Genomic DNA, 144,179 nt, shown 5'->3' on the forward strand with positions numbered 1-144,179 from the left:
CCTCGATTACTGTACTGGGGTGGGGGTGAAGGCACGGCCTTCTGATTTACACCCAAATGATAGTGTGTGAGGCAAGCTGATGCTTGAGATGTGTACACAGCCTTGCGACTTAGAGGTGACAGAACACAATAATGGGAACTAGATTCACTGAGTGATGCAGTAAGAGAAATAGGAACGCTGATTTAAGGGGGAAGTTGGTGCTCATCACATCTGATTTCTGGGTAAAGTAAGAATTGTGGGGACCAATTTCCGGGCACATTATCCCACACTGGATCCTTCTCGGAACTGTGGCCACATTGACAGCTAGCAATGTCCGAGGGCCCAGTGTACCCACCTAAAGCAGGCATTAGGCACCTGGCAGATGCTGGTCAAGGGCCCAACAGCTCGTTTAGGACCCCAATGCAAAATACAGCAAAAACGGGCAGAGAAGTTAGAGAGAGAAATTGGGGAATGATAGAGAGGCGATCAACAAAGGCTGTGGTTTACAATATGTGTCCATGTATTTTGCAACTTAAGTATTTTAAATTCTGATGCAATATCTGTTGAAAATTTATTCATTCTACAAAATGCACTAAACAGTGCAGAATTTCCCGGTGTACTTTTTAATTGTCTTGCTTGCACTTAAATTTGAACGTACTTAGAAAAAAATTCCAATTGTGGCAAAACGTGAATGAGAATCTCAGGTGGTCTTCTGCTTCCTCCCAGTTCACAAGCGATTGTTTCCCTCGGCTTCCCCAATTCATAAGGCACTCTTCCTCTCGGCCTTCACACACTCTCCCTCTCTGCCTTCACACTCTCCCTCTCTGCCTTCACACACTTTCCCTCTCTGCCTTCACACACTCTCCCTCTCTGCCTTCACACACTCTCCCTCTCTGCCTTCACACACTCTCCCTCTCTGCCTTCACACACTCTCCCTCTCTGCCTTCACACAGTCTTCTGCTTTCTGCTCCTCCTTCACCAATCTATGCTCCCTGGTTGTTGACCCCTCTGCTAAGGGAAATAGGTCCTTCCTAACCACTCTATCTAGGCCCCTCATCATTTTCTACACCTCAATCAGGTCTCCCCTCAGCCTCCTCTGTTCCAGAGAAAACCACCCCAGCCTATCCCATCTTTCCTCATAGCTAAAATTCTCCAGTCCAGGCAACATCCTCGTAAATCTCCTCTGTACCCTCTCTAGTGCAATCACATCTTTCCTGGAATGTGGTGAACAGAACTGCACACAGTACTCCAGCTGTGGCCTAACTAGTGTTTTATACAGTTCAAGCATAACCTCCATGCTCTTGTATTCCATGCCTCGGCTAATAAAGGCAAGTATTCCGTATGCCTTTTTAAGCACCTTTGCCCCACACTGCTGGCCCTAGCTCCAGATCCAACCTGAAATTTCATACCTTTCCTTTTCCCTTCACAGATGACAACTGGCCTGGTGCTCAGTCCAGCCTTTCCTGGCTTTCTCCCCTCCTTGACACTGTTGCTTCACGACAGCATTAGACTCGACCGCATGCTGCAGGCGGGAAATTCTAATCCGGCCAAAGCTAGCACACCATCAGGGATTTCTGTGCACTGCAAAGAGTTTGGTGCCAGAGCCACAGACCAGGAGGTAGAAGCTGGAGCCAGGCCCAGTAGAATCCCTCAGGGAGCAGAACATGGCGACCTGCCTCAATTGGTGCTCGCAGCCACTCGAGGGGCTGTGATCGTCCATGGAGAGCCGCTGATTCTAACAGCTGCACCTAATTACATCGACGTGTCTGTTCTCTGCTGCGACTTCACAGAAATAGTCACACCTTATCTTGGTGCTCTTCTATAAGTTGTCAAACTTCATCCGGTCCCACCTCCAGCTCCTCACAATGCCTGACCCAGAGTGCACCTCACCTGTAACGTGTTGCCAATCAACTTGCCTCCAATCAGGCTTGTCGGGTGCTCTCTCTGCCCAGAAAGGCCTGGGATTTATCCACACTGCTCCAGTCAGTGAAAATATCTTAAGAAATGTGCTGCTGGATCTAATGACCAGTTCAACAGCTGGATTCATGAAGGTGTCATTATGTACACTGATTAAATGGCTCACTGAATGCTTGAAAAATGTTAATCATTGTTGTAGGCGTGTCATTAATGACCAGCTTTTGTCTTTTCTACCAACCAAATCATATTGCAGGAAATTGCTGGAGTAAAATGTGCGCACCAGCCATTTTGATTGCAATCATTAAGATCTTATTAAAAGGAAAGTTAGAATCTGCATTTATATAGGAACCTTTCATGACCTCACATAATCTAGGCTGTGACTTCAGTGCAGTACTGAGGGAGTGGGAAAGGTGCCATCTTTCAGATGAGGTGATAAACCGAGGCCCTCTCAGGTCAATGTAAAAGATCCCATGGCACGATCAGAAGAAGAGTAGTGAGTTCTCGCAGTGTCCTGAACAATATTCATCCTTCAACCAACATCACTAAAACCAATTATCTAATGATAAACCCCAGTGCTGTTTGTGGGAAGTTACTGTGAGCAAATTGGCTGCGTTGTTCCACCACAAGTTTTTATTTCATTTGTTCCGGGATGTGAACCTCGCTGGCAAAGCCAGCATTTATTGCCCATCCTTAATTGCCCTTGGGAAGGTGGTGGTGAGCCATCTTCTTGAACTGCTGCAGTCTGTGTGGTGTTAGGGAGATCCAGGATTTTGACCCATACAAACATAGAAACATGGAAAATAGGTGCAGGAGTAGGCCATCCGGCCCTTCGAACCTGCACCACCATTCAATAAGAACATTCCTTCAGTACCCCTTTCCTGCTTTCTCTCCATACCCGTTGATGTCTTTAGCCACAAGGGCCATATCTAACTCCCTCTTGAATATATCCAATGAACTGGCATCAATAACTCTCTGCGGTAGGGAATTCCATAGGTTAACAACTCTCTGAGTGAAGAAGTTCCTCCTCATCTCAGTCCTAAATGGCTTACCCCTTATCCTACGACTATGTCCCCTGGTTCTGGACTTCCCCAACATCGGGAACATTCTTCCTGCATCCAACCTGTCCAGTCCCGTCAGAATTTTATATGTTTCTATGAGATCCCCTCTCATCCTTCTAAACTCCAGTGAATACAGGCCCAGTCGATCCAGTCTCTCCTCATATGTCAGTCCTGCCATCCCAGGAATCAGTCTGGTAAACCACCGCTGCACTCCCTCAATAGCAAGAACGTCCTTCCTCAGATTAGAGGACCAAAACTGAAAACAATATTCCAGGCAAGGCCTCACCAAGGCCCTGTGCAACTGCAGTGAGACCTCCCTGCCCCTATACTCAAATCCCCTTGCTATGAAGGCCAACATACCATTTGCCTTCTTCACTGCCTGCTGTACTTGCATGCCAACCTTCAGTGAGTGATGAATCATGACACCCAGGTCTCGTTGCACCTCCCCTTTTCCTAATCTTCCGCCATTCAGATAATATTCTGCTTTCGTGTTTTTGCCTCCAAAGTGGATAACCTCACATTTATCCACATTATACTACATCTGCCATGTATTTGCCCACTCGCCTAACCTGTCCAAAGCACCCTGCAGCCTCTTAGCATCCTCCTCACAGCTCACACCGCCACCCAGTTTAGTGTCATCGGCAAACTTGGAGATATTACACTCAATTCCATCATCCAGATCATTAATACATATTGTAAAGAGCTGGGGTCCCAGCACTGAGCCCTGCGGCACTCCAGTAGTCACCGCCTGCCATTCTTAAAGAACCCGTTAATCCCGACTCTCTGCTTCTTGTCTGCCAACCAGTTCTGTATCTACGTCAGTACATTACCCCCAATACTTTGATTTTGAACACCAATCTCTTGTGTGGGATCTTGTCAAAAGCCTTTTGAAAGTCCAAATACACCACATTCACTGGTTCTCCCTTGTCCACTCTACAAGTTACATCCTCACAAAATTGCAGAAGATTTGTCAAACATGATTTATCCTTCATAAATCCATGCTGACATGGACCAATCCTATCACTGCGTTCCAAATGTGCTGCTATTTCATCCTTAATGATTGATTCCAACATTTTCCCCACTACTGATGTCAGGCTAACTGATCTATAATTACCCATTTTCTCTCTCCCTCCTTTTTTAAAAAGTGATGTTACATTTGCAACCCTCCAGTCCATAGGAACTGATCCAGAGTCGATAGACTGTTTGAAAATGATCACCAATGCATCCACTATTTCAAGGGCCAGTTCCTTAATTACTCTGGGATGTAGACTAACAGGTCCTAGGGATTTATCGGCCTGCAATCCCGTCAATTTCCCTAACACAATTTCCCGCTTAATAAGGATATCCTTCAGTTCCTCCTTCTCACTCGACCTTCGGACCTCTAGTACATCGGGAAGGTTATTTGTGTCTTCCTTTGTGAAGACAGAACCAAAGTATTTGTTCAATTGGTCTGCCATTTCTTTGTTCCCCATTATAAATTCACCCGAATCTGACTGCAAGGGACCAACATTTGTCTTCACTAATCTTTTTCTCTTCACATATCTATAGAAGCTTTTGCAGCCGTTTTTTATGTTTCCGGCAAGCTTCCTCTCGTACTCTATTTCCCCCCTCTTAATTAAACCCTTTGTCCTTCTCTGCTGTATTCTAAATTTCTCCCAGTCCTCCAGCTTACAATTTTTTTGGCTAATTTGTATGCTTCTTCCTTGGATTTAACACTATCCTTAATTTCCCTTGTTAGCCACGGTTGAGCCACCTTCCCCGTTTTATTTTTACTCCAGACAGGGATGTATAATTGTTGAAGTTCGTCCATATGATCTTTAAAGGTTTGCCATTGCCGATCCACCGTCAACCCTTTAAGTATCACTTGCCAGTCTGATTTAGCCAATTCGCGCCTCATACCATCAAAGTTACCTTTCCTTAATTTCAGGACCCGAGTTTCTAAATTAACTCTGTCACTCTCCATCTTAATAAAGAATCCTACATATTATGATCACTCTTCCCCAAGGGGCCTCGCACAAGATTGCTAATTAGTCCCTTCTCATTACACATCACCCAATCTAGGATGGCCAGCTCTCTGGTTGGTTCCTCGACATATTGGTCTGGAAAACCATCCCTAATACACTCCAGGAAATCCTCCTCCATTGCATTGCTACCAGTTAGGTTAGCCCAATCAATATGTAGATTAAAGTCACCCATGATTACTGCTGTACCTTTACTGCACACATCCCTTATTTCTTGTTTGGTGCTGTCCCCTACCTCACTACTACTATTTGGTGGCCTGTACACAAAGCCAACTAACGTTTTCTGCCCTTTGGTATTCCGTTACTCCACCCATACTGATTCCACATCATCCAAGTGAATGTCCTTCCTTACAATTGCATTAATTTCCTCTTTAACCAGCAACGCCACCCCACCTCCTTTTCCTTTATGCCTATCCTTCCTAGATGCTGAGTACCCCTGGATGTTGAGTTCCCAGCCTTTGTCACCCTGGAGCCATGTCTCCGTGATGCCAATCACATCATACCCGTTAACTGCTTTCTGCGCAGTTAATTCGTTCACCTAATTCCGAATACTCCTCGCATTGAGGCATAGTGCCTTCAGGCTTGTCTTTTTAACACACTTTGACCCTTTAGAATTCTGCTGTAAAGTGGCCGTTTTTGTTTTTTACATTGGGTTTCTCTGTCCTCCATTTTTACTATTCTCCTTTCTATCTTTTGCTTCTGTCTCCATTTTATTCCCCTCCGTCTCCCTGCATAGGTTCCGATCCCCCTGCCATATGAGTTCAACTCCTCCCAAACAGCACTAACAAACACTCAGCGATGATGAAGGAACGGCGATATATTTCCAAGTCAGGGTGGTGTGTAACTTGGAGGGGAACTTACAGGTGATGCCCTTGTCTTTCTAGATGGTGGAGTTCGCTGATTTGGGAGGTGCTGCTGAAGAAGCCTTGGCGAGTTGCTGCAGTGCATCTTGTAGATGGTACACACTGCAGCCATGGTGCACCAGTGGTGGAGGGAGTGAATGTCTAAAGTGGTGGATGGTGTGCCAATCAAGCAGGCTGCTTTGTCCTGGATGATGTTGAGCTTCTTGAATGTTGTTGGAGCTGCACTCATCCAGGCAAATGGAGAGTATTCCATCACACTGCTGACTTGGGCCTTGTAGATGATGGAAAGAGTTATATATGAATGAAGAATCTGACTGGATACTGTGAGCTCAAAGTAAAGTGTGACCGTAGTCTTTTATTGCAGGTCTCCAGAGTGCCTCTCCAGCCTGTGAGGCCTCCTTAAGTACCTGTACTCCCAAGGGATTGTGGGATCTCTTGGGACTTGGGTGGCTGTACAAGGTATATATAAGTTTACATACATAACAACATTCCCCCCAAAATGTCAACAGTGTAACTATTTACAAGGTGAGTCGATCTGAGGCCTTTCTTTCCCTGGTTGGTCGTCTCAGTGCAAATGCTGGTTTTGGTGAATCGTTTGTTGGAGCCTTGTTGGGCTGCTATGCAGCTGGCCTTGCTGGGCTGCCTGGTGTGATGAGTTCTGCTGGGCTTCTGCGGTTGATGGGTTCTGCTTCGTGGCTAACCGCGGTGTCGGTTGCCACTGATGTGTATGTTGCGGGGTCAAAGAAGGTAGGGCCCAAAGTGGGTTGCTCAGGATAGTCCGTGAATCTGAGTTTGATTTGGTCCAAATGTTTCCAGTGATTGAGTCCATTTGAAAGTTGACCCGAAACACCATACTCCCCTCTTTGGCCATAATAGTGCCGGGAAGCCACTTGGGGCCTTGTCCATAATTCAATACAAATACAGGATCATTGATTTCAATTTCACGTGACACATTTGCGCTAACATGATATGTACTTTGTTGAAGCCGCCTGCTCTCTACCTGTTCATGTAGATCAGGGTAAACTAAGGAGAGCCTTGTCTTAATTGCCCTTTTCATGAGCAGGCGGGCTCCCTGTGAGCGAGTGGGTTATCAGGCGGTAGCTAAGCAGAACTCGGGATAGGCGAGTCTGCAGTGAGCCTTCAGTTATCCTCTTCAAGCTCTGCTTGATTGTTTGCACTGCTCTCTCTGCCTGACCATTGGATGCTGGTTTGAACGGGGCAGATGTAACATGTTTGATCCCATTACGGGTTATGAACTCTTTGAACTTGGCACTGGTAAAACATGGCCCGTTGTCGCTCACAAGGACATCAGGTAGTCCGTGCGTGGTAAACATGGCCCGCAGGCTTTCAGTGGTGGCAGCGGATGTGCTTGCCCACATTATCTCACATTCAATCCATTTGGAGTACGTATCTGCAACCACAAGGTACATTTTACCCCAAAACGGGCCTGCATAATCGACATGGACCCTAGACCATGGTTTGGAGGGCCAAGACCATAAACTTCGTGGCACCTCCCTGGGTGCATTGCTTAACTGCGAGCATCTGTTACATCTGTGCACGCAGGACTCTAAGTCCGCATCGATAACGGGCCACCACCTGGCTAGCGCTTTCATCATTATGATGCCTGAGTGGGTATTGTGGAGGTCACTGATGAAAGTATCTCTACCCTTCTTGGGGACCACTACCCGATTGTCCCACAGAAGGCAGTCTGCCTGTATAGACATTTCATCTTTGCTTCGTTTGTACGGCTTTATTTCTTCCTGCATTTCCACTGGGACACTGGACCAACTCCCATGAAGCACACAGTTTTTTTATGAGGAACGTTAAGGGCTCCTGGCTCATCCAGGTTCTAATCTGTCGGGCTGTGACGGGTGATTGCTCACTCTCGAATGCTTCCATAACCATGACTAAATCTGCGGGCTGCGCCATTTCCAATCCCGTGGTGGGCAATGGCAGCCTACTGAGAGCATCGTCACAGTTTTCTATGCCTGGCCTGTGGCGGATGGCATAGTTGTATGTGGACAACGTGAGCGCCCATCTCTGGATGCGGGCCGATGCATTCGTATTTAGCCCCTTACTCTCGGAAAACAGGGATATTAGTAGCTTATGGTCCATTTCCAATTCACATTTTAGCCCAAACAGATATTGATGCATATTCTTTACCCCATAGACACACACTAACGCTTCTTTTTCAACCATGCTGTCGGCTCTCTCAGCCTTAGACAGACTTCTGGATGCATAAGCAACCGGTTGCAATTTCCCAGATTGATTAGCTTGTTGCAATACATACTCGAAGCCATACGATGACGCATCACATGCTAGTACCAAACGCTGACATGGATCATACAACACACGCAATTTGTTTGAACATAACAATTTTCTCGCTTTTACAAAGGCATTTTCTTGGCTTTTGCCCCATACCCATTCGTCTCCTTTACGCAGTAAGGCATGCAGTGGTTCTAACAGTGTGCTGAGATCTGGTAAGAAGTTACCAAAGTAGTTCAGCAGTCCTAGAAACGACCGCAGCTCCGTCACGTTCTGTGGCCTCAGTGCGTTCTCGATTGCCTCCGTCTTCGAATCGGTGGGCCTGATGCTGCCTGCCGCGATTCTTCTCGCCAGGAACTCCACTTCAGGCGTCAGCAAAATGCATTTCGAGCATTTCAACCTGAGCCCCACATGACTAATTCGACTAAGAACCTCCTCCAGGTTCTGAAGATGCTTGACTCTGTCCCGACCTGTAACCAAGATTCGTCCTGGAAGACCACCGTGCACGGGACCGACTTCAGTAAGCTCTGGAATATCGCCGCGGCTGATTGAATTCCAAACGGCATCTGTTATAAATGAAGAGACCTTTGTGTGTGTTGATGCAGGTGAGGCCCTTCGATGATTCCTCCAGCTCCTGCGTTATGTAGGCTGAGGTCAAGTCCAGCTTCGTGAACGACTTTCCTCCTGCCAGTGTAGTAAAAGGTCGTCAGCCTTTGGTAGTGGGTATTGATCTTGCAGGGAGAAACAATTGATAGTTACGTTGTAATCACCACAGATTCTGACTGTGCCATCTCCCTTGAGGACTGGAACAAACGGACTGGCCCATTCGTTGAATTCGATCGGAGAAATGATGCCCTCTCATTGCAGCTGGTCCAGCTCGATCTCTACCCTTTCTCTCATCATGTACGGTTCTGCTCTCGCCTTGTGATGGATGGGTCGCGGCCCCGGAATTAGGAGGATCTATACTTTTGCTCCTTGGAATGTCCCGTTGACTGGTTCGAACAGCGAAGGGAACTTGGTTAAGACATTGTCACACGAAGTGTCGTCAGCGGGTCCCAGTTCCAGCGTATCTTTCCCAGCCAGTTCCTGCCATGCAACGTGGTACCATCGCCCAGTACTATCCAGAGTGGTAGCTTGTGCACCACTCCAGCGTAGGAGACCTTTACAGTTGCACTGCCGATTACGGGAATCAGTTCCTTTGTGTAAGTTCTCAATTTCATGCATTTGGAAGTCAAGACTGGCCTTGAGGCCATGTTGCTCCACCATTTTTTAAAAGTCTTTTTGCTCATAATGAACTGGCTCACGCCCGTGTCCAGCTCCATTGACACTGGGAGTCCATTTAATTCAACCTTCAGCATTATCGAGGGACACTTTGTGGTAAATGTGTGCAACTCATATACCTTTGCCTCCTCGGTCTGAGGCTCTGGTTCATCGTGATCCGCCATTGATCTGTCCTCCTCTGCAACATGGTGGTTTGCAGGGTTAACAGGGTTTGCAGCTCGCCTGCACATACGTTGGAGGTGTCCCATTGTTCCACAGCCCTTGCAACCATACCATTTGAAGCAGCATGAGTGATAAGGATGATCACCACCGCAGCGCCAACAAGCTTTTAATGGCCTTACATTTATCACCCTTGATGGTGGACTCTGAGACATCTGCAGACGTGCAGCTGCAGGCATGTGAGGCCTGCCCTGTACATTGCGATTTGAAAATAACATCACTTTGTTCACAGTACTTGCAGCAGCACTCATGTCCTGAGAGATTTGCTTTATATTGTCACTGGTGGCAGTAAATGCCTGGACTATCGCTATGGCCTTACTCAAACTTGGAGTCCCAACAGTCAGAAGTTTGCTAAGTATGGTTTCGTGGCCAATGCCAATTACGAAAAAGTCTCTGAGCATGTGCTCCAAATATCCTTCAAATTCGCACGGCGTCTTAGCTCGGCGACATAACTCGCCACTCCCTGGCCTTAAGTCATTTTGTAAGTGTAGAACCGGTACGTCACCATCAGAACGCTTTCCTTCAGGTTCAGATGCTCCCGGAGCAGTATGCACAAATCATTGTACAATTTCTCTGTGGATTTCGCTGGAGCAAACAGATTTTTCATGAGGCCATATGAGCCCTGCAGACAGTGAGGAGAATCACCCTTCATTTGGCAGCGTTCGCTTCTCCTTCCAGCTCGTTGGCCACAAAGTATTGGTCGAGTCGCTCCACGAAGGTTTCCCAATCATCTCCCTCCGAGAATTTCTCCAGGATGCCCACTGTTCTCTGCATCGTTTGGTTCGTCATCTGTATCTCGTCACCAGTTTTTATATATGAAAGACGAGTCTGATATTGTGAGCTCAAAGTTAAGTGTCACCTTAGTCTTTTATTGCAGGTCTGCAGAGTGCCTCTCCAGCCTTTGAGGTGTCCTTAAGTACCTGTGCTCCCAAGGGATTGTGGGATCCCTTGGGATCCAGGGGATAATCCCGCTGGTGGCTGTACAAGGTGTACACAAGTTTACATACATAACAGAAAGACTTTGGGGTGTCAGGAGGTGAGACACTCACCGCAGAATACCCAGCCTCTGACCTGCTCTTGTTGCCACATTATGGTTGGTCCAGTTAAGTTTCTGGTCAATGATGACCCCCAAGACATTGATGGTGGGGGATTCGGTGATGGTGATGCTGTTGAATATCATGGGGAGGTGGTTAGACTCTCGCTTGATGGAGGTGGTCATTACCTGGCACTTGTGTGATGCGAATGTTACTTGCCACTTATCAGCCCAAGCCTGAATGTCGTCCAGGTCTTGCTGCATGCTGGCATGGACTGCTTCATTATCTGAGGAGTTGTGAAAGTGACCACTCTTCAGAAGTACCTCATTGGCTGTGAAGCGTTTTGGGAGATCGTGAGGTTGTGAAATGCGCGATATAAATGCCAGTTCTTTTTCACAGGGGAATCAGGTTTAACAGCAGATTGGCAGACAGTGAGTCCATTACTGGGTTATTTGCTGCAACCTGCTCGTGTCCCTACAATGAATGACTGCACAAAGCTGCATCAATTCTATATTCAGTCTGAAACTGGCAGGGAGGTATGAGTGTCATTTCACCGTTGATGGGGTAGATATTGCAGTAAATGATGAATAGATCTTACCCCCTCTATTCCACATATTCCAAATGATGATTCATGGATTTATTGCTGATTCTGTGCCATTTGTCAGTTTCCAAGCCCTTTTGTTGTTTTTAATATAAACTCTCAATGTATTTTATTTTTGTTGATTTTCAGTAAGTATTGGTTCATCATTTATTTGTTGTTACTATAGTTTTCCTATCTGTTCGAGCTTATTGCAGGATTGTGGTATTCCATGCAGGTGAATCAATTATCTCTGCTCAACACAAAAAAGGAAATTGTATTTGTTGCATTTAAAAAATTGCCTTATGATCCAAAGCAGAAATGTTGGGGAGAATTTGCTCCTCAGGAACATTATGGAGTCCTGCCCAAGTAATGCTGTGAATTGGGAGTGTTCCCAGCATTCTCTGCTCTCAACAAAAGCAAAATACTGTAGCTGCTGGAAATCTGAAATAAAAACAGAGAAATACTCAGCGGGTCAGACAGCACCTGTGGGGAGAAAAACAGAGTTAATGTTTCCAGTCGATATCCCTTCATCAGAACTGGAAAAGGTTCGAGGGGCCGAAAATGCCCCTTCGGATAAGTGGCTGCCACGCGGCAGTGCAGACTTGCTGACGTTCGCGGCATTGCCCTCGTGGGTTTTTGCTGCAGTGTGAATATCTGCCCCTCCCCCCACTTCCGCCCCACTCCCTCGACTTCCGCCCAGCTTCCTCCCACTTCTGCCTCACTTCCACCCAGCTCCCCCCACTCCCGCCCCGCTCCCCCCACTCCCACCTCACTCCCCCCCTCACTCCCGCTCCCCCCACTTCCGCCTGGCTCCTCCCACTCCCACCCTGCTCCCCCCACTTCCGCCCAGCTTCCTCCACTTCCTCCAGCTCCCCCACTTCCTAAAGCGATCGCAAAGTCTCTGTTTAAAGAATGGACTCAGTCGAGATTATTTTGTTCACTTTATGGGTTTTTTTCTCTGAGGGTACTTTCCCTGTGATGGGGTCACCCCGGGCAAATACGTGAAAAGGTTGATTTGATAAAACTCCAGAGGCCACATGTCGGTTGCCTGTGACAAAGAACTGTCAGTCATCCAGAATGTACGGGTTCGCCCTCGCAAAAGGAAAGGGGCTCAGATATCTGAGGCATGTATAAACTATTAGAAAACCACTCTAATATGCAAAGGAACTTCTCAGCTCCATCTCAGAAGAAAAGCAGAACAATGGATCCACTAGCCTGGCCAGACCAAAAGGGGCCAGTTCTTCCCGACACACGTCGAGAGATGTCCCAGACCCAGGGTCATCAATCCAATACACATGGGTCTGATGGCCCAGCACCGGAGTACTTAGAAGCAAAAGGATTTCAAAGATTGGCGGGAGAGATAAGGGCAGTAGGACTCCTTTCAAGATAGACTCTTTTCCACCATTCTCTAGCGTTCTGGAACATTCTCCAGCGTTCGAGCGTTCCCCCCCGCCCCCCCACCTCTCGCTCACCTAAAACCGACGTGACAAGAAGAAGGACCAGCTGAGCGATCGAGACCAACTGGTGAGCATGGTCGCGAGTGTCCCAAGCCGGTAACCAGAGCTCCAGGCGAGCTGTGTGGGGTGTAAAGGGCTCAGAGTTTTCTTGGAAGTGAAGCTTTTTCGGGCTATTCCGGGGAGGGAGCTTCATGCGACTGGGTAATTTGCTGGTAGCGGGGAGTTAGACTCCACCATAGCAACAAGAAAATTACTGCATGTTACCAGTCCTCAGTGTTGTACTGTATGTTGTTTTAACTTGGATCTTATTCTCCACAGAGACAGTGATTTTGTTTAGTAGTGTATGTTAGACAAAATAAATAAGTGCGATTTATCACCAAAGCATTCCTGCCGGTGACTTATTCCATTTACACTCTGAATAATAATCCCCGGGTATAGAATTCTCATAAGGCGGGGCGATTCGCACCGTCCATCAACCATTGGGCGAGGATCAAAAACTGGTTACATTCTGCCCCGCTCCCCCCACTTCCACCCCGCTCCCCCCACTTCCACCCCGCTCCCCCCACTTCCACCCCGCTCCCCCCACTTCCACCCCGCTCCCCCCACTTCCACCCCACTCCCCCCACTTCTACCCCACTCCCCCCACTTCCACCCCGCTCCCCCCACTTCCACCCCACTCCCCCCACTTCCACCCCACTCCCCCCACTTCTACCCCGCTCCCCCCACTTCTACCCCACTCCCCCCACTTCTACCCCGCTCCCCCCACTTCCACCCCACTCCCCCCACTTCTACCCCACTCCCCCCACTTCCACCCCGCTCCCCCCACTTCCACCCCACTCCCCCCACTTCCACCCCGCTCCCCCCACTTCCACCCCGCTCCCCCCACTTCTACCCCGCTCCCCCCACTTCTACCCCACTCCCCCCACTTCTACCCCACTCCCCCCACTTCTACCCCGCTCCCCCCACTTCTACCCCACTCCCCCCACTTCCACCCCACTCCCCCCACTTCCACCCCACTCCCCCCACTTCCACCCCACTCCCCCCACTTCTGCCCCGCTCCCCCCACTTCTGCCCCGCTCCCCCCACTTCCACCCCACTCCCCCCACTTCCGCCCCGCTCCCCCCACTTCTACCCCACTCCCCCCACTTCTACCCCGCTCCCCCCACTTCCACCCCGCTCCCCCCACTTCCGCCCCACTCCCCCCACTTCTACCCCACACCCCCCACTTCCGCCCCACTCCCACCACTTCCACCCCGCTCCCCCCACTTCTACCCCACTCCCCCCACTTCCACCCCGCTCCCCCCACTTCTACCCCGCTCCCCCCACTTCCACCCCACTCCCCCCACTTCCACCCCACTCCCCCCACTTCTACCCCACTCCCCCCACTTCCGCCCCACTCCCCCGACTTCTGCCCCGCCCTGTTCCTGATGTCACCAGAGCGCGCACTTTAGCGGCTCCACCCCAGAAGGTAAATTCACCTCAAATAGTCTTCTGGCCGCCTGTCGGTGCCAGCGACAGGTTTTTGGGTCGGTACACACTGCTTGCTCAAGACCACCAGCGGCCTTTAAAGGCGTGTTGCGTGTAGCAGTATTCTTGTCACTGAGACCACAACCGCAAAACCATGGCAGTTGGTGCTCGGTATCCTGGCAGCAGCCACGATGCTTTCATCCTGCGCCAGACCGGTGTGCCCGGCGTGTTTGCTGGCCCAAACCAAGATTGTGGCTGGCTCCTTGGAGACAAGGGCTACCCACTGTGCACCTGGCTTCTGACTCCACTTCACACCCCCAGGACTGCTGCACAGCAAGCCTACAATGGCTCCCATTCAGCCACCAGGTACATCATTGAGCAGACCATCGAATCCTTAACCAGAGGTTCCGTTGCCTGGATCGCTCAGGAGGAGTGTTGCAGTATTCGCCTGAGTGGGTCTCCCTATTCATGGTCATCTGCTGCATGCCTCACAACGTGGCAATCATGAGGGCACAACCGGGGGGGAGTGGGGAGGGGAACCCTGCCAGGGAAGAGCAAAACCTTCTCATTGCTGCTTGTTTGCACTGAGTTCATGCGCACTCGACCCTTCATCTGTACATCTCCACGGGCAAACCAATGAGCCCTTTCACACAGCATTGCCCACAGTGAAATGAGAGACCTGCACAGATATTGAAACACAAAATAAAGATTTATTACACAAGAAATAATGGTGCAAAAATACATACACATGATCATTTATCCCCCTTGTGCATTTCCTTATAACCCCTCTTACACAAACCTATTCTCGAACTGCGCCGCAGTGTCTCCTCTGGGGCTGCCTCATGGGTCTGGGAAGGCAGCTGTGTTTGAGGTGTAGAAGCTACAGATGTCCTTCTAGGATGCCCCCGACCAGTTCTGGCCCTGGAAGGGCCGGCTGCAGACTGGGCCACACCCTCCTCGCTGTGTTCAGTCGGGATTGGCTGGGCGATTCCATGCCAGGTCTGGGCTCAGGACTGCTGTGATCCTGAGAGAACACATCAGGATCCTGGTCCGAGGAGCCTCGCCATGCCACCGGGGCAGCACCTCACCATCCCTACCAATCTGCTGGAGCACAGGTTGGTGGCGCGACACCGGAAGGTCCCCCGAGGACCATGGTGGACCCAGCCGTGATGGCAACAGTCAGCTCTCGCTTGGCATCCAGCTGAGACTGCATGAGAGCAGACACAGTCTCAATAACAGCAGTAAGACACTCTGTGGCCTGTTGTCCAGAGTGCAGGAGAGCATTCTGAGCTCCAAAGCAGCACTCAGACGTTCCTTCCCTTGCGCCTGTACTGCAGAGGCAGCTGCCACATCGCCCACGACACGCGACATCACAGCTGGATCCACACGGTCACTCGGATAGTCCGCCATTGTCTGCACACTGGTAATGCTGGGCTCCATGGTGTGCTCAGAGCTGTCAACAATGTGGGAGGCAGACTCCTCCATGCTCCTGACCACTTGCAACAGGCTCTCGGGTACCCTTGCCATTGTCCCCAATATCTGGGAATGCATGGCCTCCACCCTTGTTTCAAAAGCTTCCTTATCAAGGGGCTTGTCTGAGTCCTCTACAGCAGAACTCATGTGTGGTCTCGCCCCCCCGGAGAGATGGCACCTGAGGTTGCCTTTGTCCTTGACCATGCTGCAGCCCGCTGGGCCCCGGTGCATCACCCAGTGCAGACCCCTCCGTTAATTCTAATTGTCCCGACCGCATACTCCCAGTATCTCAGCTGGTGCGTGCGAGAGTAGGAAGCCGTGACATGGTGCTGCCAGCAGGGTCCCCCTCTTCCTCACCCTCAATCAGACATGCCAGCAATAGATGGAATGGGCGCAAGGGTGTCCTCCTGACTTTTGCTCCCAGTGGTCTCAAGGGTGACGTCCTGGCTTTGACTCACACTCGGAGTCTCTCCTGTAATCATAAATGGCACAAGGCATCCCGTGAGCTAGGCATTGCAACATTCAGCCAGCAACTTGCACACAATCATATCCTAGTAAACGATCTCCTAGTAAAAGATCCTCTCGGAATGCGTGATCACAGTATGGTTGAATTTGTAATACAGATTGAGGGTGAGGAAGTAGTGTCTCAAACGAGCATACTATGCTTAAACAAAGGGGACTACAGTGGGATATGGGCAGAGTTGGCTAAAGTAGACTGGAAACACAGACAAAATGGTGGCACAATTGAGGAACAGTGGAGGACTTTTAAGGAACTCTTTCATAGTGCTCAACAAAAATATATTCCAGTGAAAAAGAAGGGCAGTAAGAGAAGGGATAACCAGCTGTGGATAACCAAGGAAATAAAGGAGAGTATCAAATTAAAAACCAATGCGTATAAGGTGGCCAAGGTTAGTGGGAAACTAGAAGATTGGGAAAATTTTAAATGACAGCAAAAATGACTAAGAAACCAATAAAGAAAGGAAAGATAGATTACGAAAGTAAACGTGCGCAAAACATAAAAACAGATCGTAAAAGCTTTTACAGATATATAAAACGGAAAAGAGTGACTAAAGTAAATGTTGGTCCCTTAGAAGATGAGAAGGGGGATTTAATCATGGGAAATGTGGAAATGGCTGAGACCTTAAACAATTATTTTGCTTCGGTCTTCACAGTGGAAGACACAAAAATGATGCCAAAAATTGCAGGTCACGGGAATGTGGGAAGGGAGGACCTTGAGATAATCACTATCACTGGGGGGGTAGTGCTGGACAGGCTAATGGGACTCAATATAGACAAGTCCCCTGGTCCTGATAAAATGCATCCCAGGGTATTAAAAGAGATGGCGGAAGTTATAGCAGATGCATTCGTTATAATCTACCAAAATTCTCTGGACCCTGGGGAGATACCAGCGGTTTGGAAAGTAGCTAATATAACGCCTCTGTTTAAAAAAGGGGGCAGACAAAAGGCAGGTAACTATAGGCCAGTTAGTTTAACATCTGTAGTGGGGAAAATGCTTGAAGCAATCATTAAGGAAGAAATAGCGGGACATCTAGAGAGGAATAGTGCAATCAAGCAGACGCAACATGGATTCATGAAGGGGAAATCATGTTTAACTAATTTACTGGAATTCTTTGAGGATATCACGAGCATGGTGGATAGAGGTGTACCAATGGATGTGGTGTATTTAGATTTCGAAAAGGCATTCGATAAGGTGCCACACAAAAGTTATCTGCAGAATATCGAGGTACGCGGAGTCAGAGGAAATGTATTAGCATGGATAGAGAATTGGCTGGCTAACAGAAAGCAGAGAGTCGGGATAAATGGGTCCTTTTTGGGTTGGAAATTGGTGGTTAGTGGTATGCCACAGGGATCGGTGCTGGGACCACAACTGTTTACAATATACATCGATGACCTGGAAGAGGGGACAGAGTGCAGTGTAACAAAATTTGCAGATGACACAAAGATTAGTGGGAAAGCGGGTTGTGTAGAGGACACAGAGAGGCTGCAAAGAGATTTAGAGAGGTTAAGCGAATGGGCTAAGGTTTGGCAGATGGAATACAATGTTGGAAAATGTGAGGTCATCCACCTTGGGAAAAAAAACAGTAAAAGGGAATATTATTTGAATGGGGAGAAGTTACAACATGCTGCGGTGCAGAGGGACCTTGTGCATGAATCCCAAAAAGTTAGTTTGCAGGTGCAGCAGGTAATCAGGAAGGCGAATGGAGTGTTGGCCTTCATTGCGAGAGGGATGGAGTACAAAAGCAGAGAGGTCCTGCTGCAACTGTACAGGGTATTGGTGAGGCCGCACCTGGAGTACTACGTGCAGTTTTGGTCACCTTACTTCAGGAAGGATGTACTAGCTTTGGAGGGGGTACAGAGACGATTCACTAAGCTGATTCCGGAGATGAGGGGGTTACCTTATGATGATAGATTGAGTAGACTGGGTCTTTACTCGTTGGAGTTCAGAAGGATGAGGGGTGATCTTGTAGAAACATTTAAAATAATTAAAGGGATAGACAAGATAGAGGCAGAGTGGTTGTTTCCACTGGTCGGGGAGACTAAAACTACAGAGCACAGCCTCAAAATACGGGGGAGCCAATTTAAAACCGAGTTGAGAAGGAATTTCTTCTCCCAGAGGGTTGTGAATCTGTGGAATTCTCTGCCCAAGGAAGCAGTCGAGGCTAGCTCATTGAATGTATTCAAATCACAGATAGGTAGATTTTTAACCAATAAGGGGAGGTGCAAAGAGACTTGGGTGTCATGGTACATCAGTCATTGAAGGTTGGCATGCAGGTACAGCAGGCGGTTAAGAAAGCAAATGGCATGTTGGCCTTCATAGCGAGGGGATTTGAGTACAGGGGCAAGGAGGTGTTGCTACAGTTGTACAGGCCTTGGTGAGGCCACACCTGGAGTATTGTGTACAGTTTTGGTCTCCTAACCTGAGGAAGGACATTCTTGCTATTGAAGGAGTGCAGCGAAGGTTCACCAGACTGATTCCCGGGATGGCGGGACTGACCTATCAAGAAAGACTGGATCAACTGGGCTTGTATTCACTGGAGTTCAGAAGAATGAGAGGGGACCTCATAGAAACGTTTAAAATTCTGACGGGTTTAGACAGGTTTGATGCAGGAAGAATGTTCCCAATGTTGGGGAAGTCCAGAACCAGGGGACACAGTCTAAGGATAAGAGGTAAGCCATTTCGGACCGAGATGAGGAGGAATTTCTTCACCCAGAGAGTGGTGAACCTGTGGAATTCTCTACCACAGAAAGTTGTTGAGGCCAATTCACTAAATATATTCAAAAAGGAGTTCGATGAAGTCCTTACTACTCGGGAGATCAAGGGGTATGGTGAGAAAGCAGGAATGGGGTACTGAAGTTGCATGTTCAGCCATGAACTCATTGAATGGCGGTGCAGGCTAGAAGGGCCGAATGGCCTACTCCTGCACCTATTTTCTATGTTTCTATGTTTCTAAGGGAATTAAGGGTTACGGGAAGCGGGCGGGTAAGTGGAGCTGAGTCCACGGCCAGATCAGCCATGATCTTGTTAAATGGCGGATCAGGCTCGGGGGGCTAGATGGCCTCCTCCTGCTCCTAATTCTTATGTTCTTATGTTCTTATAAGCAAACACGTGGTAGGCACTGGCACTTTCAGGAAGAGATGGCATTAAAGGAAAGCTTTCACTTAGCGATGCTGCCCCCAGCAGGATCCACACGACCGGCGGCCACAGGGAAGGCAACATGTGGGCCCACTAGCCGCTGCAGCCTTTCTTCAAGATGACTGAGCTGCTGTATATCTGGCTTGCCCCCACCAGTCCTCTGTTGCTCCAAACGGTTGTGAGATACCTTCGTCTGGAAAGCAAAGAAGGGTTGCTGAGTGGCAGTGTCATGTGACCTCGGTAATTAGTGCGAGTGTGGGTCCATTACATGCAGGTGTGACTCTCACAGGAAAGGGAGCCTCCATTGCGAGAACGTACACATATGTATATATATATATATATATATATATACAGGCCTCACCAATCAAATGGTGCTTCAGTGACTATATAGTGAAGTTGGGAAATAAGAGAATGTAAAGGAGAGGCTCGCAGATGGACGGTGAGGAGTTGGAGGAACATGTGCTCACTTTCATCAGTCAAATGATATCATTCAGCCTTTTGAGACATTGGGTGGTGGTGTGGTCATGAATGGAGGTCCCCGAGACCTCCACAGTGATCTCGCTCCAGATATTCACAAACACAGCACGAGTCGGTCTGCCTGTGTCGGGGTACAGAAAGTGCATCAAGTTACACCATCAGAGAACTTCTTCATTTGTTGACTTGACAATGTGGCGGATGGTTCCAGGCCATCTCAGTTATGGAGTGCAGACTACAGGAACATTCTTTAAACATAACACACATTGAATCACAGTGTCCACTGGAAAATGTTCAGAAGTAATCAGCTGAGTTTGAGAAATGAGCAGGGAAATACGTAATGTTGGTGCTGCCTTTAAAGGAAGTGGATGGCATTCAGTTAATAGGACAGGAACAGAAATAAAATCGGTTTAAGGTTTGATTAAGATATTGTTTGATATTCACTGAGGTGAAGTATATTCTACTGATTGGTTACATTACTTTAAATTTTAAAAGAGTTATCTGTATATTTGACAAACCACTCCATTTATTTCCACTTTTAAAAAGTCCGGGATAAATTATAATGAAGCAAATGACACACACAAATGATGGCTTCTTCACCTCAGTGTATTCCTCAATAGAACACGTTCATGTAACAGTTTCTGTAATGACACAATTGTTCTTTGATGAAAAACATGTTCTTCATCCAATGCAGATAAATTCAATCTATCTTCTCGCTCGATTGCTTTATAATAGAAGTGATGTTTGTGGTTGACAACTTCCTATTGCAATGACTGGTCTGTAGCCTTGCAATAGTAATCCTGGCTGATACATCCCTCAGCAATATGTATTTCCCTTGTAAAGACTGGTTTCCTTTCGATTCAACCTAATCATTTGTCTTTATTTCCCGCAGGGCTTATGCTGAATTAACCATGATGTAAGACTTATCTGTGTGGGTAAGTGTTAAAAAACATGCGTTTTTCACTTCAGTAGTAATTAAATCAGTCAGTGGTTCCTGTTACAATCACTTTATTTGTTGATTCAGCATATAAAGCAATTTACAAGCAGAAGGTTATCAGTAGACAGAGCACAGTTGAACGTAGGCATGCATTCTTCCCATTGCACTTCCTGAAAGAAAGAAAATGTTTCTTCTTATACTCTGTTTTTCCTCAGCAGCGCTGGAACTTTCCCTCTCTCTCCTGTTTGGTCCTTTTGCTGCACATTGCCTGATATGATAATCTTCGGCCTAATTCTTAATATCTTGCCTATTCACCGTGCATCAGCATCCTTCAACCGTCACGTGATCACAGCTATGTTCGCAGTGTCCCCGTTGTAACAGTTACAGTCTGGAATATTCTACTGGCAGCACGTCAAGTTTCAGCCCCAAGGCCCTGCCTAATAAACTTAATAAATCTTGAACACACTAACTGTTCATAGACTGATCTATAACTCTCCACCCCCCACCCTCGCTCTCTCTCTCCCAATAACACACTTACTGTTAGTAGGCTGATCTATAACTCTCCACCCCCCACCCTCGCTCTCTCTCTCCCAATAACACACTAACTGTTCGTAGACTGATCTATAACTCTCCACCCCCCACCCTCGCTCTCTCTCTCCCAATAACACACTTACTGTTAGTAGGCTGATCTATAACTCTTCACCCCCCACCCTCGCTCTCTCTCTCCCAATAACACACTAACTGTTCGTAGACTGATCTATAACTCTCCACCCCCCACCCTCGCTCTCTCTCTCCCAATAACACACTTACTGTTAGTAGACTGATCTATAACTCTCCACCCTCCCACCCTCGCTCTCTCTCTCTCAATAACACACTTACTGTTTGTAGGCTGATCTATAACTCACCACCCCCCACCCTCGCTCTTTCTCTCAATAACACACTAACTGTTAGTAGACTGATCTATAACTCTCCCCCCCACACCCTCGCTCTCTCTCTCAATAACACACTTACTGTTGATACCTAATATTTATCCATATGGAGGAGAGAGAATGGGTCAATTCCTGCAATCATTGTTGTGTGGAATAGTGGAGAGGCAATATAAACTAAAGGGTACAATTCTAAAGTGGGTGCGTGATAAGAGAGACCAGGGGGCATACGTGCACAAATCATTGAAGGTGCTAGGGCAGGTTGATGAAGCATACAGGATCCTGGGCTTCATAAATAGAGGCATAGGGTACAAAAGTTACGATGAACATTTATAAAACACTGATTCGGCCTCAACTGGAGAATTGTGTCCAATTCTGAGCACCACACTTTGGGAAGGATGTGACGGCCTTGGAGAGGTGCAGAAAAGATTTACGAGATTGATTCCAGGGATGAGGGACTTCAATTACATGGATATACTGGAGAAGCTGTTCTCCTTGGAGCAGAGAAGGTTGAGGAGAGATTTGTTCAAAATCATTAGGGCTCTAGATAGAGTAGATAGAGAGAAACTGTTCCCATTGGCGGAAGGGTTAAGAACCAGAGGCCACAGATTGAAGCTGATTGGCAGAAGAACCAAAGGCAACGTGAGGAAAACATTTTTATGCAGCAAGTGGTTATGATCTGAAATGCACGGTCTGAAAGGGTGGTGGAGGCAGATTAAATCGTGGCTTTCAACAGGGAATTGGATAAGTACCTGAAGGAGAAACATTAGCGGGGAAAGGGAATGGGACTAGCTGAAGTATTCGTGCAGCGAGCCAGCACGGGTTCAGTGGGAAGAATGGCCTCTTTCTGTGCTGTAACCATTCTATAATTCTAGCTCATGATCCCTTTCAATAGCGCTGGTGTGGGGAAATCCGACATGCCGTTTAATGCTGTGTTCAGCTGTACGAGGTTAAGACGTGGTGCTGGCTGGAGGGTGCAGTTGTAAAATTGCTGGTGTCAAATTACAGTTGCACACTGAATTATGTCGTGACCTGCCTGCTCTGCCTGTTGCCGACAGTCGTTAGGTGCGCACAGGTAAACCCCTTTACCAAGATGGTGGTGTGTGCACACAAATCTCTTTACTAAGATGGTGGTGCGTGCACACAAACCCCATTACCAAGATGGTGGTGTGTGCATGCAAACCCCTTTTTCCAAGATGGCGTCCTGCACATTCCCCATTGGAAGTTTGTGCGCTCATCTTGGGCCCCATTTTTCAGTGTTAGGTGACCGTGTAGCGCCTAAAAACAGGTGCTACATGATCCAATTTAGCCCCCATGCCGCTGTACCCAAGAAGCCAATAGGATTTGGAAATCCTGCACAATATTCTCCCAATTTCCCTGTCTCAGTTACCTGTAATTTCTTTGCTTCTGTGCCTTTTGTAACAGGATTGAAAGCAATTAACAAAAATAAAGCGAAGAATAAGTTTAACAAGAAAACTGCTTATTCACTTTGCTTCCAATTTCCACCCTTCCCTCACCTTTACATGGTCCATTTCCCACTCTTCCCTTCCCTTCCTCAACTTCTCTGTCTATTTCTGGGGATAAACTATTGACAAACATTCACTATAAGCCCTCTGACTCTCACAGTACACGGACTACACTTCCTCCCACCTAGCTTCCTGTAAGGACTCTATTCCATTCTCCCAGTTTCTCTATCTCCATTGCATCTGTTCTGACGATGCCACCTTCCATACTAATGCTTCCGATATGTCTTCCTTTTTCCTCAACTGAGGATACCCCTCTACCGTGGTTAACATGCCCCTCAACCATGTCAGTTTTACTTGCCGCAATTCTGCTCTCACCCCTTCCCCTCCCTCTCAGAACCATGACAGGGTTCCCCTTGTCCTCACCTTTCACCCCACCAGCCTCCACATTCAGTGGATCATCCTCCGCTATTTCCGCCACCTCCGGCATGATCCAAAAACAACTTTCATTTACATAGCGCCTTTAACGTAGTAAAACATCCCAAGGCACCTCACAGCAGTGTTGTCAGACAAAACAAATAAATTTGACACTGAGTCACATAAAAAGCCACCACCAAAGACATCTTCCCCTCCCCTCCCCTTTCAGCATTGTGAAGGGACTGCTCCCTCTGCGACACCCTGGTCCCCTCCTCAATCACCCCCAGCAGCCCTACCCTTCCCACAGCACCTACCCGTACAAGTGCAGGACACGTAACACCTGCCTTATACATTTTATTGTTTTCATTGGCGGTGCAACCACTCGAGTGGGATGGGGTCCAGGCCGAAAAATCCTCGACCTGAATTTAGGTCGGGTCGGCCTGTTGACCCCAAAGTGGTGGCCATTCGATTTTTATCAATGGCCGCTGCAAACAGGCATTAACGGGTCTCTTTGAGACCCTGAATTTTGGCCCCAGATCTGTTCACAGTACTCAGAGTGTGGTCTAACCAAGGTCCTATACAAGTTTAACATAACTTTTTTGCTTTTTCAATTCTATCCCTCTCGAAATGAACCCTGCTGCTTTGTTTATTGAGTGGCTTTATTAACCTACATTGCTACTTTGTGATTTGTGTGTTTGAACCTCCAGAGGAACCTTTGTTCCTCCAACCCATTTGGACACATAGGCCGCGATTTCACTTACCGGGTTTGCAGTGAGGTCTCGGCCCGCTGCCGGTTCTATCCCGCTCTCTGCAATTGATTTTACCTTGATGGGGCTTGTTAAGCCCACCCAGTGAGGTTCCCAGCCAATTAAAAGGAAAGCGGGTCTGATGATGTCATTTACTGACACATCATCAGCCGGTTTCCTTAAAGGGACCATGTCCCCATTGATTTTGATAGTTGTGCTGTCACGTTGTACAGCATTGAGGTGCTGCAAACACTGACAACCACTGCACAGAGGGGCACGGCTGCACCCAGGCTCTCCCATCACTCCCAGTCACAGAACGCAGGGAGGTTCTCTTCCCTTCCAATGGGTGTAAGAGACCTCCCCAGGGGATCAACGCAGTCTTGTGGCACATTGCACAGGAATGGACAAGCAGGGATATTGTCAGGAGGACCTGGCTGCAGTGGCGCAAGTCTTTCAATGATCTCAGTAGATCACATAACATTACTGCAAAGCCACACTCAACCTCATCCTGTTGTGCCAATCATGACATCCCCATCACTCTGCCTTTCCCCAACCTACTCCTGCACATCCTTACTCACATCAACTTACCTTGCACCTCCACCCATCCCTCTCTCTACCTATATTATCACTTCCCCATCTCATTAGCCACCCCTCACACACACTCATCCTAGTCCAATCGTACCAAGTAACAACACACAAGGGTAGGCATTTGGGTGTTTTATCCAATGTTCAATTAAAGTTTCTGTTCATGTGCTGTCAAACATCAACATCTTTATTTTCAACACTTTGCGTTATTGGACAGAATTGTGTGCACCTCCATGAAGTGGTTTAATGAGTTGTAGTGAATGCTGAGACATAATAGTTCCCCCCACAATGCTGATGAGTGTAAAATGAATGGCTTGGGTATTGTTAGGATGCTTTAAGGTGTTGGTGTGGGGTGGTACAAATCTGACACATCATGTGGCAGCCAGGGTGTACAGTGTCAAGTGAAATAAAGCTGGCCATGGTGAGGCCATCCTGGTGTCCCGGGCAGCAATATGGTCAAGTGCTGATGTCCTGTGTCCTGTGCAGCATCAGGTGATTGTGGAGAAGGTTGGTGTTGCTGGTGATGCCGGTGTGCCTGGTGATGCCGGTGTGCCTGGTGATGCCGGTGTGCCTGGTGATGCCGATGTGCCTGGTGATGCCGGTGTTGGGGCTGATTTATGTTGGGATTCTGAAGGCTAAGGTGAGATTTTTTCAAGGGCACCGATACTGATGAAATAGTTAGCAACTGAAGTTGAGAAGATAGAAGCGATCTGTCAATGGTGAGAGAGATTGTTTCAAGGAGGTGAAAGTGGATGGAATGTTTACTCCAAACACTTCCAGTCTCCATAAAGCTCAAATGTATCTTCCAAATCCTGAAGGTTCCAGCTTCTAGGATTGGAAAGTGAACAGCTATGAAATGGTAGCTTTTATACCACATTTGCAGCTGTCAACTATTCAGAAGAATGGATACTGATGGAACACCCAACCCGCTTACGTGACATGATCCCCGAGCACCGTGATCCTCATGAAAAAGCTAGAAAAATGGTAAGTGCTGGGCAAAATGGTGTTTAATTGTCTTTTAACTAACTTTGAATGATCTAAGTTGCCTGTGCCGCCGCTTGGTGTCGGGTCTGTGAAACACTGACAGACCCGACACATGGGAGACTAGAAAGGAGGTGGGGTGACAGCGGGCTCCCCACCCACTGTCAATCATTTCTATTTTGACCCCTGACCCACTTCCGATCCCGCCCTCTCACCGTTGGTAAAATTCCAGCCTTATTTTCCAAGGAGTAGTGAGAGGTTAGTCATTATTCTTGAATTATATTCAGCTATGGATTTGGTGGTGAGGTGCTCGGCATCAGAATCCTGCTGGCGGTCCAGCAACTCTGGCCTTTAACCCCGACACAGACATGGATTAACGTACAGCTGATTTGACAGCTGCGGTTAACATGGGAGCATGGGCATACAAATATATTTTAAAACATATTTACCAATGAAGTCACTAAAATACTCAAGCACTTCCAGATTGTCTCGACCAGTAACTTTCAAACTTTTCTGTGTGTGGGTCCCTCCTGTGAATCCACACGTTCCTGGGGATCCCCTTCCTACTTTCAGCAAGACAGAGCTAACCACAGAAAGAAACTGCATTTTATAGCATCTTTCACAATCTCAGGACGTCCCAGAGGGCTGTACAGCCAACAACGTACTTTTGCAGTCACTGTGTAATGAAGGGAAATGCAGCAGCCAATTTTGGCACAGCAAGGTCCCACAAAATGCAATGAGTTAATAACCAGATCATCTTTTTGCGAGTGATGTAGGTTGAGGGCTAAGTATTGGCCAGGACATGAGGGAGAACTCCCTTATTCTTCTTAGAATATTGCCATCAGATCTTTTACATCCACCTGAGAGGACAGATGAGACTTTGGTTTAATAACTCATCCAAAAGGTGGCTCACCAGACAGTGTAGAGAAGTAGGGGAGTCCCATAGACTAGAGAAGCTGAGGTTGTTCTCCTTGGAGCAGAGAAGGTTGAGAGGAGATTTATGATGGGTCTAGACAGAGCAGATAGAGATAAACTTTTCCCATTGGCAGAAGGGTCAAGAACCAGAGGACACAGATTTAAGGTGATTGGCAAAAGAACCAAAGCTTTTTTATACATCAAGTGGTTAGGATCTGGAATGCACTGCCTGAACAGGTGGTGGAGGCAGACTCAATCGTGGCTTTCAAAAGGGAATTGGATAAGGACCTGAAGGAAAATAATTTGCAGGGCTATGGGGAAGGGTGGGGGAGTGGGACTAGCTAAAGTGGTCTTGCAGAGAGTCGGCACAGGCTCGATGGGTCGAATGGCCTCCTTCTGTGCTGTAACCATTTTATGATTCTATGTGTGGCACTCCTTCAGTACTGCACGGAAGTGTCAGCCGAGATTATGTGCTCAAGTTTCTGGACTGGGACCCGAAGCTCGCAGTCTCCGACTCAGAGATGCGAGTCCCACCAATGAGCCGAGGCTGACACCTAACGACCCAAAGGAAAACATTGTTGATGACCCTGAAAGTTTATGGGACTGCTCTTGCACAGTAAATGCTGAGAACTCTGCTTTGAACCCCGCCAAAGTATCTGTGGCCAGGGGGTATGTTCCCTCACCTGCTTGCGGAAGGCGGGGCCTCGGGAGGGGGAGGGGTAATATGGCATTGGGCAGCCCCGGGTTCTGGAGCTGGAGGCCCCGTTATTAGCAGATTATTTATGCGATCACATCTGCCTCTTAATGAGGGAACCAAAATAACAGGCTGCTTTCTACTGGTGTCCAGGCCCGAATCCCCAGCTGGGCCCCACATCTGACCTGCTGAGAGCCAGTGCACCTGCTGGTGCTTGGTGTTGTACCAGGCTGAGGATGAGAACATTTCTCGCCTGGGAGTTTGCTCTCCTTCAGCCCCACCTCTCTGATGTCACACACCATGTTGAGGAAGACGGAGGTCCCACTTCACATGTGGTTCAACAGAAACTGTGAGTGGAGGCCGGGACTTCATCTATCTGGCTCCTGGCCCAATGTCCACTGCAGATTCTGGCCCCGGGCCCAATGTCCACTGCAGATTCTGGCCCCGGGCCCAATGTCCACTGCAGATTCTGGCCCCGGGCCCAATGTCCACCACAGATTCTGGCCCCGGGCCCAAAGTCCACTGCAGATTCTGGCCCCGGGCCCAATGTCCACTGTAGATTCTGGCCCCGGGCCCAATGTCCACTGCAGATTCTGGCCCCGGGCCCAATGTCCACTGCAGATTCTGGCCCCGGGCCCAATGTCCACTACAGATTCTGGTCCCAGGCTCAATGTCCACTGCAGATTCTGGCCCCGGGCCCAATGTCCACTGCAGATTCTGGCCCTGGGCCCAATGTCCACTGCAGATTCTGGTCCCAGGCTCAATGTCCACTGCAGATTCTGGTCCCAGGCCCAATGTCCACTGTAGATTCTGGTCCCAGGCCCAATTTCCACTGCAGATTCTGGTCCCAGGCCCAATTTCCACTGCAGATTCTGGCCCCGGGCCCAATGTCCACTGCAGATTCTGGCCCCGGACCCAATGTCCACTGTAGATTCTGGTCCCAGGCCCAATTTCCACTGCAGATTCTGGTCCCAGGCCCAATGTCCACTGTAGATTCTTGCCCCGGGCCCAATGTCCACTGTAGGTTCTGTCCCGAGCCCAATGTCCACAGCAGATTCTGGCCCCGAGCCCAATGTCCACTGTAGATTCCAGCTCTGGGCCCAATGTCCACTGTAGATTCCAGCTCTGGGCCCAATGTCCACTGTAGATTTCAGCCACGACAGCCACAGATTTCTATGCCCAAGATTTTCATTTGAATTAAACAACAGAAGCAAAATGCTAAAAGTACAAAATGACTGAGCCACTGATTGATGACCATAAGCCCTGCGGTTCCCAGGCTGAAAGTGCCCGCGCTGCACTGACCTTAAAGTCAGACTCAAACTCCGCTTTACAGCAGATCCATTTCTTTAGTTATCTTTTTTTATTGTCCCACATTTACTGAGTGTTGGAAGAATTATGTTTGGCCAGATTGATTGGATAAATATTTGTTTCAGTCGGTCAGGTGCAAACCCTGAGTTGTTTGAATCTGTACAGTGACATCATCCTATTACTTTCAGTTCTATCAAATCATTTGTCTTTTTTGCAGAAAGATAACAATGATCGATCAGCCAACTCACAACAATTGGGACACATTTTTCTCTGATCTGTCAATGACTTTACACTTGCGGAGGCTGGAAGAGACCACAGAAACTGTGAGGCTTGAGGGGATGGTCAGATGTCTGTCACTGACCAGCTGTGACCTGCTGATAGTCAGAGAGACTAACTCGACAGTTCAACAACCAGATATACATTATATCTGGGTCAGGCTCTGTGGCAAGCATCAGGCATGGAATGAATTCTGTACATTGTTTTATGGGGTAGATGATTCAGGCAATTACTTTTATGTTTTTGTGCTGTCAAAAATGTTCTTCAGTGTAACATGCTAAACATTGTGCCAATGATGAAACAAATACCAGTATTATTAATAAATACAATTCCTTACCCACTTATCTCCAGACATATTGCCATACAATGTAACACGTGTTGCCTGTCTGATTTCACAGAGCAGCACTCAACACAACAATTCCCTCACGTCACAGCTTACTGGGACAACAAATTACATTTAACATTAAAAGTTAGCTTTTGTGTATTTAAAAATAGCCAATATTGTATATGGATATAATACTAGATAAAGTATTAGTGTGTAAGAGTGTGCAATGTGTATCAGTATGTGGGTAGCTAGCAAGTACTGGCCGAGTGCTGGTTATTAGAATGAGAACATTCATGCTCCGTCACAGAAACACACAACTAGCTCTGAATGCCGTCCATCTCCTATAATACTATAATGTTCTTATGTTGAGGACAAGAGTTCCCCATTGCACACTTGACTCATGGCTCCTCTCAAGAACCCACACTTAGTGACTGAGCAGTGCCACTCTCAGATCTAGAGCTTAACTACAGACCATTGGAGTCCTTAAGCAATGATCCCACTGTCTGGACAGTCTGGTGCTTCCTACAACACACACCATTAAACATGTCCCATATGGCAGCAGTTTGTATGTGCCGCATAGTGTTGCTTTGGAAAGGAGAAGAAGACAGGGAGCCTACACTGGATAATCTTCAGCCTGATGAGGGAGATGACACTGATGATATCGAGAATGGTCAGGAAGTAGGAGAGCCCCAAGAATTGTGAGCAGTTAGTGGTCTTTGGCGGCAGCTCACTGAAGAGAGCTTCAGCTGAACAATCCCTGCTCCCCTGCAGTAACATCTCTGCCAGTCCTTTAACCTCAAATCAACTTCATCCACTCAAAGACCAACATTGTTATTCATGTTCACTAATTATGCAGGATCTCCAGCTACTACAGGAGCTCTGTCTGCACACACAGATTTGAAAAGGATGATACTTGTCCTGGCTGTAATAATTGCTCACACTAAGTATGGCCCTGGTAAGAGAGCCTAGTGATGACCTTCAGTGCTCTCTCACTGACTCTCGTGCTCCCACAAGGTGCTCCTCCAATGGCTGCAGTACGGGAGGTGAAAGGACATTGTGGCTTAGTCAAGGGCTCCTGAGATGCTGATGGTCGGTGATTCCAGGAGCTCGGGGCCTGAACAGGCCCAGCTGCAGACTGCAAGAGTTTGCTTTGGGCCCAGCCAGCCTTCCAGCTACAGTGTGGGCACTGGGGGAGGGGCACACAAGACTCCACACATGCTCTCATTATCAGAGATAGCAACATGTTCTCTTCCCATTGCTGGACTGCCCCTGTTACTGGGCTGTGGCTGCAGGAGATCGGGGATCAACTGGTGCCCCGATTCATTCAGTCTCCCAGCCTGCCCAAATCAGGGGAGGTGATGGAGACCAGAGCTGGCATGGCCTCAGTGGGAGTATCCAAGAGACGGTATAAGTGGTGCCTGAGAGTCCTTCAGGGAAGGTCCAGTTTCAGTGTCTACTCAGATGACCACACACTCCATGGATGAGTGAAGAGTGTCAATACCATGTGCCAGGTTCCTAAATAAATTGGCAGTGGACTCCCCCACACACTCCGACATGCTGCAGAAGCTTTCTGGCAAGCAGTCCAATGCTTTCGGCAACCCTTGGGGCACAGAGAGTCGCCTTCTGTTATAGGCTGGGCCCCGAATTCTGCTCTAAGCCACTATCTAAAGCAGGCAGGACTCCAGTTACTGTGCTGGCACTCGGAAAGCCAAGAGCAAGGGATGGTAATATTCCAGAGGGCTTTCCACCTCAGTGGAGCTGATGTTACCTTGGAGGGGCGGTCGGTGCGGAGGAGGGGGAGCGAGGGGAGAGCAGGGTTTCCTGAACCTGCTGCAGGTTTTATTTGCCTGTTTCAAAATCCGGATTTTGCACACCATCTTGGTCCTTATTGCCGATTACCATAATCTGAACTTGGCAGGAGGGGCTAACAGGTTTCGCACTCAAGTACTGAATAGGCGCAATTTAAGTGGCTCCTGGCGCTCACTGCCACTGAAGGCGTGGAGTGCTGTGGCCGGCACACAGCGGCACATTGCAGGATGGTGCAGGGACTGAGCGCAATCACAAAATGAATTGTCACTAACCAGCACTGAAAAGTTCACAAATAAATTCTATTGAAAAGTGCACCGTTCATTTAAAATGTGATTGCACTTTAAATAATGGCGGCCCCGCCAGTTTTCCCAGCCTCCCAGCCTGAGAGCAGCCTTTCGGGAATGTGAGTAGCAATGGCAGGCAGCCCTTACATTTAACTGAGGCCCAAACATGAAATTGGATTGAGCCTCCCACCTCCGTCAGCGTCTCCCGACCACCCGATCTGCACTCCACACCAAAATAGTCCTTCCGAATAAGGCCATTCACTTTGTCTCTTTCTGTTCTCGCTTTAAGACACAGAGAGTGAAGGAGCCATTCTAGCACTGCTGCACAGTGCACACTGGGTGACTGGCCAGGAGACTTACCCACCCACGTCCCGCTCCCTTCGGGATAAACGGGTCCTTTTCAGAATGGCAGGCAGTGACTAGTGGAGTGCCGCAGGGCTCAGTGCTGGGACCTCAGCGCTTTACAATATACATTAACGATTTAGATGAAGGAATTGAGTGTAATATCTCCAAGTTTGCGGATGACACTAAACTAGGTGGCGGTGTGAGCTGTGAGGAGGATGCTAAGAGGCTGCAGGGTGACTGTAACAGGTTAGATGAGTGGGCAAATGCATGGCAGATGCAATATAATGTGGATAAATGTGAGGTTATCCATTTTGGGGGCAAAAATACGAGGGCAGAATATTATCTGGATGGCGGGAGATTAGGAAAAGGGGAGGTGCAACGAGACCTGCGAGTCATGGTTCATCAGTCACTGAAAGTGGGCATGCAGGTACAGCAGGCGGTGAAGAAGGCAAATGGTATGTTGGTCTTCATAGCTAGGGGATTTAAGTATAGGAGCAGGGAGGTCTCACTGCAGTTGTACAGGGCCTTAGTGAGGCCTCACCTGGAATATTGCGTTCAGTTTTGGTCTCCTAATCTGAGGAAGGACGTTCTTGCTATTGAGAGAGTGCAGCGAAGGTTCACTAGACTGATTCCAGGGATGGCTGGGCTGTCATATGAAGAGAGATTGGATCAACTGGGCCTTTATTCACTGGAGTTTAGAAGGATGAGAGGGGATCTCATAGAAACATATAAAATTCTGACGCGACTGGACAGGTTAGATGCGGGAAGGATGTTCCCGATGTTGGGGAAGTCCAGGACCAGGGGACATAGTCTTAGGATAAGGGGTAAGCCATTTAGGACTGAGATGAGGAGAAACTTCTTCACTCAGAGAGTTGTTAACCTATGGAATTCCCTGCCGCAGAGAGTTGTTGATGCCAATTCATTGGATACATTCAAGAGGGAGTTAGATTATGGCCCTTACGGCTAAGGGGATCAAGGGGTATGGAGAGAAAGCAGGAAAGGGGTACTGAGGGAATGATCAGCCATGATCATATTGAATGGCGGTGCAGGCTCGAAGGGCCGAATGGCCTACTCCTGCATCTATTTTCTATGTTTCTATGTTTCTATGTTTCCCGCAGTCTTCCATTTGAACCTGCTGATCCGAGCCGAGGGTAAGGACATCCGCTGGAAATGGTAAATGTGCAAATCGGGCTCCAATGATGTCCCTGGGGCACGACTGTTATTTTAACCAGTAGCCTGAGGGGGGAAGAGGTTGTAGCTTTCCCAGCACATCAACCTCGCGGGGAGAGGACTCAGGGCCACAAGAAGACAAAGGTTTCTGTAACTTATGTTTTACTTTCCTTGAGGGGTTAGGAAGAGTAGGAATGCTCCTTGGGCCACAAGGAAAGTTGAAGCCTCCCCTCCATCCCCCACAATCTCATTTTACCAGCGGATTCACAAAATGAATTGCCACGAACCAGCATTGAAAAGTTCACAAATAAATTCTACTGAAAAGTTCACAGTTCAATGACAAGGTGAGCCCCTAGCCCCTCCAATCCACTTCCCAACAACCTATCTGAGAATCTGGGATTATTCATTCAGTCCCCAGCAGCGACCTCCCACCAGCTGACATTCTGCCCCCAGCCGCCAGCCAGTTATCGCTCCCCACCACCTTCGGGCAGGCAACTGACCCAGGGTGTGCAGGTGAAGCCTGGGAGTTAACATCACCCGGGACACACTGCTAAGATCAGACAGTTTCACCACCAGCCTCAGCTCCCGCCCGCCCAGTGACTGCCCAGAATTAAAATAGGGGCTCTGGATATTGCACCGTTAGTGAAGCTGAGGCTAGAATCACTATTGGTGGGTTTTACACACTCCAGGTGAGGTGAACATACTGGCAGAGCTTCAGCCGCAGATCCAGACAGGTGAAGGGAGTGGACACGGAGTGGCAGTGACATTTAAAGGGATGATGCAAAGTCAAAGAGAATGTCACAAAAGAGGAACAAACATTCGGCCACACTAGTCTTAATCCATTAGCAATCTTTGCCAAGTATCGAGAGGCAGGGAACGATGAGGAGAAGCAACAAGGAAGGGAAATGATGGGGGGGATCAATCTGTTGGCATGATTTTACAGAGAGGTGAAAGAGCAGTCCAGCCTCCTACCTCTGGGTTGCTGGCTTTTAAACGAAAAATTGCGCGTGCTTAAAGGGGCCATACGACCCAAAATAAAACTCCAGGGAACATTGGTGATGGACCATACGAGAGACACCTGTCCCCACATTCTGGGCAGGCAAACATTTTACACATTACTGGGCTGTTGGTGTTGATATTCCACTCTTCATACACCCCGCTGAATTTGCTCATGAAACCTGGAGACACCCTTGTCTCCTCGGCTGGGCTGAGCCACTGGACACTTTTGTTAATCCCTTAATTGGGTATCGCCCCCTGCAGCTGCACTGGGCGAAGACAGCGATAGCTTCCGGGTCCGTGTACCGCTAGCGGGGCACAAGTTAAAGGGGAGGTGGCGGACGGCACAGTGAAATATTCTTCCATTCAGTTGCTGCTTTGGAGGTGGGGTCCATGCCGTGATCGGTCAGCCCGACACTCTGAGGGCCGATCTGTTGGGCAGCACCCCTTTCCCCGGTGGGCCAGGGAGAACCGTTTCTTTACTGCAGAGTTTGCAGCTTGAGCCCTTCCCTTTAATTTAGCGAAGAGCCCCTCCCACGTGGCAGCGCTGCATGGCCCAGTGCGTAACACTGCGCCCCGCTCCCGGAGCGTCTGCCCCACTACCGCCCCAGAGAGCGGGGCCCCGTGCCTGGTGCATGATGGCCCGCCTCGGACAAACGTTTCACTGCCCTATGTCTCACCTCCTTTGTATTGTAAAAATGATTGTATGACTTCTGATGTCAAATTGTTGGTGCATGGCAATTTGTTCAGATCATTGTAGAAAGCATTGAGAGACAGGAACCATGCTTTGTTGGTAAAGTAAAAGCCCACACGAAGGCAATAGACTCACACACAATCGGAATCTCCCAAGCTGACAAAGCAGCCAAAGAGCCTGCACACATTGGTGGTTCCTGGGGCCCATTTCCCTCTGAAGCCTCTGTTGGGGGCAGTAGGAATTAAAGGGGTAAATCAGATGATAGAGTATGTGAATGAGACCAACAATTTGTGACTAAAAACATTGGAAAATTTAAACAGCAGACTAAGCAGTGCTGGTGGTCACCATCGGGCACAGTCCCGGCATCAGCACCGGGATTCCAGCCTGAGGAATTTCGGGACCATTTTAGGCAACATTCAGCAGCACCGATTGGCAAAGTTTCATTTGTAGTTTACAACAACTTGCATTTTTATAACACCTTTAATGTAGTAAAACATCCCAAGGTGCTTCACAGCAGTGTTATAAAACAACATTTGACACCAAGCAACATACGAGAGGTAGAGAGACAGGAAGGATTAGGGAGGGAATTCCAGAGCTTACGGCCTCGGGAGCTGAAGGCACGGCCATCAATGATGGAGAGATTAAAATCGGGGATGCTCAGGAGGCCAGAATTAGAGGAGCGCAGATATCTCAGGGTGGGCGGGGAGGTTGTAGGGTTGGAGGACCTTATCGAGATAGGGAGCGGCGAGGCCATGGAGAACTTTGAAAACAAGGATGAGAATTTTTAAATTGAGATGTTGCTTAACCGGGAACCAATGTAGGTCAGCGAGCACAGGGGTGATGTGTGAATGGGACTTGGTGTGAGTTAGGACATGGGCATCTGAGTTTTGGATGACCTCAAGTTTACATCGGGTAGAATGTGGGAGGCCAGCCAAGAGTGCGTTGGAATAGTCAAGTCTAGAGATAACAAAGGCATCGATGAAGGTTTCATCAGCAGATGAGCAGGGGCAGGTGCGGAGACAGGCGATGTTACGGAGGTGGTAATAGGCAGTCTTAGTTATGGTATGGATATGTGGTCGGAAGCTCAATTCGGGGTCAAACAGGACACGAAGGTTGTGAACAGTCTGGTTCAATCTCAGACAGTTGTTAGAGAGAGACATGGATTCGGTGGTTAGGAAATGGAGTTTGTGGCAGGGACCGAAGACAATCGGTTCGGTCTTCCCAATATTTAGTACGAGAAAATTTCTTGTCATCCAGTACTGGATGTCAGAATAGAAGTCTATAGAAAGATGCAAGTTCATGGCTATGGCAGCAGGAAATTTGGAGGAAGTTTGTACCAGTGGGCTGGGGAAGGAAGGGAAGTGGCAGAGGCAGCTGATTGGATGGTCTCAATCTTAGAGACCAAGAAGGCCTTGAGATCCTTACACTTGTTGTCAGTGGTGAGGGTGAAGGAGACAGGGGAGAACAGTTTAAGAAGAGAGTTAGCAGTAGAGAATAGAAGCTGGGGTTTATCTTTGCATTCCAGAATGATTCTGGAATAGTGAGCAGTTTTGGCAGACAAGAGCGGGACCAAATATTGCTTATTGTGGTCCAGCCAGATTTGGCGGTGAATGGCTAAACCAGTTGTCCGCCATATCCGTTCAAGTCTTCATCTCTGGGACTTAAAGGAGTGAAGATGAGAGCCCAGGGGGAACGGCCAAGGTGAGAGAGAGTAATTGTGTTAGTAGTGAAGAAAGCAGCAAAGTGGTGATGAGGGTGGGGTTGAACACATCGGCAGCTGCAGAAATGTCGTGGTTCATGGAGGGCCACAGGCTGGACAGTTGGGATTTGTAAGTGCAGTTGTAAGTGAGGTTTTTCCAGGAGGGGAGTTGGAGGTGGAGCGGGTGAAGGGGTGTGTGGATGGAGAGTGATACGTGCTCAAGCTGGCCTTATCTGTGATTGTCATGATGTGAGTAGTGAAAGATCACCTATTTGAACCAAAGCTGAAAGGATGTTTTCCTACTGTGGACAAAGCCAGTCCAGTCCTTTACCTAATCCGGTGTATAGGTAAAGGTAAATAAATGGTACCAGATCAAACAGCTTAAGTCAGTCAGAAGTGAAACTGATAATTAACACATAATATGCTTGGTTTACAGAACTAAAACTGGAAATGGAGATTGGACGGTATCGAGCGCTCGGACTGATATCCAACCGGGGGGCGGGCCCACTGCCAACGACTCAAGCATGCAGCATCATGGTCAATGGAGAGGAGCCAACACACAGCTGTCACCATGGGGACTGTATATATTGGGGACAGTAAGCCTATGAACTGTGGGATGAATGAAACCACAGTAACAACTTCCCAGGTCTCTGCTGGAAGTGTACTATAGATCGCAAATAATCAGAAAGAGATAGAAGAGCAAATATGTAGGCAAACTTCTGAGAAGTGCAAAAACCAGAGCAATAATAGTAGCAGATTTCAACTACACCAATATTAAATGAGTAAGAATCAGTGTAAAACATATCGAGGGCACAGAATTCTTAACATGCATTCAGGAGAACATTTTTTAGCCAGTGCACAGCAAGCCCAACAAGGGAGGGGGGCAGTTCTGGACATAGTTTTAGGAAATGAAGCTGGGCAAGTGGAAGGGCAAGTGTGAGAGATTTCTGGTAGTAGTGATCATAATTCAGTTATGTTTAACATAGTTACGGAAAAGGATGAAGATAGACCAAGAGTAAAAGTTCTCAATAGGGGAAAGGTCAATTTTACTAAGCTGAGATGTGATTTAGCAAATCACTGGAAACAGCTACATGAAGGTAAATCAGTGTCAGAGCAGTGGGAGGCATTCAAGGAGGATTTAGTGAGGGTTCAGAAAAAGGGTGGGACTCCGAAATCTCGAGCCCCCTGGATGTCAAGAGGCATACAGGGTAGGATAATGCAAAAAAGGGAAGCTTATGTTGGATACCGAGAGCTAAATACTGCAGAAAGCCTGCAGGAGTATAGAAAGTGCAGGAGAGACATTAAAAAGGAAATTAGGAAAGCAAAGAGGGGGGCGTGAAAAAATATTGGCAAGTAAAATCAAGGAAATCCCTAAGATGTTTTATGAATACATAAAGAGTAAGAGGATAACTAAACAAAGAGTAGGGCCTATTAGTGACCAAAAAGGAAGCTTGTGTGTTGAGGCAGAAGACCTGGGTATGGTTCTTAATCAATACTTTGCATCTGTCTTCACCAAAGAGAGGGCCGATGCAGATATTGTCGTTAAGGAGGAGGAATGTGAAATAGTAAATGAAATAAACATAGTGAGAGAGATATTATTAAGGGATTTGGCATCTTTGAAAGTAGATAAATCACCAGGTCTGGATGAAATGTAGACCAGGCTGAGAAGCAAGGGAGGAAATAGTGACTCTGCCATCATATTTCAATCCTCTCTGGCTAGAGGTGTGGAGCTGGAGTACTGCTAATGTTATACTGTTTTTTTTAAATGGGAGAAAGGGATAGATCGAGTAATTACAGGCTAATCAGCCTAACCTCGATGGTGGGCAAATTGTTGGAAAAAGTCCTGAGGTACAGTGTTAATGGTCATTTAGAAAGGCAAAGATTAATCAAGGACAGTCAGCATGGATTTGTTCATGGAAGGTCGTGTCCGAGTAACTTGATAGAATTTTTCAGGACGTAACAAGGAATGTTGATGATGGTAGCACGTTTCATGAAGTCTACATGGATTTTAGCAAGGCTTTTGACAAGGTCCCACATAGCAGACTGGTTAGAAGACTAAAAGCCCATGGAATCCAAGGGAATGTGGCAATTTGGATCCAAAATTGTCTCTGAGGCAGGAAGCAAAGGGTAATGGTCAAGGGATGTGTTTGTGACTGGAAGGCTGTTCCAGTGGGATTCCACAGGGCACAGTAGTAGGTCCTTTGATTGTTGTGGTATACATCAATGATTTCGACAAACATGTTGGGGGCATGATAAAGAGGTTTCTAGATGATACAAAAATTGGCCATGTGGTTGATAATGAGGAAGAATGCTGTAGACTGCAGGATGATATCAATGGACTGGTCAGGTGGGCAGAAAAGTGGCAAATAGAATTGAATCCAGAGAAGTGTGAGATAATGCATTTGGGGAGGGTTAACAGGCAAGGGAATACACAATAAATAGTAGGACACTGAGAAGTGCAGAGGAACAAAGGGACCTTGGACAGCAGGTCCACAGGTCCCTAAAGGAAACAGGGCAGGGAGATAAGGTGGTTAGAAAGGCATATGGGATTACAGGGTATGGTGGCATAGTAGTTATGTTACTGGACTCGTAATCCCGAGGTCTGGAGTCACAACTTCAAATCGACTACGGCAGCTGGGGAATTTAAATTCAGTGAATTTAGTAAATAATTCTGGAATAAAAAGCGAGTATCAATAATGGTTACCACATAACTATTGGATTGTAATAAAAACCCATCTGGTTTACGAATGCACCTCAGGGAAGGAAATCTGCCATCCTTACTTGGTCTGGTCTGTACATGATTCCAGACCCACAAGGTGGTTGACTCTTAACTGCTCTCTCAAATGGCCTAGCAAGCCGGTTGTACCAAACCGCTGCATCAGTGGTTCAAGAATATGGCTTACTGCACCTTCTCAAAGGCAATTGGGAATGGGCAATAAATGCTGGCCTTGCCAGCGATGTCCACATGCCAGAAATTAATTTTTAAAACTTTCCTTTATTAGTCGAGGAATAGAATATAAAAGCAGGGTGGTGATGCTTGAATTGTATAAAACACTAGTTAGGCCACAGCTATAGTGCTGTGTACAGTTCTGGTCACCACACTACAGGAAAGATGTGATTGCACTAGAGAGGGTACAGGAGATATACGAGGATGTTGCCAGAACTGGAGAATTTTAGCGATGAAGAAAGATTGGATAGGCTGGGATTGTTTTCTTTGGAACATAGGATGCAGAGGGGAGACTTAATCGAGGTCTATAAAATTATGAGGGGCCGAGATAGAGTGGATTCGTATCTATTTCCCTTAGCAAAGAAGTCAATAACCAGGGGGCTTAGATTTAAAGTAAGTGGTCGTAGGTTTCGAGGGAATTTGAGGAGAACTGTTTTCACCCAGAGGGTGGAGGTCTAGAACTAACTGCCTGAGGGGATGGTAGAGGCAGAAACACTCACCATATTTTAAAAGTTCTTGGATATGCACTTGAAGTGCCGTAACCTACAGGGCTACAGACCAAGAGCTGGAAAGTGGGATTATGCTCGATAGCTCTTTTTCAGCCGAATGGGTGAATAGTCTTCTCCTGTGCCATAAATGTCACTGATTCTATGGGACTAGGGTTATATTTCCTTGAGTATAGAAGATTAATGGGTGATCTGTGCAACGTGGATTTGTAGCCAAAAGGGGAAGCAATTATGGATAGAGAGGATGGACTATCTACGGGGGAAGACAGATACATCTGCCAAAAGCTGTTGGTTAGGAGCAGAGTCAAGGATTTGACCAGTACATTCATAGAATCATAGAAAGGTTACAGCACAGAAGAAAGCCATTCAGCCCGTCGAGCCCGTGCTGGCTCTCTGTGTTTGGTGCTCAGAGCTGGATTTTAGCTTAGGCTCATGTATCCAGGGCTCGGTTGTCTTCCAGGACTGGGCTGTGCAAGGAGCAAACTCAAATTCTGCACATCCACCTCTGAATGGAATATGATGTGTAAATACAGCAGTAGATTACAATTTCCTGCTTCCCCTCCTTCAACACCTCCTAATGGGAGCCCGACCACAATAAACAAATGAGAATGAATGCAATGCAATGGGAGCTGATGCTGGAGGTCCTGCCCGGTCACACGTCCAGCATTGAATCCATCCGCTGGGAACTCCATGAGTCATAACAGGATTGTTATTTATTTCCTTATAAATGAGATAAAATGAAGAATAAACATATTTACAACAAGAAACTCACAGCACAATCTGAAACAGGTGGAGAAGGATCGGTGAGTCTGTCGAGTTGGGTTGGATTGTCCACGCTGTATCCTTAAACAGCAGAGTTTCTGAATCCATGTCCTCCTCTGGGCCGGCTCCTGTGGAATTTGACAAAGGACGACTCTTAAGAAGACCGCATCCCCTCGGAGACGAGGCCCCATCTATAGGAAGGAACTGCAGCACATTATATATGAGTTGATCCTGCTGGGGAAATCTTTGATGAGTTGTCAGGAAAGTACTTTAAAAAATTCCTCATACTTCAGGCTGCCTTCCCGCGAATGCTCCGGGATTATTGCACAAACCCTCTGTGAGCCGATATATGGGGCGATCGAGCACAATGTTAAAAGACAGGCCCTTTGTACCTCCTCACTCTTTTCATTCAGGTGTAGCAACAAACTGACCAGGTTCAGGTGGATCTGTTCCATAAAGGAAGCCCTTGAATGTCCGTGTCCACATTTGGCCAAAGTGCCAAACACGGTAAATGCGGCAGCACGAACCTGAGTGGATTTGAACTCAAAGAAAGATCGAATTCCTTTTGTTAGTTCAATATAAATGGGTCTGATAGCATTGACACTAAGCTGGTCCAAGATCTTTGAGAGAGTTGATGTCACTTCAGTCATGAATTCCTCTTCATGGTAATCCTTGCCCTGCAGTATGTTACTCATTGCAGCCAACAGGTCTGAAGCGTGTCTCTCCATCAGTCCAGATACTCCAATTGGAATATTCCCCAGCCCCCTAATACAGAGCAACCTGACAGCCAGAGTCGAATCCAGTAGACCCATGAGCAAGCTATCCACCAGGGTGTTAGTGAGTAACATGTGGGAGATGGACGTACATTTTAAAAGTTCAGCAAAGAAGGCAGCCACAGTGGCTTTCTGGCCCACCTGTGTAGTTGACAGGACAGGTGCTAGATCCACCACAATCCCAACCAGCTGGTGCTCATTGAACAAGCTCATCGCTCTAGCGAGCAGAGCAATCCCATTGTGGTGGGTGTGTGGGTCCAACATTAAATCCCAGCCTCCCTTCTCCTGGACAAAATCTACCACCACTTCATTGTGCACTCGATTCAGCACGGCCCTGAGAGTCTCTACTGAGAACAGGCAAAGCTCTCGGCTTCTGCACACTGCTGTTGTTGATGGGTTTTCTGACTGCTCCAATTCGCAGCAAGGAATAAAGTCAGAAGGCACATTCACTTAGATGGAGGAACCGAGATGTGTTAACAGAGCAGTGAATAAGTCAGAATACAAGGTGTTTACAGCCTCTGCAGACTCCGGCTCTGAGATCATCTCGTACACAGCGCAAGTAACAGCCAGAGGATCAAGGCTCTCGGTTTCTGTCACTGAATGGCTTCTTTCACTAAATGCCACCGATCTGTTCGGGTATTGCATCAGTTGTTTCAATGAAGTGTCAGCCAATTGGGTCTTCTTTGCTACTGACCTCCAGATGGCGCTGGTGCACTCGCCCACAGGGAACCTGAGGAGACAACGCACAACGGCTGGCAGGTGCTGGGAAGTGAGCAGAGTGAAGGTTTGTAGAACTGTCAATGTCACTTCCTGCTGTGTGATTGCTGCCATTTGAAGGTGCAGTGCCTCGAGGATCTCTGAGAGTTGATCCTCCAGCTCAGGGCCACGTCGCTTTATCACAGCTTTCAGTGTAACAGCAGCTGCATTGGAACAGCTGGTTTGGTGGTCAACCAGCCCTTTGAAGAGCATAAAGAGCAGGTTGGCCAGCTGGTCCCGGGGCAAGTGCTGGGAAATGAGTTGTGCGAGCTCGGAGCATCCTTTAAAGAGGACTGTGGTGTCAGTGCTCGCCAATTGTTGGTCAATTCTTCTCAGAATCCCTTCCTGCTCATATTGCTCATCTGGATTCACACCTTCAGAACACGCCTGGATCTTTAGTAGGATGTACAAACAGTCCATGGCCCTCTGCCGTATGGTAAGCAACGGGTCAACACATCGTGGCAGCAGCTGACCAACTACAGCCCCCAAGTCAATCGGTGCCATTATATTTTCAGCATCAAGCTCCTGCCAGTAGAATGTCAGCAGCTTCGAGGTCATGTCTACTGCTCGCTCTCTTTCATATTCCCGCGGTGATATTATCCATGTCTCCACATATTTGTATATGGTCTGGAGACCCTCAGGGGACAGGTTCTGAAGCAAAAGTTGTTTCAGGAGACAGTAGAGAGCGGCCACACTATCAGTGTAAAGATCTCTTCCTCCTGGGTTAAGAGCTGTCCCGTCCTGGTCCTGGTTGGGGTCCACAAAAACTAAACTGAAAATACTCCTCAAACAGCTTTTAATTAACTGGCATTGATCAGCTTCATTTAGCCGTGGGTTCAGTTGGACAAGGTGCAGGCAGGCATTCATTGCCAACGGCCGAATAGGAGTCTGCAGCAGCTCTGTTGGCTCAGCCTCGATAAGTTGTTGCATGTATTTCAGTAGCTCACTTTTCCTGCTGAAACTCGAGGGGAATGTCCGACTACTGCACTGCACTGCTCTGGCTATCAGGGTCACGCTCTTTATAAGGCTCAAGGTCAGAGTCAAATCCTGGGATTCTTCCTTTAACCTCTGTCCAAGCTGGTTGAGTTGCTCATTTAAAAGTGACAGAATGTGGTTCTCTGTTCGTGATAATAAAAGGTCCAGTGGAGCTTTGATTGCCAGATACCCAGAGCAAAGGACCAGTGTGCTCTTAGCATTGTCCACCTCAAGATCAGACTGATCCTTATCAACATGGAGGGAACTTCTGGACTTCTTCAGGAGGTTTAAGTTACAATCCATGAGGCTGCTGAAGGTGGCTTCAAAGTTGGTGATAGAGCAGAAACCAATTCCAACAGCCACACCCTCTCTCTCAACGGCCTCCCTGTGCTGAGCACTCTGCAGCATTTGTCCAATCTGCCTCTTTATATCTGTGCTACCTGAGTGATGTAGCACCATCCCAAGGCATTTGTAAAGAAACCCCTTCTGTTGTGGATAACTGTGGGAGATTGAGATCTGTTGGGTTATTACATCAATCAACTGGCATGTCCACTGCTCGTCATGAATTGTTTCCAGAGTTTTGGACAACAGCGGGATGAGTCTCTCCTCCCATTCTTGCTGGGGCAGGGGTTTCTCTGAAGTCTCCACCAAGTTATTAACGAACAATGGAATTTCCTCCTCCCACCTCTGCACTATTGCTTCATGAATATTCAGGCTCATGGCCTGTAGCAGCCTCAGTGCAGCAGCACCCCGGCCTTCTCCCTCACAGGGACAACCCGCTATAACCAGAAGCTGGGTCAGCAGTGCCTGAGGATTGGGGAAATTTGTATGTTGTTTATAAATGAGGAAATACTTCTCATCTCCGGCTTGCAGCTTCTTCTTCGCAAGTTGTGTTAAACACGGAGAGACCATTGTTAGTCCTTTGGTGTATTGAGCCAAGGTAATGTGCAGTAGGAATGGCCAGAGTACATCCTCCATACTCTCCAGAACTGTCAGAGTTAACATCATCACTTCACATATTCGACTCAAGTCTCCATGGGTAACCTGATCTTCATCAATATCCAATGGGATTTGGTTACATGAGTCGGTGCAGAGAACATATTGTTTCATGACAAACTCCACCATTATTCGTCCTCCTTCTAGATCTAGGTAACCTTCGAGGGCCATGGCACCAATTGTCTCCACAATCAGCTTCTTGACATTGTTGTTGTTGTCTAGAAGCACCAGTTTCAGCTCAGCCACAATTTTGACCTTCCTCCTTTCCAGCTGTGAAGGGACAGCCCTGATAAGTTGCTTGAGGACACTTAGTGCTCCCAGTCTAGTTTGTGGATTCTTGGTTTCCAACTGGCGGAGAGGAATTCGATGATTGAGTCGGCATGATCTTGGGCCAGAACAGTGTAGCAGCCAAGGATCTGATTGTGATTCTCAGCAGCAAGCCGGTTATCACAATCCACTGGAACACAAAACTGTTTGTGCAAGTTGTTAAGCAAATCCTCTATCTGTGTTCGCAGACTTTTACTTCGCATATTGACGGCAGTAGCTACAATCTGACACAGACTACGGCTGATAACAAGTTGTTCGGACTGAAATTTATAGAGAAGCAGGATTCCAGGAATAATCTCGGCAGTTCTATCTCTAGGCTGTCTTTGGGCATCAAGGTGGTACAGTAACCCAGAGCTTCCACTATTATGATGTTTAATGGTGACTCCGTCTTCTCAAGCCACTTATTGAAAAGCAAATCATAGGCAATGTCCATCTCATTGGCAAAGGATTCTTTAGTCACTGTTGTCTGTGGCCACTTCTCTATATCATCCATGTAGAGTAGAATGTTCTTGCTGAAAGCACTCAGTGCTGCGGCAAACACTGATTTATGGTAGTCGAATGTGACATCCATCAGCACTGGCATCATAACCTCTCGGATGGGCTTGATTAAAGGTACCATCCCATGGACATGGGCTGATGTCAGCCTTATCAATGTTTTGATCATATAAACATGGGATGGATACCCTTTCTTCATATCTTCCAAGGTAACCGCCAGCACTTCTTGTGTAAATCCTAAGCCAATGGCAACCAGGAGGTTACATGCAGCTTCCTGGCTCTGCTGGTCTGCCTCGATCAACGTGGTCGCTCTGAGGTAAGCCATAACGATGAGAGAGTCAGCCACATGGTGTTGAATGAAGCTGAGATTGTCTTGGACGATCATCACCATGGTGTTCAGAATGATTGTGCTCTCTTCATCCCGGAGCCAGACACGGTCCCAGAGGTAGTGACGGCAAGTGAGGAGGACATATTCTGGCCAATGATGTCCCAGTCTATATATAGTCTGGAATATTCCTCGTCGAATGTTGTTATCATTATCGACCAGTCTCTTTAACAGAGCCATCAAGAAAGTGCCAATTCTTCCAGTTGGTTGCTGTGACATTTTCGGGGTCTCGGTTGGTTTCTCTGCAATTTATAATATCACTATAGCAGGGGTATAAGGACAGAAGTAAATTCCATTTGATGCATTGACTTTAGCTCTATCCCAGCTATCCCAGCCTCGCAACCAACTGTATGGTGAACTCCTCCATTAATTGAATTCATCCCCTCAGCTGGTGCATTATTCCAAATATTGATCATCCTTTGAGTTAGAAATGCATTTTTCATTCATTTTAATTACATCTCTATTTCTCCACTTGGCACGAAAGGATGTAGTGTAATATTTTGGGTTCACTTTTTCTGTGCCAATGATTGGCTTTCTTTACTATCAATGTTTTGCATCGATTACAAAGTGGAGGAGTCTGGTGTGAGGCAGACGTGTGCGAGACCCAAGATTTCTTTCTGTGTAGTGGTGGACCTCTCCTGAGATGACATGTTGGGTAAGGTGGTGGATGGTGGAGGTGGATTGCTGTGATTGAAGGTGTATGTAGTGCAGCAAGTAGTTTGTGAATGAAGTGAGAGATTGAATTTGAGGGTGTGTGAGAGTGGAGATGGTGAGTGATGGGGAATGTGCTGTGTCTGAGAGTACGGGAGTGGTGTGTGAGAGTGGAGATGGTGAGTGATGGGGAATGTGGTGTGTCTGAGAGTACGGGAGTGGTGTGTGAGAGTGGAGATGGTGAGTGCTGGGGAATGTGCTGTGTCTGAGAGTACGGGAGTGGTGTGTGAGAGTGGAGATGGTGAGTGATAGGGAATATGCTGTGTCTGAGAGTACAGGAGTGGTGTGTGAGAGTGGAGATGGTGAGTGATGGGGAATGTGCTGTGTCTGAGAGTACAGGAGTGGTGTGTGAGAGTGGAGATGGTGAGTGCTGGGGAATGTGGTGTATCTGGGAGTACGGGAGTGGTGTGTGATTGCTGATTCTCCAATATGAGTGGTATCCGTGCCCAGCCCATCAACTGTTCTGATGCCCCATTGGTGTATCAGGGGAAATTGAGAGAAGGTTGCCTGGTCTGTCACCTACAGCCAATATGGTGGACGGCGCGGATCCTGTCGGAATTGTGCGCCTGCTTCCTGCCCGATATTTTTGGGACCGTGGAGGCCATGTAGCACCTCGAAAATGTGGGCCACACGTCCCAACTTCAAGGCCAAAGTCATCCAGAATAAAGAGTTAGAAACTTTGATATCCTGGATCCCAGTGAGATCCTGAACTCGGAAACCCATCCACTGTGCTCCAGTATCCCCCTTTCTCCTGAAATCAGACAGCCTGCTAGCCAGGGCCTTCTCCCACTGCTCCCAACCCTGGGAGTCTTCAGATTCTGCAGACCCTCCGCAATGCTTTTAGACCCTCCCCATTGCATTTAGACACTCGCTAATGACTTCAAACCCAACCGGTGTCTCCACACCATCCCTAGACCCTCCCCAGTCCCTCCAGACTCTCCCAGTCCCTTCAGACCCTCCCCAGTCCCTCTAGACTCTCCTCGGTCCCTCCAGTGTCATGTGTCCAGAATCACTCTCTGTGTCACTCTCACACTTCACTCACTCGAATATCATATTCACAAAATATAAACAAATCACAATTCAAGTGCTTCATAGCTTACCAATCAGAATAACAATAATCAATTCTACACAGAAACAAATCAGCTACTCCCAGGTAAACTTCACAATTTATAACAGAACAAATATGTAAAAACATTAAAAATCTGCAATTATTTTCCAATTTTCTCAGAAATGTTCTGCCATGAAGCCTATGTTTTGCCATGAGCCTGGGGCTTGAGTTTTGCTCTGAGGCCACTGTCAGCACTCCTGTGTGACAGGTTTCTAGCCGTCTGGTGCAATGCCACAGATATCCTGCCAAATCCTGCAGAGGACTTTACCAGAATGGTAGCAGGGATAAAAGACTTCAGTTACGTGGAGAGATGAGAGAAACTGGGATTGTTCTCCTTGGAGAAGGTTAAGAGGAGATCTAACAGAGATGTTTTCACAGTAAATAAGGAGGAGCTGTATCCAGTGGCTAAAGGTCGCTAACCAGAGGACACAGAGTTAAGTGATTGTCAAAAGAACCAGAGGCGACATGCGGAAACGTTTTTTACGCAGCGAGTTGTGATCTGGAATGCACGGCCTGAAAGGGTGGTGGAAGCAGATTCAATAAGAAATTTCAAGAGGAAATTGGATAAAGACTTGAAGGGGAAATTTTGCAGGGCTATGTGGAAAGAGCAGGGGAATGGGATTCATTGGATAGGTCTTTCAAAGACCCAGCTCAGGCAGAATGGGCCAAATGCTCTCCTTCTGTGTTGTGTGATTCTATGGTTCTATGAGTTGTTAAACCAACCCGGCCATCCTCAGTGCTTGTACACCCTTACTTCAAGTGTTTCCAGACCTCCCCACCCGTGTTAGGGCTCCCTGCCCCGTTGCTCACCCATCCCTCGCGCTTGCCAGCTTGCTCGCCTGCCTGTGCAGGGTTCCTTTCTGCCCTACCTACTCGCCCACCCATTGACCTACAGAGACTGATGGTCAGCGGGGAATGAGGTTACTGGAGAGCGGGGAATGGGTTGTGCTGTGTGGGTAAGGGGTTGTGATGGAGAGTGGGGAATGGGTTGTGCTGTGTGGGTAAGGGGTTGTGATGGAGAGCGGGGAATGGGTTGTGCTGTGTGGGTAAGGGGTTGTGATGGAGAGTGGAGAATGGGTTGTGCTGTGTGGGTAAGGGGTCATGTTGGAGAGTGGGGAATGGGTTGTGCTGTGTGAGTAAGGGGTCGTGTTGGAGAGTGGAGAATGGGTTGTGCTGTGTGGGTAAGGGGTTGTGATGGAGAGTGGAGAATGGGTTGTGCTGTGTGGGTAAGGGGTCATGTTGGAGAGTGGAGAATGGGTTGTGCTGTGTGGGTAAGGGGTCGTGTTGGAGAGTGGGGAATGGGTTGTGCTGTGTGGGTAAGGGGTTCTGTTTGTGAGTGGATGGTGAAAACCTGATGAAGGCTTGTGGGATGAGCTTTGAGTAACAAAGAGAGAGACTGAGGGCAGATACAAAGAAGAGACAGGCGAGGGAAAAGGACGTATGGCAGGAAATTGAAACGAAACTCATCGCATGCCAAATCCCGTCGGACTGGCCATCGCCCGATTCCAATTTGCCTCGTGCCCTCCACTACCACATGACATGCAGAATGGAAAAATTACCCTCAATGTTTCATGCAGGAAATTTAGGCAGTGGCATCTTTAGGACCGTGCAATTGGATAGGGCTCTGAGCCAATCACGGACCTCGGGTGGATCAAGGAACAGCACAGCTCTGAAATGGCTGATCCTGATCAGTTAGTCAACTATTTTTAAATGATGTGTTAGGACGGGGCTCAGGAACAGGCATAGGCCATTCAGCCCATTGAGCCTGTTCCACCATTCTGCACCCCCTCCATCTCTCCATCTGGATCACGATCCCGCTCTCATTCCACCCCCTATCCCCACTGTGGTCTCCGTGCTCTACCTCGCCGATTTCCTGAACTTCTCTTCCCTCCGAGTTCCCGACCTCCTTCCCCCTCCCAATTCTCTCCACCCCTCTAATTCCTACACTTTCTCCCCTCTCCGATCCCCACTCTCTCTCCCTCTCCGATTCCCACACTCTCCTCCTTCCAATTCCTTCTCTCTCTCCCCCATCAGATTCTCACTCTCTCTTACCTGTCTGATCCACATTCTCTCTCCCTCCAATTCCCAATCTCTCTCTCCCCTCCGGTTCCCTCTCTCTCTCCCCCTCCGATTCCTTCCCTCTGTCCCCACTACGATTCCCACACTCTCTCCTGCCCCTCACCCGATTTCTGCTCTCTCTCCTCTACAATTCCCTCTCTCTCTCCCTCCAATCTCCTCTCTCTTTCCCCTCCTCCCACTCCCTCCTCTTTCTCCCTCCAATTTCCTCTCTCCCCTCATCTCACTCCTCCCTCTCTCTCTCTCCCTCCAATCTCCTCTCCCTCCCCTCCTCTCTCTCCCCTCCTCCCACTCCCTTTCTCCCTCCATTTTCCTCACTCCCCCCTCTCTCTCCCACACCGCCTCTCTCCCTCCAATCTCCTCTCTCTCCGCTCCTCTCACCACCCCCTCTCTCTCACCCACCCCCTCCTCCCACTCCCTTTGTCCCTCAAATTTCCTCACTCCCCCTTTCTTTCACCCCCCTCCAATCTTCTCTCTTTCCCCTCCTCTAACCCGCCTCTGTCTCAGACCCCGCTCCTCCCTCCAATCTCCTCTCTCTCCGCTCCTCTCACCACCCCCTCTCTCTCACCCACCCCATCCTCCCACTCCCTTTGTCCCTCAAATTTCCTCACTCCCCCTTTCTCTTTCACCACCCTCCAATCTTCTCTCTTTTCCCTCTCTCTCACCCCCCCTCCTCCCTCCAATCTCCTCTCTCTTCCCTCCTCTCACTCCTCCGCCCCCTCCCCACCCCCTCTGATTCCCTCTCTCACTCACCTTTCGATCCTTTCTCTCCCCCCCTCGACCATCAATGGATCGACTGACCTACACCTTATGGATCTGAGGAAAGCATGGCCCAGGGTGCATGCTGCAACTGTTGGGTGCTGTACATGTGTGGCTTCGGTAAGCAGCACGAAGGGAACTCGCTGCTCATGTGCGGCTCCGGGAAACCGCGCACATGTGCAGAGCCGCAAGGATGTTCGTGCAGCCTAGTACAGTGTTGTTTTATTTGCTGTGACTATTCCTGTTCAATCGGAAGGGAAATCTCACTGTTAAACCATTTTAATTCTCAACGAAAGATTCCTTCTTTCGTTTACTCACAGTCTGAAGTCACTCTTTGTCTCCTCGATGACTTTTGCCTGATATTTTGAAGAATTATCTCTTCCTTAGAATTTGATTAATTTAACAACTGAATTCTGTAAACAAACAATTTTTGATCACAGCAGATTCGGACCAATTTACAAACTGAACTCTGGAAACCAATGGTTTTGAGCTCCACAGTTCCTGATCTGATTAGAAACTGAGTTGCGTGAACCAACGATTTTGATCTACACAGATTCTGAAGACTTTGGTAAGATTTAAACAAACTTGCCCCTTACTTGGCAAGACCTTTTCAGCATCTGCACTTCAGCTACTGGTGAAACCCACTTCCCTCTGTGTTGCCATGGTTGTCACTGTGATGTCATGTGACATAACCTCCTGAGTAACAATGTGGGGGGTGATGCAGACCCTGGGTTGAGTGCCCATATAAGGACTGCAAGCTGTTTGAGGCTAGCTGGGGTTAAGCACAGACCTGAGATACATTGCGGGTAATTTTACTCGAAGTCGTCCATTGGGAATCCTGTGCCAGATCCAGTCGGACTGTCAATCTCCCAGTTGCAATTTGCCTCATGCCCTCCACTGCCGCTGGCCATCCCAAAAGTGAAATGTACCCTCAATGTTTAAAGCATGTAATTTAGGCAGTGGCATCTTTAGGACTAGACAATTGGGGCCTGCCGATGCAGAGTTGCTTTCTGCCCCACCTGTTCGCCCACCCATCGACCCGCAGAAGCTGTGCACTCACCAAGCCCACTTGTCTCTCCACACACACTGCCTCCCACCCTCCGTACATGGCCGACCCCAGAGCTTTGTCCCACTGTGTTGTGTGCGGGCTCACCAGGGCCTGGTGTCTCTCAAAATCGATCCGCCGCACCTCTCATAAATGCTCTTTGGTTCCTGGTTTTTGATCCAATTTCTTCTTTTGTTCTGCCTTCTAGCCTGAATTCCAATGGATACTCCTCTAATTAGGGCTCATTTTATATGAACCTTCCATTATGAAGGGATGGAGGGACTGAGGGTAGTGTCACCAAGTTTGCTGATCATACAAAGATGGGTGGGAAAGCAAGGAGACTAAAAATCTTCAAAGGGATAGAGACAGGCTAAGTGAGTGGGCAAAAATTTGGCAGATGGAGTAAAATGTGGTAAAGTGTGAGGTTATCCACTTTGGCAGAAAAAATGAAAAAGCAAATTATTATTTCAGTGGAGAGAAATTATAAAATGCTGCAGTACAGAGGAACCTGGGGGTTCCTTGTGCATGAAACACAAAAAGTTAGTATGCAGGTACAGCAAGTAATCAGGAAGGCAAATGGAATGTTGGCCTTTATTGCAAAGGGAATGGAGTATAAAAGTAAGGAAGTCCTGCTACAACTGTACAGGGTATTGGTGAGGCCACACCCAGAGTACTACGTACAGCTTTGGTATCCTCATTTAAGGAGGGATATGCTTGTATTGGAGGCAGTTCAGAGAAGTTTCACTAGGTTGATTCATGAGATGAAGGGGTTGACTTCTGAGGAAAAGTTGAATTGGTTGGGCCTATACACATTGAAGTTTAGATGCATTTGATGTGATCGTATTGAAACACATAAGATATTGAGGGGGCTTGACAAGGTAGATGCAGCGAGGATGTTTCCCCTCATAGGGGAATCGAGAACAAGGGGACATAGTTTCAGAATAAAGCATCGCCCATTTAAAACTGAAATGAGGAGGAATTTCTTCTCTCAGAGGATTGTAAATCTGTAGAATTCTCTGCCTCAGAGAGCTGCGGAGGCTAGATCATTGAATATAGTTAAGGTGGAGATAGACAGAGTTTTGAGTGATAAGGGAGTGAAGATTATGAGGAGCGGGCAGAGAAGTGGAACTGAGCCCAAGATCAGATCAGCCATGATCTTATTGAATGGCAGAGCAGATTTGAGGGTCCAAATGGCCTACTCCTGCTCCTATTTCTTTTGTTCTTATTACTCTACCTGCTGCTCTGTTCCTTTCAACAATGTCTTAGAGATGCCTTCTGACACATGGAGATTAAGGGGCTGATTCTCCCCAGCTGCTAATGATGGAAGTAAGAGGGGAGATGATGAACACTGGCCAAAGACCCATTTAAATCACTCCAGGATTACTTGGGCCTTCCCCAAAGGAGTGGATCTGCGCCTGGACCATCGCCTGCTAGCGTTCCCATGGAAACGAGCTAGTAGGAAGGCATTGCTGGCTCTACAGTCCCATTTCCCTGCCCTTGTCTTATTTGTTATGACGATTCCTGTTCAATCGGAAGGGAAATTTCACTGTTAAACCATTTTAATTCGCAACTAAAGATTCCTTCTTTTATTTACTTACCGTCTGAAGTCACTCTTTGTCTCCTTGATGACTTTTGTCTGATATTTTGAAGAATTATCCCTTCCTTGGAATTTGATTAATTTAACAACTTATTTCTATAAACAAATGATTTTGATCATCACAGATTGGACCTATTTACAAACTGAACTCTGGAATCCAATGGTTTTGAGCTCCATGGTTCCTGATGTGATTAAAAACTGAGTTGCATGAACAAACGATTTTGATCGACACAGATTTTGAAGATTTTGGTAAGGTTTAAACAAACTTGCCCCTTACTTGTCGAGCGCCTTTCAGCATCTGCACTTCAGCTACTGGTGAAACCCACTTCAATCTGTGTTGCCATGGTTTTCACTGTGATGTCATGTGACATAACCTCCCGAGTAACAATGTGGAGGTGATGCAGGGCCGAGGTTGAGTGCCCATATAAGGACTGCAAGTTTTTGAGGCTGGCTGGGGGCTGGGGTTAAGCACAGAACTGAGATACATTGGGGGCAGCTTTACTCTAAGCCGTCCATCGGGAAACTGCTGGGGTAACACTGGTTTAGCGCCCTGCCCATTCTCACTCTCCATTAAAGTCATCATGTGGAACATAAACACCGGCATAGAAATGATGGGCTGAATGGCGTGTTTCTATGCTGTAAATTCTATGTAATTCTATGTAAATGTTGATTAATTTCCCCATATCCTGGCCTCTAGAGTGGCCCACTTTGTGAAACTGATGAAATGGATGAGGGAATGGTGAGATGTTAGCGCAAAGCTGGTTAAAGAGGCATTAAGCTGATTGCACACAGTGAGCATGGTCAGCTCATTTCAATCATTACCATCACATCCTGACATCATTTTGGGTTTACGACAGCAGCTGGTAAAATGTGGAATGCGAGAAAGTTGGCTGCAGCTCAAATTTAAAGCGATGCACCTCCTTAATGGCAGCTGATTTCATTTGGGAACGGGGAAATTTCAACCTCATCCGCCTGGCAGGAAACTGGTGTGTTAGGATTTACCATCAGAGGCTGTGCCGGTAAATTGGGAAGGGTTTTGTGTTGAGTGGGGAAGGGGTTATGTTGAGTGGGGAAGGGGTTGTGTTGAGTGGGGAAGTGGCTGTGTTGAGTGGGGAAGGGGTTGTGTTGAGTGGGAAGGGGTTGTGTTGAGTAGGGAAGGGTTGTGTTGAGTGGGGATATGGCTGTGTTGAGTGGGGAAATGGATGTGTTGAGTGGGGAAGGGGCTGTGTTGAGTAGGGAAGGGGTTGTGTTGAGTGGGGAAGTGGCTGTGTTGAGTGGGGAAGGGGTTGTGTTGAGTGGAGAAGGGATTGTGTTGAGTGGGGAAGGGGTTGTGTTGAGTGGAGAAGGGATTGTGTTGAGTGGGGAAGGGGTTGTGTTGAGTGGGGAAGGGGCTGTGTTGAGTGGGGAAGGGGTTGTGTTGAGTGGGGAAGGGGTTGTGGTGGTGTGTGGATGGTGAAAACATGATGAAGTGTTGAACAGGCTCAGAAGGAGGTTGTGTACCGCGGTGGGGTCTGCAGCATTTGATGAGAGGGGAGCACGGACAAGGCTAGTGGGATAAGCTTAGAATAAAGAAGGGAAAGACATAGAATAGAATGATGAGGGAAAAGGTAGTATGTCAAGAAATTGAAGTGAAACTCACCCTGTGCCAGATCCTATCTCCCTGGCCATCCCCCTGTTCCGGTTTGCCTCGTATCCCCCACTGCCGCTGGCCATCTAGAACGGAAAATTTACCCTCCAGGTTTAGTGCAGGAAATTTAGGCTCGGCAGCTTCAGGACCATGCGATTGGATGGGGCTCCGAGCCAATCACAGACCCCGAGTGGATCCAGAAATAGCACAGCTATGAAATGGCTGACCCTGATCATTAGTCAACTATTTTTACAATACGTACTGGGCCAGTCAGCCCCTTGAGCCTGTTTCACCATTCAATTCGATCATGGCTGATCTGTTTCTCAACTCAATCAACACCCTTGGTTCTGTAATCCGAGTTAACTTCGCCCAACGAAAATTTATCTGTTACTGTTTTCAAATTTTCATCTTGCCCCCAGCCTCAACACCTTTCTGGTGAGAAAGTTACAGATTCCCGCTAACGGTTGTGTGCAGAAGTGCTCCTTACCCCATTGCTTCACCCATCCCAAGTGATTCCAGCTTGCCTGCCTGGCTGTGCAGGGTTGGTTTCTGCCCCACCGGCTCACCAGTCTTTCCCAAATTTGAGCCCCTGGCACCTCTCATAAATGCTCTTTGGTTCCGAGTTTTTAATCCAAAACCGTCCCTCATTCCACCTTCTAGTCTGAATTCCAACAGCTATTCCTTTAATTAGGGCTCATTTTATATAATCTTTTATTACTCTACCCGCTGCCCTGTGCACCTCCTCTCTGGTTTCTTTCAACAATGTCTTATACATGCCTTCTGACACTTGGATATTCAGGATCTGATTCTCCCAGGCTGCTAATGATAGGAAGGAAGAGGGGAGACTCTCGGCAAACACTGGACCAAAGACCCATTTACATCACTCCAGGATTACCTGGGCCTTCCCCAAGGGGATGGACCTGTGCCTGGAGCTCAGACTGCAAGTGTTCCCATGGAAACAAGGCAGCACAGAGGCATTCCTGGCTTTGTACAATTACAAAAGGATTTCATTAAGATAGCCTAGAGAACCAGGCCTAGGAATTGGATAAAGCCCGAAAATGGGCACGGGCAGCGCGATGTGCTCTCGCCCGGTCAAAGTGCTGCAGGCGGTACCCAGAATTCATTGTCTGTCATTGTGATGATTGCAGCGCTGATCCCAGCACTAAACATGTTTCTGATTGGCTTAGCGCTGAACAGGGGGCCAATATTGGGTGCAGTCTATTGGTCGATAATATTTGGCCGAGGCGCTCTGCACGACTTAAAGGGGAGTGCATTGTTGCAGAAGCACCTCATGGTCAGTGGTTAGTTGCGAATAAGGCTCTTGGCATCCATGAGCTTATCGTGGATGATTGCATCGACACATGGCCATGATGGAAACTTGGCTGAGGGATGATGACACCATACCCTTAACTGATGCCTCCCCACCTGGCTATATCTTCCACCACTTGCCCTGCTCAGACCTCCGTGGTGGCAGTGTGGTTCTCATCACCAAATCGTACATTGATCTGTCCCCTACTCCTCCAGCACTTTTTCCTCCTTTGAGCATCTCATCTTATTCCACCCCTCTCAACTCTCATTTAAAATTCGCAATACCGTCCATGCAAGTACCATAAAAATGTTATTGCTGAGATATCTTCACATTTCCTCCCTCAGTCTCTGCACCTAGTCACTTCTCATCCTCAGTGATTTCAACCTCTATCTCAATTCATCTTGCCCTCTCTCCTCTGAGTTCACTAGCCTCCTATCCTCAAAGTCTCTCTCTACATGTAAATGCCTCAACCAATAATTATGGCCACCCCCTTGTCCTTGCCATCTCTTGTGGCCTCGTTACTCCATCGTGTCAATCACAGTTAAGGCCCTCTCTGACTACTTCTTCGTATGTCGCTCTCCACCCACATCGCCCTTCCCCACCCAACCCTACTTCCTTCTGTATCCACCCCTGGAAAAAACTCTCTCCCAACTCTCTTGCAACTGCACTCCTGGGGGTTTAGATCCTTTACTTACTGTGGGGCAGCAGGCCTTCCATGCAGAATGCCAGAAGGATGTGGGAGGAGATAGGATGCAATGAGTGTTATCCTGAGGACCTGGATCCAGTGCCTCAAGTAGTTTAATGAACTCACACGAGTGGTGAAGGTGAGTGAATGCACCATTAGCCTCACACACTGTTCAACACACTACACCCCCATCACTCACCGACCAACAATCTCTCGCAATCACCACTCATACCTCACAATCAGAGTTTCACCTCACCCTCACACACTTACCACTGTTGCAAGACCAACACCCACATCTCACACACACTGCCAGCTATTCACCATGGCAGGCAAACACATTGCACCACACTCACTGATAGATTTCCCTTTCTCTTGCAGGTAAAGGTGGCTGGTAACCACCAGGAGCAGCAGCAGACGGCAGAGGGGAAGCTCGACTGCAGAATCTCACAGAGCTGGAGGAAGCAGTGCTGGAGATAATTGGAGGCCGTCACTGAGTCTGAGGCGAGCGGTGAAGTTGAAAGCATTGCTGATGATGACGTTACACTCAAACCTAATCCTTCTTCTCCCATTCCACTTCCCCCTCATCCCTTCTCAGTTACAGGCTGATATCTTGCATTTCCCCCTCCCCTCACCACAACCTGACCCATGTGCCTTTCTCCATTCAGATACCCAAGAACTGTCAGAGGCCAGCCTGTCCCCGAAGTTGTAGAGGAGAGTGACGGAGAAGAAGTGGCACTGTCACTCGATCTGACACTTCCAGGCACTAACTCAGAAAATGGCATTGTGCGTACTTTCGAGGGTAGTATAGAGGCGGGATGTGCATGTGGTGAGTCACCAGGCACAAGTGGGCTCCAGCCAGGCTGGGGGAAAGTGTAGCTCGGGTGCCTGATCCCCGGAGGGCCAACTCACACCTGGGTTCTGCTGCACAGGACTCAGATGATGACCTCGATGGGGCAACCTTCAGAAGAAGGGTGATGGGCATGTACACAGAAATTCTTGGTGCAATGGCAAGCCCGCCAGAGAGCCTCTTCTCAGTGTGAAGGAACATGAAGGAGTCCGGCTCCAACACGACATGGGCCTTTGCATGGAGCTTGAAGCCCATGATTTCCAGGATAGAGATGAGGGGCGTCGCCATTAGGACATTTGTGGACCAACCGTGATGCTGGGTGTGATGGGCGATGTTTCAGCTCCCATTAGAGCACAAGTGGAACTGGGAACTGACCCAACGTCTCAGTGCTGCAGTGCAAGCTCAGACTTCTCTCATGCAGGCTCAGCTTGTTGCCACACAAGCTCAGATTGATGCCATCATGGTTGCGTTGACGAGGGGGGAAAGGGGTTTTCAAGGTCTACAGCAGTCCAGCAATCTGTGCCCCATCAGATGACTAGGAATGCTGAGGCACTGCCCGGGGGAGTGGTATTAGCTCCGTGGAACCATACCCTGCTGCCCTCTCTCAGGATGGCAGCATTCAGGATGTGGGGGTCGCTGGTAAGGTCACCATTTATTGCCCATCTCTACTTGCATTTGACAAGGTGATGGTGAGCCACCTTCTTGAAGTGCTGCAGTCCGTGTGGTGATAATTCTTTGTAGCAGTTTGCTACAACTCAGAGGGCAGTTACGAGACAACCACATTGCTGTGGGTCTGGAGTCACATATCGGCCAGACCAGGTAAGGACAGCAGATTTCCTTGCCTAAAGGACGTTAGTGAAACAAATGTTTTTTTGCAGCAATCCAGTAATTTCATTGTCACCATTACTGATACTAGCTTTTTATTGCAGATTTATTTAATTCCAACTCTCACTCCTGCCACTCCGCCAGGGCCCTTGCTGCTGCCTCTCAGCCAGCCAGCCCAGACGACTGATGCCCATGCTGAGGTGGTCTAGTCTACAGCTGCACCTTCCAGGCCCAGAGCTGATCGAGGTCGACCTGCAAGGCCATCTGCACTCTCCCCCTGGGTAAGTCAGCAGCCTTTCAACAGCCATGCTGCAGCCACTGGGGCAGCACTGTGTGGGAGCCCTCGAGGAGCAAAGGAGCATGAAAGACGGAGACAAAGGGAATGCACAAGGATGATTATATTAGAACATAAGAAATATGAGCAGGAGTAGGTCATACAGCCCTCGAGCCTGCTCTGCCATTTAATACGATCATGGCTGATCCGATCATGGACTCAGTTCCACTTCCCTGCCTGCTCCCCATAACTTCTTGATCCCTTATCGGTTAAGAAGCTGCCTATCTCTGTCTTAAATTTATTCAATGTCCCAGCTTCCACAGCTCTCTGAGGCAGCGAATTCCACATATTTACAAATCTCTGAGAGAAGAAATTCCTCCTCATCTCAGTTTTAAATGGGCGGCCTCTTATTCTAAGATTATGCCTCCTAGTTCCAGTCTCCCCTATCAGTGGAAACATCCTCTCTGCATCCACCTTGTCAAGGCCCCTCATAATCTTATACGTTTCCATAAGATCACCTCTCATTCTTCTAAATTCTAATGAGTAGCGGCCCAACCTCCTCAACCTTTCCTCATAAATCCAACCCCCTCCTCTCCAGAATCAACCTAGTGACCCTTCTCTGAACTGCCTCCAAAGCAAGTATATCATTTCGTAAATATGGAAACCAAAACTACATGCAGTATTCCAGGTGTGGCCTCACCAATACCCTGTATAACTGTAGCACAACTTCCCTGCTTTTATATTCCATCCACTTTGCAGTAAAGGCCAAGATTCCATTGGCCTTCCTGATCATTTGCTGTATCTGCATATTAACCTTTTGTGTTTCTTCCACAAGAACCACCAGGTCCCACTGTACTGCAGCACTTTGCAATTTTTCTCCATTTAAATAATAACTTGCTCTTTTATTTATTCTGCCAAAGTGCATGACCTCACACTTTCCAACATTATATTCCATCTGCCAAATTTTGCCCACTCAATTAGCCAGTCTATGTCCTTTTACAGAATTTTTGTGTCCTCACACATTGCTTTTCCTCCCATCTTTGTATCGTCAGCAAACTTGGCTACGTTACACTCGGTCCCTTCTTCCAAGTCGTTAATATCGATTGTAGATAGTTGGGGTCCCAGCACGAATCACTGCAGCACCCCATTAGTTACTGATTGCCAACCCGAGAATGAACCATTTATCCCAACTCTCTGTTTTCTGTTGTTTAGCCAATCCTCTATCCATGCTAATATATTACCCCCAACCCTGTGAACTTTTATCTTGTGCAGTCAGCTTTTATGTGACACTTTGTCAAATGCCTTCTGGAAGTCCAAATATACCACATCCACTGGTTCCCCTTTATCCACCTCTTCATGACATCCTCAAAGAGTTCCAGCAAATTTGTCAAACATGACTTCCCCTTCATAAATCCATGCTGACTCTGCCTGACTGAATTATGCTTTTCCAAATGTCCTGCTACTGCTTCTTTAATAATTGACTTCCACATTTTCCCAACCACAGATGTTAGGCTAACTGGTCTAGTTTCCTGCTATTTGTCTGCCTCCTTTTTTATATAGGGACGTTTCATTTGCAGTTATCCAATCTGCTGGGTCCTCCCCAGAATCGAGGGAATTTTGGTAAATTACACCAATGCATCCACTATCCCTGCCACTATTTGACGTTGTTCTGTAGTTTGGTGTTGATTAATTTATAAATAATGTTTGGTATGTTTGTTTTGTGGTGGCTCTCATTTCAGCTTTGTGCCCAGGAGGTTACTGTGATGTGCCATGACAGAGGGACGGTTAGGTGGGGAAGTGGTGAGCAATGGGGATAGAAAATAGGAGCAGTAGTAGGCCATTCGGCCCTTCGAGTCTGCACTGCCATTCAATATGATTATGACTGATCCTCTATCTCAACACCATATTCCCGCTTTATCCCCATACCCCTTGATGCCTTTTGTTTCTCGAAATCTATATATCTCCCTCTTAAATATATTCAGTGAATCTGCTTCCACAGCCTTCGTATTAAAGAATTCCACAGGTTCACCACCCTCTGAGTGAAAACATTTGTCCTCATCTCGGTCTTAAATTTCCCACCCCGTATCCTGAGACTGTGACACCTTGTTCTAGACTTCCCAGCCAGGAGAAACATTCTCCCTGCATCCGGTCTATCTAACCCAGTCAGAATTTTATACGTTTCAATGAGATCCCCTCTCATTCTTCTAAACTCTAGTGAATACAGGCCTAGTTGACCCAATCTCTCCTCATTCGACAGTCCTGCCATCCCAGGAGTCAGTCTGCTGAACCTTCACTGCACTCCCTCTATGGCACAAATATCCTTTCTTAGGTAAGGAGACCAAAACTGCACACAATACTCCAGGTGCAGCCTCACCAAGACCCTTTATAACTGTAGTAAGACATCCTTGCTCCTATACTCAAATCCTCTTGCAATTAAGGCAACAGACCATTTGCCTTCCTAACTGCTTGCTGCACCTGCATGTTTGCTTTCAATGACTGGTGTACAAGGACACCCAGGTCCCTCTGTACATTGACACTTCCCAAGTCAGCACCATTTAAATAATACATTGTCCTTATGTTTTTCCTAGCAAAGTGGATAACTTCACATTTATCCACGTTATACTGCATCTGCTGTGTGTTTGTCCACTCACTCAACCTATCTAAATTGCCTTGCAATGTCTTTGCATTCTCCTCACAACTCACAATCCCACCTAGTTTTGTGTCGTCAGTAAACTTGGAAATATTCCCTCATCCAAATCATTTATATGAGCACTAATCCCCGTGGTACCCCACTAGTCACTACCCACCATCCCGAAAAAGACCCGTTTATTCCTACTCTCCGTTTCCTGTCGGTTAATCAATTTTCAATCCATGCCAATACATTACCCCCAATCCCATGTGCTTTAATTTTGCACACAAACCTCTTATTTGGGACTTTATCAAAGGCCTTCTGAAAATCCAAATACACTACATCCACTGGTTCTCCCGTATCTATTCTATCAGTTACATCCTCAAAAAACTCCAGTAGGTTTGTCAAACATGATTTTCCATTCATAAATCCATGTTGACTTTGTTTAATCCCATTGATATTATCTAAGTGTGCCGTTATCACATCCTTTATAATAGACTCCAGCATTTTCTCTACTACTGATGTTCGGCTAACCAGTCTGTAGTTTCCCATTTTCTCTCTCCCTCCTTTTTTAAATAGTGGGGTTACATTTGCCACCCTCCAATCTGCAGGAACTGTTCCATAATCTATCGAATTTTGGAAGATGACAACCAACTTATCTACTATTTCCATGGCTACATCTTTTAGTACTCTGGGATACAGATCATCAGGCCCTGGGGATTTAGCGGCCTTCAGTCCCATTAGTTTCTCCAACACTATTTTCTTACTAATTATCATTTCCTTTATTCCTCTTGCTCACTAGACTCGGTTCCCTAGCATTTCTGGGACGTTACTTGTGTACTCTTCCGTGAAGACAGAACCAAAGTAGTTATTTAATTGTTCTGCCATTACCTTGTTCCCCATTACAAATTCCTCCATTTATATCTGTAAAGGACCGACATTTGTCTTCACTAATCATTTTCTTTTTACATACTTGTAGAAACTTTTGTTGTCGGTTTTTATGTTCCTTGCAAGTTTACTCGCATACTCTATTTTCCACTCTTAACCAATCTCTTGGTCATTTTTTGCTGAATTCTAAACTGCTCCCAGTCCTCAGGCTTTCTACTTTTTCTGGCAACTTTGTAGAACTCCTCTTTGGATCTAATACTATCTTTAATTTCTTTTGTTAGCCATGGTTGGGCCACTTTTTCTTTTGTGTTTTTATGTCAGAATGTGATGTATAACTGTTGCAATTCATGCATTCGTTCCTTAAATGTTAGCTATTGCCTATCCACCGTCATGCCTTTTAATGAATCCTCCCAATCTATCATAGCCAATTCATTCCTCATACCTTCATAATTTCCTTTGTTTCGATTTAGGGTCCTAGTTTCGGATTGGACTACTTCACTTACTATCTTAATAAAGAATTCAATCATGTTATGGTTGCTCTTCCCGAAAGGACCCCGCACAACACGACTGTTAATTTATCCTTTTTCATTAAACAATCCCCAATCTGTTCCCGAGTAGGCTCCTCAACATACTGGTCTAAAAAACCATCTTTTACACATTCCAGGAATTCATCTTCCACAGTATTATTACTAATTTGGTTTGACCAGTCTATATGTAGATTAAAGTCACCTACGATTATTATAGTACCCTTGCGACATGCATCTCTAATTTCCTGTTTGATGCCATCCCCAACACTACCACTACTGTTTGGAGGCCTATAGACAACTCCCACCAATGTTTTCTGCCCCTTGGTGCTCCTTAGCTCCACCCAGACTGATTCTACATCTTGATTTTCTGAGCCAATATCCTTTCTCACTATTGCTCTGATTTCATCCTTTATTAACAACGCCACACCACCCCCTCTTCCTTTTTGCCAGTCCTTCCTAAATATCGAATATCCTTGGATATTCAGTTCCCAACCCTGGTCACCCTGCAACTATAACTGTCTCCATAATTGCAACTATATCATATCCGTTTACATCTATTTGCGCTGTTAATTCATCGACCTTATTACAGATGCTTCGTGCATTCAGATACAATACTTTTAAATTTGTCTTTTTAACATTAGACATCTTAACATTATTTTGCACTGTAGCCCTATTTGTCTTATTGCTATTTTTTCGAACCTGGATCCTATTTGTTCGTGCATTCTTTTGTTTGTATGCTCTGTCCCTTCCTGACATAATCTGGTTATCCTTACCACAATCACTTTCCTGCATTGCTTCCTTTTCTTTTCTCTTTAGCATTCTAGATTGCTCTCTACTGCGAAGGTCCTCTCCCCCCCGCCTCCCCCCCACCCTTACAGTCCTTACAGATTACAGGAAGTCAGTATTTACAGCTGTTGTGTTTTACACGTGCATTTATACAGAATGTTTAAAAAGGTTCATCAAAGGGTTCGGTTTCCTGGGCCTTACACTGGGTATGTTATAAAGTGATTTCTTTTGAAAGTACTGATTTTCAAAAGTGAGGTATTCAAGCCCTAAATAATAAATGAAAACCAGCAACAATCACCTCCCCCGTCATCATCCCTTTCCACTAAACAATCCATCAACCCCTCATCCATCTATTGCACATCTACTGTGTGGGTCCCCTATTATAATGACATTCAGCATGAAACAAGTGAAAGGTTGAGTTGAAACGCAGGAACCAATAATGGGCAAGACATGGAAGTGGTGCAAATCAACTAATTTTAAGTGGCGTTACAAAAAAGGAAACTTAACAGCATAACATTTTGTCAAATCCCCCCTGTGCATACCCTTGGTGAATTCCAATTTCTTCAATTCCTACCACTGCCTTTTAAAAAATGTATTCATGGGATGTGGGCATCGCTGGCAAGGCCAGCATTTATTGCCCATCCCTGATTGATTCTGCGGAGAGCATCCCATGTGGCTTTAGCAGAGGTAGAGGCAGGCTGTTCAGATCCCTGCCCTGATTGCTGAGATGCTTTTGGCTTATGCCCACTGGTTTGTGGAGCCTCTGAGGGCCCCGCCAAAGACTGCTCCACCTGCACCTGTACAGGGGCAGACTCTGCCACTGGGAGAGAAGGCAGTATGTCAGGTACTGGCTGAGGGACATCAACAGCTGAGTAGTGGGTGGGCTTTGAGTTAGAATTTCCACTTCCATCTCCCATTTCACCATCATCGCTCTCCTGGGCCAGCGACATGTCATTCCTACCACTCTGCTGCAGACCAGATTGGTGATGATCAGTGATGCATTGCAAGGCCCTGGATAAGGCAACTGTCATCCTGTTTAAGGCAGCAGACAAGTTGACAACATAAATCTACATGGCTCTAGTCATGGCCTGCATGGACTCATTTGAGAGCCATGCATGAAGCTCCATGGAGATGGCCTCTCTCTTCATGGGAATGTAAGCTGTGAGGAGAACACAAAGGACTGGATTTTCGGTTGTCTATATCCTCAGTTAGTGGCCAGAGGGGGCGTTAATGCGAGCGTTCGAGTTTAGCGACTGGGTGTGTAACTTTTAGCGCCCCGACAGAAAGTTCATGAGAGTTTTATCGGGGTGCAAACCGCTAGCGCCTGGCTGCTGATGATTACTCCGATCATAATGTATTCCTAGTGCAACGCGCACACTTACGCCTCAGTTGGTAAATTCGGTGCCTGCGTCTCATTGAGTGCCCACCAATAACAACGCCTGGAGAAACAGCCGGTGCAGGCTTGCAGAGTCGTTAACTGGTGGTTACTTAAAGGGATGAGGAAGTGCTTCCCTCGGAGGTCACAGTCAGTGCAACGTTTACACACAGCACGGTGGGTGAGCTTCCGAGTCTGCACCGGCTGACAGATATAATAGTTCAGCTTGAGAAGAATTTGTTTCTAAAACTTTAATGGGGGCATTACTAGTTCGCCAGTGTCACATTCTACATGCTCTAGCAAGGCGTCGGAAGAGAGAAGGACTGTTGACCATGTCAGTGGCTGAAGGAGGAGAGCCCCTAGACATCAGGGCAGGAGGCCTTACCCGCTATGGCTTTACCGGCAGCAACGGTCATACCTGTCAAAGCTTATGAGACGTGAATAATTATTAACAACCTGACTGAAGAAACCTCGCGCGGTGGGCATTCCACACAACAGGCAGTTTGGAATTCAAACAGGAAGAGGCATTAAACAGGAAGAGGCTCATTGAAGGACATTCGAGTTGGCTAATCAGCGAAAGGGTCACGTTATCTCTGGCCAAACACAGCTGGACACCCAGCTATCATGCACACCCAGTTTTTTGTGAACTATAAAAAACGAAGACAAAGGAAATCACTCTCTTGAGCATGGAAAAGGACACCAAGAGGGAGGTGCTGGAAGATGGCCGGTCGAACATATGGAAGGTATATTCAGTTGGATTGATCACCCACAGTATTATACGTGAGCCAGGTGGAGCATAGTTATTGCTGAGGAAGATTGTGCATAACCAGTTAACTTAGGGACATACACATGGCGAAGTTTAAATTTGTTTATAATTTTATGTAATTAATTAAATTGAGGCATTGATATTGTGAAGGAGAAGTTCTAAGTCTAAATGAAGTCTATTGTATTGGAAAATCTCAGTGTTCTTATTGTTTGATGTTTGAAACCTGCAGGGAAAAATCCTACACCTGGACCTGTCCGAGGAGCAGGGTGTCAGAAGGCTGCACTTCCGAAAGGAGGTTGTTAGCATCTCCTGCAGGCAGACCTGCAGCCTCACATCGGCACCAGGACTGCGCTGCCCAACACAGTGAAGGTCACGGTAGCACTTACCTTCTATGCTTCCAGCTCCTTCCAGGAGCGTCTCACAATTCGCAGCACATTGCTGCATCCACAACGTCACACAGGCTCTCTACATCCGTTGAATGGACTTCATTACCTACCCGATGACCATGGAGAAACAGCATGAGCACGCATGAGGGTTTGCCAGGTTAGCGGGCTTCCGTAGGGTGCAAGGAGCAATTGACTGCATGCACGTGGCCTTGCGAGCACCATTCCTGAATACAGATGTATTCAGAGTGACGGTCAAAGTAATACTTATTTAACAAACAGCTGTAACATCCTCAAAAAAAAACACGCTCTCAATTAATATAAAATGGTGCACCCGGCCCTTCAAATTATACACGTGATGAACAAAATTGACACCTTTGTGCACATGGGCCTCATGGGGACACCTTTCATCAGTGGATTTTGGTTTGCATTTCCCACCACTCTGTCTCACCCCCTCCCTCACCTACTGCTCCTCCTCAATGGGTCCTCAGTGCCTGCAGCAAGGGTTCTTGAGGCCTGCTGTATGTCTGAGGAACACAGGACAGATGGCCTGGGAGGGCGCCCTCGATCAGCTGTGGGCATGGAAGGCCCGACTGCTGACTGCACCACCTCAGGATGAACAGCCTCAGTGGGATGGGTTGGGTGCAGGCCGTGTCAGGTGCAAAGGCGGACTGGCAGTGGTGGGAGCCGGAATGCTGTCATTGTGAGGAAGGACAGCACCTTCCATTTCCTGTGCAACACTGCCACTCCTCCGGGGCAGTGCCAGAACATCAGGAGCAATATGTGATCCCACAGATTGCTGAGCTGCTGCGGCACCGTCTGTTCCCCATCCGACTGTGGAGAAGACCGAGAGGACAGCGGCAGACATTGCTTGTATGGCAGCACTGTGAGACTGAAGGAACACAGGGACTGAAACGATGCAGTCTGTGCTTCAACTGCTGCAGTCTGAGATTGCAAGCCAGCAACCAGTGTCTGCAGAACATCACAAAGACCTTGCATGGCTTCGGCCTGTGATGTCATGGCTGCTCGCATGTCAACCATGGCAGGCGCTATCACCTCTGGGACCCCAGTGTCGCTCGTTGAGGCCGTTTCCTGGTTTAGGCGGGCAATGATGGTCTCAGTGGATTGCTGAGTGACAGGGGCCATGCTAGAGGCAGCCATCGCCACACTCACAGCAAGTGCATCCACACTCTGTGGCACACTCCCCAAGGCACCCATAATCTCACGGTGTACCTGCGATGACTCCCTGGATGGAGCCTCCAAATCCCAGATCCTCTTCTGCCTGACAGTGAGCAGGACTCCTGGGCCGACTTACCCTCTGGAGAGCCGGCCCCGAGCTTCCCCTCGTGCTGCGCATTGCTGCAGGCCACTGGGTCCAGGAGCGTCAGCATCCGTAAAGCCCCGAAGTTGGGGTTGTCCTCCACCGAGCTGGTGTCCCCACTCGTGGGCACTGGGGTCGGGTCCTGGTCGGTCGCCATAGACGTCTCAACATCCTCCTCATCCTCCCCCTCGTGTGAGGACACAGGCTGACGGGAGGCTGTGGCTCCTTTGGTTCATTGTCTGTAAGCACAAAGCAACACAAGTGTGGGGAGCAGTTGGGGAGGGGGCAGGTAGGCAAGAAAGAGGGGGCATTGTTATTTTGGAGATAAATGTTTAAGGTGTGTGGGATCAAGGGTCAGGGCTGTCACAGAAAACGGACATCTCATTGACAAACCGTCAGTGTCCTGTGAGGGCTCGGCCTGTCCGGCTGCTTCTGATGGGCTCTTGAGGGTCGACATTTGCTCCTCGATGGCGGTGAGGTCCTGGAGGTCTGGTTCCCCTCCTTCCGTCTGCTCCTGCTCTCGCCTGTTGTGGGCGAGCTTGGCCTGCATTGAGCAAAACAAGATGTTGTCTGTGGGTCTATACCGACTGGTATGCAACATCTGTCTGTCGTAAGTGATTCGCTACTGATGTCACAAGGTATGAATGTCTGCATCTCAGCCTGCATGGCAGCTCACAGTGGATGTGTAAAAGGTGGGGTCTAGGCATAAGGAGCTATGAGTAAGTATGAGGCTAAAGGCCTGTGATCGCATATGGAGAGTTAAAAGGTGTTGTTAGTGTCCTCAGGCTGAGTCGGGAGCTAAAAGGTGAGAGACGCTTGGATGGGCGGGGCATGAATGGGGAGGCAATACTGAGCTTTGATAGGTGTTTACAGCAACGAGGAGCATTACCTGGCACACATAAAGAAGGTGTGGGCAATGTGAAGCAGTGAGGTTCACATGAAGGCATTACAAGGATAATGAAATGGGTACTTACCCTGACGACCCTTGTAAGGTCATTGAATTTATTGTGACATTGAGTTGTGGTCCTCAGCACTTTGTCGTGGGAAGAATCGTGCCGTGCGACCTCCCTCCACAGCCTCCTAAACACTCTGGGGGTGGCCTTCATCCCCCTCCAGGCAGCAGGGCATTTTGGCGCCGTTCCATGGCCTCCAGCAACACTTCAAGGGCCACGGCCCAGAAATGGTGCGCTTGTTGTCTGCCTGCCTGCGCATCCATCCTCCCGCTCTCGGGTAAGTGATTTGCCATACCTTTAAGAGTTGGCTTTTCCCGGGATTTGATTCGGAGATCCGCGCATGCGCAATGGGTCTGCAAAATGTACCGACCAAACTTTCGTTATCGCGGGCCCCGCCCCAGCTCTGGTGTACAATGGCTGATTTAGTGCCTCCGTCAGCTCTTCAACCGATTCTGAAGAATTTCTGGTCGGGAGGCGCAAACTTTTTCAAGGCACTAAAAGTACCGCTCCGCCTGGATTAATGCCGCAACAGAGGCACGGCCGAATTTCTCCCCCAAAGGGTCTGCAAAGGGAGAGAGATAGACTAAGTAAGTGGGCAGTAACATGGCCGATGGAGTATAATGTGGGGAAATGTGAGGTTATTCACTTTGATAGGAAGAATAGAAAAACAGAATATCTTTAAAATGGTGCGAAACTTTGAAATGTTGGTGTCCATGGCGATTTGGATATTCTCGTGCACGAAACACAGAAAGCTAGCGTGCAGGTAGAGCAAGAAATAAGGAAAGCAAATGGTATGTTGGCCTTTATTGCAAGGGGGTTGGAGTATAAGAGTGGGGATGTCTTGCTACAATTGTACAGGGCCTTGGTGAGACCACACCTGGAGTACTGTGCACAGTTTTGGTCACCTTATCAAAGGAAGGATATAATTGCCTTGGAGGCAATGCAACAAAGGTTCACTAGATTGATTCCTGGGATGAGAGGGATGTCTTACCATGAGAGATTGTGTACAATAGGCCGATACTCTCTGGAGTTTAGAAGAATGAGAGGTGATCTCATTGAAGCATACAAGGTTCTGAAGGGGATTACAGGGTAGGTGCTGAGAGGTTGTTTCTCCTGAATGGAGTGCCTAGAATTAGGGGGCATAGTCTCAGGATAAGGGGTAGATCATTTAAGATCAAGATGAGAGGAATTTCTTCACTCAGAGGGTTGTGAATCTTCAGAGTTCTCTGCCTCAGAGGGCTGTTGGTGCTTTGCCTTTGAGTATATTCAAGACTGAGACCGATAGATTTTTGGGCTCTCGGGGAATCAAGGGATATGGAGATCAGGTGGGAAAGTGGAATTGAGTACGATGATCAGCCATGATCTTACTGAGTGACAGAGCAGGCTCGAGGGGTTGTGTGGCCTACTCCGGTTCTTAATTCTTATGCTCTTATGGCAGACATTCTCGAAATTCCACTGGGGATAGTGGCCTTATAGATGGAGGAAAGGCTTTGGGGAGTCAGGAGATGAGTCACCCACTGGAGAATAACCAGCCTCTAACCTGCTCCTGTAGCCACAGTATTTATGTGGCTGGTCCAGTTAGGTTTCTGGTAAGAATGTTGGACAGAGAAGCCAAATGAACATCCTTTGCTTGGAAACATTCTTCTTCCTGCATTGCAAGTCACAAAGTGATATTGTTTAAAACCACAGGCTGCTGACGCAGGTCAGAAGCTGATCAGATCATGATGTCATTGTCCCGATTAGGATAGGCTAATACTGGAGATCAGACTGGACAATGGGGAAGCTGGAACAAGCATACGATCCGGCAACATCCCAGATTGTGTGGAAGGCATCCCAGGTGAGTTGTTAATTTCAGATTGGCCAGAGGAATGGAGACGCAGAAACTAACACACAGACTATCTGAAAAATCACATTCATAATCTGAGATGGTTTCAATGTGATTCACGTTCCTTTGAAGTACAAAATGACAGCTAAGTTGAGCAATAGTCAACAAACAGGATTGCCATTAACTGTTAGACAGAGATGCTAATGTGATGGTTCAGGAAATGGTATGGAGGTATTGATGGATGCAATTTACTCTGCAAAGGACAAGAATGCAGTCTGCAGCTTTTTTGTTCTTTGGGGTTTAAAAGCAGAAGCCAGTCTGCAGTTTAAGTTGTCAGGTCAGAACTAGGAGTCAGGCCGAAGGAGTGTGGAGTCAAGGCAACAGAGGAAGGCACAGCTTGACAGGCAACTGGCGAAGGGATGTTGGGCCTTACCCTGGATAGGAGCAGGTAAAATCAATCCTTGCCCTACTCTGTTAACGACCACTTAAATACTCACATGTATCAAATCTTTTACTTGTTGACAATAAAATAGCCATTATAAACCATATTGGTGTCAGTCTCGAACCATTCCATCTTTCCTCCGCAAATTAAGAGACCACAGGCGACCCCCAGGATGTTGTTGATGCTAATGGAATTGGATGTCAAAGGCAGGTGGTTATACTCTCTCTTCTTGGAGATAATCATTGCTTGGAACTTGCGTGGCATGAATCTTACTTGCCTCTTATCAGCCCATACCTGAATATTGTCCAGGCCTTGCTGCATGCGGGCATGAACTGCTTCATTATCTGAAGAGTTGCGAATGGAACTGATCACTGTGCAATCATCAGTGAACATTCCCACTTCTGTCCTTATGATGGAGGAAAGGTAATTGATGAAGCAGCTGAAGATGGTTGGGCTGAGGACACTGCGCCGATGAACTCCTGTCATGATGTCCTGGGGCTGAGATGATTGACGTCCAATAACAACAACCATCTTCCTTTGTGCTAGATATGAGTCCAGCCAGTGGACAGGATTCTCCCTGATTCCCATTGACTTCAATTCTATGAGGTCTCCGTGATACCACAACCGGTCAAATGCTGCCTTGATGATAAGGGCACTCACCTCATGTCTGCAATTCAGCTCCTTTATCCATGTTTTGTCCAAGGCTGCAATGAGGTGTGGAGCCGAGTGGTCCTTGCGCAACCCAAACTGAGCATCGGTGAGCAGGTTAGTGGGGAGTAAGTGTGGCTTGATAGTACTGCTGACGACCCCTTTCATCACTTTGCTGATGATGATTGAGAGTAGGCGGATGAGATGGTAATTGGCCGGATTGGATTTGTTCTGCTTTTTGTGGATAGGACGTACCTGGGTAATTTTACACTTTGTTGGGTAGAAGCCAGTGTTGTAGCTGTACTGGAACAGTTTGGCTAGAGGCACGGCTAGTTCTGGAGCACAAGTCTACAGTGCTGCACCTGGGATGTTGTCGGGGCCCAGAGCCTTTGCTGTATACAATGTGCTCAGATGTTTCGTAATGTCATTCGGAGTGAATCAAATTGGCTGAAGACTGCCTTCTACGATGGTGGGAACCTCAGGAAGAGGCCGAGGTGGATCATCCATCTGGCACTTCTGGCTGAAGCTGGTTGCAAATGATTCAGCCTTGTCTTTTGCATTCACCTGCTGAATAATTGGATAAGTGAAGAAAGATATGAAGCAGGGGAAGATGCAGGTTTATGGTTGGAGAGTGCGCAGTCGTGTCATGTTAGTTCACACTATGGTCCCATGACTATCAGACATCGAACAATTAATTGCTATCCCCTTCGGAGGATAAATAAGTGGGGTCCAAATGGGGTCAAAGCACCTGCAAGAAATGTCATGACTGTTGATGGAATTTCAGAAGCAAGTGAATCGCTTTGGCAGACTTAGTAATCCAATACTAAAAAATAATTTAAAAGGCTAAAGGAATGTTGGCCCTTATCTCGAAGGGGCTGGAAAAAATAGGGGTGTGAGTTACATTCCAGCAGTACAGTGCTCTGGCCAGACCACATTTAGAAAACTGCATCCAGTTCTGGGCATCACATCTCAGGAAGGATATATTGGCCTTGGAGAGGCTGCAGCACAGATTCAAAAGAATGATACGGGGCCAAGATGTTTAAATTATTAGAACTAGTTGCATAGAGGTATGTCACGGAACCTCAGTCCCATCGAATGCACATCCCGCCCCACGTGGGAAGTCAAGAATGCTTCTCATGTTCTGGACAACTGCAGGAAGTGCTGCCAACTGGAGAAGCTTCAGTTCTGGTTTCGGAGTTTGAGCAGCGGCTGGCATGAGGTAGTGCATCCGCGAGGCTGAGAGCTACATGGATAGCACATTGCAGGAGGTGGATACCCTGCAGCTTATGAGTTTTCAGACAAAAAGGGAATGGGTGACCACCAGACAGACAAGGAGGACCAGACAGGTAGTGCAGGAGTCCTTTGAGTGCATCTTGCCTTCTAAGCGATATTCAGTTCTAAATACTGGTGAGGCTGTTGGTTCCTCTTGAGCGTACAGCTAGAAGCAAAGCCATGGCACCATGGGTGGTTCAGCTGTACATGGGGGGAGGAGGAAGGTCTGGAACGCATTAGTGACGGGGCTTCAATATTTATTGGAACAGACAGGTGTTTCTGCGGCCACAGACGTGACTCCGGGATGGTATGTTGCCTCCCTGGGGACACGGTCAAGGATGTCACTGAGCAGCTGCAGGGCATTCTGAGGGGGGAGGGTGAACAGTCAGAGTTCGTGGTCCATATCAGTACCAATGAAATTGGTAGAAAGAGGGATGAGGTCCTGCAGGCAGATTTTAGGGAGCTAGGAAAGAGATTAATAAACAGGACCTCAAAGGTAGCAATCTCTGGATTATTCTCGGTGGCACACATTAGTAAGTATAGGATCGGAGGATAGAGCAGTAGAGCATTTGGCTGGAGAGATGGTGCAGAAGGGAGGGCTTTAGATGCCTGAGGCATTGGAACCGGGCCTGGGGGAGGTGGGATGTGTACAAGCCGGACAGGTTGGACCTCAACAGGGCCGGGACCAATATCATCCCGGGGGATGGGGGACATTGCTAGTGCTGTTAGGGAGGGTTCAAACCAGCTTGGCAGGGGGATGGGAACCTGAGAGTAGATTCAGAAGAGAGAGAAGCAAAGTTGGAAATGGAAGGCAGAAAATTCTGGAGTGTGGAAGGCAGAGGTAACAAAGGCTAGAAAATAGACAACAAAGGGGATTCGCAGTGCTTCATGGCATGTACTTCAATGCAAGGAGTTTAGTGAATTAGGCAATGAGCTGAGTGTGCAGATAGACACGTGGAAGTATGATATCATAGCTTTTACTGAAACTTGGCTGAAAGAAGGGCAGGAATGGCAGCTCAACATTCCTGATTAGAGGGTTTTCAGACGAGATCGAGAGGGAGATTAAAAACGAGGGGGGAGGCTGGGGAACGGCCATATTGGTTAAAGAAACTATTGCAGCTGTGAGGAGGGAAGGATCATCAAATAAGGCCATACGGGTTGAACTGAAGCAAAAAAAGGGGCAATCACACTGTTGGGAGTATATTATAGATACCAAAATAGTCAGAGTGGGATACAAGAGCAAATATGTAGGCAAATTTCTGAGATGAGCAAAAACAATAGGACAGTAATCATTGGGGATTTCAACGACCCTAATGTTAACTGGGATAGCATTAGTGTAAAAGGCATAGAGAGTGCAGAATTCTTATAATGCATTTAGGAGAACATTTTAGTCAGTATTAATTTTAGGGAATGAAGGTGGGCAGGTGGGAGGGTTATCAATGGGAGACTATTTTGGAGGTAGTGATAATAATTTAGTGTAGTTATGGAAAAGAACAAAGATAGAACAGGAGTAAAGGGGAAAGGCCAATTTTACTATGCTGAGATGCAATTTGGCTCCTGGAAACAGCTATTTAAAGGTGAATCAGTGTCAGAGCTGTGGGAGGCATTCAATGATGAGATAGTGAGGGTTCAGAGCAAATATGTTTTTTTTTATTCATTCACGGGATGTGAATGTCGCTGGCAAGGCCAGCATTTATTGCTCATCCTTAACTGCTCTTGATAGGATGGTGGTGAGCCGCCTTCTTGAACCGTTGCAGTCTGTGTAGTGAAGGTACTCCCAAAGTGCTGTTCGGGAGGGAGTACCAGGAATTTGACCCAGCGACGATGAAGGAATAGTGATATACTTCCAAGTCAGGATCGTGTGTGACTTTGAGGGGAATGTGGAGGTGGTGGTGATCCCATGCACCAGCTGCCCTTGCCCTTCTAGGTGGTAGATGTTGCAGGTTTGGGAGGTGCTGCCGAAGAAGCCTTGGCAATTTGCTACAGTGCATGTTGTCGATGGAACACACTGCAGCCACGGTACGTCGGTGATGGAGAGAGTGAATGTTTAAGGTGGTGGATGGGGTGCCAATCAAGCGGGTTGCTTTGTCCTGGATGGTGTTGAGCTTCTTGAGTGTTGTTGGAACTGCACTCATTGATGTAAGTGGGGAGTATTCCATCACACACCTGACTTGTGCCATGTAGATGGTGGAAAGGCTTTGGGGAGTCAGGAGGTGAGACGCTCGCCGCAGAATACCCAACCTCTAACCTGCTCTAGTTGTCACAGTATTTCTGTGGCTGGTGCAGTTAAGTTTCTGGTTTATGGAGACCCCCAGGTTATTGATGGTGGGGGATTCGGCGATGGTAATGCCGTAAAATGTCATGGGGCGATGGTTAGACTCTCGCTTGTTGGAGATAGTCATTGCCTGGCACTTGTGTGGCGTGACTGTTATTTGCCACTTATCAGCCCAAGCCTGAATGTCGTCCGTCCAGGTCTTGCTGCATACGGGCATGGACTGCTCCATTATCTGAGGAGTTGCGAATGGCACTGAACACCATGCAGTTATCAGCGAACGTCCCCACTTCTGACCTTATGATGGAGGGAGGGTCATTGATGAAGCAGCGGAAGATGGTTGGGCCTAGGATGCTGCCCTGAGGAACTCCTGCAGTCCTGGGGCTGTGATGATTGACCTCAAACCACGACAACCATCTTCATTTGTGATGTGTATGACTCCAGCCAGTGGAGAGTTTTCCCCCTGATTCCCATTAACTTCAGTTTTGCTCGGGCTCCTTGATGCCACACTCGGTCAAATGCTGCCTTGATGTCAAGGGCAGTCGCTCTCACCTCACTTCTGGAATTCAGCTCTTTTGTCCAAGTTTGGACCAAGGCTGTAATGAGATCTGGCTCCAGAAAAAGGGTGGGACTCCCAAATCTAGAGTCCACTGGATGTCAAGCAGTATATAGGGTTGGATAAGGCAGAAAAGGGAAGCTTATGTTAGATACCAAGAGCTTAATACTGCAGAAAGCCTGGACGAATGTAGTAAGTACAGGGGTGAAATTAAAAAGGAAATTTGGAAACAAAGGCATGAAAAAATATTGGCAATAAAATCAAGGAGAACACAAAGATATTTTGTAAATACATAAAGAGCAAGATGATATCTAAAGAAAGAGTAGGGCCTATTAGAGACTAAAATGTGTGTGCAGACGGAAGGCATGGGTATAGTTCTTAATGAATACTTTGCACGTCTTCACAAAAGAGAAGAACAATGCAGATATTGTAGTTAAGGAGAAGGAATGTGAAATATTAGATGGGCTCAACATAGTGAGAGAGGAATTATTAAAGGGTTAGCATCTTTGAAAGTAGATAAATCACCAGGCCCGAATGAAATATATCCCAGGCTGTTAAGAGAAGCAAGGGAGGAAATAGCAGAGGATCTGCTCATCATTGTCCAACCCCCTCTGACAATAGGTGTAGTGCTGGAGGACTGGAGGACTACTAACGTTGTACCGTTGTTTAAAAGGGCAGAATGGTATAGACTGTGCCAGTGAGTCTAACCTCAGTGGTGGAAAAAATTCTGAGGGACAATATTAATCGTCATTTAGAAAGGCATGGATTAATTAAGGACAGTCAATATGGATTTTCTGAGGGAAGGTTGTATATGACTAAATTGATTGAATTTTATGAGGAGGTAACAAGGAGGGTCGATGAGGGTAGTGTATTTGATGTAGTCTACATGGATGTGAGCAGGGCTTTTAACAAGGTCCCACATGGCAAACTGGCCAGAAAAGTTAAAGTCCACAGGATCCAGGGGAAAGAGTCAAGTTGAATCCAAAACTGGCTCAGTGGCAGGAAGCAAAGGGTAATAGTCAAAGGTATTTTGTGACTTACCAGTGGGGTTCTATAGGGCTCAGGGGTTTATTGCTTTTTATGGTATATATCAATGACTTAGACTTCAATGTAGAGGACATGGTTAAGAAGTTTTCAGATGATACAAAAATTGTATGTGTGATTGATAGTGAAGAAAAACTTTGAGGATGTAACATAGAAACACAGAAAATAGGTGCAGGAGTCGGCCATTCGACCCTTTGAGCCTGCACCACCATTCAATATGATCATGGCTGATCATGTATTTCAATACCCCATTCCTGCATTCTCTCCATACCCCTTGATCCCTTTAGCTGTGAGGGCCACATCTAACTCCCTTTTGAAAATATCTCATGAACTGGCCCCAACAACTTTCTGTGGTAGAGAATTCCACATGCCCACAACTCTCTGAGTGAAGAAATTCCTCCTCATCTCGGTCTTAAATGGCTTACCCCTTATCCTTAGACTGTGACCCCTGGTTTTGGACTTCCCCAACATCGGTAACATTCTTCCTGCATCTAACCTGTCCAATCCCATCAGAATTTTATATGTTTCTATGAGATCCCCTCTCATTCTTTGAAATTCCATTGAATACAAGACTAGTCGATCCAATCTTTCTTTATATGTCAGTCCTGTCATCCTGGAATCAGTCTGGTGAACATCGCTGCACTCCCTCAATAGCAAGAATGTCCTTCCTCAGATTAGGAGACCAAAACTGTACATAATATTTAAGGTGTGGCCTTACCAAGGCCCTGTGCAACTGTACGAAGACCTCCCTCTTCATATAAACAAATCCTCTCGCTATGAAGGCCAACATGCCATTTGCATTCTTTACTGCCTGCTGCACCTGCATGCCAACCTTCAATGACTGATGTACCATGACACCCAGGTCTCGTTGCACCTCCCCCTTTACCAATCTGTCGCCATTCAGAAAATAATCAGCCCTCCTGTTTTTATCACCAAAGTGGATAACCTCACATTTATTCACATTATACTGCATCTGCCATGTATTTGCCTAATCACCTAACCTGTCCAAATCACCCTGCAGCCTCTTAGCATCCTTCTCACAGCTCACACTGCCACCCAGCTTAGTGTCATCTGCAAACTTGGAGATATTAGTTTCAATTCCTTTGTCTAAATCATTAATGTATATTGTAAATAGCCGGTGTCCCAGCACTGAACCTTGCGGTACCCCACTAGTCACTGCCTGCAATTCTGAAACGGACCCGTTTATTCCTACTCTCTACTTCCTGTCTGCCAACCAGTTCTCTATCCACTTCAGTACATTACCCCCAATACCATGTGCTTTAATTTTGCACACTAATCTTTTATGTGGGACCTTTTCAAAAGCTGTTTGAAAGTCTAAATACACCACATCCACTGGCTCCCTTTTGCCCACTCTGCTAGTCACATCCTTAAAAAATTCTAGAAGATTTGTGAAGCATGATTTCTCTTTCATAAGTCCATGCTGACTTGGACCCATCCTGTCACACCTTTCCAAATGCGCTGCTATTACATCTTTAATAATTGATCCAACATTTTCCCCACCACCGATGTCAGGCTGATCAGTCTATAATTCCCTGTTTTCTCTCTCCCTCCTTTTTTAAAAAGTCGGTTTACATTAGCTACCCTCCAGTCCATAGGAACTGATCCAGAGTCGAAAGAATGTTGGAAAATGACCAACAATGCATCCACTATTTCGAGGTCCACTTCCTTAATTACTCTGGGATGCAGACTATCAGGCCCTGGGGATTTATCGGCCTTCAATCCCATCAATTTCCCTGACACAATTTGCTGAATAATAAGGATTTCCTTTAGTTCCTCCTTCTCACTCGACCCTCGGTCCCCTAGTATTTCTGGAAGGTTATTTGTGTCTTCCTTAGTGAAGACAGAACCAAAGTATTTGTTCAATTGGTCTGTCATTTCTTTGTTCCCCATTATGATTTCACCTGATTCTGACTCTAAGGGACCTACATTGGTCTTCATTAATCTTTTTCTCTTCACATATCTGTAGAAGCTTTTGCAGTCACTTTTTATGTTCCCTGCAAGCTTACTCTCATATTGTATTTTCCCCCTCCGAATTAAACCATTTGTCCTCTGCTGTATTCTATATTTCTCCCAGTCCTCAGATTTGCTGCTTTTTTTGGCCAATTTTTTATTTGTCTTTTCCTTGGATTTAACACTATGCCTAATTTCCCTTGTAAGCCACGGTTGAGCCACCCTCCCCATTTTATTATTATGCCAGACACGGATGTATAATTGTTGAAGTTCATCCATGTGATCTTTAAATGTCTGCCATTGCCTTTCCACCGTCAACCCTTTAAGTATCATTCGCCAGTCTATCCTAGCCAATTCACATCTCATACCGTTGAAGTTACTTTTCTTTAAGTTCAGGACTCGAGTCTCTGTATTAAATGTGTCACTCTCCATCTTAATGAAAAATTCTACCATACTGTGGTCATTCTTTCCTAAGGGGCGTCACACAACAAGATTGCTAATTAATCCTCTCTCATTACACAACACCCAGTCTAGGATAGCCAGCTCTCAATTGGTTCCTCGACATATTGGTCGAGAAAACCATCCCTTATACACTCCAGGAAATCCTACTCCACCGTATTGCTACCAGTTTGGTTAGCCCAATCTATATATAGATTAAAGTCACCCATGATAACTGCCGTACGTTTATTGCACTAAGAGGGTAGATAAAGGGGAACCAGTGGATGTGGTATATTTGGACTTCCAGAAGGCATTTGACAAGGTGCCAAATAAAAGGTTACTGCACAAGATAAAAGTTCATGGGGTTGGGGGTAATATATTAGCATGAATAGAGGATTGGCTAAAGAACAGAAAAAAGAGAGTTGGGATAAATGGTTCATTCTCAGGTTGGCAACCAGCAACTATTGGGGTACTGCAGGAATCAGTGCTTGGACCCCAACTATTTAAAATCGATAATAACAATTTGGAAGAAGGGACCAAGTGTAATGTAGCCAAGTTTTCTGATGATACAAAGAAGGGAGGAAAAGCAATGTGTGAGGAGGACACAAAAACTCTGCAAAAGGACAAAGACAGGCTAAGTGAGTGGGCAAAAATTTGGCAGATGGAGTATAATGTTGGAAAGTGTGAGGTCATGCACTTTGGCAGAAAAAAAATCAAAGAGCAAGTTATTATTTAAATGGAGAAAGATTGCAAAGTGCTGCAGTACAGCGGGACTTGGGGGTACTTGTGCATGAAACACAAAAGTTTAGTGTGCAGGTACAGCAAATGATCAGGAATGCTAATAGAATCTTGGCCTTTATTGCAAAAGGGATGGAGTATAAAATCAGGGAAGTCTTGCTACAGTTATACAGCGTATACCTGGAATACTGCACACAGTTTTGGTTTCCATACTTACGAAAATATATACTTGCTTTGGAGGGATTTCAGAGAAGGTTCACTAAGGTTGATTCCGGAGAGGTTGACTTATAAGGAAAGGTTGAGTAGGTTGGACCTCTACTCTTTGGAATTCAGAAGATTGAGAGGTGATCTTATCAAAATGTATAAGATTATGAGGGGGCTTGACAAGTTGGATGCAGAGGGAATGTTTCCACTGATGGGGGAGACTAGAACTAGGAGTCATAATCTTAGAATAAGGGGCTGCCCATTTAAAACTGAGATGAGGAGAAATGTCTTTTCTCGGAGGGTTGCGGATTTGTGAAATTCGCTGCCTCAGAGAGCTGTGGAAGCTGGGACATTGAATAAATTTAAGACAGAGATAGACAGTTTCTTAACCGATAAAGGAATAAGGGGTTATGGGGAGCGGGCAGGAAAGTGGACCTGAGTCCATGATTGGATCAGCCAAGATCGTATTAAATGGTGGAGCAGGCTCGAGGGGCCGTATGGCCTACTCCTGCTCCTATTTCTTATGTTCTTATGTAAGAAAGCTGTAGACTGCAGGAAGATATCAATTAACTGGTCATGTGAACAGAAAAGTGGCAAATGGAATTAAATCTGGAGAAGTGTGAGGTAATGAATTTGGGGAGGGCTAAAAAGGCAAGGAAATACTCAATAAATGATGGGATACTGAGAAGTGCAGAGGAATAGGGGGACATTGGAGTGCATGTCCACAGATCCCTGAATGTAGCAGGGTAGATAGATAAAGTGGTTAAGAATGTATATGAGATAAGAACATAAGAACATAAGAAATAGGAGCAGGAGTAGGAATTTGGCTCCTCGAGCCTGCTCCACCATTCAATAAGATCATGGCTGATCTGATCTTGGCCTCAACTCCACTTTCCTGCCGGCACCCCATAACCCTTGACTTCCCTATCATTCAAAAACCTGTCTATCTCTACCTTAAATATATTCAATGACCCAGCCTCAACAGATCTCTTGGGTAGAGAATTCCAAAGATTCACAACCCTCTAAGAGAAGACATTCCTCCTCATCTCCGTTTTAAATGGGCGACCCCTTATTCTGAAACTTTACTCCAATTCTAGATTCCACCACAAGGGGAAACATCCTCTCTGTCCTTTTTGGCCCCCTCAGAATCTTAAACATTGCAATGTGTATAGGCCCAGCTTGCTTAAACTTTCTTCATCCCAGGAATCAATCTAGTGAACACATGCATGACAAATCTTTTCGAATTTTTTGACGATGTAACTAGTACAGTGGACAAGGGGGGGCAGTGGATGTGGTGTATTTAGACTTTCAAAGGGCTTTTGACAAGGTCCCACATAAGATTAGTTTGCAAAATAAAGCACATGATATTGGGGGTAATGTACTGAGATGGATAGAGAACTGATTGGCAGACAGGAAGCAGAAAGTAGGAATAAACGGGTCCTTTTCAGAATGGCAGGCAGTGACTACTGGGGTACCGCAAGGTTCAGTGTTGTGACCCCAACTGTTTACAATATACATTAATGATTGAGATAAAGGAATTGAATGTAATATCTCCAAGTTTGCAGATGACTGTAAGCTGAGTGGTAGTGTGAGCTGTGAGAAGAACGCTAAGAGGCTGCAGGGTGACTTCGACAGGTTAGGTGAGTGGGCAAATACATGGTAGATGCGGTATAATGTGGACAAATGTGAGGTTATCCGCTTTGGTGGTAAAACCAGGAGGGCTGATTGGTAAAGGGGGTGGTGCAACAAGGCCTGGGTGTCATGGTACATTGAAGGTTGGCATACAGGTGCAGCAGGCAGTGAAGGCGGCAAATGACAGGTTGGCCTTCATAGCGAGAGGATTCGCGTATAGGAGGGAGGTCTTCCTACAGTTGTACAGGGCCTTGGTAAGGCCACATCTTGAATATTGTGTACAGTTTTGTTCTCCTAATCTGAGGAAGGACATTCTTGCTATTGAGGGAGTGCAGGGAAGGTTCACCAGACTGATTCCCGGGATGACAGGACTGACATATGAAGAAAGACTGGATCGGCTCGGCTTGTATTCAATGGAATTTTGAAGAATGAGAAAGAATCTCATAGAAACATTAAATTCTGATGGGATTGGACAGGTTAGATGCAGGAAGAATGTTCCCGATGTTGGGGAAGTCCAGAACCAGGGGTCACAGTCTAAGGATTAGGGATAAGCCATTTAGGTCCGAGATGAGGAGGAACTTCTTCACTCAGAGCATTGTGGGCATGTGGAATTCTCTACCGCAGAGAGTTCATTAGATATATTCAAAAGTGAATTAGATGTGACCCTCACAGCTAAAGGGATTAAGCGGTATGGAGAGAAAGCAGGAATAGAATATTGAAATGCATGATCAGCCATGATCATATTGAATGGTGGTGCAGGCTCAAAGGGCCGAATGGCCTACTCCTGCACCTATTTTCTATGTTTCTATGTTTCTCTGAACTGTCTCCAATGCAACTATATCCCTCCTTAAATAGGACCAAAACTGCACACAGCACTCCAGGTATGGTCTCACCAATGCCCTGTACGTTTATAGCAAGACTTCCCTACTTTTCTACTCCATCCCCCTTGAAATAAAGGCTAACATTCTATTTGCCTTCCTAATTACTTGCTGTACCTACATGCTAACTTTTTGTGTTTCATGTACAAGGCCCCCCGGATCCCTCTGTACCTCAGCATTTTGCAGTCTCTTTTTTTATTCTTCCTACAAAAGTGGATAACCTCACATTTTCACACATTATACATCATCTGACAAATTTTTGCCCACTGACTTAACCTATCTATAAACCCGTTACACGCGATATTAAGTTCCATTGACCATGATACCGCCCGTTACAGACGATATTGAGTTCCATTTACGGTGATACCGCCTGTTACACACGATATTCAATTCCATTGATAATGATACCGCCCGTTACACATGACATTCAGCTCCATTGATCATGATAATGCCTGTTACACATGATATTGAGTTCCATTGACAGTTCTACCACCCATTACATGCAACATTCGGCTCCATTTACCATGATACCGCCTGTTACATGCGATATTCAATTCCATCAAGCGTGATACTGCCTATTTTGCACCTTCACCTGAGACGAATTTCTCAGACTTGTTATTCACAAGGACTTCGTGGTGGTCACTGCTTCCAATATTGTTATCAACAGATGCACCTGCGACAGATAAATTGGTTAGGACGAAGCCAATTACATTGTTTCTTCATGTTGATTCTCTCACTGACTGGCACAAGCCCATTCGGGCAGCTTTATCCTTCAGGATACAGCCAGCTCAGTCCGTTGTGGTGTTACTGAGCCATTCTTAGTGATCAACATTGAAAACCCATGCACAATATATTATGTGCTCTTGATTCTTTCTGTACTTCCTCGAAGGGGTATTTAACATGGAAGAATATTGATTCCTCAGCTGAGGGAGGCCGGTAGGTGGTCATCAGCAAGAGGTTTCATTGTCCGTGTTTGATTTAAAGCCATAAGACATCCAGTGGGCCAGAGTCACTGTTGAGGACATCCCAGGCCACTCTCACCCATCTATATACCCACTTCAGATGGTTCAGACCTGCCGGTGAGGTAGTACATACCATGGATGATGATGGGCCATTTTCTGATAGGTATTGTTCTGTGGGCTTGACTTGCCCATCAGACAGCTCTACCGCCTTTTGCAACAGTTGCCGGATGTCGGCTGAGTTTGCATGGCCTACTGGACTGGGTGGCCTTTTTGGTGACCGGATTTAATGACTAGAATTGTTCGGTTTCATTTTTATTAGCCTTTTCTTTAGTGTTTTGATGCAACTGAGTGGCTTGCAGGGCCATTTCAGGGGGCAGTTAAGAGTCACATTGCTGGGCCATTTCAGGTGGCAGTTAAGAGTCACATATAGGCCATGGTTAAGGATGGTGGGTTTCCTTCCCTAAACAACATTAGTGAACCAGCTACCAATGCGGCAGCCTCATGGTCACTTTTCATTGCAGATGTTTAGTTCATGGCACCGTGGCTGGCTCTGTTGCACAGGAGGACAGGAAAAAGAGTGGGAGAGTGAGAGTGATCGGGGATTCAATTGTAAGGGGAATAGATAGGCGTTTCTGCGGCAGCAACCGAGACTCCAGGATGGTATGTTGCCTCCCTGGTGCAAGGGTCAAGGATGTCTCGGAGCAGGTGCAGGACATTCTAAAAAGGGAGGGAGAACAGCCAGTTGTTGTGGTGCATATTGGTACCAACGACATAGGTTAAAAAAAGGGATGAGGTCCTACAAGACGAATTTAAGGAGCTAGAAGCTAAATTAAAAAGTAGGACCTCAAAAGTAGTAATCTCGGGATTGCTACCAGTGCTATGTGCTAGTCAGAGTAGGAATCGCAGGATAGCGCAGATGAATACGTGGCTTTAGCAGTGGTGCAGCAGGGAGGGATTCAAATTCCTGGGGCATTGGAACAGGTTCTAGAGAGGTGGGACCAGTACAAATTGGATGGTCTGCACCTGGGCAGGACCGGAACCAATGTCCGAGGGAGAGTGTTTGCTAGTGCTGTTGGGGAAGAGTTAAACTAATATGGCAGGGGGATGGGAACCAATGCAGGGAAACAGAGGGAAACAAAAAGGAGACAAAAGCAAAAGACAGAAAGGAGATGAGTAAAAGTGGAGGGCAGAGAAACCCAAGACAAAAAACAAAAAGGGCCACTGAATATAAAGGGCCTGTAGGAGGGGTCAAAACTAGAAATCATGGTTTAAAAACTAGGATTAAAACACTCTACCTAAACGCATGCAGCATTCGAAATAAAGTAAATGAGTTGACGGCACAAATCATTACAAATGGGTATGATTTGGTGGCCATTACAGAAACATGGTTGCAGGGTGGCCAAGACTGGGAATTAAACATACAGGGGTATCTGACGATTCGGATAGACAAGAAGAGAAAGGAGGTGGTGTAGCTCTGTTAATAAAGAATGATATCAGAGCAGTTGTGAGAGACGATATTGGCTCTAATGAACAAAATGTTGAATCATTGTGGGTGGAGATTAGAGATAGTAAGGGGAAAAAGTCACTGGTGGGCGTACTTTATAGGCCCCCAAATAATAACTTCACGGTGGGGCGGGCAATAATCAAGGGAATAATGGAGGCATGTGAAAAAGGAACGGCAGTAGTCATGGGGGATTTTAACCTACGTATCGATTGGTCAACTCAAATCGCACGGGGTAGCCTGGAGCAGGAATTCATAGAATGCATACGGGAATGTTTCTTAGAACAGTATGTTACAGAACCTACAAGGGAGCAAGCTATCTTAGATCTGGTCCTGTGTAATGAGACAGGAAAATTAAACGATCTCCTAGTAAAAGATCCTCTCGGAATGAGTGATCACAGTATGGTTTAATTTGTAATACAGATTGAGGGTGAGGAAGTTGTGTCAGAACCAAGTGTACTATGCTTAAACAAAGGGGACTACAGTGGGATGAGGGCAGAGTTGGCTAAAATAGACTGGAAACACAGACTAAACAGTGGCACAATTGAGGAACAGTGGAGGACTTTTAAGGAGCTCTTTCATAGTGCGCAACAAAAATATATTCCAGTGAAAAAGAAGGGTGGTAAGAGAAGGGATAACCAGCCGTGGATAACCAAGGAAATAAAGGAGAGTATCAAATCAAAGACCAATGCGTATAAGGTGGCCAAGGTTCGTGGGAAACTAGAAGATTGGGAAAATTTTAAACAACAGCAAAGAATGACGAAAAAAGCAATAAAGAAAGGAAAGATAGATTACGAAGGTAAATTTGCGCAAAACATAAAAACAGATAGTAAAAGCTTTTACAGATATATAAAACGGAAAAGAGTGACTAAAGTAAATGTTGGTCCCTTAGAAGATGAGAAGGGAGATTTAATAATGGGAAATGTGGAAATGGCTGAGACCTTAAACAATTATTTTGCTTCGGTCTTCACAGTGGAAGACACAAAAACCATGCCAAAAATTGCTGGTCACAGGAATGTGGGAAGGGAGGACCTTGAGACAATCACTATCACTAGGTGGGTAGTGCTGGACAGGCTAATGGGATTCAAGGTAGACAAGTCCCCTGGTCCTGATGAAATGCATCCCAGGGTATTAAAAGAGATGGCGGAAGTTATAGCAGATGCATTCGTTATAATCTACCAAAATTCTCTGGACTCTAGGGAGGTACCAGCGGATTGGAAAGCAGCTAATGTAGCACCTCTGTTTAAAAAAGGGGGCAGACAAAAGGCAGGTAACTGTAAGCTGGTTAGTTTAACATCTGTAGTGGGGAAAATGCTTGAAACTATCATTAAGGAAGAAATAGCAGGACATCGAGATAGGTATAGTGCAATCAAGCAAACACAGCATGGATTCATGAAGGGGAAATCACATTTAACTAATTTACTGGAATTCTTTGAGGATATAACGAGCATGGTGGATAGAGGTGTACCAATGGATGTGGTGTATTTAGATTTCCAAAAAGCATTCGATAAGGTGCCACACAAAAGGTTACTGCAGAAGATAGAGGTACGTGGAGTCAGAGAAAATGTATTAGTAAGGATAGAGAGTTGGCTGGCGAACAGAAAGCAGAGAGTCGGGATAAATGGGTCCTTTTTGAGTTGGAAATCGGTGGTTAGTGGTGTGCCACAGGGATCGTTGCTGGGACCACAACTGTTTACAATATACATAGATGACCTGGAAGAGGGGACAGAGTGCAGTGTAACAAAATTTGCAGATGACACAAAGATTAGTGGGAAAGCGGGTTGTGTAGAGGACACAGAGAGGCTGCAAAGAGATTTAGATAGGTTAAGCGAATGGGCTAAGGTTTGGCAGATGGAATACAATGTCGGAAAGTGTGAGGTCATCCACCTTGGGAAAAAAAACAGTAAATGGGAATATTATTTGAATGGGGAGAAATTGCAACACGCTGCGGTGCAGAGGGACCTGGGGGTCCTTGTGCATGAATCCCAAAAAGTTAGTTTGCATGTGCAGTAGGTAATCAGGAAGGCGAATGGAATGTTGGCCTTCATTGTGAGAGGGATGGAGTACAAAAGCAGGGAGGTCCTGCTGCAACTGTATAGGGTATTGGTAAGGCTGCACCTAGAGTACTGCGTGCAGTTTTGGTCACCTTACTTAAGGAAGGATATACTGGCTTTGGAGGGGGTACAGAGACGATTCACTAGGCTGATTCCGGAGATGAGGGAGTTACCTTATGATGATAGATTGAATAGACTGGGTCTTTACTCGTTGGAGTTCAGAAGGATGAGGGGTGATCTTATAGAAACATTTAAAATAATGAAAGGGATAGACAAGATGGAGGCAGAGAGGTTGTTTCCACTGGTCGGGGAGACTAGAACTAGGGGGCACAGCCTCAAAATACGGGGGAGCCAATTTAAAACCGAGTTGAGAAGGAATTTCTTCTCCCAGAGGGTTGTGAATCTGTGGAATTCTCTGCCCAAGGAAGCAGTTGAGGCTAGCTCATTGAATGTATTCAAGTCACAGGTAGATAGATTTGTAACCAATAAGGGAATTAAGGGTTATGGGGAGCAGGCGGATAAGTGGAGCTGAGTCCGCGGCCAGATCAGCCATGATCTTATTGAATGGCGGAGCAGGCTTAAGGGGCTAGATGGCCTACTCCTGTTCCTAATTCTTATGTTCTTATGTTCTTATGTTTCTTCTTTTAAACATGAATTCAATTACACAAATTGCCACGGTGGGATTTGACTCATATTCTCCTGATTTGTATTGGATTACTTGTAAAATAGGCACTCTGTTATCATCGCCGTGATTTAACAAGGAACATATAAATGAACAATAATAATGCCAAACGACTGCAGTTACAGCACTTTTCAACTTTAATATTGTTCACACACCGGGTTAAAAACAATTGTAACTCACTCTTTTTCTGCAAGGTGAATGAAATTTGCATTGCTGTCTGGCTTATATTCACACACCAGAGAAAGACAGAGACTGACACAGTTCTGGAAGCCTTTGGTCCACGTCATCTGACTGCTGCTATGGTACCTATCATTCACAACACACCTCCAAACAGCAACCGCTCTTTTCCTGATTCTAAACACATGAAAATGGAATCCTGATGTTTACTTCCTAGATCAGTAGTTCTCAACCTTTTTGTGTTCACGGCACACTTTCGAATACTAGAATTTTTGGCGGCACACTTGAAGGGATTAAACGTTGAACACAGGTTAAAAAAAAAGCAAGTTTCAGAAAATTTAAAAAACATTTTATTAATCACAGTATATGAAGATATACATATATGTTATTTATTTTTTATTCTGAAAGTAACAATAAAATAATAAACTATAATAATAATTCCTCACATTAATTATAGATTAATTCGTATTTTAATGTGATACTTGAGCCTGACGTTTTTTAGTTATGTCACTAATATTAGGGCTTATAATCGATAAGGCGACTCTCATTTCATGTTCAACTTCACTAAGTTTGTCCCGTTTTTTGCATTTGATGTTCGTAAGAGTTGAGAATTCTAATTAGCAGAGACATGATGTTGAAAACTGCATCAGAATTATCAAGGCTTTTTTTTGGATATTGCAGGATATTCTTCTTTAATAGAAATACAGAACGCATCAAGAGACATATCTGAATGTTTCATTTTAAGACCGCGGTCTGTAGAAATAGAAGTCAATTCTTCTTCTGGCAATGTAAAATCAAAATCTGACGTACTAATTGGAGAAAATGGATTTCTTACCCAATCATACTTCTCTACATCCAAAGATGGAAAATATTTTTTGATGTTGTCTTCCAGTGATGCCAAATGCTCTATCACGATAGGAGCAACCTTTTTAAAACTGTGATTTGGTATCAAAGGGAACATTTCAAGATTTTTTTCTATTGCGCTCTTTTTCCAGATAGAAATTTTTTTCTGAAAAGCTAATAGCTTGTCTGTAGAGGTGAGAATGTTTTCATTTCGCCCTTGCATACTGGTATTAACGCTGTTCAGACAATTAAATATACCTGCCAAATATGCTAACTTAGCACACCACATTTCACTCTTAAGGTATTTGCAAACGGTATAATTTCCTTCGCTTTCAAAAAATACTGACAATTCTTCTTTAAGTTCAAATACACAACATAAGACTTTTCCCCTTGAAAACCATCTTACCTCTGTACGCAAAAGTAAACATTCATGCTGTGCATCCATAGCTTTGCAGAGCTGTTTAAACAAGCGAGTTTTTAAAGGTCTTGATTTTATATAATTTACAATATTAACAACTTGATCTAACAAAGATTTTAATTCAAGCGGTAAGGTCTTTGCAACAAGTGCTTCTCTATGCAAAAAGCAATGGGTGAATAATATATTTGGGTTATGTTTTTTTGTGAGCGTAATGAATCTTTTGACACATCCCACCATAGATGGAGCACCGTCCGTGTTGATTCCAACACATGAGTTCCATGAATTTTCAAGTCTTCTTAATATGAATTCACAGAATCAAATATGTCTTGACCTCTAGTATTTTCTGGAAGTTCTCTGCAGCACAGAAATTGGTTCAATATCTCGTTTTCATGAATGAAGCGAACAAATGCTAATAATTGTGCTTTACCACTAATGTCGGTGGACTCGTCGATTTGCAAAGCAAAATTCGAGTTTGTAAGTTTCTCGGCTACATTTTCTTCAATGTTAGATGACATATCATTTATCCTTCTCCGAATTGTATCGTCAGACAGCGGAATTTTTGCAATTTCTTGTTCCGTTTCATCACCAAGCATTATTTTGACAATGTTACGACATGCAGGCAAAATAAGTGACTCAGCTATAGTATGAGGCTTCATTTGCTGCGCTATTAATTCAGCAACTTCATAAGAAGCAATTTGAACCATATCTGACAACTTAACAATTTTTTCAAAATATTTCACTTGTTTTGATTGCGTTGCCATCAATCTCCTAAAATAAGTCTGATCTTTTGCTGCAAGATGCGCATGTTTCGTCGTAAAATGACGTTTAAAGTTACTGGGAACCATTGCACTGTTCGACAGTTTTTCGCCGCACACAACACACAGTGGAATGGGGCATTCTTCTTCTCCTGTCCATGAAAAACCACCTCAAATAATCCTCATATATTGACGATGAATTTTGGATTTTTTAGGATTTGGTTCGGCACTGCTTGTACCAGCATTGGTTGTAGGCCTACTGGTGCCACTTGTAGTGGCACTGTCATTGATATCTCCTTGCTCATTTTTATATTTTCTTATGATGAATTTGTCCATTGGAGGGGACAAACTTTATTCGTCTGAGTGATCCAAACTCCAGAAAGACACGAACTGAGTCTTCCAATTTCCAAACTGCAGAGGGTCCAGACAGAAACGAACCTAGAGTTGAACAGGAAGTTTTGATTTTGACTATGGTCAAAATATGCTAAAAGCCAACTCTCAAAAATCAAAGGAACCACTAGGGTGACTAGGCCAGGTCAAATTGGATGCCGCATACATCAAAGGAGCCGCTAATTGCCACTATATCAGGTCAAAGCATCAAAGATGCCAAAATAACAAAATATAAATAAGAATGTGGTCAAATGTAATTCAATAGTTTTGACATTTTATTATAAAAACTACACTTTTTACTGCATATGTGTTAGACTCATCTTTCATTTCATTCATCCGAATTAATAATCAAATTTTAAGCTTTTCACAAGAACAATTTAATACTATTGTTTTGGATTGGGGATGGCCAAGGCCCAAGTGCCCCCCCTGGCTACGTCCTTGGTACAGACACATACACACACACAAATGTAAATACACACACACACACACAGAGTCTCATTCGATGGTAGGCACTCGTACTTCTCTATCAGTAATGGGAGGGAGTAAAGGAATTGGGGGGGGGAGGTCTGGTGTCGAGTACTCAAAGGAAACAACTTTTGCCAAAGGATTTTGTTCCGAGTATGGACATTTAAATTATTTGTGTGAGTTGTCTCTTGTCATTATTACTTGTACAACTCTAGAACATAGTTTTTTTGATAATAGTAGAGATAAATAGATAGTTATTTGTCAATATTGGCAATGTTTACTACAGCAGTGGCATCATATATATAGGTAGATGACATGTGTGTCTGTCTGTCTGTCTCTCTCCCCCTCCCCTTCTGTTTCAGAGTTAAATGGTTTGTGTTTCATTGTGAAATCAGCTAAAGTCCACCATACGTTTACACAATTTGGGAGCATACCTGTGAAGGGATCACAGCACACCACTGTGCCGCGGAACACCGGTTGAGAACCACTGTCCTAGATTGTAACTCCAATTTGGGAATCATACTAGTCCAGTTAGTGACCAGAATGAGTGATGAGCAAAGTAAAGAACAGCACAATAAAAAGCCAGATTTCAAAACACGGGCCACAGAATGTTTCCGAAACATGACTATGAAGAATGAATGGTCTTGGCTTCGCTAGAACACTCACAATTATCTTCACAGAGACACAGCTGTCAACCTCGAAACACATATTTGGCAGGTAAGATCAATGGAGGTTTGAAATTGAACGAGAAGGCCAAATACTTGTAAATATCTGCCAGTCAGAGACATCCACACATCACAACAGTGGTCAGATGATGAGGAGCAAAGATTTGCAGACGATGCCTGTCTGACTTTCTCCGAGGTGCAAAGATTAGCCAGAACATAATGTCAATTTCATTCAGCACAAAAATAAGACAAACAATTGTGTGAATATAATGTGCATGTTCTTTATTGTTAGCAATAATTAACTCGGAGTGTGCGCTGCGGACAGCAATACAGAACCTGAAAATTATCTCAACGTAGTAACAGAAGTTGGTCATCCAGTCCCTCGAACCTGTTCAGCCTTACAGTCAGATCATGGCTTCTGTAATTCAACTCCATTTACCCGCTCTTGTTCCATATCCTTCGTTTCGTGTATGTAGACACCTTTAACAAATGACTCCTGAGGTAGGGTATGCTACTAAAACTGTGTAGACCTGTAGTCCTTTATTTGCAGCTCCTTGAGTGAGGACACCAAGCTGTGAGCTCCTTTATATACTGGGTTACCTGCAGTGTGCAGGTAGCCCTTAGGTCTCCAGCAGCAGTACCCTCTGGTGTACAGGTAAGGTGTGTACAGTGTAAGGGTACATTCAGTGTTGCATAACAGTGTTACAGACATCACACAGTGAACAGGCAAGCATATACAACCCCTTGATACACTTACCAAACACAAATCTGTCAATCCCAGTGTTTTAAATTATTTTGAATCAAATAACGCCAGCAAGAGAAGAAATCAGAAAGAAAATTAAGTTGGAAACACAGAGCGAATGAAAGAGGGAGATTGAATCACAGGGAGTGACTTGGCAAGACAAGTAGAATGAGGTTGAGGGGGAGAGAGTTCTGGATATTAATAGAGACAGAATGAGGGGCCATGACTGAAACAATGTAACAGGGATTGTGAGAAAGTGGATAGTAAGGCGATAGTGGTAGTAGCAGGACCAGCATGGGAGTACGGGAATGGGAGTACAGGGGATGCCATTAAAGATGTCACATTGATGAACTAGGATTTGATATTTCTTGTAAGGTGTGCTTTGGATTGCATTTTGCATGTAATGTTTTAAACTCAGAAATTGTGGCTCTGTCATTGCACCATTCATTGTTCCAAAAGGTTACTCAGCTGGTCGATGTGTAATGTTTCATCACCTCAATGACAGTGATACTTAAACATCACATGGGAACAAAACCTGTTTGTTCAAGTGTCTGTAAATAATGTCAGTTGGGATGTGATCTAATTGTCCCACTAAGGGTTTACCTACACTATATTACTGGTATTTTAAGTTTGTTAGCTGATTGTTGAAATTTGAAAGCTTTTATACAGCACCGAATAAAATTGTCTCCATTCAGAAATGGCTTCTTCACGAATTGTAGAGATAGGAGCCGTTTATTACCCTATTCTGGCAGCAATTGGAGTACCTGGTGGGTGACTATCAGCAGGTATCATGTAACTAACAGAATGGTTAAGTGTTGTTGTCCGTGTTACAAACTTTTTAAACATTGCATGTTATTCTTCCCCGCTTTGTGATTTACTTAGAACATTCCATTCTTGTCTGGATGGTAAATGGACCGAGAAACTCATCCTTGCGATGTGCTGACCGGCCGAGTCTGGGCACTGAGTCATTCCTTGCTGCTACCGCACCAGGCAGCGGTCAAACAGGCACATGTCACTCCTGACTGTAATCCACTGACTTCTGCTGAAGGGCGCGCCTGTTGTGGGGATCGGGTTAGGAAGGATTGCCTGTGATTGTCGTGTTTTCCCAGGATCTATGCCGGCATGAGTCAGTGCCTTCAGGATAGAAGGACGGGGAAGAAATGGATTGCTCATCAGAAAGTAAACATATGACAGAAACCGTCTCCCTCCTTTGAAGGTGCAACCTTGTTTTACCATCAACCTTTTGTCTCCAATATTAATTACCTTTGTGCTAATTGGCTTCACAAGACCTTTTATGTATTTGATCTGAGAGGAATCTAGTTTCAGTAGCTGTGTGTTCTTGTCGGCAATGTGAACAAATCAATCTTGGAAAGTGTTTCTCAGATATACGACCAAATATTTTATAGGGTGTGTTAACTACCTTATTCTATTCAGGTATTTTTACTTCCCGACTGGGAGATCGCGGATTGTAGTGATTTTCCGTCAGTAAACGGGCGGGACTTGGCCCGATTGTGGTTACACTGAAATGGTTGGTGGATCCGGTACTGCCCGTTACTGTGCAGACTCGCCCCATTGAATGTTAACACTCTTTCATTATTTTAATTGAACAATTCTCACAGGCGGACTTCACCCAGTGACTTATCTGTTTGTGTAACTGAACCACTCGAGCAACAACACCTAGATTAACCATTGTCTGCCGACTCTCATTGTCCCTTTCCCTGAAGGCGGTTTCTGTATTGGGACTGGCTCTCACTTAGGTTCAGGAGGGGGCATTAGATGGAGAACAGGAGTGGAGTTCCGTGGTGATTTGTTCTTATACAGTGCAGTGTTTGGGACCGATCCCTGACCCGCGGATCCTGCTGCCCTTTGCTTTGCTCACACCTTGTGCTGAGGTAGAAAGACTGCAGCGAGTTTTCCTGGAGCAGCTGACAGAATGACATCCCTTGACATATTGTGTCATCATTCATTCACAATGCTCCACTGGGAACCGAATCAAATTAATTGCTTGCAGCTAACAGGCAGTAACTCAGTGCCATGCTGGTGTTTCCAATGTATTTTCAAAACTCACCGTGTCTGACATTGTGTGAGTCAATCAGTCGTTTTTTCCGTGTTATGGTTCAAGCCACATTTCGTTTCCTAATCTGTACTTCCTGATTTAACTCGCCTTTTGCTTTCAAAGTTGATAGTGTCCCGCACGGCGGACCTCGCAGTGTCGGAATCTGCTCAGTAAACTTATGTCAAGGGCCACAAGTGAAAAGGCAGCTGTGGGTGACCACTGTCCCCGGAATAATCCGCAGCATGAGCTGCCCCTTCGGAAGAGGAGTCACGGGGAGAAATAACTCAATAAACACATTCACTGACCGTGTACATCGCTTCAACTGATCGGTGATTTTTTAGTCTGGTTAATGATTTGACTCTTTCTTTATCTCTCCTTCTCACAGTGAACCTGATGGCCATCATAATCCTGTCCCGGGGAAAGTGCGGTCTCTCCAAATGCATCACTCGCTACCTGGTGGCCATGGCAACGGCGGATCTGATGGTGATTGTCTGTAATGTGATATTAAATCGGATGACACAGCTTTATTGGTGGGACACTTTCCTGTTCTACACTCCTGTATGCAGGTTCATTGTCTTCCTGGCTCCTGCTGCCATAGACAGTTCTGTTTGGTTAACAGTCGCTTTTAGCTTTGATCGCTTTGTAGCCATTTGTTGTCAGAAGCTGAAAACAAAATATTGCACCGAGAAAACCTCAGTGGTGGTTATAGTGACAGTGAGCACACTGTTCTGTGTGAAGAACACTCCCTGGCCCTTTGTTTATATCCAGTATTTTTCACGGAATGGTATACCGAGGGGTTGCCGTTTATCAAGAAGCTTTTATGTTGTACCCACATGGATTGCATTTTCCTGGATTGACCAGCTGTTGACCCCACTGCTTCCCTTCTGTGTGATTTTACTGTTTAACGCTCTCACCGTCAGACGCATTTTAGTGGCCAGCCGGGCCCGAAGGAGCCTCCGGGAGCACAGCAATAGTGGCAATGACCAGGACCCCGAGATGAGGAACCGCAGAAGGTCCATCGTTTTACTCTTTGCGATATCTGGCAGTTTTATCCTGCTCTGGGTGACAACCGTCGTATATTTCTTATATTTTCGAATTACAACCTCCTTTCAAAAGAGATATTTGTTTAACCCTTTTAGTGATTTTGAACAAGTGGCAATTCTGCTCCAGCTCCTGAGTTCCTGTATGAACACGGCCATTTACACAGTGACCCAGAGTAAGTTCAGAGAGGAGTTGCTCAATGCGCTCAAATATCCCTTTACTCTCATTGGTCAATTAATAAACAAGGAAAGCAGCTGAAGTGAAGCTCGAGCTGACTCCCCCAATGTCACAACTCAACCCCATATCACAATTGTCACCCACATTTCCAGAGGGACTCAGCAACAGGACCAACAACATGTCCTTTCAATTCATTTATTGCCAAAACAATGTAAATATTTCCGTATTCGCGCCTGCAAGATTGCGAACTCTCGCGGAGCTGGGGAAGAGTGAGCTGCCGGTCAGATTCCAGCTGAGCACCAGAGTTAACAAAGCCCTGTTACTGACGTTTATGTAAAAGGCCTTTGCGAGTTCCTTGCACCAAATGGAAGCTGAAATATTTCCCGATACAAATGACAAACTTGCTCAATTTTGAATTGTTTAACATTGAATGTATAGTTGTTTGGTTTCACTTCTCAGACTGAATGATGCTGAGATAAAATATAAAGTTCATTTTGGGTGTTCATTTTATTATTTCTACCGCGGGAGGAAGATTTGCTCTGGTCCCAATTGGTAAACATTGACCAGGTAATCTGTTCTAGTGATAAAGCTTGAAAGATAAACTAGGCCAAGACAATAGGGAGAATTCCCACCCTCCATCCCGCTTCCCTTCCTCCAATGGTGCCCTGGCTCATTTACATCCACCGGAGAGGGCAGAAGGGCCGTGGATAAAGTTCTCATCCAAAAAGTCTCCGACAGTTCACCACTGCCTTAGCACTGCACTGAAGTGTCAGGCTAGATTATGTGTTTAAGTCCCTGGAGTGAGACTTGAACCCACAGCCTTCTGATTCACCAAAGAGTGCTACCATGGAGTCAGGGCTGACACTTGAGAAGATGAGGGTGGGTCTTCTTGAACCGCTGCAGTCTTTATACTTTGAACTGTTTCATACCACTGATTCCTCCCCGAGCCACATGCACGGCAGGGAAGCAGTCATCAACATTGGTTTAGGACTGGAGTCACTTATAATGACGTCAGCATTGCTTCCCTCAGATATTACAGAACCAGTTGGTTGTTTAGAGAAATTTAACAGCTTCATGCACAGTTTTAATGATACCAATTTTTTATTCAAGTTTACGGCACTGAAGGAGGCTATTCAGCCCATTGTGCCTGTGCTGGTTCTTTGAAAGAGCCATCAAATTACTCCTACTCCCCAATCGTTCCACATATCCCTGCAATTCTTTATTTTTGAAGCATGTATACTGTTCCCTTTTGAAAGTGATTCTTGAATCTGTTTCCATCACCCTTCCGTACAGTGCATTTCAGACCACCACAACTCACTGTGTAATAAATATGTTCTTAATTTCCCCCACCCCTGTTTTTCTCCAATTATCTTCAATCTGTGTCTATGGGTATCGCCCCTCCCACCGGTGGAAACAGTTGCTCCTGATTTACTCGATCACAACCCTCATGGTTCTGAACCGCTGCATTAATTCTCTCCTTAACCTTCCCTGCTCGAAGGAGAACAACCCCAGCTTCTCCAGTCTCTCCATGTAACTGAAATCCCTCATCCCTGATATAATTCTGGTAAATCTCCTCTGTATTCTCACCAAGATATTGATTTCCAGAATTGGCCACAATACACCAGCTGGGGCCGAACCAATGATTTATAAAGGTTCCTCAAAACATCCTTGCTTTTTTATTCGATGCCTCTATTTATAACGCCAGGGATCCTATAAAACTTAACAGATTTTCCACCTGCCCACCCCGCCCCAAAGTCTCTCTGTTCATGAACCAGCTTCAAGTTGTACTATTTTATTTTTTATTTCCTCTCCTCATTCTTCCTCCCAAAATGCATCACTTCACATTTCATAGAATCATACAGCACAGAAGGTGGCCATTAAGCCCATCGTGTTTGTGCTGAATCATTGAAAAAGCTATCCAATGAGTTCCACTGTGCTGCCCTTTCCCGAGCTGTGCAAATGTGTCCTTTTCAAGTATGTGTCCAATTCCTTTTGAAGGTTATTATTGCATCTGCTTCCATCACCCTTTCTGGTATTGCATTCCAGATACTAACACCTCGCTGCATAAAAGCAGATTCTCATCAGTTGTCCCCTGGATCTTTTGCCAATTATCTGAAATCAATGCCCCCTGGTTACCGAGCCTCCTGCTGGTGGAAATGGTTTCTCCCGATCTACACTATCAAAAACCCTCAGAATTTTGAACTCCTCTATAAACATCTCTGTATTAAATTTAATCTGCCATGTATCTGCCCATGTAACCCATCTGTCTATGTCCTCCTGAAGTCTTGCTACTATCCTCCACATTGTTTCATATGTTTCCAACCCTTGCATCATCTGCAAACTTTGAAATTATGGCACTTACCCCAAGTAATTAATCCCTCAATTTTGCTAACAATTCCATTATTTGGCACTTTATCAAGTGTCTTTTGGAAGTCCATGAACACAACATCAACTGCATGACCTTCATAAACCCTCTCAATTATTTCATCAAAGAATCAGAGGTTATTTTAGGAATGTCTGCTACACACAGAGCTCTGTGCACAGATCTGGGGTATCTGCTAAACCAAGTGGCTGGTTACCAGAGTGGCAATGGGAATTTAGTGAGAGTGGGAATTCGGTGCAGCGTGGGATGGGTGTGGTCAGTGCTTTAAACTGAGAGACAACAGTAAATATATAAATAATCAGGGTAATTTATTCGATTTTAAAGGGATTTTATACAAAATGACGGGACAGCTGAGACGTGTTGCCTGCAATTCCTGCGCCCTGTGGAAACTCCAGGATGCTTTGTGTATCCTGGATAACCATGTGTGCAGGAAGTGCCTCCAGTGGGTTGAACTGGAGGCACTTCAGGGTCTCTGAACTGGAGGAGCGGCTGGAGTCACTGCAGGGCGAACGGGAGGCTGAGAATTTCCGGGAGCGCACATTCAAGTGGGTGATCACCACGCAGCCTCAGAGTTCAGCAGGATAGTAAGTGGGTGGCCAGGCGGCAGGGTAGGAAGCAGGCACTGTACGAATCCCCTGGGAGTGTGGCACTCTCAAACTGGTTTACTGCGCTGAACACCAGTGAGCATGATGACACTTTGGGTGAGTGCAGTCCAGAGCGTGTCCACAGCACTGTGGGGCAAATGACTGCATGGGTGGGGGGCAGAGTCAAATGTAGGCCTGCGCCTCAGGGTGGGACGTTGGGTGTGGGGACCAGACTCAGGCTCTGCCGCTGCAGGGCCAGGGCGGCATGATGCCAGGCCGAATTATTGGCCTGTTTGTGCTGCAGGTGTTTGAGGAAATCAGTAGATTCAGAGAAAAGGGGTTTGGAGGGCGGAGAGGAGAGGAGGGGGAAAGAGAGAAACGTAGAGATGGGAGAGGCAGGCTCAGAGAGGGGGGAAGAGGAACTCAGGAGGGGCGAGGGAGTGGAGGGGAGGCGAGGAATGGAGTGAGAGAGAGAGGAGCGGGGATGGAGGAGAGAGGAAAGGGGAGCTTGGAGAGGGGAGAGAGGAGAGGGGACAGAGGAAGGGAGAGAGGAGAGGGGAGAGAAGAGGGAAAGGGGAGAGAGGAGAGAGGAGAGGGGAGCTCGGAGAGGGGAGAGAGGAGAGGGGAGAGAAGAGGGAAAGGGGAGAGAGGAGAGAGCAGAGGGGAGAGAGGAGAGGGGAGAGAGGAGAGGGGAGAGAGCAGCTTAGGAGGGAAGAGGTGAGCTCAGAGCTCCGGAAAGGAGCAGGTCAGGAACTCGGGGGGGAGAAGATCAGGAACTCGGGGGGAAAAGGTCAGGAACTCGGGGGGGAGAAGGTCAGGAACTTGGGGGGAGAAGGTCAGGAACTCGGGGGAGAAGGTCAGGAACTCAGCGGGAGAAGGTCAGGAACTCTGGGGAGAAGGTCAGCAACTCGGGGGGAGAAGGTCAGGAACTCGGGGGAGAAGGTCATGAACTCGGGGAGAATGTCAGGAACTCAGGGGGAGAAGGTCAGGAACTCGGGGAGAGAAGATCAGGAACTCGGGGGGAGAAGGTCAGGATCTCGGGGAGAGAAGGTCAGGAACTCGGGGGGAGAAGGTCAGGAACTCAGGGGGAGAAGGTCAGGAACTCGGAGAGAAGGTCAGGAACTTGGGGGGAGAAGGTCAGGAACTTGGGGGAGAATGTCAGGAACTCGGGGAGGGGATGGGGGAAGAACGTGGTCCAGGTCTAAAGGGGTGGCATGAAAGAGAGAATGTGATCCAGACGGGAAGATGAATGACCCTCTCCCTGCTCTGTTAGCCGTGTATCACATTCTTCGAACCTGATTAATTAGTTGCAGCAGTTATCATGGGTGACTTTAATATGCACATAGATTGGGCTGACCAAACTGGAAGCAATACGCTGGAAGAGGATTTCCTGGAGTGCGTAAGGGATGGTTTTTCAGACCAATATGTCGAGGAACCAACAAGGGGAGAGGCCATCTTAGACTGGGTGTTGTGTAATGAGAGAGGATTAATTAGCAATCTCGTTGTGCGAGGCCCTTTGGGGAAGAGTGACCATAATATGGTGGAATTCAGCATTAGGATGGAGAAATAAACAGTTAATTCAGAGACCATGGTCCAGAACTTAACGAAGGGTAACTTTGAAGGTATGAGGTGTGAATTGGCTCGGATAGATTGGCGAATGATACTTAAGGGGTTGATGGTGGATGGGCAATGGCAGACATTTAGAGACCGCATGGATGAACTACAACAATTGTACATCCCTGTCTGGCGTAAAAATAAAAAAGGGAAGGTGGCTCAACCGTGGCTATCAAGGGAAATCAGGGATAATATTAAAGCCAAGGAAGTGGCATACAAATTGGCCAGAAATAGCAGCGAACCCAGGGACTGGGAGAAATTTAGAACTCAGCAGAGAGGACAAAGGGTTTGATTAGGGCAGGGAAAATGGAGTACGAAAGGAAGCTTGCAGGGAACATTAAGACGGACTGCAAAAGCTTCTATAGATATGTAAAGAGAAAAAGATTAGTAAAGACAAATGTAGGTCCCCTGCAGTCAGAATCAGGGGAAGTCATAATGGGGAACAAAGAAATGGCAGACCAATTGAACAAGTACTTTGGTTCAGTATTCACTAAGGAGGACACAAACAACCTTCCGGATATAAAAGGGGTCAGAGGGTCTAGTAAGAAGGAGGAACTGAAGGAAATCCTTATTATTCAGGAAATTGTGTTGGAGAAATTGATGGAATTGAAGGCCGATAAATCCCCAGGGCCTGATGGACTGCATTCCAGAGTACTTAAGGAGGTGGCCTTGGAAATAGCGGATGCATTGACAGTCATTTTCCAACATTCCATAGACGTGGATCAGTTCCTATGGAGTGGAGGATAGCCAATGTAACCCCACTTTTTAAAAAAGGAGGGAGAGAGAAAACAGGGAATTATAGACCGGTCAGCCTGACCTCAGTAGTGGGTAAAATGATGGAATCAATTATTAAGGATGTCATAGCAGTGCATTTGGAAAGAGGTGACATGATAGGTCCAAGTCAGCATGGATTTGTGAAAGGGAAATCATGCTTGACAAATCTTTTGGAATATTTTGAGGATGTTTCCAGTAGAGTGGACAAAGGAGAACCAGTTGATGTGGTGTATTTGGACTTTCAGAAGGCCTTCGACAAGGTCCCACACAAGAGATTAATATGCAAAGTTAAAGCACATGGGATTCAGGGTAGTATGCTGACGTGGATTGAGAACTGGTTGGCAGACAGGAAGCAAAGAGTAGGAGTAAATGGGTACTTTTCAGAATGGCAGGCAGTGACTAGTGGGGTACCGCAAGGTTCTGTGCTGGGGTCCCAGCTGTTTATATTGTACATTAATGATTTAGATGAAGGGATTAAATGTATTGTCTCCAAATTTGCGGATGACACTAAGTTGGGTGGCAGTGTGAGCTGCGAGGAGGATGCTATGAGGCTGCAGAGTGACTTGGATAGGTTAGGTGAGTGGGCAAATGCATGGCAGATGAAGTATAATGTGGATAAATGTGAGGTTGTCCACTTTGGTGGTAAAAACAGAGAGACAGATTATTATCTGAATGGTGACAGATTAGGAAAAGGGGAGATGCAACGAGACCTGGGTGTCATGGTACATCAGTCATTGAAGGTTGGCATGCAGGTACAGCAGGAGGTTAAGAAAACAAATGGCATATTGGCCTTCATAGTGAGGGGATTTGAGTACAGGGGTAGGGAGGTGTTACTACAGTTGTACAGGGCCTTGGCGAGGCCACATCTGGAGTATTGTGTGCAGTTTTGTTCTCCTAACTTGAGGAAGGACATTCTTGCTATTGAGGGAGTGCAGCGAAGGTTCACCAGACTGATTCCCGGGATGGCGGGACTGACCTATCAAGAAAGACTGGATCAACTGGGCTTGTATTCACTGGAATTCAGAAGAATGAGAGGGGATCTCATAGAAACGTTTAAAATTCTGACGGGTTTGGACAGGTTAGATGCAGGAAGAATGTTCCCAATGTTGGGGAAGTCCAGAACCAGGGGTCACAGTCTAAGGATAAGGAGTAAGCCATGTAGGACCGAGATGAGGAGAAACTTCTTCACCCAGAGAGTGGTGAACCTGTGGAATTTTCTACCACAGGAAGTTGTTGAGGCCAATTCACTAAATATATTCAAAAAGGGAGTTAGATGTAGTCCTTACTACTAGGGGGATCAAGGGGTATGGCGAGAAAGCAGGAATGGGGTACTGAAGTTGCATGTTCAGCCATGAACTCATTGAATGGCGGTGCAGGCTCGAAGGGCTGAATGGCCTATTCCTGAACCTATTTTCTATGTTTCTATGTTTCTATCCCCGAGGTGAATTTGGATCGTGGCGGCCAATGGACTGTAACGATTCCATCGCATGGCTGCCGCAAAAAGGCGGTAACGGGCCTTATTCGGACCCTGAATTTCGCCCCCATCGAGTACAACAACAAAGAAGTTATGATGTACCTTTATAAAACACTGGCCCGATCTAAACTGGAGTAATGTGTCCAAGTTTGGGCATCGCACTTTATGAAGGATGTGAAAGCCTTAGAGAGGGTGCAGAAAAGATTTCCGAGAATGATTCCAGGGATGAGGGACTTCAGTTACGTGGATAGACTGGAGAAGCTGGGGTTCTTCTCCTTGGAGCAAAGAAGATTGAGAGGCCATTTGATAGATGTGTCTGAAATCATAATGGATCTAGACAAAGTAGATAGCGAGAAACTGTTCCCATTGGCAGAAGGGTCAAGAACCAGAGGACACAGATTTCAGGTGATTGGCAAAAGAACCAAAGGTGACAAGAGGAAAAACAATTTTACGCAGCAAGTTGTTGGGATCTGGAATGCATTGTCTGAAAGGTTGGCGGTGATATGTCCTTACTATAGAGTACAAATGCACACGAGGCCCATGCTTGAGAGAAGGTCACACTGTGACCTGTAACTTTTATTCCAGCCTGAAGTGATGAAGGTGGGTGGAGCTTCCCCTTTTATACCTGAAAGACCAGGTTAGGAGTGTCTCCCACAAGTTCACCACTTAGTGGTCAATGTTCTCACATTGTACAACTTAGGTCAGTTTATGCATGGGTTCAATGACAGTTAAATACATGACATCACCTCGCCCCAAAAGTCTTATTGGGATCATAGGTTAAGTCTCTCTGGTGGTTTATGCTCCCTTGTAGAGTGCCTGAGTTGGGGCTCCGATTGTTGGGCCTGAGTGTCTGCAGTTTGCGGTGCCTCAGGCCTGACCGGACTGCCCACAGTGACTGGGCTCTCCTCCACTTGGTTCCGTTATTCGGTCAGCTATGGAGGAGTGAACTCTACATCGTGTTCTTCCTCTGCTTCTTGTATGGAGTTTCTGAACCTCCTTTTTGTTTGATCCATGTGTTTGCGGCAGATTTGTCAACTGGTAAGTTTAACTACCAGAATCCTATTCCCCTCTTTGGCAATCACAATGCCTGCGAGCTATTTGGGCCCTGCAGCGTAGTTGAGAACAAAGACAGCGTCACTGACATCAATACATCGCGCCCTCGCATTCCCGTTGTGGTAGTCACATTGTAACTGGCGCCTGCTCTCAACAATTTCTTTCATGGTGGGGTGGATAAGGGATAATCTGGTTTTGAATGTCCTTTTCATTAGCAGCTCTGCGGGTAGAACCCCTGTGAGCGAGTGTGGTCGGGATCCAATGGTCAACAGGAGGCGTGATAAACGGCTTTGTAGGGAACCCCCTTGGATTCTGAGCATCCCCTGTTTGATTATCTGCACTGCTCGTTCCGCCTGGCCGTTTGAGGCCAGCTTGATACCATTTCCTGCCATGACATCCTGGAATTGAATGCTTGTAGAGCACAGGACATTGTCACTGACCAAGATGTCAGGTAGACCATGGTTGCAAACCTTGCCCGTAGACTTTCTACTGTGGCAGAGGATGTGCTTGAATTGAGAATGTCACACTCGATCCATTTGGAGTAGGCGTCTACCACAACCAAAAAAATTTTTCCCACGAAAGGACCTGCGTAGTCCACATGGATGCGTGACCATGGTTTGGCAGGCCAGGACCAGGGGCGAAGGGAGGCTTCCCTGGGCGCATTGCCCAGCTGGGCGCACGTGTTGCACCTGCGAACACAAAGTTCCAGGTCTGCATCTATCCCTGGCCACCAAACGTGTATCCTGGCAATTGCCTTCATCATGTCAATGACTGGGTGCTCATTGTGGAGTTCTCTGATGAACATCTCTCTGCCCATCTGGGGAATGACTACTCGGTTTCCCCACAGTAGGCAATCGGCCTGAATCAAGAGTTCATCCTTGCGCCTGTGAAATGATTTGAATTCCTCAGGGCATGCCCCGTATGTGGCTGCCCAGTCCCCATTAAGGACACATTTCTTGACTAAAGACAATAGCGGGTCTCTATTTGTCCAGACTTTGCTCTGACGGGCTGTCACAGGTGAGCCTTCACTTTCGAAAGCTTCCACAGCCATGACCATCTCAGCAGCATGGTCGGTTGCACCTTCGGTAGTGGCTAGTGGGAGCCTGCTGAGTGAATCAGCGCAGTTTTCGGTGCCCAGTCTATGCCGAATTATATAGTCATAGGCGGCTAACGTGAGTGCTCACCTCTGTATGCGGGCCAATTCATTTGCATTTATGGCCTTGTTGCCGGCCAAAAGGGATATTAGGGGTTTGTGATCTGTCTCCAGCTCAAATTTCCTGCCGAGCAGGTACTGGTCCATTTTTTTTACAGCATATGCACACGCAAGCGCTTCCTTTTCTACCATCCCGTAGCCCTGTTCTGCCTGGGACAGACTTCTGGAGGCATAAGCTACTGGCTGTAACTGACACTTGGCATTAACATGCTGCAACACACACCCGACGCCATAGGACGACGCGTCGCACGTTAAAACAAGTTTCTTACATGGGTCATATAGCGTTAACAGATTGTTGGAGGATAACAAATTTCGTGCTCTATCAAAAGCCCTTTCCTGGCTGTCCCCCCAGACCCATTTGCGACCTTTGCATTGGAGCACGTGTAGCGGCTCGAACAGCGTGCTCAATTTGGGAAGAAAGTTATCAAAATACTTCAGGAGCCCAAGGAACGAATGCAGCTCCATCATGTTACGGGTTCTGGGTGCTCTCTGGATCGCTTCTGTTTTGGACGCAGTAGGTCTGATCCCATCTGCTTCTACCCTCATCCCCAGGAATTCTACCTCTGGAGCTAGGAAGACGCACTTCACCTTTTTCAGTCGCAGACCTACCCCGGTCCAGTCTGCCTAGCACCTCCTCCAGGTTGCGGAGGTGTTCTTCTGCATGAGGATGACGTCTTGAAAAACTACTGTCCTTGGAATCGACTTGAGGAGGCTTTCCATATTGCGTTGAAAGATCGCGGCGGCTGAGCGAATAACAAGCAGACATCTGTTGTACTCAAACAACCCCTTGTGTGTCGTGATGGTGGTCAGCTTCTTTGACTCACTCGCCAGCTCCTAGGTCATGTAAGCTGAGGTTATGTCCAATTTTGAAAAAAGTTTGCCACCGGATAGCATCGCGAAGAGGTCCTCCACTCTCAGTAATGGGTACTGGCCTTGGAGTGACACTCAATTGATGGTGGCCTTGTAATCACCACATCCTGACCGACCCATTCGCCTTGAGCACCGGCACAATCGGGCTCGCCCAGTCACTGAATTCGACTGGTGAGATGATGCCTTCCCTCAGCAGGAGGTCCAATTCTCCTTCTATCTTTTGCCGCATCACGTACGGCACCACTCTGGCCTTGTGGTGTACTGGCCTGGCGTCCGGGTTTATGTGAATCATTATCTTGGTCCCCATGAAAGTGCCAATGCCGGGCTAAAATAGTGAGTCAAATTTGTCCAGGACCTGTGAGCATGATATTCGCTCCACAGAAGAAATTGCATTGACATCGCCCCATTTCCAGTTCATGACAGCCAGCCAACTCCTCCCCAGCAGTGCGGGACTGTGTCCCGGAACAATCCAGAGTGGCAATCTGTCCTCCGAATCTTTGTGGGTCACGACTACCGTGGCGCTGCCTAGCACCGGAATGATCTCCTTTGTGTATGTCAGTAGCTGTGCATCAATTGGCAATAATTTTGACCCCCTGGCCTTGGACGCCCACAACTTGTCGAACTGTTTGATACTCATCAGGGACTGGCTGGCCCCTGTGTCTAGCTCCAATGATACTGGGATGCCATTGAGGAGCACTTTCATCATTATCAGTGGCGTCCTGGTATATGAACTGTACATGTGCTCCACATGAACTCGCTGAACTTCAGCTTCCAGCCATTTCCCCCAGTGTCCATTTGGCCCCGTAGGGCTGACATCATCCCCATCCTCCTCATACATCAACCTGGCTGCAGGCTTCCTGCACATACGCGCCAAGTGACCGCTGACGTTGCAATTTCTGCAGGTGTATTGCTGATACCTGCAAGCTCTGGCTGTGTGTTTGCGTCCACACCTCCAACATGAGCTGTTGTTGGAAACAAAAGGCCCATTACCAGTCGATCGTCTCTGACTATCTGTGTAACTGTTTTTAAGCACACCATTAACATGTGTTGATGGCCCCCTTACAGGCCGCATTTTCCCTTGCGATGGCTTGAATTGTCGTTCAGCTCCCCAATTGTCTCTGTTGAATTCCCCCTTTGGATTCGACTACATGCTCGGGCATGTCCGATTGCCCCTGTCTGCCTGGGGAACTGTGTGCCGTGTTAACAATGTTGACTAACTGTCCGTTTGCTCCATTTAAACCAAGATTTTTGTCAAACATCATTCTGGTCTCTTCCTCCACTGAGATAAATGTCTGGGCCATCAAAGCCGCTGTTTCCAGGGGCAAGTCTTTGGTCTCGATCAGTTTCCTGAAAACCCCAGCGTGCCCGATGCCTTCAATAAAAAAGTCTCGCAGCATCTCCGCTCTGCATGCATCTGGGAACTTACATAGGCTCGCCAGTCGCCGGAGGTCTGCCACGAAGTCTGGAACACTTTGCCCTTCTTGCCGCCGGTGCGTATAAAACCAGTGTCTCGCCATGTGCATGCTGCTTGCCGGTTTAAAGTGTTCCCCAATCAACTTACTGAGCTCTTCGAACATCTTGACTGCCGGCTTCTCCGGCTCTCGAAGGTCCTTCATCAGGGAGTACCTCCTGGACCCACAAACCGTCAGGAGATGAGCCCTGCGTTTGTCGGCCGAACCCTGTCCGTTAGTGACGAAACTTTGCTGTAGTCTCTCAGTAAAGTCGTCCCAATCATCACCAACACAGTACCTCTCGTCTGTGCTGCTAGTAGCCATGCTCGCGTGGTTTAAATCCCAGTTTCTCGTCGCCAATGATTTGTCCTTACTATACCACATAAATGCACATGAGGCCCATGCTTGAGAGAAGGTCACTCTGTGACCTGTAACTTTGATTCCAGCCTGAAGTGATGAAGGTGGGTGGAGCTTCCCCTTCTATATCTGAAAGACCAGGCTAGGAGTGTCTCCCACAAGTTCACCACCTAGTGATCAATGTTCTCACAGTGTACAACTTAGGTCAGTTTATACATGGGTTCAATGACAGTTAAATACATGACAGGCGGAGTCAGATTAAATCATGGCTTTCAAAAGAGATCTGTATAAGTACCTGAAGGAAAACATTTTGCAGGACTACGGGGAAAGGGTGGGGGATTAGGACTAGCTGAAGTGCTCTTGGAGAGCCGGCACAGGCTCAATGGGCCAAAATGTCTCCTTCTGTGCTGTAACCATTCTGTGAATCTATGATTTTATTTCAGCTCATCCAGTGTTGTACTGAAACACACAGACTATAATGGGCCCAGGGTCTATCCCAGCCTGCGCTATTTTAGTTCATTCACTCGGTATGCTTCTGACCCCACACAGACAAGGCCCAGGCTCCATCCCCGGCCTGTGCTGAATTAGCTGATCTCACCTGGTGTGGTAGTGTGGTGTGGTACTGAGCCCCACACAGAACAAGAAAGGCCCAGGCTCCATCCCCGGCCTGTGTTGAATTAGCTGATCTCACCCGCTGTGGTGCTGAGCACCACTAAGTATAGGAAGGACCCAGGCTCAATTTCCTTCCTGTGTCATTGGTTCCAACTTGGACGAGGATTTCTGGCTGTTCCCCTTCCCCTCACAGAATATTCTGTACCTGTTCCATGACACCCTTTAGACTGGCACCAGGGAGGCAACACACGGTGCAAGACTCACCGTGCAAGACTCTCTGTGCAAGATTCACTGTGCAAGACTCACCGTGCAAGGCTCACCATGCAAGACACACCGTGCAAGACTCACCGTGCAAGACTCACTGTGCAAGACTCACCGTGCAAGGCTCACCATGCAAGACACACCGTGCAAGACTCACCGTGCAAGGCTCACTGTGCAAGACACACCATGCAAGACACACTGTGCAAGACTCACTGTGCAAGACACACTGTGCAAGACTCACCGTGCAAGGCTCACTGTGCAAGACACACCGTGCAAGACTCACTGTGCAAGACACACTGTGCAAGACTCACTGTGCAAGGCTCACTGTGCAAGACTCACCGTGCAAGACACACTGTGCAAGACTCACTGTGCAAGACACACCGTGCAAGACACACTGTGCAAGACTCACTGTGCAAGACTCACCGTGCAAGGCTCACTGTGCAAGACTCACCGTGCAAGACACACTGTGCAAGACTCACTGTGCAAGACACACCGTGCAAGACACACTGTGCAAGACTCACTGTGCAAGACACACCGTGCAAGACACACCGTGCAAGATTCACCGTGCAAGGCTCACTGTGCAAGACTCACGTTGCCGGATGCAGAAATGCCAGTCTATTACCCTGACTATCGCTCCCCGTTGACCACCTCCTCGAACATGTAATCCAGGAAATTCTCAGCCTCCCGTCAGGCTTGCAGTGACACCAGCCGCTCCTCAAGCTCAGGAACACTGAACTAGAGCTCGAACAGCCGGAGGCACTTCCTGCTCACGTGGTTGTCCAGGAGACACGAAGCATCCTGGAATTCCCACGCAGAACAGAAGGTGCAGGCAACATATCGCAGCTAGTCGCACTCCCCATCCTTTCCCCGTAGCCCTGTAATTTTTTTTCCTTCAGGTACTTATCCAATTCCCTTTTTGAAAACCACGATTGAATCTGTCTCCACCGCCCGTTGGGCAGTGCATTCCAGATCCTAACCACTCGCTGCGTAAAACAGTTTGTCCTCATGTCGCCTTTGGTTCTTCTGCCAATCACCTTAAATCTGTGTCCCCTGGTTCTTGATCCTCCTGCCAATGGGAACAGTTTGTCTCGATCTACTCTGTCTATACTCCTCATGATTTTGAACACCTCAATCAGATCTCCTCTCAATCTTCTCTGCTCCAAGAAGAATAACCCTAACTTCTCCAGTCTATCCACGTAACTGGGTGTTTTAAGTCTTTATATTCATTTTCATGATTCAAGCTCCCAACGCAAACTGCATCAAAACCACAAAATAATAGCCTCCCATTTTAGAGCAGAAACCTTGTTTATTGCACAGGAATTAGTTTACAATCTACAGGTACAGTCAAGCCCCATAATTCTCAAAGTCCCATTCATCAATCACCCGTGCTCTGACCTACACTGGTTCTCGATCTAGCAATGACTTGTATTTAAATTTCTCATCCTTCCTCACCCGTCCCGCCCTATGACCATCTGACATCTCTGCGCTTCTCCACTTCTGGCCTCACCTTGGAACATGTTACTACTTTAATGGTGTTTTATCTGAAATGGTGAAAACCAGAAGTCTGTCCCTGTGTGTGTGTGCCCATTTTCCTCAGGTATTTTATAACACTGGATTACTTTTGAAGTGCAGTCGCTGTTTTGTCGGCAAATGTGGCAGTCACTGTGCACACAGCAAGATCCCACAGCAGCAATGAGATGAATGATTTGTTGGTGGTGGTCATGGCTGAAAGAAAAATGCTGGCCAGGACTCCCATTCCTTAGTGCCATGTAGTCCTTTACATTCATCTGAGAGGACAGACAGGACCAGGGCCAACATATAATCCAAAAAACGGCACCAGCACAGCACTCCCTCAGTACGGCACTAAAGTGTCACGTGTTCAAGTCCTGCAGTGGGGCACAAACCCACAATCTTTTGACTCGGAGGTGAGACCGTTACCCACTGAGCCAAGACAGACAGTTCTCCCACAGGTGCTGGAGTACTATTCATCCAGCACTTGCCGCAGTCCAGAATCTCATCCGAATGGCTCTCCTTTATGTGTGGCCTGGAGAGTGCATGTTGTCAGACTGGGGGGTGGGGGAGAGCTCCTGCAGCCGAGCCAGATCCTGTCCTCACTCCGATATCTGTACCTTGGCACTCTCTAGTTGCAGACCCTGAATAGCAATCAGGAACCTCTCTCGGTCAATGCAGTGCCTCTGTGAATTAATGCCTTCGTTATAACTTATACACTTTCAAAACTTCTCCAAATTTATCAACTAAAAAGAGCTGTAGCAGCAGGTGTGCCTGAAAGCAGAACAGTGAAGCAGCAGAGTGTGGGGGCTGTGTTTCAGGGTGGGGGGGGGGCCGTCATTCAGTGGGCTTTCTTACATGATGTTTTTTGTCTTACAAAACAAAGGTCTCCAGAGAGCCGCCCGCGAAAACTGAATCCCACCTCTCAGACAAAGGAGGTCACGTCACTGATGGTCTCCAGCAAGACATCAAACTGCAATGTTATTTCTCCATTTGCTGCCTTTGTGCCATTATTTTCCTCATCTGCCAACAAGAAAACACCTGAAGATCACAGCTGCACAGTCCGATGTGGAGGAAACCAGATCTCTGGCTTTCAAAAGCAGCAAAGCCTCGGAAGGTATTTACCCCCTTGGGAGCAGGTCCCTTGTGTAAGCATGATCTGGGATTTTTCGCCAGCCAGCCAGTGAAGAGACAATCTCTCTTTCAGTGCAGTTTTATTTCCTGTCAATTTTCTCCCCTACATTAACTGGCTCTTTCGGGGTGGTTTCAGGGAGACTCAACCATCCACCAACCCTCACCCTGCCACCAGTATCCAAGATGTTACCCTTGGCTCAGTCATAACACTCGAGCCAGAAGATCATGGGTTCAAAGCCCACCCCGAGATTTGAGCACATAATCCAGGCTGACACTTCACTGAAGTACTGTGGGAGTGCTGTACTGTCGGCGGTCTCATCTTTTGGATGAGACGTTAAACCGAGACCCCGACTGCCCTAATAAATGTACGTAAAAGATCTTATGGCATTATTCGAAGGGGAACAGGGGAGTTCACCCAGTATCCTGGCCAATAGTTATCCCTCAACTAACAGATGATCAGTTAAATTCATCACTGTTTGTGGGAGCTTGGTGCACGCAAATTGGTTGTTGCATCTCCTACATTACAACAGTGACTACACTTCAAAAGTACTTCAATGGCTGTAAAGAGCTTTGTGACGTCCTGAGATCATGAAAGGTGCTACAGAAATGCAAGTTCTTTCTTTCTACCTCACTCAAGTGGATCATTCACATGCAAGCCGAGACAACAAGCATCCTGCAGGCTGCTGTACTCTGAAGACCAACACGGCCGAGACCATTTCTGCGTTCATCTGATGTTTATGAGCACGCTGCACGCACACACAGGCACACAATCAGTGACCTCATCTGGGGACGGTATGAACAGGAGCAGGAAAACCTTGCACCAGTTGCCTCATTGTGCTGAGCCCAATTTTGGCACCTCAACTTCGACCACAGGGGAGGTCAACCAAGCCATCCCAAAGAAAGGATCAAACTTGGGTGCTTCTGGTATGCACGGCTTAGTGCTACACCAGGTGGTGGCTTCGTCCAGACGGCCATTGACGGAGGCATTTTTAAAAATGATTAGATTATTAAATCCCAGCTTGGACAGCCCAACAAATGTCTCCAAACATTGCTGCTTCACAAGCCTTGCATTTCCCCCATAGTAAACGTGCCTGCACTGGTACAAAAGACTGAGGACATTTGAAAGGGCAACTTCATTCTGGGTAAAATTACAGATAAAACCTGAAGGGTCACTTGGCCTTCTGGGTCGGTCCAGTTGATCTGCTGCTGCTTTGTTTGAGGCTGAATGCAGCCTGGCCACATTTCTGAGAGGTCAGGGGTCACAATTTCAAGCTGCTTAGGACTCTGAGCATCACTGGACAAATCAAGGTTACACAAGTCAACTAAACAAACCCATCCCCAACTATTCAATCATATTCCACAATGCATTTCCATAAAATAACTTACGTTCATACCGTACCTTTCACAACCTCAGGACATCTCAAAGTGCTTCACAGCCAATGAAGGTTTGCCGAAGTGTAGGGAAATGCATGAAACATAGAAACATAGAAAATAGGTGCAGCAGTAGACCATTCGGCCCTTCGAGCCTGCACCACCATTCAATAAGAGCATGGCTGATCATTCACCTCAGTACCCCTTTCCTGCTTTCTCTCCATACCCCTTGATCCCTTTAGCCGTAAGGGCCATATCTAACACGCTCTTGAATATATCCAATGGACAGACATCAACAGCTCTCTGCGGTAGGGAATTCCACAGGTTAACAACTCTCTGAGTGAAGAAGTTTCTACTCATCTCAGTTCTAAATGGCTTACCCCTTATCGTTAGACTGTGTCCCCTGATTCTAGATTTCCCCAACATCGGGAACATTCTTCCTGCATCTAACCTGTCCAGTCCTGTCAGAATTTTATATGTTGCTATGAGATCCCCTCTCATCCTTCGAATGCATAAAGGCCCAGTTGATCCAGTCTCACCTCATATGTCAGTCCAGCCATCCCGGGAATCAGTCTGGTGAACCTTCGCTGCACTCCCTCAATAGCAAGTACGTCCTTTCTCAGATTAAGAGACCAAAATTGAATACAATATTCCAGGTGAGGCCTTACCAAGGCCCTGTACAACTGCAGTAAGACTTCCTGCTCCTATACTCAAATCCCGTTGCTATGAAGGCCAACATACCATTTGCCTTCTTCACTGCCTGTTCTACCTGCATGCCAACTTTCAATGATTGATGTACCATGACACCCAGGTCTCGTTGCACCTCCCCTTTTCCTAATCTGCCGCCTTTCAGATAATATTCTGCCTTCGTATTTTTGCCCCTGCATCTGCAATGCATTTGCCCATTCAGCTAACATCTCCAAGTCACTCTGCAGCCTCGTAGCGTCCTCCTCACAGGTCACATCCTCACCTAGATTAGTGTCATCTGCAAACTTGGAGATATTACACTCAATTCCTTCATCTAAATCATTAATGTATATTGTAAATAGCTGGGGTCCCAGCACTGAGCCCTGCGGCAACCCACTAGTCACTGCCTGCCATTCTGAAAAGGACTTGTTTATCCCGACTCTCTGCTTCCTGTCTGCCAACCAGTTCTCTACCCACGTCAGTACATTACCCCCAATACCATGTGCTTTCATTCTGCACACCAATCTCTTGTGTGGAACCTTGTCAAAAGCCTTTTGAAAATCCAAATACACCATATCCACTGGTTCTACCTTGTCCACTCTACTAGTTACATCCTCAAATAATTCCAGAAGATTTGTCAAGCATGATTTCCCTTTCATAAACCAATGCTGACTTGGACCGATCCTGTCACTGCTTTCCAAATGTGCTGCTTTTCATCTTTAATAATTGATTCCAACATTTTCCTCACTGCTGATGTCTGGCAAACCGGTCTAGAATTACCCATTTTCTCTCTCCTTCTTTCTTAAAAAGTGGTGTTACATTAGCTACCCTCCAGTCCATTGGAACTGATCCAGAGTCGATAAACTGTTGGAAAAAGATCACCAATGCATCCACTATTCCTAGGGCCACTTCCCTAAGTATTCTGGGATGCAGTCTATCAGGCCTTATCGGGGATTTATCATCCTTCAATCCCATCAATTTCCCTAACACAATTTCCCACCGAATAAGGATATCCTTCAATTCCTCCTTCTCACTAGATCCTTGGTCTCCTAGTACTTCTGGAAGGTTATTTGTGTGTTCCTTCGTGAAGACAGAACCAGAGCATTTGTTCAACTGGTCTGCCATTTCTTTGTTCCCCCTTATAAATTCACCTGAATCTGACTGCAAGGGACCTACGTTTGTCTTCACAAATCATTTTCTCTTCACATATCTGTCGAAGCTTTTGCAGTCACTTTTTATGTACCCGGCAAGCTTCCTCTCATACTTTATTTTCCCACTTCTAATTAAACCTTTTGTCCTCCTCTGCTGAATTCTAAATTTCTCCCAGTCCTCAGGTTTGCTGCTTTTTCTGGCCAATTTATATGCCTCTTCCTTGGATTGAACACTATCCTTAATTTCCCTTGTTAACCACGGTTGAGCCACCTTCCCCGTTTTATTTTTACTCCAGACAGGGATGTACAATTGTTGAAGTTCATCCATGTGATCTTTAAATGTTTGCCATTGCCTATCCACTGTTAACCCTTTAAGCATCATTTGCCAGTCTAGTCAAGCCAATTCACATCTCATACCATCAAAGTTAACGTTCCTTAAGTTCAGGACCCTAGAATCTGAATTAACTGTGTCACTCTCCATCTTAATAAAGAATTCTACCATATTATGGCCACTCTTCCCCAAGGGGCCTCGCACAACAAGATTACTAATTAGTCCTTTCGAATTACACATCACCCAGTCGAGGATGGCCAGCCCTCTAGTTGGTTCCTCGACATATTGGTCTAGAAAACCATCCCTAATACACTCCAGGAAATCCCCCTCCATCGTATTTCTACCAGTTTGGTTAGTTCAATCTATATGTAGATTAAAGTCGCCCATGATAGCTGCTGCACCTTTATTGCACGCATCCCTAATTTCTTGTTTGTTGCTGTCCCCAACCTCACTATTATTGTTTGGTGGTCTGTAAACAACACCCACTAGCGTTTTCTGCCCTTTGGTATTCTGCAGCTCCACCCATACAGATTCCACATCATCCAAGCTAATTGCCTTCGTTACTATTGCGTTAATTTCCTCTTTAACCAGCAGCGCTACCCCACCTCCTTTACCTTTCTGTCTATCCTTCCTGAATGTTGAATACCCCTGGATGTAGAGTTCCCAGCCTTGGTCACCCTGGAGCCATGTCTCTGTGATGCCAATTATATCATATTCATTAATTGCTGCCTGTGCAGTTAATTCGTCCACCTTATTACGAATACTCCTCGCATTGAGGCACAGAGCCTTCAGGCTTGTCTTTTTAACACACTTTGCCCTTTTGGAATTTTGCTGCAATGTGGCCCTTTTTGAATTTTGCCTTGGGTTTCTCTGCCCTCCACTTTTACTTTTTTTCTTTCTATTTTTTGCTTCTGCCCCTATTTTACTTCCCTCTGTCTCCCTGCATAGGTTCCCATCTCCCTGCCATATTAGTTTAACCCCCTCCCCAACAGCACGAGCAAACAGTACCCCTAGGACATTGGTTCCGGTCCTGCCCAGGTGCAGAACGTCCGGTTTGAACTGGTCACACCTTTCCCAGAACTGGTTCCAATGTCCCAGGAATTTGAATCCCTCCCTTCTGCATCATTCGTCAAGCCATGTATTCATCTGAGCTATCCTGCGATTCCTACTCTGACAAGCACGTGGCACAGTTAGCAATCCTGAGATTACTAGATTTGAGGTCCTACTTTTTAATTTAACTCCTAGCTCCCTAAATTCGTCTTGTAGGACCTCATCGCGTTTTTTCCTATATCGTTGGTACCTATATGCACCACGACAACTGGCTGTTCACCCTTCCCCTTTAAAATGTCCTGCACCCGCTCCGAGACATCCTTGACCTTCGCACCAGGGAGGCAACAGACCATCCTAGAATCTCGATTGCAGCCGCAGAAACGTCTATCTATTCCCCTTAAAATAGAATCCCTTACCACTATAGCTCTCCCACTCTTTTTCCTGCCCTCCTGTGCAGCAGAGCCACCCACGGTGCCATGAACTTGGCTGCTGCTGCTCTCCCCTGATGAGTCATCCCCCTCAACAGTACGCAAAGCGGTGTATATGTTTTGCAGGGGGATGACCACAGGGGACCCCTGCACTACCTTCCTTCCACTGCTCTTCCTGTTGGTCACACTTCCCCTATCTGGCTTGTACCCTTTACCTGCGGTGTGGCCAACTCACTGAATATGCTATTCACGACATCCTCAGCACAGCAGCCAATTTGTGCACAGCAAGATCCCACAAACAGCAATGAGATAATGACTTGTCTTAGTGATATTGGTTGAGATATAATATTGGCCAGGACATCAGGGAAAAACTCCCTTGCTCTTCTTTGAATAGTTCCATGGGATCTTTTACGTCCACCCGACAATGCAGCACTCCCTCAGTACTGGACTGGAATGTCAGCATGGATTTTGTGCTCAAGTTCCTGGAGTGGGACTTGAACCCGCAATCTTTTGACTCAGAGGTGAGAATGCTACCCACTGAGACACCTGCAACCATTTAACCTACCAGACATGTTGAAAATCTGGTGGTGCATTTGATTTTTGTTGATAAATCTGGTTTGTCCCTTTGTCCATTTACAATCTACATAAATTCCCCACATCAGTAAAGTGCCTCGGACTTTGTCTACATTAAAAAGCACTATATGAACGCAAGCTGTTGTTGATATTGAACAGAACCTCATCATCCAAAGGAATGTGTCAATTTGGATGTAAAAGAGTGACAGGCTAAAGCATTATGAGCAAGGCCAATTTTAACAGAAAAATGGTCCAAATAATGTTTTGACTTCTTCTAAAATTCCAGAATCCCACATGGTCATTAAACAATGAAATTTCACTATGAACCAATGGGTTTAGTTTAAATTGCTGGAATAATGAATAATGAATGCCAATGTACTGGCAAAATCCCTGTAACCCCATGGACTTAACACAGACCTTGACTTGTTCAGTCCCTGGTTGTGGTGTATTGGGAAAAGTAGCGAATTTACATACAAAATCTGCAAGGGAATGAATGCAAACAGAAGAGCACATTTCATCAGCAAATGCTCAGAATGTGACCGTTCGGCCCGTTCCCTAGGACTGTGCTCGGGTGAGTTACTAGCCCATTTTGTTTTGGATGTTTGCTTGATACAATAAGATGATAATAGGTGCTTTTTGACATATGATTCTTTCAGATAGTTTAAGATGTGGGCTCACATTGTGTTAGAATCCTGTCCTCTCACTTCTGGGGGTCAAGAGTTTAAACCCAACCCAAACCAACAGCAAAACCAAATTGCTCCCTTTTACCTACTGGTGGCTAGAGTGTCTGAGTGTATAGCGGGCACCAGTCCACGGAAAAAAACTGGAGCTATGTTTTGCCAATGCGCGCTGGCAAACATACTAACAGCAAACACTGCTGCCTGTGAACCTGTAACGCAGCAAGGCCGTGCCATCAGGCCAAGTGGGCCAGCCCCAACCCCCCCACCCCCAAGCCCCGACCATCCCCCCCAGCCCCAACCTTCCCCCCCAACCCTGACCTCCCTCCGCAGCCCTGACCTCCCCCCACAGCCCCGGCTCCCCCACCCAGCCCTGACCTCCCCCGCAGCCCCGACCTCCCCCCCCAAGCCCCGACCTCCCACTCAGCCTTGTTTCTCAATACCCCGAAACTTTCTGTCTCTTTCCCCGTCTTTCCTGCCCCAACCACACGCTATTGTAACTCTCATTTTAAAGTGGCTGTATTGCACTTCTGTAACTTTTCTCAGCCTTGGGGCAGATCAAGGAACTTCACAAATAATTCAGTACTTTTAAAGTGCAGGCAAATGTATGAGCTAATTGCACAAACCGAGATCCCATAAACTGGAACACGAAATGAATTCTAAGCTTATATTCTTTGGGCTAAGGGTGGAATGTTGGCCAGGAACCCGCTTGCTCTTCTCTAAATAATGCTGTGGGTTACTTTATGTCCAGCTGAGCAGGTCTTAGTTTAGCATCTTGTATGAATGAAAGCTCCCCTGACAATGCAGCACTCCCTGAATATTGCACTGAATGTTAGCCTCGATTACTGTACTGGGGTGGGGGTGAAGGCACGGCCTTCTGATTTACACCCAAATGATAGTGTGTGAGGCAAGCTGATGCTTGAGATGTGTACACAGCCTTGCGACTTAGAGGTGACAGAACACAACAATGGGAACTAGATTCACTGAGTGATGCAGTAAGAGAAATAGGAACGCTGATTTAAGGGGGAAGTTGGTGCTCATCACATCTGATTTCTGGGTAAAGTAAGAATTGTGGGGACCAATTTCCGGGCACATTATCCCACACTGGATCCTTCTCGGAACTGTGGCCACATTGACAGCTAGCAATGTCCGAGGGCCCAGTGTACCCACCTAAAGCAGGCATTAGGCACCTGGCAGATGCTGGTCAAGGGCCCAACAGCTCGTTTAGGACCCCAATGCAAAATACAGCAAAAACGGGCAGAGAAGTTAGAGAAGGAAATTGGGGAATGATAGAGAGGCGATCAACAAAGGCTGTGGTTTACAATATGTGTCCATGTATTTTGCAACTTAAGTATTTTAAATTCTGATGCAATATCTGTTGAAAATTTATTCATTCTACAAAATGCACTAAACAGTGCAGAATTTCCCGGTGTACTTTTTAATTGTCTTGCTTGCACTTAAATTTGAACGTACTTAGAAAAAAATTCCAATTGTGGCAAAACGTGAATGAGAATCTCAGGTGGTCTTTTGCTTCCTCCCAGTTCACAAGCGATTGTTTCCCTCGGCTTCCCCAATTCATAAGGCACTCTTCCTCTCGGCCTTCACACACTCTCCCTCTCTGCCTTCACACTCTCCCTCTCTGCCTTCACACACTTTCCCTCTCTACCTTCACACACTCTCCCTCTCTGCCTTCACACACTCTCCCTCTCTGCCTTCACACACTCTCCCTCTCTGCCTTCACACAGTCTTCTGCTTTCTGCTCCTCCTTCACCAATCTATGCTCCCTGGTTGTTGACCCCTCTGCTAAGGGAAATAGGTCCTTCCTAACCACTCTATCTAGGCCCCTCATCATTTTCTACACCTCAATCAGGTCTCCCCTCAGCCTCCTCTGTTCCAGAGAAAACCACCCCAGCCTATCCCATCTTTCCTCATAGCTAAAATTCTCCAGTCCAGGCAACATCCTCGTAAATCTCCTCTGTACCCTCTCTAGTGCAATCACATCTTTCCTGGAATGTGGTGAACAGAACTGCACACAGTACTCCAGCTGTGGCCTAACTAGTGTTTTATACAGTTCAAGCATAACCTCCATGCTCTTGTATTCCATGCCTCGGCTAATAAAGGCAAGTATTCCGTATGCCTTTTTAACCACCTTTGCCCCACACTGCTGGCCCTAGCTCCAGATCCAACCTGAAATTTCATACCCTGCCTTTTCCCTTCACAGATGACAACTGGCCTAGTGCTCAGTCCAGCGTTTCCTGGCTTTCTCCCCTCCTTGACACTGTTGCTTCACGACAGCATTAGACTCGACCGCATGCTGCAGGCGGGAAATTCTAATCCGGCCAAAGCTAGCACACCATCAGGGATTTCTGTGCACTGCAAAGAGTTTGGTGCCAGAGCCACAGACCAGGAGGTAGAAGCTGGAGCCAGGCCCAGTAGAATCCCTCAGGGAGCAGAACATGGCGACCTGCCTCAATTGGTGCTCGCAGCCACTCGAGGGGCTGTGATCGTCCATGGAGAGCCGCTGATTCTAACAGCTGCACCTAATTACATCGACGTGTCTGTTCTCTGCTGCGACTTCACAGAAATAGTCACACCTTATCTTGGTGCTCTTCTATAAGTTGTCAAACTTCATCCGGTCCCAACTCCAGCTCCTCACAATGCCTGACCCAGAGTGCACCTCACCTGTAACGTGTTGCCAATCAACTTGCCTCCAATCAGGCTTGTCGGGTGCTCTCTCTGCCCAGAAAGGCCTGGGATTTATCCACACTGCTCCAGTCAGTGAAAATATCTTTAGAAATGTGCTGCTGGATCTAATGACCAGTTCAACAGCTGGATTCATGAAGGTGTCATTATGTACACTGATTAAATGGCTCACTGAATGCTTGAAAAATGTTAATCATTGTTGTTGGCGTGTCATTAATGACCAGCTTTTGTCTTTTCTACCAACCAAATCATATTGCAGGAAATTGCTGGAGTAAAATGTGCACACCAGCCATTTTGATTGCAATCATTAAGATCTTATTAAAAGGAAAGTTAGAATCTGCATTTATATAGGAACCTTTCATGACCTCACATAATCTAGGCTGTGACTTCAGTGCAGTACTGAGGGAGTGGGAAAGGTGCCATCTTTCAGATGAGGTGATAAACCGAGGCCCTCTCAGGTCAATGTAAAAGATCCCATGGCACGATCAGAAGAAGAGTAGTGAGTTCTCGCAGTGTCCTGAACAATATTCATCCTTCAACCAACATCACTAAAACCAATTATCGAATGATAAACCCCAGTGCTGTTTGTGGGAAGTTACTGTGAGCAAATTGGCTGCGTTGTTCCACCACAAGTTTTTATTTCATTTGTTCCGGGATGTGAACCTCGCTGGCAAAGCCAGCATTTATTGCCCATCCTTAATTGCCCTTGGGAAGGTGGTGGTGAGCCAGCTTCTTGAACTGCTGCAGTCTGTGTGGTGTTAGGGAGATCCAGGATTTTGACCCATACAAACATAGAAACATGGAAAATAGGTGCAGGAGTAGGCCATCCAGCCCTTCGAACCTGCACCACCATTCAATAAGAACATTCCTTCAGTACCCCTTTCCTGCTTTCTCTCCATACCCGTTGATGCCTTTAGCCACAAGGGCCATATCTAACTCCCTCTTGAATATATCCAATGAACTGGCATCAACAACTCTCTGCGGTAGGGAATTCCATAGGTTAACAACTCTCTGAGTGAAGAAGTTCCTCCTCATCTCAGTCCTAAATGGCTTACCCCTTATCCTACGACTATGTCCCCTGGTTCTGGACTTCCCCAACATCGGGAACATTCTTCCTGCATCCAACCTGTCCAGTCCCGTCAGAATTTTATATGTTTCTATGAGATCCCCTCTCATCCTTCTAAACTCCAGTGAATACAGGCCCAGTCGATCCAGTCTCTCCTCATATGTCAGTCCTGCCATCCCAGGAATCAGTCTGGTAAACCACCGCTGCACTCCCTCAATAGCAAGAACGTCCTTCCTCAGATTAGGGGACCAAAACTGAAAACAATATTCCAGGCAAGGCCTCACCAAGGCCCTGTGCAACTGCAGTAAGACCTCCCTGCCCCTATACTCAAATCCCCTTGCTATGAAGGCCAACATACCATTTGCCTTCTTCACTGCCTGCTGTACTTGCATGCCAACCTTCAGTGAGTGATGAATCATGACACCCAGGTCTCGTTGCACCTCCCCTTTTCCTAATCTTCCGCCATTCAGATAATATTCTGCCTTCGTGTTTTTGCCTCCAAAGTGGATAACCTCACATTTATCCACATTATACTACATCTGCCATGTATTTGCCCACTCGCCTAACCTGTCCAAAGCACCCTGCAGCCTCTTAGCATCCTCCTCACAGATCACACCGCCACCCAGTTTAGTGTCATCGGCAAACTTGGAGATATTACACTCAATTCCATCATCCAGATCATTAATACATATTGTAAAGAGCTGGGGTCCCAGCACTGAGCCCTGCGGCACTCCAGTAGTCACCGCCTGCCATTCTTAAAGAACCCGTTAATCCCGACTCTCTGCTTCTTGTCTGCCAACCAGTTCTGTATCTATGTCAGTACATTACCCCCAATACTTTGATTTTGAACACCAATCTCTTGTGTGGGATCTTGTCAAAAGCCTTTTGAAAGTCCAAATACACCACATCCACTGGTTCTCCCTTGTCCACTCTACTAGTTACATCCTCACAAAATTGCAGAAGATTTGTCAAACATGATTTATCCTTCATAAATCCATGCTGACATGGACCAATCCTATCACTGCGTTCCAAATGTGCTGCTATTTCATCCTTAATGATTGATTCCAACATTTTCCCCACTACTGATGTCAGGCTAACTGATCTATAATTACCCATTTTCTCTCTCCCTCCTTTTTTAAAAAGTGATGTTACATTTGCAACCCTCCAGTCCATAGGAACTGATCCAGAGTCGATAGACTGTTTGAAAATGATCACCAATGCATCCACTATTTCAAGGGCCAGTTCCTTAATTACTCTGGGATGTAGACTAACAGGTCCTAGGGATTTATCGGCCTGCAATCCCGTCAATTTCCCTAACACAATTTCCCGCTTAATAAGGATATCCTTCAGTTCCTCCTTCTCACTCGACCTTCGGACCTCTAGTACATCGGGAAGGTTATTTGTGTCTTCCTTTGTGAAGACAGAACCAAAGTATTTGTTCAATTGGTCTGCCATTTCTTTGTTCCCCATTATAAATTCACCCGAATCCGACTGCAAGGGACCAACATTTGTCTTCACTAATCTTTTTCTCTTCACATATCTATAGAAGCTTTTGCAGCCGTTTTTTATGTTTCCGGCAAGCTTCCTCTCGTACTCTATTTCCCCCCTCTTAATTAAACCCTTTGTCCTTCTCTGCTGTATTCTAAATTTCTCCCAGTCCTCCAGCTTACAATTTTTTTGGCTAATTTGTATGCTTCTTCCTTGGATTTAACACTATCCTTAATTTCCCTTGTTAGCCACGGTTGAGCCACCTTCCCCGTTTTATTTTTACTCCAGACAGGGATGTATAATTGTTGAAGTTCGTCCATATGATCTTTAAAGGTTTGCCATTGCCGATCCACCGTCAACCCTTTAAGTATCACTTGCCAGTCTGATTTAGCCAATTCGCGCCTCATACCATCAAAGTTACCTTTCCTTAATTTCAGGACCCGAGTTTCTAAATTAACTCTGTCACTCTCCATCTTAATAAAGAATCCTACATATTATGATCACTCTTCCCCAAGGGGCCTCGCACAAGATTGCTAATTAGTCCCTTCTCATTACACATCACCCAATCTAGGATGGCCAGCTCTCTGGTTGGTTCCTCGACATATTGGTCTGGAAAACCATCCCTAATACACTCCAGGAAATCCTCCTCCATTGCATTGCTACCAGTTAGGTTAGCCCAATCAATATGTAGATTAAAGTCACCCATGATTACTGCTGTACCTTTACTGCACACATCCCTTATTTCTTGTTTGATGCTGTCCCCTACCTCACTACTACTATTTGGTGGCCTGTACACAAAGCCAACTAACGTTTTCTGCCCTTTGGTATTCCGTTACTCCACCCATACCGATTCCACATCATCCAAGTGAATGTCCTTCCTTACAATTGCATTAATTTCCTCTTTAACCAGCAACGCCACCCCACCTCCTTTTCCTTTATGCCTATCCTTCCTAGATGCTGAGTACCCCTGGATGTTGAGTTCCCAGCCTTTGTCACCCTGGAGCCATGTCTCCGTGATGCCAATCACATCATACCCGTTAACTGCTTTCTGCGCAGTTAATTCGTTCACCTAATTCCGAATACTCCTCGCATTGAGGCATAGTGCCTTCAGGCTTGTCTTTTTAACACACTTTGACCCTTTAGAATTCTGCTGTAAAGTGGCCGTTTTTGTTTTTTACATTGGGTTTCTCTGTCCTCCATTTTTACTATTCTCCTTTCTATCTTTTGCTTCTGTCTCCATTTTATTCCCCTCCGTCTCCCTGCATAGGTTCCGATCCCCCTGCCATATGAGTTCAACTCCTCCTAAACAGCACTAGCAAACACTCAGCAATGATGAAGGAACGGCGATATATTTCCAAGTCAGGGTGGTGTGTAACTTGGAGGGGAACTTACAGGTGATGCCCTTGTCTTTCTAGATGGTGGAGTTCGCTGATTTGGGAGGTGCTGCTGAAGAAGCCTTGGCGAGTTGCTGCAGTGCATCTTGTAGATGGTACACACTGCAGCCATGGTGCACCAGTGGTGGAGGGAGTGAATGTCTAAAGTGGTGGATGGTGTGCCAATCAAGCAGGCTGCTTTGTCCTGGATGATGTTGAGCTTCTTGAATGTTGTTGGAGCTGCACTCATCCAGGCAAATGGAGAGTATTCCATCACACTGCTGACTTGGGCCTTGTAGATGATGGAAAGAGTTATATATGAATGAAGAATCTGACTGGATACTGTGAGCTCAAAGTAAAGTGTGACCGTAGTCTTTTATTGCAGGTCTCCAGAGTGCCTCTCCAGCCTGTGAGGCCTCCTTAAGTACCTGTACTCCCAAGGGATTGTGGGATCTCTTGGGACTTGGGTGGCTGTACAAGGTATATATAAGTTTACATACATAACAACATTCCCCCCAAAATGTCAACAGTGTAACTATTTACAAGGTGAGTCGATCTGGGGCCTTTCTTTCCCTGGTTGGTCGTCTCAGTGTAAATGCTGGTTTTGGTGAATCGTTTGTTGGAGCCTTGTTGGGCTGCTATGCAGCTGGCCTTGCTGGGCTGCCTAGTGTGATGAGTTCTGCTGGGCTTCTGCGGTTGATGGGTTCTGCTTCGTGGCTAACCGCGGTGTCGGTTGCCACTGGTGTGTATGTTGCGGGGTCAAAGAAGGTAAGGCCCAAAGTGGGTTGCTCAGGATAGTCCGTGAATCTGAGTTTGATTTGGTCCAAATGTTTCCAGTGATTGAGTCCATTTGAAAGTTGACCCGAAACACCATACTCCCCTCTTTGGCCATAATAGTGCCGGGAAGCCACTTGGGGCCTTGTCCATAATTCAATACAAATACAGGATCATTGATTTCAATTTCACGTGACACATTTGCGCTAACATGATATGTACTTTGTTGAAGCCGCCTGCTCTCTACCTGTTCATGTAGATCAGGGTAAACTAAGGAGAGCCTTGTCTTAATTGCCCTTTTCATGAGCAGGCGGGCTCCCTGTGAGCGAGTGGGTTATCAGGCGGTAGCTAAGCAGAACTCGGGATAGGCGAGTCTGCAGTGAGCCTTCAGTTATCCTCTTCAAGCTCTGCTTGATTGTTTGCACTGCTCTCTCTGCCTGACCATTGGATGCTGGTTTGAACGGGGCAGATGTAACATGTTTGATCCCATTACGGGTTATGAACTCTTTGAACTTGGCACTGGTAAAACATGGCCCGTTGTCGCTCACAAGGACATCAGGTAGTCCGTGCGTGGTAAACATGGCCCGCAGGCTTTCAGTGGTGGCAGCGGATGTGCTTGCCCACATTATCTCACATTCAATCCATTTGGAGTACGTATCTGCAACCACAAGGTACATTTTACCCCAAAACGGGCCTGCATAATCGACATGGACCCTAGACCATGGTTTGGAGGGCCAAGACCATAAACTTCGTGGCACCTCCCTGGGTGCATTGCTTAACTGCGAGCATCTGTTACATCTGTGCACGCAGGACTCTAAGTCCGCATCGATAACGGGCCACCACCTGGCTAGCGCTTTCATCATTATGATGCCTGAGTGGGTATTGTGGAGGTCACTGATGAAAGTATCTCTACCCTTCTTGGGGACCACTACCCGATTGTCCCACAGAAGGCAGTCTGCCTGTATAGACATTTCATCTTTGCTTCGTTTGTACGGCTTTATTTCTTCCTGCATTTCCACTGGGACACTGGACCAACTCCCATGAAGCACACAGTTTTTTTATGAGGAACATTAAGGGCTCCTGGCTCATCCAGGTTCTAATCTGTCGGGCTGTGACGGGTGATTGCTCACTCTCGAATGCTTCCATAACCATGACTAAATCTGCGGGCTGCGCCATTTCCAATCCCGTGGTGGGCAATGGCAGCCTACTGAGAGCATCGGCACAGTTTTCTATGCCTGGCCTGTGGCGGATGGCATAGTTGTATGTGGACAACGTGAGCGCCCATCTCTGGATGCGGGCCGATGCATTCGTATTTAGCCCCTTACTCTCGGAAAACAGGGATATTAGTAGCTTATGGTCAATTTCCAATTCACATTTTAGCCCAAACAGATATTGATGCATATTCTTTACCCCATAGACACACACTAACGCTTCTTTTTCAACCATGCTGTCGGCTCTCTCAGCCTTAGACAGACTTCTGGATGCATAAGCAACCGGTTGCAATTTCCCAGATTGATTAGCTTGTTGCAATACATACTCGAAGCCATACGATGACGCATCACATGCTAGTACCAAACGCTGACATGGATCATACAACACACGCAATTTGTTTGAACATAACAATTTTCTCGCTTTTACAAAGGCATTTTCTTGGCTTTTGCCCCATACCCATTCGTCTCCTTTACGCAGTAAGGCATGCAGTGGTTCTAACAGTGTGCTGAGATCTGGTAAGAAGTTACCAAAGTAGTTCAGCAGTCCTAGAAACGACCGCAGCTCCGTCACGTTCTGTGGCCTCAGTGCGTTCTCGATTGCCTCCGTCTTCGAATCGGTGGGCCTGATGCTGCCTGCCGCGATTCTTCTCGCCAGGAACTCCACTTCAGGCGTCAGCAAAATGCATTTCGAGCATTTCAACCTGAGCCCCACATGACTAATTCGATAAGAACCTCCTCCAGGTTCTGAAGATGCTTGACTCTGTCCCGACCTGTAACCAAGATGTCGTCCTGGAAGACCACCGTGCACGGGACCGACTTCAGTAAGCTCTGGAATATCGCCGCGGCTGATCGAATTCCAAACGGCATCTGTTATAAATGAAGAGACCTTTGTGTGTGTTGATGCAGGTGAGGCCCTTCGATGATTCCTCCAGCTCCTGCGTTATGTAGGCTGAGGTCAAGTCCAGCTTCGTGAACGACTTTCCTCCTGCCAGTGTAGTAAAAGGTCGTCAGTCTTTGGTAGTGGGTATTGATCCTGCAGGGAGAAACAATTGATAGTTACGTTGTAATCACCACAGATTCTGACTGTGCCATCTCCCTTGAGGACTGGAACAAACGGACTGGCCCATTCGTTGAATTCGATCGGAGAAATGATGCCCTCTCATTGCAGCTGGTCCAGCTCGATCTCTACCCTTTCTCTCATCATGTACGGTTCTGCTCTCGCCTTGTGATGGATGGGTCGCGGCCCCGGAATTAGGAGGATCTACACTTTTGCTCCTTGGAACGTCCCGTTGACTGGTTCGAACAGCGAAGGGAACTTGGTTAAGACATTGTCACACGAAGTGTCGTCAGCGGGTCCCAGTTTCAGCATATCTTTCCCAGCCAGTTCCTGCCATGCAACGTGGTACCATCGCCCAGTACTATCCAGAGTGGTAGCTTGTGCACCACTCCAGCGTAGGAGACCTTTACAGTTGCACTGCCGATTACGGGAATCAGTTCCTTTGTGTAAGTTCTCAATTTCATGCATTTGGAAGTCAAGACTGGCCTTGAGGCCATGTTGCTCCACCATTTTTTAAAAGTCTTTTTGCTCATAATGAACTGGCTCACGCCCGTGTCCAGCTCCATTGACACTGGGAGTCCATTTAATTCAACCTTCAGCATTATCGAGGGACACTTTGTGGTAAATGTGTGCAACTCATATACCTTTGCCTCCTCGGTCTGAGGCTCTGGTTCATCGTGATCCGCCATTGATCTGTCCTCCTCTGCAACATGGTGGTTTGCAGGGTTAACAGGATTTGCAGCTCGCCTGCACATACGTTGGAGGTGTCCCATTGTTCCACAGCCCTTGCAACCATACCATTTGAAGCAGCATGAGTGGTAACGATGATCACCACCGCAGCGCCAACAAGCTGTTAATGGCCTTACATTCATCACCCTTGATGGTGGACTCTGAGACATCTGCAGACGTGCAGCTGCAGGCATGTGAGGCCTGCCCTGTACATTGCGATTTGAAAATAACATCACTTTGTTCACAGTACTTGCAGCAGCACTCATGTCCTGAGAGATTTGCTTTATATTGTCACTGGTGGCAGTAAATGCCTGGACTATCGCTATGGCCTTACTCAAACTTGGAGTCCCAACAGTCAGAAGTTTGCTAAGTATGGTTTCGTGGCCAATGCCAATTACGAAAAAGTCTCTGAGCATGTGCTCCAAATGTCCTTCAAATTCGCACGGCGTCTTAGCTCGGCGACATAACTCGCCACTCCCTGGCCTTAAGTCATTTTGTAGGTGTAGAACCGGTACGTCACCATCAGAACGCTTTCCTTCGGGTTCAGATGCTCCCGGATCAGTGTGCACAAATCATTGTACAATCTCTCTGTGGATTTCGCTGGAGCAAACAGATTTTTAATGAGGCCATGTGAGCCCCGCAGATAGTGAGGAGAATCACCCTTCATTTGGCAGCGTTCGCTTCTCCTTCCAGCTCGTTGGCCACAAAGTATTGGTCGAGTCGCTCCACGAAGGTTTCCCAATCATCTCCCTCCGAGAATTTCTCCAGGATGCCCACGGTTCTCTGCATCGTTTGGTTCGTCATCTGTATCTCGTCACCAGTTTTTATATATGAAAGACGAGTCTGATATTGTGAGCTCAAAGTTAAGTGTCACCTTAGTCTTTTATTGCAGGTCTGCAGAGTGCCTCTCCAGCCTTTGAGGTGTCCTTAAGTACCTGTGCTCCCAAGGGATTGTGGGATCCCTTGGGATCCAGGGGATAACCCCGCTGGTGGCTGTACAAGGTGTACACAAGTTTACATACATAACAGAAAGTCTTTGGGGTGTCAGGAGGTGAGACACTCACCGCAGAATACCCAGCCTCTGACCTGCTCTTGTTGCCACATTATGGTTGGTCCAGTTAAGTTTCTGGTCAATGATGACCCCCAAGACATTGATGGTGGGGGATTCGGTGATGGTGATGCTGTTGAATATCATGGGGAGGTCGTTAGACTCTCGCTTGATGGAGATGGTCATTACCTGGCACTTGTGTGATGCGAATGTTACTTGCCACTTATCAGCCCAAGCCTGAATGTCGTCCAGGTCTTGCTGCATGCTGGCATGGACTGCTTCATTATCTGAGGAGTTGTGAAAGTGACCACTCTTCAGAAGTACCTCATTGGCTGTGAAGCGTTTTGGGAGATCGTGAGGTTGTGAAATGCGCGATATAAATGCCAGTTCTTTTTCACAGGGGAATCAGGTTTAACAGCAGATTGGCAGACAGTGAGTCCATTACTGGGTTATTTGCTGCAACCTGCTCGTGTCCCTACAATGAATGACTGCACAAAGCTGCATCAATTCTATATTCAGTCTGAAACTGGCAGGGAGGTATGAGTGTCATTTCACCGTTGATGGGGTAGATATTGCAGTAAATGATGAATAGATCTTACCCCCTCTATTCCACATATTCCAAATGATGATTCATGGATTTATTGCTGATTCTGTGCCATTTGTCAGTTTCCAAGCCCTTTTGTTGTTTTTAATATAAACTCTCAATGTATTTTATTTTTGTTGATTTTCAGTAAGTATTGGTTCATCATTTATTTGTTGTTACTATAGTTTTCCTATCTGTTCGAGCTTATTGCAGGATTGTGGTATTCCATGCAGGTGAATCAATTATCTCTGCTCAACACAAAAAAGGAAATTGTATTTGTTGCATTTAAAAAATTGCCTTATGATCCAAAGCAGAAATGTTGGGGAGAATTTGCTCCTCAGGAACATTATGGAGTCCTGCCCAAGTAATGCTGTGAATTGGGAGTGTTCCCAGCATTCTCTGCTCTCAACAAAAGCAAAATACTGTAGCTGCTGGAAATCTGAAATAAAAACAGAGAAATACTCAGCGGGTCAGACAGCACCTGTGGGGAGAAAAACAGAGTTAATGTTTCCAGTCGATATCCCTTCATCAGAACTGGAAAAGGTTCGAGGGGCCGAAAATGCCCCTTCGGATAAGCGGCTGCCACGGGGCAGTGCGGACTTGCTGACGTTCGCGGCATTGCCCTCGTGGGTTTTTGCTGCAGTGTGAATATCTGCCCCTCCCCCCACTTCCGCCCCACTCCCTCTACTTCCGCCCAGCTTCCTCCCACTTCTGCCTCACCTCCACCCAGCTCCCCCCACTCCCGCCCCGCTCCCCCCACTCCCGCCTCACGCCCCCCCTCACTCCCGCTCCCCCCACTTCCGCCTGGCTCCTCCCACTCCCACCCTGCTCCCCCCACTTCCGCCCAGCTTCCTCCACTTCCTCCAGCTCCCCCACTTCCTAAAGCGATCGCAAAGTCTCTGTTTAAAGAATGGACTCAGTCGAGAATATTTTGTGGACTTTATGGGTTTTTTTCTCTGAGGGTACTTTCCCTGTGATGGGGTCACCCCGGGCAAATACGTGAAAAGGTTGATTTGATAAAACTCCAGAGGCCACATGTCGGTTGCCTGTGACAAAGAACTGTCAGTCATCCAGAATGTACGGGTTCGCCCTCACAAAAGGAAAGGGGCTCAGATATCTGAGGCATATATAAACTATTAGAAAACCACTCTAATATGCAAAGGAACTTCTCAGCTCCATCTCAGAAGAAAAGCAGAACAATGGACCCACTAGCCTGGCCAGACCAAAAGGGGCCAGTTCTTCCCGACACACGTCGAGAGATGTCCCAGACCCAGGGTCATCAATCCAATAAACATGGGTCTGATGGCCCAGCACCGGAGTACTTAGAAGCAAAAGGATTTCAAAGATTGGCGGGAGAGATAAGGGCAGTAGGACTCCTTTCAAGATAGACTCTTTTCCACCATTCTCTAGCGTTCTGGAACATTCTCCAGCGTTCGAGCGTTCCCCCCTGCCCCCCCACCTCTCGCTCACCTAAAACCGACGTGACAAGAAGAAGGACCAGCTGAGCGATCGAGACCAACTGGTGAGCATGGTCGCGAGTGTCCCAAGCCGGTAACCAGTGCGTCAGGCGAGCTGTGTGGGGTGTAAAGGGCTCAGAGTTTTCTTGGAAGTGAAGCTTTTTCGGGCTATTCCGGGGAGGGAGCTTCATGCGACTGGGTAATTTGCTGGTAGCGGGGAGTTAGACTCCACCATAGCAACAAGGAAATTACTGCATGTTACCGGTCCTCAGTGTTGTACTGTATGTTGTTTTAACTTGGATCTTATTCTCCACAGAGACAGTGATTTTGTTTAGTAGTGTATGTTAGACAAAATAAATAAGTGCGATTTATCACCAAAGCATTCCTGCCGGTGACTTATTCCATTTACACTCTGAATAATAATCCCCGGGTATAGAATTCTCATAAGGCGGGGCGATTCGCACCGTCCATCAACCATTGGGCAAGGATCAAAAACTGGTTACATTCTGCCCCACTCCCCCCCTTCCGCCCCGCTCCCCCGACTTCTGCCCCGCCCTGTTCCTGATGTCACCAGAGCGCGCACTTTAGCGGCTCCGTCCCAGAAGGTAAATTCACCTCAAATAGTCTTCCGGCCGCCTGTCGGTGCCAGCGACAGGTTTTTGGGTCGGTACACACTGCTTGCTCAAGACCGCCAGCGGCCTTCAAAGGCGTGTTGCGTGTAGCAGTATGCTTGTCACTGAGACCACAACCGCAAAACCATGGCAGTTGGTGCTCGGTATCCTGGCAGCAGCCACGATGCTTTCATCCTGCGCCAGACCGGTGTGCCCGGCGTGTTTGCTGGCCCAAACCAAGATTGTGGCTAGCTCCTTGGAGACAAGGGCTACCCACTGTGCACCTGGCTTCTGACTCCACTTCACACCCCCAGGACTGCTGCACAGCAAGCCTACAATGGCTCCCATTCAGCCACCAGGTACATCATTGAGCAGACCATCGAATCCTTAACCAGAGGTTCCGTTGCCTGGATCGCTCAGGAGGAGTGTTGCAGTATTCGCCTGAGTGGGTCTCCCTATTCATGGTCATCTGCTGCATGCCTCACAACCTGGCAATCATGAGGGCACAACCGAGGGGGAGTGGGGAGGGGAACCCTGCCAGGGAAGAGCAAAACCTTCTCATTGCTGCTTGTTTGCACTGAGTTCATGCACACTCGACCCTTCATCTGTGCATCTCCACGGGCAAACCAATGAGCCCTTTCACACAGCATTGCCCTCAGTGAAATGAGAGACCTGCACAGATATTGAAACACAAAATAAAGATTTATTACACAAGAAATAATGGTGCAAAAATACATACACATGATCATTTATCCCCCTTGTGCATTTCCTTATAACCCCTCTTACACAAACCTATTCTCGAACTGCGCCGCAGTGTCTCCTCTGGGGCTGCCTCATGGGTCTGGGAAGGCAGCTGTGTTTGAGGTGTAGAAGCTACAGATGTCCTTCTAGGATGCCCCCGACCAGTTCTGGCCCTGGAAGGGCCGGCTGCAGACTGGGCCACACCCTCCTCGCTGTGTTCAGTCGGGATTGGCTGGGCGATTCCATGCCAGGTCTGGGCTCAGGACTGCTGTGATCCTGAGAGAACACATCAGGATCCTGGTCCGAGGAGCCTCGCCATGCCACCGGGGCAGCACCTCACCATCCCTACCAATCTGCTGGAGCACAGGTTGGTGGCGCGACACCGGAAGGTCCCCCGAGGACCATGGTGGACCCAGCCGTGATGGCAACAGTCAGCTCTCGCTTGGCATCCAGCTGAGACTGCATGAGAGCAGACACAGTCTCAATAACAGCAGCAAGACACTCTGTGGCCTGTTGCCCGGAGTGCAGGAGAGCATTCTGAGCTCCAAAGCAGCACTCAGACGTTCCTTCCCTTGCGCCTGTACTGCAGAGGCAGCTGCCACATCGCCCACGACACGCGACATCACAGCTGGATCCACACGGTCACTCGGATAGTCCGCCATTGTCTGCACACTGGTAATGCTGGGCTCCATGGTGTGCGCAGAGCTGTCAACAATGTGGGAGGCAGACTCCTCCATGCTCCTGACCACTTGCAACAGGCTCTCGGGTACCCTTGCCATTGTCCCCAATATCTGGGAATGCATGGCCTCCACCCTTGTTTCAAAAGCTTCCTTATCAAGGGGCTTGTCTGAGTCCTCTACAGCAGAACTCATGTGTGGTCTCGCCCCCCCGGAGAGATGGCACCTGAGGTTGCCTTTGTCCTTGACCATGCTGCAGCCCGCTGGGCCCCGGTGCATCACCCAGTGCAGACCCCTCCGTTAATTCTAATTGTCCCGACCGCATACTCCCAGTATCTCAGCTGGTGCGTGCGAGAGTAGGAAGCCGTGACATGGTGCTGCCAGCAGTGTCCCCCTCTTCCTCACCCTCAATCAGACATGCCAGCAATAGATGGAATGGGCGCAAGGGTGTCCTCCTGACTTTTGCTCCCAGTGGTCTCAAGGGTGACGTCCTGGCTTTGACTCACACTCGGAGTCTCTCCTGTAATCATAAATGGCACAAGGCATCCCGTGAGCTAGGCATTGCAACATTCAGCCAGCAACTTGCACACAATCATATCCTAGTAAACGATCTCCTAGTAAAAGATCCTCTCGGAATGCGTGATCACAGTATGGTTGAATTTGTAATACAGATTGAGGGTGAGGAAGTAGTGTCTCAAACGAGCATACTATGCTTAAACAAAGGGGACTACAGTGGGATATGGGCAGAGTTGGCTAAAGTAGACTGGAAACACAGACAAAATGGTGGCACAATTGAGGAACAGTGGAGGACTTTTAAGGAACTCTTTCATAGTGCTCAACAAAAATATATTCCAGTGAAAAAGAAGGGCAGTAAGAGAAGGGATAACCAGCTGTGGATAACCAAGGAAATAAAGGAGAGTATCAAATTAAAAACCAATGCGTATAAGGTGGCCAAGGTTAGTGGGAAACTAGAAGATTGGGAAAATTTTAAATGACAGCAACAATGACTAAGAAACCAATAAAGAAAGGAAAGATAGATTACGAAAGTAAACGTGCGCAAAACATAAAAACAGATCGTAAAAGCTTTTACAGATATATAAAACGGAAAAGAGTGACTAAAGTAAATGTTGGTCCCTTAGAAGATGAGAAGGGGGATTTAATCATGGGAAATGTGGAAATGGCTGAGACCTTAAACAATTATTTTGCTTCGGTCTTCACAGTGGAAGACACAAAAATGATGCCAAAAATTGCTGGTCACGGGAATGTGGGAAGGGAGGACCTTGAGATAATCACTATCACTGGGGGGGTAGTGCTGGACAGGCTAATGGGACTCAATATAGACAAGTCCCCTGGTCCTGATAAAATGCATCCCAGGGTATTAAAAGAGATGGCGGAAGTTATAGCAGATGCATTCGTTATAATCTACCAAAATTCTCTGGACCCTGGGGAGATACCAGCGGTTTGGAAAGTAGCTAATATAACGCCTCTGTTTAAAAAAGGGGGCAGACAAAAGGCAGGTAACTATAGGCCAGGTAGTTTAACATCTGTAGTGGGGAAAATGCTTGAAGCAATCATTAAGGAAGAAATAGCGGGACATCTAGAGAGAAATAGTGCAATCAAGCAGACGCAACATGGATTCATGAAGGGGAAATCATGTTCAACTAATTTACTGGAATTCTTTGAGGATATCACGAGCATGGTGGATAAAGGTGTACCAATGGATGTGGTGTATTTAGATTTCGAAAAGGCATTCGATAAGGTGCCACACAAAAGTTATCTGCAGAATATCGAGGTACGCGGAGTCAGAGGAAATGTATTAGCATGGATAGAGAATTGGCTGGCTAACAGAAAGCAGAGAGTCGGGATAAATGGGTCCTTTTTGGGTTGGAAATTGGTGGTTAGTGGTATGCCACGGGGATCGGTGCTGGGACCACAACTGTTTACAATATACATCGATGACCTGGAAGAGGGGACAGAGTGCAGTGTAACAAAATTTGCAGAAGACACAAAGATTAGTGGGAAAGCGGGTTGTGTAGAGGACACAGAGAGGCTGCAAAGAGATTTAGAGAGGTTAAGCGAATGGGCTAAGGTTTGGCAGATGGAATACAATGTCGGAAAATGTGAGGTCATCCACCTTGGGAAAAAAAACAGTAAAAGGGAATATTATTTGAATGGGGAGAAGTTACAACATGCTGCGGTGCAGAGGGACCTTGTGCATGAATCCCAAAAAGTTAGTTTGCAGGTGCAGCAGGTAATCAGGAAGGCGAATGGAGTGTTGGCCTTCATTGCGAGAGGGATGGAGTACAAAAGCAGAGAGGTCCTGCTGCAACTGTACAGGGTATTGGTGAGGCCGCACCTGGAGTACTACGTGCAGTTTTGGTCACCTTACTTCAGGAAGGATGTACTAGCTTTGGAGGGGGTACAGAGACGATTCACTAAGCTGATTCCGGAGATGAGGGGGTTACCTTATGATGATAGATTGAGTAGACTGGGTCTTTACTCGTTGGAGTTCAGAAGGATGAGGGGTGATCTTGTAGAAACATTTAAAATAATGAAAGGGATAGACAAGATAGAGGCAGAGCGGTTGTTTCCACTGGTCGGGGAGACTAAAACTACAGAGCACAGCCTCAAAATACGGGGGAGCCAATTTAAAACCGAGTTGAGAAGGAATTTCTTCTCCCAGAGGGTTGTGAATCTGTGGAATTCTCTGCCCAAGGAAGCAGTCGAGGCTAGCTCATTGAATGTATTCAAATCACAGATAGGTAGATTTTTAACCAATAAGGGGAGGTGCAAAGAGACTTGGGTGTCATGGTACATCAGTCATTGAAGGTTGGCATGCAGGTACAGCAGGCGGTTAAGAAAGCAAATGGCATGTTGGCCTTCATCGCGAGGGGATTTGAGTACAGGGGCAAGGATGTGTTGCTACAGTTGTACAGGCCTTGGTGAGGCCACACCTGGAGTATTGTGTACAGTTTTGGTCTCCTAACCTGAGGAAGGACATTCTTGCTATTGAGGGAGTGCAGCGAAGGTTCACCAGACTGATTCCCGGGATGGCGGGACTGACCTATCAAGAAAGACTGGATCAACTGGGCTTGTATTCACTGGAGTTCAGAAGAATGAGAGGGGACCTCATAGAAACGTTTAAAATTCTGACGGGTTTAGACAGGTTTGATGCAGGAAGAATGTTCCCAATGTTGGGGAAGTCCAGAACCAGGGGACACAGTCTAAGGATAAGAGGTAAGCCATTTCGGACCGAGATGAGGAGGAATTTCTTCACCCAGAGAGTGGTGAACCTGTGGAATTCTCTACCACAGGAAGTTGTTGAGGCCAATTCACTAAATATATTCAAAAAGGAGTTCGATGAAGTCCTTACTACTAGGGGGATCAAGGGGTATGGTGAGAAAGCAGGAATGGCGTACTGAAGTTGCATGTTCAGCCATGAACTCATTGAATGGCGGTGCAGGCTAGAAGGGCCGAATGGCCTACTCCTGCACCTATTTTCTATGTTTCTATGTTTCGAAGGGAATTAAGGGTTACGGGAAGCGGGCGGGTTAGTGGAGCTGAGTCCACGGCCAGATCAGCCATGATCTTGTTAAATGGCGGATCAGGCTCGGGGGGCGAGATGGCCTCCTCCTGCTCCTAATTCTTATGTTCTTATGTTCTTATAAGCAAACACGTGGTAGGCACTGGCACTTTCAGGAAGAGATGGCATTAAAGGAAAGCTTTCACTTAGCGATGCTGCCCCCAGCAGGATCCACACGACCGGCGGCCACAGGGAAGGCAACATGTGGGCCCACTAGCCACTGCAGCCTTTCTTCAAGATGACTGAGCTGCTGTATATCTGGCTTGCCCCCACCAGTCCTCTGTTGCTCCAAACGGTTGTGAGATACCTTCGTCTGGAAAGCAAAGAAGGGTTGCTGAGTGGCAGTGTCATGTGACCTCAGTAATTAGTGCGAGTGTGGGTCCATTACGTGCAGGTGTGACTCTCACAGGAAAGGGAGCCTCCATTGCGAGAACGTACACATATGTATATATATATATATATATATATACAGGCCTCACCAATCAAATGGTGCTTCAGTGACTATATAGTGAAGTTGGGAAATAAGAGAATGTAAAGGAGAGGCTCGCAGATGGACGGTGAGGAGTTGGAGGAACATGTGCTCACTTTCATCAGTCAAATGATATCATTCAGCCTTTTGAGACATTGGGTGGTGGTGTGGTCATGAATGGAGGTCCCCAAGACCTCCACAGTGATCTCGCTCCAGACATTCACAAACACAGCACGAGTCGGTCTGCCTGTGTCGGGGTACAGAAAGTGCATCAAGTTACACCATCAGAGAACTTCTTCATTTGTTGACTTGACAATGTGGCGGATGGTTCCAGGCCATCTCAGTTATGGAGTGCAGACTACAGGAACATTCTTTAAACATAACACACATTGAATCACAGTGTCCACTGGAAAATGTTCAGAAGTAATCAGCTGAGTTTGAGAAATGAGCAGGGAAATACGTAATGTTGGTGCTGCCTTTAAAGGAAGTGGATGGCATTCAGTTAATAGGACAGGAACAGAAATAAAATCGGTTTAAGGTTTGATTAAGATATTGTTTGATATTCACTGAGGTGAAGTATATTCTACTGATTGGTTACATTACTTTAAATTTTAAAAGAGTTATCTGTATATTTGACAAACCACTCCATTTATTTCCACTTTTAAAAAGTCCGGGATAAATTATAATGAAGCAAATGACACACACAAATGATGGCTTCTTCACCTCAGTGTATTCCTCAATAGAACACGTTCATGTAACAGTTTCTGTAATGACACAATTGTTCTTTGATGAAAAACATGTTCTTCATCCAATGCAGATAAATTCAATCTATCTTCTCGCTCGATTGCTTTATAATAGAAGTGATGTTTGTGGTTGACAACTTCCTATTGCAATGACTGGTCTGTAGCCTTGCAATAGTAATCCTGGCTGATACATCCCTCAGCAATATGTATTTCCCTTGTAAAGACTGGTTTCCTTTCGATTCAACCTAATCATTTGTCTTTATTTCCCGCAGGGCTTATGCTGAATTAACCATGATGTAAGACTTATCTGTGTGGGTAAGTGTTAAAAAACATGCGTTTTTCACTTCAGTAGTAATTAAATCAGTCAGTGGTTCCTGTTACAATCACTTTATTTGTTGATTCAGCATATAAAGCAATTTACAAGCAGAAGGTTATCAGTAGACAGAGCACAGTTGAACGTAGGCATGCATTCTTCCCATTGTACTTCCATAAAGCAAGAAAATGTTTCTTCTTATACTCTGTTTTTCCTCAGCAGCGCTGGAACTTTCCCTCTCTCTCCTGTTTGGTCCTTTTGCTGCACATTGCCTGATATGATAATCTTCGGCCTAATTCTTAATATCTTGCCTATTCACCGTGCATCAGCATCCTTCAACCGTCACGTGATCACAGCTATGTTCGCAGTGTCCCCGTTGTAACAGTTACAGTCTGGAATATTCTACTGGCAGCACGTCAAGTTTCAGCCCCAAGGCCCTGCCTAATAAACTTAATAAATCTTGAACACACTAACTGTTCGTAGACTGATCTATAACTCTCCACCCCCCACCCTCGCTCTCTCTCTCCCAATAACACACTTACTGTTAGTAGGCTGATCTATAACTCTCCACCCCCCGCCCTCGCTCTCTCTCTCCCAATAACACACTAACTGTTCGTAGACTGATCTATAACTCTCCACCCCCCACCCTCGCTCTCTCTCTCCCAATAACACACTTACTGTTAGTAGGCTGATCTATAACTCTCCACCCCCCACCCTCGCTCTCTCTCTCCCAATAACACACTAACTGTTCGTAGACTGATCTATAACTCTCCACCCCCCACCCTCGCTCTCTCTCTCCCAATAACACACTTACTGTTAGTAGACTGATCTATAACTCTCCACCCTCCCACCCTCGCTCTCTCTCTCTCAATAACACACTTACTGTTTGTAGGCTGATCTATAACTCACCACCCCCCACCCTCGCTCTTTTTCTCAATAACACACTAACTGTTAGTAGACTGATCTATAACTCTCCCCCCCACACCCTCGCTCTCTCTCTCAATAACACACTTACTGTTGATACCTAATATTTATCCATATGGAGGAGAGAGAATGGGTCAATTCCTGCAATCATTGTTGTGTGGAATAGTGGAGAGGCAATATAAACTAAAGGGTACAATTCTAAAGTGGGTGCGTGATAAGAGAGACCAGGGGGACCCTTCCTCAACTTCTCTGTCTATTTCTGGGGATAAACTATTGACAAACATTCACTATAAGCCCTCTGACTCTCACAGTACACGGACTACACTTCCTCCCACCTAGCTTCCTGTAAGGACTCTATTCCATTCTCCCAGTTTCTCTATCTCCATTGCATCTGTTCTGACGATGCCACCTTCCATACTAATGCTTCCGATATGTCTTTCTTTTTCCTCAACTGAGGATACCCCTCTACCGTGGTTAACATGCCCCTCAACCATGTCAGTTCTACTTGCCGCAATTCTGCCCTCACCCCTTCCCCTCCCTCTCAGAACCACGACAGGGTTCCCCTTGTCCTCACCTTTCACCCCACCAGCCTCCACATTCAGTGGATCATCCTCCGCTATTTCCGCCACCTCCGGCATGATCCAAAAACAACTTTCATTTACATAGCGCCTTTAACATAGTAAAACATCCCAAGGCACCTCACAGCAGTGTTGTGAGATAAAACAAATAAATTTGACACTGAGTCACATAAAAAGCCACCACCAAAGACATCTTCCCCTTCCCTCCCCTTTCAGCATTGTGAAGGGACTGCTCCCTCTGCGACACCCTGGTCCCCTCCTCAATCACCCCCAGCAGCCCTCCCCTTCCCACAGCACCTACCCGTACAAGTGCAGGACACGTAACACCTGCCTTATACATTTTATTGTTTTCATTGGCGGTGCAACCACTCGAGTGGGATGGGGTCCAGGCCGAAAAATCCTCGACCTGAATTTAGGTCGGGTCGGCCTGTTGACCCCAAAGTGGTGGCCATTCGATTTTTATCAATGGCCGCTGCAAACAAGCATTAACGGGTCTCTTTGAGACCCTGAATTTTGGCCCCAGATCTGTTTACAGTACTCAGAGTGTGGTCTAACCAAGGTCCTATACAAGTTTAACATAACTTTTTTGCTTTTTCAATTCTATCCCTCTCGAAATGAACCCTGCTGCTTTGTTTATTGAGTGGCTTTATTAACCTACATTGCTACTTTGTGATTTGTGTGTTTGAACCTCCAGAGGAACCTTTGTTCCTCCAACTCATTTCGACACATAGGCCGCGATTTTACTTACCGGGTTTGTAGTGAGGTCTCGGCCCGCTGCCGGTTCTATCCCGCTCTCTGCAATTGATTTTACCTTGATGGGGCTTGTTAAGCACACCCAGTGAGGTTCCCAGCCAATTAAAAGGAAAGCGGGTCTGATGATGTCATTTACTGACACATCATCAGCCGATTTCCTTAAAGGGACCATGTCCCCATTGATTTTGACAGTTGTGCTGTCACGTTGTACAGCATTGAGGTGCTGCAAACACTGACAACCACTGCACAGAGGGGCACGGCTGCACCCAGGCTCTCCCATCACTCCCAGTCACAGAACGCAGGGAGGTTCTCTTCCCTTCCAATGGGTGTAAGAGAAGTCCCCAGGGGATCAACGCAGTCTTGTGGCACATTGCACAGGAAGGGACAAGCAGGGATGTTGTCAGGAGGGCCTGGCTGCAGTGGCGCAAGTCTTTCAATGATCTCAGTAGATCACGTAACATTACTGCAAAGCCACACTCAACCTCATCCTGTTGTGCCAATCATGACATCCCCATCACTCTGCCTTTCCCCACCCTACTCCTGCACATCCTTACTCACACCAACTTACCTTGCACCTCCACCCATCCCTCTCTCTACCTATATTATCACTTCCCCATCTCATTAGCCACCCCTCACACACACTCATCCTAGTCCAATCGTACCAAGTAACAACACACAAGGGTAGGCACTTGGGTGTTTTATCCAATGTTCAATTAAAGTTTCTGTTCATGTGCTGTCAAACATCAACATCTTTATTTTCAACACTTTGCGTTATTGGACAGAATTGTGTGCACCTCCATGAAGTGGTTTAATGAGTTGTAGTGAATGGTGAGACATAATAGTTCCCCCCACAATGCTGATGAGTGTAAAATGAATGGCTTGGGTATTGTTAGGATGCTTTAAGGTGTTGGTGTGGGGTGGTACAAATCTGACACATCATGTGGCAGCCAGGGTGTACAGTGTCAAGTGAAATAAAGCTGGCCATGGTGAGGCCATCCTGGTGTCCCGGGCAGCAATATGGTCAAGTGCTGATGTCCTGTGTCCTGTGCAGCATCAGGTGATTGTGGAGAAGGTTGGTGTTGCTGGTGATGCCGGTGTGCCTAGTGATGCCGGTGTGCCTGGTGATGCCGGTGTGCCTCGTGATGCCGGTGTGCCTGGTGATGCCGGTGTGCCTCGTGATGCCGGTGTGCCTGGTGATGCCGGTGTGCCTGGTGATGCCGGTGTGCCTAGTGATGCCGGTGTGCCTGGTGATGCCGGTGTGCCTCGTGATGCCGGTGTGCCTGGTGATGCTGATGTGCCTGGTGATGCCGGTGTTGGGGCTGATTTATGTTGGGATTCTGAAGGCTAAGGTGATATTTTTTCAAGGGCACCGATGCTGATGAAATAGTTAGCAACTGAAGTTGAGAAGATAGAAGCGATCTGTCAATGGTGAGAGAGATTGTTTCAAGGAGGTGAAAGTGGATGGAATGTTTACTCCAAACACTTCCAGTCTCCATAAAGCTCAAATGTATCTTCCAAATCCTGAAGGTTCCAGCTTCTAGGATTGGAAAGTGAACAGCTATGAAATGGTAGCTTTTATACCACATTTGCAGCTGTCAACTATTCAGAAGAATGGATACTGATGGAACACCCAACCCGCTTACGTGACATGATCCCCGAGCACCGTGATCCTCATGAAAAAGCTAGAAAAATGGTAAGTGCTGGGCAAAATGGTGTTTAATTGTCTTTTAACTAACTTTGAATGATCTAAGTTGCCTGTGCCGTCGCTTGGTGTCGGGTCTGTGAAACACTGACAGACCCGACACATGGGAGACTAGAAAGGAGATGGGGTGACAGCGGGCTCCCCACCCACTGTCAATCATTTCTATTTTGACCCCTGACCCACTTCCGATCCCGCCCTCTCACCGTTGGTAAAATTCCAGCCTTATTTTCCAAGGAGTAGTGAGAGGTTAGTCATTATTCTTGAATTATAATCAGCTGTGGATTTGGTGGTGAGGTGCTAGGCATCAGAATCCTGCTGGCGGTCCAGCAACTCTGGCCTTTAACCCCGACACAGACATGGATTAACGTACAGCTGATTTGACAGCTACGGTTAACATGGGAGCATGGGCATACAAATATATTTTAAAACATATTTACCAATGAAGTAACGAAAATACTCAAGCACTTCCAGATTGTCTCGACCAGTAACTTTCAAACTTTTCTGTGTGGGGGTCCCTCCTGTGAATCCACACGTTCCTGGGGATCCCCTTCCTACTTTCAGCAAGACAGAGCTAACCACAGAAAGAAACTGCAATTATATAGCATCTTTCACAATCTCAGGACATCCCAGAGTGCTTTACAGCTAACAACATACTTTTGCAGTCACTGTGTAATGAAGGGAAATGCAGCAGCCAATTTTGGCACAGCAAGGTCCCACAAAAAGCAATGAGGTAATAATCAGATAATCTGTTTCCTCGTGATGTAGGTTGAGGGCTAAGTATTGGCCAGGACATGAGGGAGAACTCCCCTATTCTTCTTAGAATATTGCCATCGGATTTTTTACATCCATCTGAGAGGACAGATGAGACCTTGGTTTAATAACTCATCCAAAAGGTGGCTCACCAGACAGTGTAGAGAAGAAGGGGAGTCCCATAGACTAGAGAAGCTGAGGTTGTTCTCCTTGGAGCAGAGAAGGTTGAGAGGAGATGTATGATGGGTCTAGACAGAGCAGATAGAGATAAACTTTTCCCATTGGCAGAAGGGTCAAGAACCAGAGGACACAGATTTAAGATGATTGGCAAAAGAACCAAAGCTTTTTTATACATCAAGTGGTTAGGATCTGGAATGCACTGCCTGAACAGATGGTGGAGGCAGACTCAATCGTGGCTTTCAAAAGGGAATTGGATAAGGACCTGAAGGAAAATAATTTGCAGGGCTATGGGGAAGGGCAGGGAGTGGGACTAGCTGAAGTGGTCTTGCAGAGAGTCGGCACAGGCTCGATGGGCCGAATGGCCTCCTTCTGTGCTGTAACCATTCTATGATTCTATATGTAGCACTCCTTCAGTACTGCACGGAAGTGTCAGCCAAGATTATGTGCTCAAGTTTCTGGACTGGGACCCGAAGCTCGCAGTTTCCGACTCAGAGATGGGAGTCCCACCAATGAGCCGAGGCTGACACCTAACGACCCAAAGGAAAACATTGTTGATGACCCTGAAAGTTTATGGGACTGCTCTTGCACAGTAAATGCTGAGAACTCTGCTTTGAACCCCGCCAAAGTATCTGTGGCCAGGGGGTATGTTCCCTCACCTACTTGCGGAAGGCGGGGACTCGGGAGGGGGAGGGGTAATATGGCATTGGGCAGCCCCGGGTTCTGGAGCTGGAGGCCCCGTTATTAGCAGATTATTTATGTGATCACATCTGCCTCTTAATGAGGGAACCAAAATAACAGGCTGCTTTCTACTGGTGTCCAGGCCCGAATCCCCAGCTGGGCCCCACATCTGACCTGCTGAGAGCCAGTGCACCTGCTGGTGCTTGGTGTTGTACCAGGCTGAGGATGGGGACATTTCTGGCCTGGGAGTTTGCTCTCCTCCAGCCCCACCTCTCTGATGTCACACACCATGTTGAGGAAGACGGAGGTCCCACTTCACATGTGGTTCCACAGAAACTGTGAGTGGAGGCCGGGACTTCACCTACCCGGCTCCTGGCCCAATGTCCACTGCAGATTCTGGCCCCGGGCCTAATGTCCACTGCAGGTTCTGGCCCCGGGCCCAATGTCCACTGCAGATTCTGGCTCTGGGCTCAATGTCCACTGCAGATTCTGGCCCCAGGCCCAATGTCCACTGCACATTCTGGCCCCGGGCCCAATGTCCACTGCAGATTCTGGCCCCAGGCCCAATGTCCACTGCAGATTCTGGCCCCAGGCCCAATGTCCACTGCAGATTCTGGCCCCGGGCCCATTGTCCACTGCAGATTCTGGCCCCAGGCCCAATGTCCACTGCAGATTCTGGCCCCGGGCCCAATGTCCACTGCAGATTCTGGTCCCAGGCGAAATGTCCACTGTAGATTCTGGCCTCAGGCCCAATGTCCACTGCAGATTCTGGTCCCAGGCCCAATGTCCACTGTAGATTCTGGCCCCAGGCCCAATGTCCACTGCAGATTCTGGTCCCAGGCCCAATGTCCACTGCAGATTCTGGCCCCGGGCCCAATGTCCACTGCAGATTCTGGCCCCAGGCCCAATGTCCACTGCAGATTCTGGCCCCGGGCCCAATGTCCACTGCAGATTCTGGTCCCAGGCCCAATGTCCACTGTAGATTCTGGCCCTGGTCCCAATGTCCATTGCAGATTCTGGTCCCAGGCCCAATGTCCACTGTAGATTCTGTCCCCCGGCCCAATGTCCACTGCAGATTCTGGCCCCAGTCCCAATGTCCACTGTAGATTCTGTCCCCGGGCCCAATGTCCACTGCAGATTCTGGCCCCGGGCCCAATGTCCACTGCAGATTCTGGCCCCAGGCCCAATGTCCACTGCAGATTCTGGCCCCAGGCCCAATGTCCACTGCAGATTCTGGTCCCAGGCCCAATGTCCACTGCAGATTCTGGCCCCGGGCCCAATGTCCACTGTAGATTCTGTCCCTGGGCCCAATGTCCACTGCAGATTCTGGCCCCAGGCCCAATGTCCACTGCAGATTCTGGCCCCAGGCCCAATGTCCACTGCAGATTCTGGTCCCAGGCCCAATGTCCACTGCAGATTCTGGCCCCAGGCCCAATGTCCACTGCAGATTCTGGCCCCAGGCCCAATGTCCACTGCAGATTCTGGCCACAGGCCCAATGTCCACTGCAGATTCTGGCCCCAGGCCCAATGTCCACTGCAGATTCTGGCCCCGGGCCCAATGTCCACTGCAGATTCTGGCCCCAGGCCCAATGTCCACTGCAGATTCTGGCCCCAGGCCCAATGTCCACTGCAGATTCTGGTCCCAGGCCCAATGTCCACTGCAGATTCTGGCCCCAGGCCCAATGTCCACTGCAGATTCTGGCCCCAGGCCCAATGTCCACTGCAGATTCTGGCACCAGGCCCAATGTCCACTGCAGATTCTGGCCCCAGGCCCAATGTCCACTGCAGATTCTGGTCCCAGGTCCAATGTCCACTGTAGATTCTGGCCCCGGGCCCAATGTCCACTGTAGATTCCAG

At 46.9% G+C, this 144,179-nt stretch overlaps 2 protein-coding genes across 2 annotated transcripts; one reads left to right on the forward strand and one right to left on the reverse strand.

Moving 5' to 3' along the window:
• Positions 1–41,751: 41,751 nt before the first annotated feature.
• Positions 41,752–70,809, reverse strand: LOC139275587 (maestro heat-like repeat-containing protein family member 1). The gene is made up of 5 exons (XM_070892758.1): positions 70,654–70,809; positions 67,167–67,317; positions 66,768–66,998; positions 44,594–45,477; positions 41,752–44,376 (listed from the first exon to the last, which is right to left on the reverse strand). Exons 1-5 carry the CDS (start codon positions 70,807–70,809, stop codon positions 41,752–41,754), a joined length of 4,047 nt encoding a protein of 1,348 aa, XP_070748859.1.
• Positions 70,810–71,710: 901 nt separating this feature from the next.
• LOC139275588 (probable G-protein coupled receptor 139) lies at positions 71,711–94,655 on the forward strand. Its single transcript, XM_070892759.1, has 4 exons — positions 71,711–71,860; positions 80,695–80,776; positions 90,851–90,911; positions 93,698–94,655. Exons 1-4 carry the CDS (start codon positions 71,711–71,713, stop codon positions 94,653–94,655), a joined length of 1,251 nt encoding a protein of 416 aa, XP_070748860.1.
• The last annotated feature ends 49,524 nt before the right edge of the window (positions 94,656–144,179 follow it).

The sequence above is a fragment of the Pristiophorus japonicus genome, chromosome 11 (assembly GCF_044704955.1).
Source record: "Pristiophorus japonicus isolate sPriJap1 chromosome 11, sPriJap1.hap1, whole genome shotgun sequence".
NCBI classification, from domain to species: domain Eukaryota; kingdom Metazoa; phylum Chordata; class Chondrichthyes; family Pristiophoridae; genus Pristiophorus; species Pristiophorus japonicus.

Bases quoted from the DNA above. Each gene is read 5' to 3' on its own strand.
- LOC139275587 (XM_070892758.1), bottom strand. From the start codon at position 70,809: ATGAAAGGGGTCGTCAGCAGTACTATCAAGCCACACTTACTCCCCACT. The intron at 45,478-66,767 runs GTAAGTCGGCCC...TATAAATTGCAG, and splicing joins CGGGGCCGGCTCTCCAGAGG to AGAAACCAACCGAGACCCCG. The intron at 44,377-44,593 runs GTAGTCTGTGTC...CCTCTCCGCCAG, and splicing joins CGAACAACTTGTTATCAGCC to TTGGAAACCAAGAATCCACA.
- LOC139275588 (XM_070892759.1), top strand. From the start codon at position 71,711: ATGTCACGGAACCTCAGTCCCATCGAATGCACATCCCGCCCCACGTGG. The intron at 71,861-80,694 runs GTAGTGCATCCG...AATATCTCCAAG, and splicing joins TGAGCAGCGGCTGGCATGAG to TTTGCAGATGACTGTAAGCT. The intron at 80,777-90,850 runs GTGAGTGGGCAA...CTTTATTGTTAG, and splicing joins GGGTGACTTCGACAGGTTAG to CAATAATTAACTCGGAGTGT.